This window comes from Mobula birostris, chromosome 14 (assembly GCF_030028105.1).
Source record: "Mobula birostris isolate sMobBir1 chromosome 14, sMobBir1.hap1, whole genome shotgun sequence".
Taxonomy (NCBI): Eukaryota; Metazoa; Chordata; class Chondrichthyes; order Myliobatiformes; family Myliobatidae; genus Mobula; species Mobula birostris.
In genome coordinates this window covers 73,164,315-73,275,586 of record NC_092383.1, presented here as the reverse complement: position 1 = coordinate 73,275,586, position 111,272 = coordinate 73,164,315, and the positions used below count along the sequence as shown (strand labels likewise).

The 111,272-nt window shown below is 40.5% G+C and overlaps 1 protein-coding gene across 3 annotated transcripts; it reads right to left on the bottom strand.

The window, feature by feature from the left end:
• Positions 1-36,554: 36,554 nt before the first annotated feature.
• On the bottom strand, positions 36,555-103,549 carry LOC140209970 (striatin-interacting protein 1 homolog). 3 transcript variants are annotated; one of them, XM_072278671.1, is made up of 23 exons: positions 103,166-103,546; positions 96,763-96,832; positions 93,293-93,367; positions 92,378-92,512; positions 89,983-90,103; positions 83,935-84,003; positions 82,977-83,083; positions 79,740-79,867; positions 79,093-79,275; positions 78,312-78,532; positions 76,436-76,501; positions 73,988-74,051; positions 70,874-70,945; positions 69,763-69,837; positions 67,955-68,052; positions 67,332-67,458; positions 66,627-66,727; positions 65,075-65,141; positions 60,851-60,955; positions 53,721-53,925; positions 45,827-46,070; positions 42,432-42,497; positions 39,168-39,242 (listed from the first exon to the last, which is right to left on the bottom strand). In XM_072278671.1, the coding sequence occupies exons 1-22, from the start codon at positions 103,322-103,324 to the stop codon at positions 42,455-42,457; spliced, it is 2,535 nt and encodes an 844-aa protein (XP_072134772.1). In that variant the 5' UTR covers positions 103,325-103,546; the 3' UTR covers positions 39,168-39,242; positions 42,432-42,454. The 3 variants fall into 3 exon arrangements, with proteins under 3 accessions (XP_072134771.1, XP_072134772.1, XP_072134773.1); XM_072278670.1 differs by lacking the exon at positions 42,432-42,497 and having other exon boundaries at positions 36,555-39,242; positions 103,166-103,549; XM_072278672.1 differs by lacking the exons at positions 39,168-39,242; positions 42,432-42,497 and having other exon boundaries at positions 43,387-46,070; positions 103,166-103,367.
• Between the last annotated feature and the right edge of the window lie 7,723 nt (positions 103,550-111,272).

Genomic DNA, 111,272 nt, shown 5'->3' with positions numbered 1-111,272 from the left:
TCATGAGCTGCAGTGTATAATGCACACATGGTACTGTATTATGTTTAGCATAAATTAGTCTAATTTATACTTTTTTTTATAAAATGGAACTTCATTAAACTTAAAGAAGTAATTCATCAGTGCAAAAAAGCTTTGGTTTGCACCTTGTTGAAAATTAGGAAGGCATAAGTGCATATTAGCTGCTGTTTTAACTCCACGGACTACTTAGCACAGAGTTCAGGAGGGCCTGCAGATGGGCAAGTAGCTGACTTGAAGCACTATAAAGCTGCTGAATTATGCACATTAATTTTCAATACTGCTTATGTGATCCAAAGACTACAGCTCTGCCTTTAATACCATCATTCCAAATAAACTGATTCCTAAGCTCCTGAACCTGGGCCTTAGCACTCAGATCTGCAGCTGGATCTTCAACTTCCTCACAGACAGGACCCAGGCTGTAAAAATAGGAGACAAGCTCTCCTCTACAATCACTCTGAGCACTGGTGCCCCACAAGGCTGTGTACTCAGCCCCCTGCTGTACTCACTGTACACCCATGATTGTGTAGCCAAGTTTCCATCAAACTCAATATGTAAGTTTGCTGATGACACAACAATTGTAGGCCGTATCTCGGGTAATGATGAGTTTGAGTCCAGAGAGGAAATTAAGAACCTGGTGGCATGGTGCGAAAACAATAACCTATCCCTCAACGTCAGCAAGACGAAGGAATTGGTTGTTGACTTCAGAAGGAGTAGCGGACCGCACGATCCAGTTTACATCGGTGGTGCGCAAGTGGAACAGGTCAAAAGCTTTAAGTTCCTCGGGGTCAATATCACAAATGACCTGACTTGGTCCAAACAAGCAGAGTTCACTGCCAAGAAGGCCCACCAGCACCTTTACTTCCTGAGAAAACTAAAGAAATTTGGCCTGTCCCCTAAAACCCTCACTAATTTTTATAGATGCTCCATAGAAAGCATTCTTCTAGGGTGCATCTCAACCTGGTATGGAAGTTGTCCTGTCCAAGACCGAAAGAAGCTGCAGAAGATCGTGAACATGGCGCAGCCCATCACACAAACCAATCTTCCGTCCGTGGACTCACTTTACACTGCAACCTGTCGGAGCAGTGCTGCCAGGATAATCAAGGACATGACCCACCCAGCCAACAGACTTTTCGTCTCTCTTCCCTCCAGGAGAAGGTTCAGGAGCTTGAAGACTCGTATGGCCAGATTTGGGAACAGCTTCTTTCCAACTGTGATAAGACTACTGAACGGATCCTGACCCGGATCTGGGCCGTACCCTCCAAATATCTGGACCTGCCTCTCGGTTTTTTTGCGCTACCTCACCTCCCATTTTTCTATTTTCTATTTATGACTTATAATTTAAAATTTTAATATTTTCTAATTTTAACTATTTTAAATATTTTTAATATTTAATATTTGTAGTCCAGGGAGTGTGAAGCGCAGAATCAAATATTGCTGTGATGATTGTACATTCTAGTACCATTTGTTTGGCGACAATAAAGTATAAAGTATAAAATTCATTAACAAATAAGCGGAGTTCTATTTCCAGGTTCTATTTCAGAGTTCTATTTTCATGTTGTCTTGGTTGTAGGCATCCAAGGCAATGCCTCTGGAAGAGGTTAGTGTTGGCCTTGCTAATCAGCTGGGATGCTCATGCTGGACGCAGGTACACCTCTGCCTTGCTGTGTTATTGGTTAAAGTGCCCATGGCATCATTAGCGCCATTCTGGAGAAGCATAGTTGAGACAGGTGATGGAAAAGTTTTTTTTTGTTGCTATTGCCAAAATCTTGAAAGATTTAAAAAGGAGAAGCTATTCTCAATGGCAGAGCAGTTAGAAACCTTAATGTACTGCTGCAAGTCCTGTTGTGAAAGATACTCAGTGAGAATGGAATTTGGTTACTTAGCCTTACCATCAGGGTCTGATTCCAAGTGCACATTCCCATTTGGCCAACGGAAGAAGTTAGGTTTAATATTTCTGTAATTCATGGATACACACATGTCAGAGGATAGAATGGCCACTGGGTGAGGCACTAAAGTCTGGCCAACAATGATGCGTCAAAGCTTGAGGTCTGAATTATGATGCAGAATGAGCAAATGTCTCTAAGGATAATAGAAGAAAAACTGAAATTTAAAGAGCCAAGAGTTTTTTTTCTTTATCGTGGGGTAAGAAAATATAAAGCCCTCACTGCAAAAATAAACATTGGAGACCAGTTGTGCATATTTATGTTAAAAGCTCACAAGGAACAACCTCTGAATCTAAATCCTCTTAAGGGTGTAGTCCTTTAAGTGAATAAATAAACCGGTGACCTTTCACTACCAGGGAAAACACTCCCTTTATTTTCTCTGAATGCTGTTTTCATCATAATGTTTGGTCCAAAGTCTTTTTACCCCATATTGAAGTGCCTTCACCAAAGATTAATGATTACAAATGTTTGTATTACAGTATTATTGTCAATTTAAGCTGTGATTAACATAAATCTTGTATCTAGAATTATTTTTAATTAGTATTTTAAACACAAGTGAAATATTATTTTGTCTTTCTCATTATGTATAATAAGCATAATTCAAAATGGAACAAAATGTAATCCTATATTTATTTGAACTAAATAAGTTTACAGACTTTCTACAAAATATGATTTTTTTTAAGCGGGGACCATGTGTTATAGATTATCTTTTCTCTGTTCAAACCTTACTTGAGCTTCTGGAAGGAATACAGTTCTGTTGGCTTTAAGGATTTTGTAATCATCAAACTGCCATTGGCTTGGCCTGAATTTGGAAGGGTGACAGAATAGTTAGTGGACTGGTTTCACTCTTACAACAGAAGTGGCAGCCCAATGCTAAATGACATTTCATTTAACATCTTCCTAGGCTGTGAATAGTTGCAACCTGAAACAGTGTGTTTGGCCTCTCCAAACCAGGATGCAAAATGACATTGATTTTTTTTTTGCAAAAAATAGTGTAATCTGCAGTCACAAGCAGAAATCAATTTGATTCCAAATTTGTGTTTTAAATGAGGGAATTAAAATGGAACCAGTGCATGAAGCAATTCTGTTTGCACAGGAAGGAATGGAGAATTTGGGCTAAAAATAAACCAGAAGATGCAGATAAAAATTAAGTCTATCGCCTACCCCTTGTGCCCCTCCTCCTTCCTTTTCTCCCATGATTCACTCTCCTCTCCAATCAGATTCCTCCATCTTCAGCCATTTACTTTTTTTCACCAATCATCTCCCAGCTTCACACTTCACCTTCCTTCCCCCCCCCCACCACACACACCTGGCTTCATCTATTTAAGGTACTCCTTCTCCTCTCGCTTATTCTGCTTCTTCCCCCTTCTTTTCCAGTCCTGATGAAGAGCATCACTCTGAACTGTTGATTGTTTACCTTTAACTTCCCCCTTTACTCTGGGGAAAATGAGAGAAGGAGAATTAACTGTGGTCTTGCTGATGATATTCTCCTCTCATAAAGGATGCTGAGAGAAGGAGCAGACAAAAACAGAACCACATAAGAAAGAGAAACAAAGTGGGCCACTCCAAATCATGGCTGATCTTTTCCCTCATCACTGCTATTTTTGATCCTAAACAAAGTGTTAGATATCATTATTACTGCTTTGGCAGTCAGCCATGGGTGACACTATTTTGAGCAACCTTCTTTGCATTCCCATTGCATGATTTCAAAAAGCACTTGCTGCTTGGGGCAGAATTAGTGATTGGGGAACCGAGATAGCGTGCAGAGACATGGATAAGAAAAGGGAGAGAGATGGGATTGTTATGTACCCCGTAACTGGGTTGCCAAATCAGCAGAAATGGATCACTCAGTTGGAGTCTGGATTACTAGAACTAAGAAAGTTTTATTAAAGAAACAAGCGACAACACAGTACTCTAATCAAAGGATAATGAATGCAACAGTTCAGCAATGATAAACATACATGTACGCAGAATTAAGATAACAGGATCAATCAAGCTCTATCGTTGCCTAGGGGTAAATGACCAGTTTCAAAGTGACGCAAAGTTCAGTTCAATTTAGTTCAGTTCAGTTCGCAGTAATCGCTGCCATGGCGATGGACAGTGGGGGGAAAGAGAGAGAGAGCAAAACGAATGAATATTCAAGGCTTCCACACAGACCTTCGCAGTCAGCTTCCGGGCGAGCCCTTTGTGATGTCATCTGAGGTCACCGACCGTGACCCCTCTGTTTCCAGATGCGATCGTTTCTCTGCGGTGAACCCGGCACCCAGGCAAGGGTGGACACACACCAGGTTCCCGCTGATCGTGCCTTTCCACCCTGTGCGTCTATGGCCTGGTCCCACAACCGGCCTTCCAAAAACTTCCCACCGACTTGTGAAGGATGCACCGCTTCCAGGGTCTCGTTACCTCAGGTGTCGTGTGTGTCCTGCCTTAGCGAACCTGTCCCTTTTTATCCCCCTGCTGGGGTATTGCCCGTCCATCACTTCAAACAGTTCAGGGTTCAAAGGGGGAGCCGCTCTTGACAGCTCTCCTTCTGTTACTCTCTGTCCCGTCCCTTCATTAACATCTCCAAATGCTGCTCCATTGTTTTCCTTATCTCTCTCTCCTGAAGACAGGTGGCAGACCAACTGCTGATCCCACTGGTGCCAGCACAGGACAGCTACGTCTTAATCTATGTGTATTCTTGTCACAGGATGTAGCTGAGAGTGAGTGGAGTGAGATAGAAACAGGGTTTCTCTTGCTCAGTCTATCACAAAATTAGATCAGTCTCTTCATCAGTACATAGGCCCTGACTCTGGAAGTAATGAACAAAGCTAAAGAGGAATTCTACTCAAACTATGAGTAACCCTTAACTCAGATCCCATTTGGAGACCAGTTGGACATCCTGAGAGATGTTGCTGCCAGAATTGGAAAAATGAAAGTCTTTGGAAAGTTGTGATTGTGAGGAAAGATCAGGGAAAGTTAATTCCAACTGTCCTCTGACTAACAAATTACATTAAACATGTTCTTGCCCTAACCAGCACCCTGTTTTGTAGAGACAAGTAGAGGGTCCATGGTACCATCCGTAGTACAGACATTGCCACCTATTAGATGCATCATCATCTGGGCAAGGGACCCATATCACCAACGCTACAAGAGGAGCTGACAACATGGAGGTTAAGTGCAAACAGTGAAAGAGCTGTATCATCATCCAGGCAGTCCATCAATCCATATTATGACATTCCATTCACATCTCACTGATTTTAAAGTCCGTGGTATCTTTTAATCGCCTTAGAACCCTCAGAATTATCATTCTCAACCCTAAGGGACTGTCCAGGAAGATTATCTTCTGCATTCCGCATCTTACCTGCATGCATCAACACAATGTGTTTCTAAGTTTAATACAGCCTTAATTGTTTACTGATGGTGTAAGTTTGGATTACTTTGATTATTTGCCTGAGGTCTCTCCAGTTGGCTACTTGTGATGTGTGATTCACCTCAACTACAACACTGTGAGTCAAACAAGTGCCATTAGGAGCATTCCAATCCTCTGAAATCTCCGCTATGTGGTTTGTCTAAATTAAAACAGATTGCTATGGAATAATGGTGGTGCCTGTTGGATAAGACTGAATAAGGACGAACTGTTGCCAAGAATTTAACAACACCTTTAGATACGGTTCGTGTGTTTCTCTGCTCCAAGAAAGATGTGGAGTTTTGGACAGAGCATGGAAGAAATTAATCAAAATGGTTTCTGGGATCAGTTATGTGGAAGGTCAGATTGTCCTCCTTAGAACAGAAGAGATTCAGAAATTTGGTGGAAGTGTGGAAAATCAGTAAATGTATGCCAGAGTACATCAAAAAGTTTGAATTGGTGGAGGTGCTCAGGACTATGGGAAGGCAACTGGCAAAAGCAGCATGAAGGAAAAAAAAATCATTTTTTACATGGCAAGTCCAGGATGCACAGCCAAATGTAATGGAGGGCACATATTCAAATAGAGCAGCAGAGGGGGTCTGTATAGGTATCTGAAAGGGAAGAACTTACAAAGATTTAAGGAGAGTTTGGGAAGAGGCACCAGCTAGGCTGTTTTTGCATGAAGTGAGTAAAACTGAATAAACCAAATGGTTTCTTTCTGAACTGTAACTGTTTTGTGATTCTGTGAAATATAAGTTAAAGAAGATGAAGCTGTGGTTTATGAAATATTTCTGTTGAGGATAAATACCATCCTCTATTTTATCAATGTTTGCAGATTTTGACATGTGAATGCTGGGAATCAACAGACCTGTGTGAGAATTTCACTCTGAATGGAGGGACTAATAAAACAAAATTGCCTGAGACAAAAGGCAGTTACATTATAGTTTGGAAGATGCGTATCACAAATGATGTAATCATTAGGAGAACAGATACCTATACATCTCTCAGCTCAGATCAAGACTAATTCTCTCAAATCAACATCATGAAGGATCCCACCCACCCTGCTCATGGACTGTTTATCCCACTGACATTAGGGAGGAAGCAATGTAGCATCCGTGCCAGGACCACCGGACTCAAAAGCAATTACTTTCCCCAAACAGTAAAGCTTATCAACACCTCCACCCACTAGTCCATGCCACCATCACTACTTCATCATTTCCAGTCTGAGTTACCTTATGTACAGACACTCCTGTGGCCTAGTCTCACATTATGGACATACAGTAATATATATTACTGTATATTAGTGTGTGTGTATATATATATATATACATACACACACACACACACACACACGTATATAAAACATAGAAATCTACAGCACATTTCAGGTCCTTCGGCCCACAATGTTGTGCCGACCATTTATGTGTATAACTGTCTTGAATCTTGAAATAACCAAACCGAGCTTGACGGCACCAACTGGGAGTCCTGGAAGTTTCATGTTGCTTTAAAGGATTGTGAGATTGTGATGTACTTTTGAAGCTTCTCATTTTACTGAAATGTCCAATCAATCAGCATGTATGCCCTTTTTAGGAAATACCAGTGCAGAATTGGACTGAGCAGACCCCAAATGTTGAGTGCAGGTGCTGAGGAATGGCTGCAGGTAAATATCCTTCTTTAATATCTTCACCATACTGCAAGCTTCCTTTATATCCCACACCACTATACCCAAGCTAACTTTGATCTTGACTCCACCTCCCTACCCACCACAGCTGACTTCCATGTTGCCCCATCTAACTATGACTCCAAACATTTCCAGCCTCCATTATACTCTCATCCAAACTGTATCTCAATCACCCTGAACTAATGACACCCCTCCCACACACCAGCCTCTCTTCATCAGAACACTCCTCTCAGAAGACAACTGGCCAGCCCTTGGTTTCCTCTGAAGAGGCCTTGTGTGCAAGGGAATTTTACAGCAGCGAATCCTCATGGAAAATATTCATGGCCTACTTCACATCACCTCTTTAATTCATCTTTCCCCAGCTGAAGAGCTTCTGGGCTGTATCCATCTGGGGAGAAAAAAGAATAAGTATTTCAAAATAACCATTACCAGTTGTGCATATGATGGTAACAGAACATCAAGAATTCTTAACGTGGTTTTCTGTAAACCATTTACCTCAGATACATGAATAATTCTTGAGCATGAAAGAGTTAATGCAGACTTAAGTAAACGAATCGCAGCTGGTCTGAGGAAACGTGGAACTCAAATCAACCTCTCCCTTTTGCATCTTGTTACCTCAGGGAACACAGCAATCCTGCTTGAATTCCACACATACCTACAGCAAATTAGGGTGATTCTTGTTTCAGTTGCAAATTCTAAAGGAAAACAGATCAATCCTATCATTTTTAAAAGATTAGCAACTATTAGCCACCACAAACACACACTAACCCTCCAATAGCTTGTACAAAAATACTTTGCGAATAAAATATCCCACAAGCTGAACATCTTTGGTTCATGCAGCTCATTTTCAGGGGATTCTCCAAATATCAAGTTACTCCCCCGCAAAATGTAACTTTACAGAATTTCATTTATTGGGAATACCTTTCAGTTCAGAAGCTTGGCCTGTAGCACTATTTAAAGGGAAACGGACACGAATCTGAAGAATTTCAAAGAGGATAAAGAAGAGAGAAATCAGAATTTATCATGAGAGAATCAGAGAAAAAGCGAGAGAGAAAAACAAATTGAAGGAAAGAGAGGCAACAAAAGAATAAAATTTGGAAGGGAAGATAAAGAGCATGATTTGAAGAGTCCAATTTGAGTCTCAGTTTTCTCAATGTGGTAATTTACTATCATTTGGTTATCGAGCCAAACCATCAGACCGAGCAACTACTCTCCTGTGTAGAGCTCGTGGTTTATCCTTAATCCCAGTACCTTCTCTGACTCAAATACTGGTCCCTGACAGGTTCTTGCTAAAAAACAACAACAGCATCACAAGCATTCTTATTGGCCTCATGGGCTTCATTACCAACTCCCATCTCCTCAGAATCTTCCATCCCACTTTCTGCACCAAGGTTGGACTTCCAGCTCTCCACTCTCTTGCCCCCTCTTTCTTTCAACCTTTCTACTTACACCACCACCTACCCATACCACCTTTGGCTCATCAGCCAATTATGTATCTTTTCCGTGTTCGTTGGACTCGTTGGAATTTCCAAACAAATGAAGAGAAGGCCTGGAAGATACTATTTGTTTTATTTGGAAGATCTTTAGGTAAGTTTACACAGGCTTTTCTTTGGAATCAGAGAGGCAGAAAGGAGACTTCAAGTTGATGAAGAACCTGGATCGAGTACCGATCTATTTTCTTAGTTAAGCCATTAAAACCAGCATAGATTTAAAGAAAGAAGAAAAATTTTCTTTTCTCCTGGAAGAAGGTTTGAAACTCGCAACTGAGAAGCATAGAAGAGGGAAAAACCCTCGTCATATTTTAAAAAATACTAGAACAAATGCTTGAAGATCCAGGATTTGTGGATCTATTCAGAACATGCCCTCTTATAATTTCTACAATCAGAGAGAAGGTACAGGAGCCTGAAGATACACACTCAATGTTTTAGGAACTCCTTTTTCTCTTCTGCCATCAGATTTTTGAATAGTCCATGAACACCACCTCACTATTATGCTCTTTTTGCAGCCTTTGTTTATTTATACATTTCTTAATGTAACTTATAGCTTTTTAAAATTTATTGCACTGAACTGCTGAGACAAAACATTAAATCTCACAACATATGACAGCGGTAATAAACCTGATTCAGATTTGGATTCTGATTCTGTCTCAGGTCAAGAGGTGGAACTAGGATAGATAGCTGTTTATTGACTAGCACAGATGCGATGGACCAGATGTCCCAACCTACCTCATACAAATAGTATATGTTTCTATGAATTTGTGACCTTCCTAGTTCATTGAGCTGAGCTTCACATGGGGTAGGGCATTTACAAACCGAGTTATCAGGAAGGAGGCAGAAACTCTCATCATTTTTTTTAAACTCATGAGCAGGGAACCAAGTCAACAAGGCCTCTCATACTTTAGCACTCTGCCACAATCCATTTGCCCCCGAGCTGTTCCAGATGGACAGACCCCAATGCTCACATTGATTTCATTTTCAACATTTTTTATAATGGGTTACAGAATTTTCAACCTTCTCTGTAATGAAACATGGCTTTGTTAAGCTTTATTAAAACCAGAACTTCTGCAGGTTTATTTTTTGGCAGGTTTGCTAAGCTCATTATCAAATGTGAATTAGGAAAATGATCCCATATTGCTGGGTAAGAGTGAGAGGGCACTGCTCCACTGTTATCAAAATGCTATAGTGACTTACTGGTTTTGACCTGTTGATTAGATTATGAGGACACGCAGTCCTCTTTTATTGTCATTTAGTAATGCATGCATTAAGAAATGATACAATATTCCTCCGGTGTGATATCACAGAAACACAGGACAGACCAAGACTGAAAAACTGACAAAAACCACATAATTATAACATATAGTTACAACAGTGCAAGCAATACCGTAACTTGATGAAGAACAGGCCATGGGCACAGTAAAAAAAGTTCAAAGTCTCTCAATAAAGATTACATAGCTGACTGACCTGCCCTGGCAATGCTTAGCACCATAGAGAGGACACTACCAAAATGGTATAAGTTTTAAAGACCTGCTAACAATGTGTGCTTCAGTTTTCTGCTGCAAGGTTTGAGAAATAGGATGTTGAGAGGGAAGAAGTTCAAGGGTGAAAGCTGAAATGTTTAAAGGGAACACGAAGGGGATCTTCTCCAATCAGAGGATGTTGAGAGCTGCCTGTGGATGGTGAATGCGGGTTCAATTTCAACATTTAAGAGAAGTTTGGAAAAGTACATGGATGGGAGGGGTATGGAGGCCTATGGTCCAGGTGTGCGTCAACAGGACTAGGCAGGACAATTATTCGGCACAGTCTAGATGGGCCAAAGGGCCTATTTCTGTGCTGTGGTGCTTTATGACCCAATGATTCTTTGTACAGAAGGAACATTTTCGTCATGCCCAGAATAGATGGGTAAGAGACCAACTGAAAAGGAAATAAGGGGGACTCCATCTTCTGGAAATGCACAAATAAAGTTTAAAGAATAGCTTTTTTGCCACATGTACATCAAAGCATCAAAACATACAGTGAAATGCATCATTTAAATCAGATCAAATCAGCGAGGATTGTTCTGGGCGGCCTGCAAGTGTCACCAAGCTTCTGGCACCAACATAGCATGCCTACAGCTTACTTTCCCGAACCCCTACATCTCTGAAATATGAGCGGAGACCAGGGCACTGGAGGAAATCCACACAGTCATGGAGAAAACGTACAAACGCCTTACAGACAGCGGCGAGCATCGAACCCCAATCTTACAGCTGGTGCCCTAAAGCAATGCTCTGGCTGTTACATCTCTGTGCCAGTACAGAAATACTCTTCACAAAAAGGTACTGTACTTGTACTTACAGGAGTTAAAAGAACAAGGACCAAAGTTCAGCAGTATAAGGAAAGGTTTTATTGCACACCTCATACTGAAAATGGTTCATCACAGGAGGAGAATTCAGACATCCTTCAGCAGATAGGATATCCTTGAAAAGAGTGCTATTGAAAATTGGAAGTGAAAGTCAACACATGTAATTCAGGGCACTCTTAATTTTCTGAACAATAAAATCAACCCGACACTCTCCCCACTGCTATATATCAATCCAACACTAAGTTCACTGTTGCACATGGTGGTGCAGAGGTTAGTGTAACACTAAAAAAGTGCCGTCGAACCCAGTTCAGTTCTGCGGCTGTCTGTAAGGAGTTTGCATGGTCGCCCTGTTAATGCGTGGATTTCCTCCAGGTGCTCCGGTTTCCTCCCACATCCCAGAGACGAACGGATTAGTAGGTTAATTGGGCAAATGGGTTTCAACTGGGTGCCGCGGGCTCGTTGGGCTGGAAGAGCCTGTTTATTTACTTATTGAGACACAGCGCGGAATATGCTCGTCTGGCCCAGCAGCACCCCCCCCCCTTAAAACTAGCCTAATCGTGAGAGAATTTACAATGACAAATTATCCTACTAACCGGTACATCTTTAGACTCTGGGAGACAACCAGAACACCAAAAGAAAACACATGCTTTCCATGGAAGTACAGGCTCCTCTAAGTAAACTAAATTATCCTTATCGTCCTGATAGTCAATTTCAAACTGTTTCCATTGTCCCAGTCCTCTTGGTTCTGCATCACCCCTGAAGTATTCTCACTGCCCATTCCTCTGCCCCCTTCCTTTCAGCTGTTTATTGCCCTCCTACCTGCTGCCTGACTTGTTGAGTTCCTCCAGCATTTTGAGTGTTGCTCAAGATTTCCAGCATCTGTAGAATCTCTTCTGTACTTCTTCATGAATCAGAATCAGAATCAAAATCAAATCAGGTTTATTATCACTGTCATACCTAATGTCATGAAATTTGTTGTTTTACGGCAGCAGTACAGTGTGGCACATAAAGCCTGATTTATACTGCAGCGTTAACTCGACGCTGTAACCTACGCAAGTGACTTACGAGCATTGTGAGCATTTATACTTGTGCGCTGGTGTGTCTGCATCGCTCTGCAATTCGCGCACGTCACGCATGCGCACACACCTGCCCTCGCAAGGCTTCATGGTCATGGTAGTCTTTCTCGGGGTAAGCAAGAAGCCAGCGTCTTTTTTTGTAAAAGCGAAATGTGTCCTCGATAATTCTGGAGGTCTGTGAAGCTTTATGGAAAGCATTGCAACCAGAGCTCCTTCCCTGCCCTTCAGTCGCCCAATGGGAAACTATTGCAGCGTAGGATGAAATGCGATGCTATCAAGCAGACCAATCACAGTTTTTACAGTCTGCGTTGCTGCGACGCGCGGTTACATTTTGGGAGAGGTACGCGTCGCAGCAACGCAGGCTCTGGCGTAGGGATCCGTGTCGGCTTTGCGTAGGGTTTGCGGCAACGCAATACTTACGGCATCAAGTTGACGCAGAAGTATAAATCAGGCTTAAAAATACTACAAATTACAATAAGAAATATTTTTAAAAAGTAGTGTAAGAAAGAGCAAAAATAGTGAGGTAGTGTATATAGGTTAATGGACCATTCAGAAATCTGATGAAAAAGGAAGAAGTGGTTTCTAAAATATTGAGTGTGCAGCTTCTGGCTTCTGCATCTCCTCTGTGATGGTCCTAATGAGAAGAGGACATGTCCTGGGTGGCGAGGTCCTTAGAGATGGACGTCACCTTTTTGAGGCATTGTCTTTTGAAGGTGTCCTCAATGGTGTGGAGGCTAGTGCCCAAGATGGAGATGGCTGAGGTTATAACCCTCTATAGCCTTCTTGAATCCTGTGCATGGGTGCCTCCATACCGGACAGTGATGGAACCAGACAACAGTTTCCTGGACGGCAAGCTTTCATCTAATGTGCTCAGATCTATGCCTCAATTACTTTCAAAAGGCAACACCTTCCCTGTCCTAGTCATCTTCTCCATAAACAGTCTGATCCTGATCTCTTCTCTCACTCTCTTGATAACTTTGCATTGTGCAACTTTGTGCCGTCACCTAATTTAAAACATCACTTCCAGTGGAAGTAATCAGCATTCTAAGCAATGGTGCAAATTTAGCCACTGTAACTAATATGCATGGCATACAGTGGAATTGTGATTGCAGCAAATTGATTTCTTATTGCTTGCACTCTGACCTTTCACCCTCTTTCTCTTGAAGGTGCAATGATGTAGCATTAATTAAAGGTGAAAGCAGAAAGCTTGTAGCCTTGGGGGAGGGGAAGCAGGCTTGTCAAAACTCATTTCCAAGTTGCAGTCTAGAGGTCAGGTCTCATTACTTAATGTGTTTATTACTGGAATAAAAAAGTTCAAAAAGCATGGGGTGTAGGTCACAAACATTTGGCTTGATATGCAGGCAGATATACAATGGGCATGTAGCGCAGATAAAGGCCATTCAGCCTACCTGCCCAATACAGATGCTAGTTAAGCTATTCTAGTATCTGGGAAAGAGACTATAACAAAGGGTTTAATTAAAGGCAGGAAAATCAAATACGTTGGCCTCCAAGATCAAAGATACCTACTGGAGGTTCACGGGCAAAGATCAGTGATTTATCACACTCCGGTGAAAAACTCAGAGATTGTGAACAATCTGAACATTCTCCAGACAGGAATAGAAAGAAAGGCTGCCTGCCTGCCTGCATTCCTTTGACATTCCCTTAATCAGAATTCGTTGACATATGACGTTCTTAAAATTGAAAGAGCGGATGGTAGAGTGGTTTTGGGGAAAGGTGTTATTTAGCCTACATACAAAATCAGGAACTGAAAAATTGACTATTATGGGACTCATATTCTGAATTGTGTATATTTCAATTCAAGGAGAATTTCAGGAAAGGCAGGTGAGTTTAAGGCATGGATCAGCATGTGGAATTATGACATTGTAGTCATTAGTGAGACTTGGTTGCAGGAGGAGCAGGATTGGCAGCTCATTGTTCCAGGGTTCTGTTGCTTTAGATGTGATAGAGCGAGAGGGAGGGAAAGGTGACACTACTTGTCAGTGAAAATGTTATGGCAGTGCTCAGACAGGACAGACTAAGAGCTCATGTACTGAGGTTATATGTGTGAAATTGAGGAATAAGAAAGGGATGGCCACATTAATGAGATTACCTTGTAGACCATCCAACAGTTCATGGGATTTAGAGGAGTAAATCTGTAGAGAGATTACTGACTGTTGAAAGAAACATAAGGTTGTGATTGTAGGTGATTTTAACTTTCCACACATTGACTGGAACTCCTATATTGTAAAAGGGCTGGATGGGACAGAGTTCATCAAATGTGTTCAGGAAAGTTTCCTTAATCAGTACATAGAGGACCCAATCAGAGAGAGTGTGATACTGGATGTCCTATTAGGGAATGAGGCAAGGTAGGTGACAGATGTTTGTGATGGGCAGGGGTTCCCAACCTTTTTTTATGTCATGGACCAATACCATTAAGCAAGGCGTCCGTGGAAACCCCTGGTATAGAACACTTTAACACTTTGCACCTAGTGATCATATGACATTAGGTTCAAGATAATTCTGGGAAGGATATGTCTGGTCCTCAGATTGAGATTCTAAATTAAAGAAAGGCCAATTTTGATGAAATCGGTAAGGATTTGGCAAGTGTGGGTTGGGACAGGCTGTTTACTGGCAAAGGTGTACTGGGTAAGTGGTAGGTCTTCAAAAGTGAAACTTTGAGAGTACAAAGTTTGTATATTCCTGTCAGAATAAGGGCAGGGATAACTGGTTTAGGGAACTTTGGTTTTTCAGAGGTATTGAGGCCCTGGGTAAAAAAAGAAGGAGGTGCATAACAGGTATAGGCAAGAGGCAGGAAATTATAAAAGGAGCACATGAAGTACTTGAGAAATATAAGAAATACTAGAGCACACTTAAGAAGAAAATCAGGATGGCTAAAAGAAGGCATGAGGTTGGTCTAGCAGGCAAGGCAAAGAAGAATCCCAAGGGCTTCTATAGATCTATTAAGAGCAAAAGGATAGCAAGGGACGAAATTGGTCCTCTGGAAGATCAGAGTGGTCATCTATGCATGGAACCAAAAGAGATGGGGAGATCTTAAATGCATTTTTTTTTGCATCTGTATTTACTCTGGAGATGGACAAAGAGTCTACAGAAGTGAGACAAAGCAACAGCGAGCAACATGGACCATATACAGATTACAGAGGAGGAGGTGTTTGCTGTCTTGAGGAAAATTAGGGTGGATATATCCCCAGGGCCTGACAAGGTGTTTCCTCTGGCCCTATGGGAGGCAAGCGCGGAGATATCTCTAGCAGAGATATTTAAGATGACCTTAGCCATGGGTGGAGGTGCAAATTGGAGAATAGCTAATGTTTTTCAGGGGTTTAAGAAAGGCTCTAAGGATAAGCCAGGAAATTTTAGGCTGATGAGCCTGACATCAGTAGTGGGTAGGTATTGGAAGGTACTGTAAGTGACTGGTTATATAAATATTTGGATTTACAGGGAGTGATTAAGGTTAGTCAACATAGTTTTGTATGTGTCAGGTCTTTTCTAACTGAACATAGAATTTTTGAGGAAGTTACCAGGAAAATGGATGAAGGCAAGGCAGTGGACGTTGTCTATACAGACTTTAGTAAGGCCTTTGACAAGGTCCTGCACGGGAAGTTGGTCAAGAAGGTTCAATCAGTTGGCACTCAAGATGAGGTAGTAAATTGGATTAGACATTGGTTTTGCAGGAGAAGCTCGAGAGCGGCAGTAGAAGATTGTCTCTCTGACTGGAGGCCTATGACTAGTGGTGTGCCACAGGCATTGGTGCTGGATCAATTGTTGTTTTCCATCTATATCAAAGATCTGGATGATAATGTGCTAAACTAGATCAGCAAGTTTGCAGATGACACCATGATCGGGGGTATAGTGAACCGCGAGGAAGACTATCAAAGCTTGCAGCTGGATCTGGATCAGCTGAAAAGCAGCAGATGGAATAAAATGCAGATAAGTGTGAGGAGTTGCAATTTTGGAGGACCAACCTGGGTAGTACTTACACAGTGAGCAGTAAGGTAGTGAGGAATGCGGTAGAACAGAGAGATCTCGGAATAGAGATCCATAATTTCTTTAAAGTGGCATCACAGGTAGATAGGGTTGCAATGAAAGCTCTTGGCACATTGGCTTTCATAAATCAACGATTAGGTCCAGGATCTCAGATGTCATGTTGAAATTATACGAGACATTGGTGGTGAGGCCTAATTTGGAGTATTGTGTGCAATTTTGGTCACCTACCTACAGGAAAGATGTCAATAATATTGAAAGAGTGCAGAAAAGATTTCCAAGGATGTTGCCTGGATTGAGGACCTGAGTGATAGGGCGAGGTTGAATAGGCTCGGACTTCATTCCCTGAACCACAGCAGAATGAGGAAAGATTTGATAGTCATACAAAATTATGGGTGATATAGATAGGGTAAATGCAACCAGGGTTTTTCCACTGAGGTCGAGTGAGACTGCAACTAGAGGTCTTGGATTAAGGATGAAAGGTGAAATGTTTAAGTGGAACATGAGCGAGAACTTCTTCACTCAGAGGGTGACAAGTTTGTGGAACGAGCTGTCAGTAAAAGTGGTGGATTTGGACTAGATTTCAACATTTACCAGAAATTTGGATAGATACATCGGTGGGAGGGGTGTGGAGGGCTATGGTGTGGGTGCAGGTTGAGAGGATGAGGCAGATCAATATCTTGGCACAGACTGGATGGGCTGAAGGGCCTGATTCTGTACTTTAGCGTTCCAAGACTTTATGACTCTTATAAACCAATAGTAACTTAGTCCTCCCAGATGATTAGAAGGCTCATGAAGAAAACTTGTGCTTCCTCCCAGAACAGGGAGTAATTTTTCAAAAACTGAAGGGCCCAAGATGTATGTTCGGCCATTGGTAGCTTCTTCCAAATACGTCCTCCTATAGGACAACTGTGAAAATGTGGGCAGGTTTGAGATACAATACAGTTTCAGCTGTGTTCTGGACCCCTCTAAAAGTGGCAGATTAGTAACCAATGAGATCTTCAGAAGACTGGTAATTATTTTGGAGCATAATTCAATTGTAAATATTTAGTAAGATGTTTCAAATGGTAATTTACTGTTCACATCGGCAGACATTAAAGCACAAGAAATAAAGCTCTCCCTCCTCAAATTCACAGCAAATTCCATCTTGCATGCTAATAGACGTAGCTAATGAGAAGTATTGAAATAACTCTCCAGACAGACTTTATCTCAGATTAAGGCCACTGAACACTACCAGACATGAGATTTATGAATGAAAAATACTAACAGTCTCATTAAAACTTTATCTTTGTTTTAACGGATCGTGTGAGACAATACGCATAACTCACTGGCTGCAAGATGAAAGCAACGTAACAGTGCTGAAACAGTGAATTGCTGCAATTTATCCATTTATGTTAGAAAGGCTTGTCCTGCTTTGAAGATTTGTATTTTCCCACTCCGACACTGCAAACTGAAAACCATAAAATGTTCCGACCTGTCAACAGACAGACTACAAACTAAATCTCAGATCAAGATGTAATAAATAACTTGAGTGTCCATGAAACAAATTTGTGGAAGATTATCAATTAATATATGATTAAACTTGACTCTGCTCTCCTCCTCTAGAAACCTGATGCCAGAAGAAACTTGGACCCCTCACCCTTCTGAAGTAAAATATTATTTGAATCCAATAATGACACTGCTGGCTTTCTAAGGAATGTTATTCTTGGATGAGTATTTCAATAAACTGTGGACTAAAACAGATAATTTTGCCAAATCTTTGTGCTACATTCTTTTTAATCATGAAGTCAATTCATGCAATTAAGGCAAAGAACAGAAAACAAGACTTCTAACTTTTTCTCAGTGCAGTCTGGTTACAGGCTGATTGCAATAAGTGGGCTGAATCCCCAGCCTGGGATTTCTGCGTGATTTCATTAGTTCATTTAGGGCAATTCCACAATACCAGCGTGTCCTTTTACTATTCATTTAGGAACTGGGCTTCCAAGTAGGAGAATGTGACCTCATTCTCCACCAAAAAAAAAACACTCTCCTATCCTCCCTTCCCACCCCATATCATCTTGCCTTGAAGAGGGTCAAGGTAACGTTGAAAGAGTGCATACACAAAGACATCTGCTTGGGAAAAAAAGACACAATTTCATTAGTCATTGGTGTGACCTTCTTAAGTAATTGTGGCTAGAACTGTAATGGAATTTGGATAAAGGACACTTTCCTTTCCACATCAATGAACATAGGAATTGTTGGGAGTTGAGTATAGTAGCACATTGGTTAAATTCCTGCCCTATGAACCAGAAGCATAGACAACAGATCTGTATATATGAACAAATGAACATGAAAAAAAATAGGTGCAAGAGTAGGTCTCTGGCTCCTCAAGCATGCTGGTATTCAAAATAATCATGGTCAAATCCCATTTCCCATGTTGTTGGGGAATTCAAATCCAAGTTATTTAACAAATCTGTAATAAAATGCCTATTTTAGCCGGAGTTACTATGAACCCTTCGGCTAAAAGTCCAGCTGATTCACTAATGCCCTCTAGGAAGGGAATGTGTCTTACTTGTATAGTCTGATCTATACATTGATTCCAGACCTACCAAAATAATTGATCTGTAATTGCCGTCCAAAACAGTTTACCAAGCCATTTTGTTCAGGGATGAACAAGAAGCTGGTGGCCTTGCCCTTAAGTTCCATTTCCCATGCTTAAACAATGATATCATCAACACATGAGACATCCATTAATTATTTGGACTGAAATTGGCTCAGAAAGTTCCGACCTTTGATTTTAATGCTTAATAAAACAAGTGCATCATTCTGACTGCATTGAATGATGTATAATTTAATGTTTGTATATCCCTTTTAAATAAAAATCTTAGAGCAGACATTTGTGTACCAATATAGCCCATGATGCCTCAGTCTTTGGTCCCAATGGTTATATGTTTATATTAGTTATAACAATCTGATTTTACCTTGAGGGAATAAACTGTACATTCACCCATTAGGAAAGGGCAGTTAGAAGTCACTGGGGGATGCTCTCTGGAGCTATGTTTCAGCAATAATAAAGCAAAACTAGAGATTTTTGTTTGAAGTAGGTAAGTATAAAGCCAAGTTGAAAAATGAGCACCTTCACTTTCAATGTGTAGTAACTATTAGAGATTCGGCAGTCCTATTCTGATCCATATCTTGATTAGACTGCTCTCTGCGGAGACTCTTGATCTGTGGCTTCAGAAGGTTTGGCTGGCCTGTTATCAGAGCACACTGGCTGATTCATTACGCTCTTTCATTTGCACTACATCATATTTAATGGGGAAGTTGGCAGGCAGCAGACAGTCTGCACTTCTAGTTGATTTACAATACAAGTCAGGATGATACCTCACTTCAGGATCCAGCCCACTTACATTTGCTTGTAATTATCTCCCCAACTTTTGCAAGACCAGATGATGTCATCCCTGCTGCCTCCATTGAGCTAATATTCATGTCTTCTACTGCCCTTTCTGATCTTCTTCCTGTCTAGTGTATCAATATTCAACATTATGTTTATCCGTCACTGCTTGGGTGAAATTCAGCCAGACTCTACACCAGATTAATGACGCTGCCTCTGACATTAACTCACCTCCTGCTACGTACCAGTTGAATTGACCATTCTATTTGGTCATTTGTTCCTTTATCTTCCAATTGCCAAACGGCTTTAAAAATTTAAGTTTTGGGGCATTTACTGAATCCTTAACATTTGTTGTTGCAATAAGTAAAAAGAAACACCCTTTTGTGAAGGATGTATTTTGTACTGATTGTAAAAGCAAAAGAAACTTGGGAGCCAAGTATTTTTATCTATTTTCTGTCTGTGTTATATTTTGAGGCACATTTATTATGATAATCTGTCACATGGGTTAGGGTGTGGTAGAAGCAAATGAGTATAGTTGTGCATTCACACCGGGTTAGTTAGTTGTTAGCCAAAGGGGGTGAGCCACGGGGAATCATATTTTTCTGTTGTCCGTTTAAATGCGCTAAATTAGTTAACTGAAATGTTAATTTAGTTTGACTGCTAATTATGCTTGGTATTGCTTAGTTAAATCTCTAATTAGAACACTTAGTTACGCTGATTTGAACACTAAGATCACAATATCGCTAATTTAGTTTCATCAGTTTTTATCGCTATAAGATTGTTCATCTTTGCTGATATCACAATAAAGGATCGCACATATATTTTTCAATTTGGAGATTCATTATTTGGAAGTATGTCATACAGTGTTGCTTACCCTGGTTTAGTCTTTCAGCAGCTTTTGTTTGCTTTCAAGTAACCACCACTCACATATACGACATATTTATGTGTCAGGATGTCTGTCATACTTTTGTAAAAAAAAAAGTGCACTCCAGATAAAGATTGGCAATAATCACACATATTAGCGCAAACATCCAAAGGTGTGATTAAGGAAGTCAGTTTTGAGGAATTGCTTAAAAAGGAAAGAGATTTTCAAACGAGGCTTTGTATGAGAATTGTGGAGCCGAAGAGAACGGGCAGCTGAGGTCTACAGTGTCATTGCTGGAGTCATTAAATTTGGGGTGTTCAAGATGCCACATTTTGTAGAAACACGGATAAGCTGGGAGTCCAAGGATTGGAGGAAGTCCAGAAATTGCGATGCTACTAAGGTGAAAGCATTCTCTGTTAGTGTTGCATCTCTTCTTTAGATTTGGCACCAATACTGCTTTTAGATCTCATTGAAATCAGCAGCTTCAGATCAGCGCCTCTATTTTGTGGACACTTAGTGCTGCTTTTTTTTCTCTTTGAAATTCCAACTCTCACATTTTGCTGCATTCTGAAGGGAGGATGAAACAACTCTGGCTTACATGAGGAGTTAAGGATGGCATGAAAGCAAAAGAGAGGGTATACAATTTGCAAAAATTAGTGGGAAGCTAGAGGATTGGGAAGCCTTTAAAAACCAACAGAAAGCAACTAAAAAGAAATAAGGAGAGGGAAGATTAAATATGAACCTAAACATGAGGAAATCTGCAGATGCTGGAAATCCAAGCAACATATACAGAATGCTTGAGGAACTCAGGAGGCCAGGCAGCATCTATGGAAAAGAGTAAACATTCAATGTTTCATCATGAAGGGTCTCAGCCCAAAACGACAACTGTTTACTCTTCTCCAAAGATGAACATAAGCTAGACAATAATACAAAAAAGGATACCAAAAGATTTTTTTCTAAGCCCATCACCCCTGCTGGTGTATAAGCCACTGACAGCAGCTCGCCAGAGTTCCCTATCCAGGGCCAGTCTTTCAAGTTTTTCCAGGAGTAGTCCATCTTCTTGGTGTATCCTTCCTCTCCCAGGAATGAGGTCTTTGAAGCTTCTGTGGAGTTCAATGGTATTTTGCATATATATAAAGAATATAAGAAAGGCAAGAGTGGATATTGGACCGTTGGAAAATGATGCTGTAGGGGTAGTAAGGGGGACAAGAAATGACAGATGAACTGAATATTTTGCATCAGTACTCTCTGTGGAGGACATTAGCAGTGTGCCAGAAATTCACGTGTCAGGGGACAGAAGTGATTCTAGTCACTATTACTAAAGACAAGGTGCTTCGGAAGCTGAAAGGTCTGAAGGTAGATCAGTCACTTGGACCAGATAGACTACACACCAGGGTTCTGAAGGAGTCACCAGAAAAGACCATGCAGGCATTAGTAGTGATCTTTCAGAACTCACTAGATTCTGGAATGGTTCCAGAAGACTGGAAAAGTGCAAATGTCATGCCACATTTTAAGAAAGGAGAGATGCAAAAGACAGGGAATTATAGGCAGATTAGTCTGTCTTCAGATGTTAGAGTCTATTATTATGGATGGAGTTTGGGGTACTTGGAGGCACGAGATAAAATAGACCTAAATCATCATGATTTCCTTAAGAGGAAATCTTGCTTGACAAATCTGTTAGAATTCTTTAAGTAAATAACAACCAGGATAGAGAAGGAATTGACAAATCCAAAAAGGAACAGCAACTATGACACATCCTTTGGCCTAGGGACATCCACCCTGCTTGAATTATCTCAGCACATTTGTGTAATGCTTGTGCATTAATGGTGTTAACACAGTAGTTGATACTTGGTTTAAAGAATTCACCCTTGTTGCGTCAGGAGTCCATAATCTTCTAATCTTTTTAGCACTGTCTTGAGATTTTGGAGATATTCTTTGCCATCCTCATCGGTAACAATGATGTCATCTACCATACTATGCAAAGGTCTTAGGCACCCTAGCTAAAAATATGTGCCTAAGAGTTTTACACAATACTTAGGTAACACTGAGTACTTGGGCGGTCTTGCAGCACCTGGTTCATAGCTATCTGCCAGAGTGCAGGTGCAGATGTTACTCCAAAAACAAGCCTATTGTAGCAATAGAGCCCTTTGTGAATGTTTATGGTAAGAACCACTTTGGATTCTTCTTCCATCTCCATCTGTATGTACAGTAGGCCTCAGCTAAGTCCATTTTGTTTAAGTGTTTTCCTCCAGAAATTTTGCAACGATATCCTCTATCTTGGGCAGAGCGAATTGATCTACTCTCTGTACTGGGTTGAAGGTGACTTTAAAATCACCACAGATCCTTACAGACCAATCCTTCTTGGTTACTGTGACCACTTGTGTTGCACTCAACCTTGGAAAGAAGTCCTTCAACCTCCATGAGATCTAGTTCAGTGGCTACTTTATTATGGATGGTATAAGGAGCCAGATCATCTTTGTAAAACTTGGTGTGGCATTTTCATTTAACACTTGATATGTATGAGTTATCCAATGCCATACTTGATCATTGCTGTGGCATCATCCAGTAACTTTCTTAATTAAAGGTGACACAATGCAGGGGATGTGTCATGCAAATGGCGGATGGATCGCTAATCAATTTGTGGTTGTCTCAGCCAATCATAGCCCAGCAATGTTGGCCCTCCTGTTTTTACCACATACCAGCCCAATGTGGCTTGCTGGTTGTTGTATTTCACTGTTAGGAATGTCATTCCTGCAGGAGTTGTCAAGCCAGTGTCCAATTCCGTTTTAACTAATTTGCCATTACTTGTGGGATAAACCATATTGTTTGTCTCTAGTTAGATGTCACACTATAAATCCAAGACTACCCAGTGCTGTGTTACCCTCATCATTATCACATTTTTCACCATCAGCATGCAGATTACTACTCTTTTTGATAATTGCAATTTGACTTGTTATCTTTTTCTCTTCCCTGTGCAATCCATTTATTTTTATCTGCCCAACATGCTCTTTGTACATGTCCTAATTTTTTACATTTTCTGCAAGTTTCACCTTTACCTGCATTGAACTAGTGTACATGAGCCCCTGTCGCAATGGTAACACAATATGCTCGCCCAGGCCAGTTTTTGTTTCAACACTGCAATTTTGTTTACACTCACTTTCTTTTCCTGGCTGCAACTCAATTGCATCTCGGGATGTTGTTTCCATTGATACAGTGATTTCAACTGCTCTTTAAAATGTGAGTTCTCCTTGAGTTAGGAAGCAGTTTTGAATGCTTTCTTGTAAGATTCCATGAAATAAATGTTAAACCCATCATTGCAATGACAATGTTTGGACAATTTCTTCAATTCAGTTACATAATACTAAATGGATTCTGCTTCCTTTGATTCCTCTAATTGGTGATTGCAGACCTAAAGTGTTCTGCAATCACCAATGGTTTCAGTTCTAAATGTTCCTGCATTATGTTCATATCAGAAAAATGCATTTCGGCTTGTTTTGATAGAGCAGTTAAAGATCTAAGCCATCTGTATGCTTTCCACTCACTGTAGTCAGCAACACTGGCAGTAGTTTTTCATTGGCTATTTCATTTGCCTCAAAATACTGTTCAGTTCATTTAGTATACAACATTCAGTTATCTGTTGTGCAATCAAACCTGTCAATCTTTCTAATGTAGCCAGCCATTTCTGCTTTATTTATTTATTATTACCCAGTACTCACTGTTTATGTACCATGTTGCTGTACTCTTTGCTTGTTAATTTAATCAGTTTTCTGCCTTTTTTTTAAACTCGAGCACCTCTCTTCCAAACCGAAAATAGACATGCCGTGATTCAACAAGAAGGTTGTCACCTCGGGTTCATTTTAAAACTTTATCATTACCACTGTTATGTTTTGTAACCCCAGAAACTAATTGAAAGAAAAACACAGAAGCCAGGATACACGTCTACTTAGATTTTCCCCCTTTTCGGTGAGGCACTCGCATATGACGTGATGGTGTAATGACATATGCTTTTCCTGCACCTCTTATTAATAGCCCATACTGAATTATACAAACAAAAAATGCTTAATCAAGCAATATATTTACAATATTACTCAAATATGACTATAATATTAAATGTACTACACCTGGCTAGAGTGGACACGTAGAGAATATTTCCAATAGTGGGAAAATCTAGGAACAGAGTGCACAACTTCAGAATAGTGGACGTCCATTTAGAACAGAAAAGAGCAGGAATTTCTTTAGCCAGAGGGTGGTGCATTTGTGGAATTCATTGTCAAAGACAACTGTGGAGGCCAAGTCATTGGGTATATTTAAAGTAGATGCTGATAAGTTCTTGATTTGTAAGGACTTATGGGGAGAAGGCAAGAGAATAGTGTTGAGAGGGAAAATAAATCAAATAGCAGAGCAGACTCAAAGGGGTGAATGGCCTAATTCTGCTCCTGTCATGATTTTTATTATCTTATTTGTCACTTAATATTTCCTTCCACCCTCACACGCAATGTCACACACCTAACATTTTGTTCCTTGCTCTCTTTGTCAATTATATGGACTCTGTACTTGATTAAAAACTTATACATTTGCTACAGCTTTTCCAGTTCTGATGTAAGATCACTAACCTGAAATATAAACTTTAGTTTTTCTCAGCCTGTTGTTTCAGCCTGACTAATTGAGTATTTCCTGTATTTTCTGTTCCGTTTCCTGCTTATGGATTCCCAGACGATATTTGATATCACAGTAGGCTTGTTAAAAAGTCCATTCACTTAGGAGAAAGTGTCAGCAAACACACGAAATTAGCTGTGATGGGAAGCAGAGGATACAAGTCTGGGAGCTGGCTTACCTCTATTGATCAGTTGCAGTCCCACTTCTCATTTTAAAATCCTACTTGCCATTCCTGAGTCAAAATTATTTATGTAATATTCCGGCAGTAGTTCCTCTTTTCTTATAAGTAAGCTTTTATAAGTAAGTTTTCTTATAAGTAACTGCATTACAGCGAGTAGCATTAAAATCTGTTCAGATGATAATAAATATATAAAGAGCAATAAGATGGTCACTTTAATTTCCCATCCACCTGCCTTCCTTTTCATTGGTTTCTGACACTGCTCCAATGCAGCCCAATATATACATGAGGAACCTACTTCTGACTACCCACATTTCAGCCCTAAGGACTTGACATTGAACGATTTCAGTGAGTTGGCCTTTCCACTTCGTCAAAGAATGAGTTGATTCTGATTAACGGTCATTAAAGTGTAATATTAACTATTTTTTCCATCTCCACAAATCATGCCCATTTTTCTGACTACTTCTATCCTATCACAAACATTCCTTTGCTCTTGTCATACAACTCCCTTCCATTCTCTGCAACTTAAATTTGTTAGTTTCTATCTTTCCATGGCTCTCATTAAAAGCCATTCAACTGAAAGCTAACTCTGTTTCTGTTTCCACAAGCACTTCCTGGCCTGTTGCATATTGCCAGAGTTTACTAATTCAATTCAGCTTTCAGACATCTGAAATGACTAACTCTGAAGGTATTTTTAAACTTCCTAATGATGGTGAATTGGGCAGAAGCATAACAGGTGGTCCTCCAAGAGAACCACAACCTTGTCGTAGGGTTTGGAGGCTTGTGTGCCTCAATGATCTGGAGAGCTCTGTTGCCTAGAGTCAGGGCCTTATGCTTTAGCACATGGTAGGGGTCACCCATGCCAAACAGGTCAAAGGGTAGAGGACAAGACCATGTAACAATTACAGCATGGAAACAGGCCATCTCAACCCTTCTAGTCCATGCCGAACTCTTACTCTCACCTAGTCCCACCGACCTGCACTCAGCCCATAACCCTCCATTCCTTTCCTGTCCATATAGCTGTCCAATTTAACTTTAAATGACAATATCAAACCTACCTCCACCACTTCTGCTGGAAGCTCGTTCCACACAGCTACCACTCTCTGAGTAAAGAAGTTCCCCCTCATGTTACCCCTAAACTTTTGCCCTTTAACTCTCTAAGAGTGGTCTACTAGCTCTCCAGGTTTGGGGGCTCAGATCGGGGCAAACCCTGACTGATAAAACAAAATAGTTATGGAAAGAGCAATGAAGAATCCTTCTAGTATTGTGTGCAGTTTTGGTCCGCTAATCTGAGGTAAGACATCCTTGCCATAGAGGGAGTACAAAAAAGGTTCACCAGATTGATTCCTGGGATGACAGGACTTTCATATGAAGAAAGACTGGATCGACTAGGCTTATACTCGCTGGAGTTCAGAAGATTGAGGGGGGATCTTATTGAAACGTATAAAATTCTAAAGGGATTGGACAGACTAGATGCAGGAAGATTGTTCCCAATGTTGGGGAAGTCCAGAATGAGGGGTCACAGTTTAAGGATAAAGGGGAAGCCTTTTAGGACCGAGATGAGGAAAAACTTCTTCACACAGAGAATGGTGAATCTGTGGAATTCTCTGCCACAGGAAATAGTTGAGGCCAGTTCATTGGCTATATTTAAGAGGGAGTTAGATATGGTCCTTGTGGCTAAAGGGCTCAGGTGGTATGGAAAGAAGGCAGGTACAGGGTTCTGAGTTAGATGAGTAGCCATGATCATACTGAATGGCGGTGCAGGCTCAAAGGGCCGAATAGCCTACTCCTGCACCTATTTTCTATGTTTCTATATCTGTGTGTGATGGTATGGACAGACAAATGGAGGACCTTCATTGTTGCCCTAAACACCATCGGTGTAACGGGCAGTAAGGTAACAGGTGGTGTTTGATGCCAAAAAACATTAAACAGCAACTGTTATGCTTCTACCCAATTTACCACTGGTGTAGGTCGCAATAGATACATTTGCAACAGGATGATAGACAAATGGATGGTTATTTAGGAGGGAAGGGTTAGATTGATTTTAGAGTAGGTTAAAAAGTTGGCACAACTTCGGGGGCCAAAGGACCTGTTCTGCGATCTAATGTGCTATGTTCTACGAATAAACAATACACTTTGCCAGCCCTATAATGGAAAGACATCCCATGGTAATTGGCATGATTTTGAAATTGTTAAATATGTATTGAAAACTCTGTCCAATTAGAACCAAGGTTTCCAACCTTTCTTATGCCAGGGACCAATACCATTAAGGAGTTTGTGGACCCCAGGTTGGAACCCCTGAATGACATAAATCATTAAATTTTTATAATATATATAAACATCAAATTGTACAGAAATTACAAGTTGCAATTCAAATTAAATATTGTGGACAGCGGAAAAGATGTAGAGAACATTGAAAACATGTAGAATTATACCATGAACTTACCGGGAGTAAGGGATATCACTCTTGAGTACATCTGCTTAGATTAGCAGTTCTGCTTGAGAAATTGGTGAATAACCTGGTAGAAGTTTTCAAAATGATGAAAGGCTATGATAACAAAAGGTTAATCACTCTGAAAAATGGTTAATAGCCAGATATCATTGATTTAAAATCGTTGCGACAGATCTAGCAAAGAGATTGAGAGATTTTGCCTTCATTTTATACAGAATTGGCAAACTGTTTGAAGATTATTGTACGTAATTTTCAAAGGGAGGAAACTTGCTGGGGTATGGATAAGTAGGAATGGCGAGGGACTAATTATAACCACTTTTTCAGTGAGCTAGCTTTGTCATGATGAGCCAAACATGCTCCCTTAAGTATCATGATTGGCCAGTCTGACAGAAATCTCTTACAAAGTAACTGAAAGAGCAATGTTAATGCAGTAGATGTAACACCTCAAGATTTTCTAAAGAACTTTAATGTTGTGCCTCATTGTAGTAGTCTCATGATTAATGTCAGAACTTGGAAACGAAGATTAGCAACAGGATGGATAGCAAACTAACAATTGCAAGAATATGGTAAATTTGCCATATGGTTGATTGCTCAGCCGTTGAATCGATTGGGTCTCCTATGTATGGAAGGCTTTCTCTTTTTGCGTGAGCTTTCAAGTTCGCATACTTTCCTCTTGGCTCAGTTTGTAGCTCCTGTGCAGTAAATTGCCCATCATGCACAGTGGCTAACGTGACCCAGTAAGAGTGTTTAAACCTACAGCTCCATTGTCGTTCTTGCTCCGCATGAACTTAGCAGAGACATAGGAGCAAATTAGGCCATTCCTCCCATCAACTCATAGCTTATTTAATTTTCCTCTTAACCCCATTCTCCTGCCTTCTCCCAGTAACCTTGGATAAGCAGAATTATGCACAAAAGAAGGTATCCATATTGGTAGAAGGCATTCCACAAAGATCTGTTCACATTTAACATGCAAAATTTTGGCTTAGCAGTAATAAGAATAGATTCAAAATTTGTAGCGATCACTGTATTGGTATATGGTTCATAGAGAAATGCAATAAATACCAGAAGATAATAAATTTGAAGAATGGATGCATAAATAACAAATTTTCTTCAACGTCAATAATTGTGAGATGCCTTTTAATACGTGATCCTTTATATATAAACGCTTGAACAGGCTAGATGTACAAAGTGATCTGGAGCACATAATAATAAATAACTGAAAGAAGCAATTTCTGTTACAAGGAATTAAAAATTCAATTAAAATACTTTTGTTTATTTCTAGGTGAGCACAATTTAAACATGGGCAAGTCTATTTTAAATGCATATAATCTCGTTTAAATCACAGAGTGCATATTGTGTATAGTTTTAGCCTGCTGATTGTCTCAGTGCAACTAGAGTTAGACATGCAAGAGCTCACATTTTCATATATTTTTTAAATTATTTTTTTGCTCAGCATAACAAAACTTTCAATTTGCAGATAGATTTACATTTACGTTTCTTCCCCTCACAGATATCAGCTATCAGAACACTTCCATCAAAATATATACATTACCCCACCATCCTATACAAAAGCCCTTATTAGTATAGCAGACAGGTTTACATCTACATACTGCAGAAAAGGTTGCCATGTTTTATGAAAACTATTGGTTTTTGAGTGTACCATACATGTCAAAAAGTCCAAAGGAATGTATTCCATGATTAATTTACGCCAACCAAAAAGTCCAGGGGCCTTAAATTAAAATGTTCTTCCTTGCACAAAAAGTCGGGATGTTAAAAGGTTTTTTCTAATGTGCATTAATAATACGACTGCTGGGTCAGCCTAAGAGAAAAGACACTGGGTCCAGTTCAAGCTCCATCTTCAGAATCTTTTCCATTTCACCCAAAATATCACTCCAGTATGCCTGAAGTTTGGGACAAGTCCAAAAACAGTGGGTGAAAGTTCCAGTATTTACTTTACATTTAGAACACATTGGAGAAACCCTCGTCTTAAATTCTGAGAGACGACCTGGACTCAGATGGACTCTATGCAGAATTTTGAGTTGCAGTGCTTTAGTTCTATTACAAACTGATATTTTCTTTGCATTATCACAGATATCTTCCCATGTTTCATGACAGAAATATTTCAAATGTCATTAGAAACGGGGATGGTGCCAGAGGATTGGCGTATTGCTCATGTGGTTCCATTGTTTAAAAAGAGTTCTAAGAGTAAACCTAGCAATTATCAGCCTGTGAGTTTGACGTCAGTGGTGGGTAAATTGATGGAAAGTATTCTTAGAGATGGTATATATAATTATCTGGATAGACAGGGTCTGATTAGGAACAGTCAACATGGATTTGACAAATCTTATTGAATTTTTTGACAGTTGGCGAGGGTAAAGCGGTGGATGTTGACTATATGGACTTCAGTAAGTCCTTTGACAAGGTTCCACACGGAAGGTTAGTTAGGAAGGTTCAATCGTTAGGTATTAATATTGAAGTAGTAAAATGGATTCAGCAGTGGCTGGATGGGAGACGCCAGAGAGTAGTGGTGGATAGCTGTTTGTCAGATTGGTGACTAGTGGTGTGCCTCAGGGATCAGTACTGGGTCCATTGTTGTTTGTCATACAAATTACTCGGCCTATTTCTGGGTGGGCACGTGGCCAAGGCATTAGACTAGCAACCTGAAGGTCGTGAGTTCGAGCCCCAGACGAGGCAACGTGTTGTGTCCTTGAGCAAGGCACTTAATCACACATTGCTGTGCGACGACACTGGTGCCAAGCTGTATGGGTCCTAATGCCCTTCCTTTGGACAATATTGGTGTCGTGGAGAGGGGAGACTTGCAGCATGGGCAACTGCTGCTCTTCTATACAACCTTGCCCAGGCCTGCGCCCTGGATAGTGAAGACTTTCCAGGTGCCGATCCATGGTCTCGCAAGACTAACGGATGTCTTTAATGATCTGGATGATGGGGTGGTAAATTGGATTAGTAAGTATGCAGATGATACTAAGATTGGTGGAGTTGTGGATAATGAAGTAGGTTTTCAAAGCTTGCAGAGAGGTTTAGGCCAGTTAGAAGCGTGAGCTGAAGGATTGCAGATGGCACTTAATGCTGATAAATGTGAGGTGCTATATTTTCGTAGGACTAATCAAAATAGGACATACATGGTAAATGGTAGGGCATTGAAGAATGCAGTAGAACAGAGGGATCTAGAAATAATGGTGCATAGTTCCCGAAAGGTGGAATCTCATGTGGATAGGGTGGTGAAGAAAGCTTTTGGTATGCTGGCCTTCATAAATCAGAGCATTGAGTATAGGAGTTGGGATGTAATGTTGAAATTGTACAAGGCATTGGTAAGGCCAAATTTGGAGTATTGTGTACAGTTCTGGTCACTGAATTATAGGAAAGATGTCAACAAAATTGAGGGAGTACAGAGAAGATTTACTAGAATGTTACCTGGGTTTCATCACCTAAGTTACAGAGAAAGGATGAACAAGTTGGGTCTTTATTCTTTGGAGCGTAGATGGTTGAGGGGGGACTTGATAGAAGTATTTAAAATTATGAGGGGGATAGATAGAGTTGACGTGGATAAGCTTTTTCCATTGAGAGTGGGGAAGATTCAAACAAGAGGACATGAGTTGAGAGTTAAAGGGCAAAAATTTAGGGGTAACATGAGGGGGAACTTCTTTACTCAGAGAGTGGTAGCTGTGTGGAACGAGCTTCCAGAAGAAGTAGTTGAGGCAGGTTCGATGTTGTCATTTAAGGATAAATTGGACAGCTATGTGGACAGGAAAGGAATGGAGGGTTATGGGCTGAGTGCAGGTTGGTGGGACTAGGTGAGAATAAGCGTTCGGCACGGACTAGAAGGGCTGAGATGGCCTGTTTCCGTGCTGTAAATGTTATATGGTTATATGGTTTCAGCTGTAATTTCTACTCCCAGCTCTTCCTCCCAGGCCCTTCCTAGCTGCTCAGCCTCTCCACAAGAACATTCCCTCAGGAGGCTGTAAAAAGTACTGATGGAGACTTCACCCTTAGAACAAAACACTCTCTTTTCTATGTCAGAGCTACAGAAATCAGTTAACAATGATGGTTTTTTTCCTGTATATAATCTCTTATCTGAAAGAAACGAAAAAGATCCTTGTTGGGTATGTTAAATTTCTGTACTATTTGACTAAAAGACATCATCGTTCCTTTATCAAACAAATCTCCTAGATGGAAAATACCCTTAGAAATCCAAAGTTTAAATCTAGAATCCATTATGCCAGGCTGAAAATCTGGACTGCTGGTTATTGGAGTGAAGGGTGATATTTTCGCTGTGCTGCCCTCAATTTGTTACACCACTCTGACCGTATTAATTGTACATTTTCATATTTTCATTTGGTTTTCATTTCATGTTTTACTTATAAGCCAGTAAGGATAATGGTAAATAAAACACAATATAGTACTTTGAAAGCAGTTCACAATCAATCTGGACAAACCTAACAATGGCTCTTGGTTAGTCAGGGCATGAAGGGGTACAGAGAGAAGGCAGAAGATAGGGGCTGAGAGGTAACTGGGTCAGTCATGATAAAACGGCAGAGCAGATTCGATGGGCCAAATGGCCTATTTCTGCTCCTGTATCTTATGGTCTTATGATCTATGGTTCCCCATGTATAAGAAAGATAACAGGTAAAAGAAGAAACACCAGTGCCTGAAAACAAGAGTGGTGGTTCACATTTATTCGTGACTTGTCACAGTGACATCATAATTACACGCAATTCCAACTTTTTCTGGTTTTGTTTCAGCGTGTTCCTGTGAGCATCCCAGTGAACCAAGACCTGGAGAATGTTGAACGGGGTTACATTAGGTAGCAAACTCTTTTACTGCCTTATAAGTGCCTTAAAATAAAAGGTAGAATTCCACAGCTATAAAGATAATGTCAGCATTTAGCAAGTTGGCTGAATTTATGATGACATAAACTGGCAGGTAGCTTTGATCCTCCACTTAATGAAAACTCAGCTTTTGAAAGCAACCTGATTTCAATAACGGCCTAGAAACAAAGCTGCAAAAGATTTTGAAACACATTCAGAAACAAAACCACTTCTTGTGTGCGTTCTACCCCATAAAATCAGGGGTAGTACAGGCAGTCAGCAAAGGTCAAACAATCTCCGTAACTTGGTTCCTTTAGGGTCAATATCAAACGTCCTGTTTTCTGCTTTTTATATTTTTAACTATGTTCTTTTAATCAATGCCACCTTGCTCTCAGTTTCACAACCACAACTTAAACTTAAATAATTTGAGCACATTTTCAGTCTTCAAAGACTCTGTTTGCATTAAAGGTGTTATTTTTAGACATCAGGAAGACAGATAAAGGCCATGATTTTGTAGACAAAGCAACACACGCAAAATGCTGGAGGAACTCAGCAGGCCAGGCAGCATCTATGGAAAAAAGTACAGTTGACATTTCGGGCCAAGACCCTTCGGCAGGACTGGAGAGAAAAAAGCTAAAGGGGTAGAGTTAAACAGTGAGGGGAAGGGAGGGGAAGGGAGGGCAGGGAGAAACACAAGCTGATAGGTGAAACTGGGAAGGGGAGATAAAGTAAAGAGCTGGGAAGTTGATTGGTGAAAGAGATACAGGGCTGGAGAAGAGGGAGTCTGATTAGAGAGGACAGAAGGCAATGGAAGGAAGAAAAGTCAGGGAAGAGCACCAGAGGGGGGTGATGGGCAGGCAAGGAGATAAGGTGAGAGAGGGAAAGGGGCTGGGGACTGGAGAAGGAAGGGGGGGGGTCATTACCAGAAGTTCAAGAAATCGATGCTCATGCCAGCAAGCTGGAGGCTACCCAGATGGAATATAAGCTGCTGTTCCTCCAACCTGAGTGTGGCCTCATCACAACAGTAGAGAAGGCCATGGACTAACATTTGGGAATAGGAATGGGAAGTGGAATTAAAAATGGGTGGTCACTGGGAGATCACGCTTGTTCTGGCGGATGGAGCGTAGATGGTCGATGAAGCAGTCTCCCAATCTACGTCGGGTCTCACTGATATACCAGAGGCCACCCCAGGAGCACCGGACACAGTATACGACCCCAACAGACTCCGAAGTGAAGGATCACCTAACTTGGAAGGACTGTTTGGGGCCCTGAATAGTAGTGAGGGAGGAGGTGTAGCACGTGTTCCACTTACAAGGATAAGTGCCAGGGGGAGATCAGTGGGGAGCAATCCCTGCAGAAAGCAGAAATTTGGGGGGTGGGAGGGAAAGATGTAAAAGATGTGCTTGGTGGGGGGATCCCATTGGGGATGGCGGACGTTTCAGAGAATTATGTGCTGGACGTGGAGGCTGGCGGGATCTCCCAGTGGCCACCCATTTTAATTCCACATCTCATTCCCATTCCGCTATGTCGATCCATGGCCTCCTCTACAGTCGTGATGAGACCACATTCAGGTCTCTCCTATTGGACTCCCCCTTCTCCAGCCCTGTATCTCTTTCACTAATCAACTTCCCAGCTCTTTACTTCATCCCTCCCCTTCCCAGTTTCATCTACCACCTTGTGACTCTACTCATCTTTTTTTTTCTCTCCGGTCCTGCCAAAGTGTCCCAGTCCGAAATGTCAACTGTTCTTTTTTTCCATAGATGCTGCCTGGCCTGTTGAATTCCTCCAGCATTTTGCTTGTGTTGTTTGATTTCCAGCATCTGCAGATTTTCTCTCGTTTGTAATTTTGTAGACTAATGACTTGCTTATTCATTACATTTATTTGAGATCGATTTGAATTAACTGGGAGCCTGGGATTCATAAGATGACAGATTCTGTTTACTGCTCCCTCTGGTGGTCAGTGGTATTTTCCTGTTAAAGCTCTTGCTTTCTGCTTCACGCTGGCCTGAAATTCAACTTTAGCAAAAGTTAGAAACCCCATGGCATGCAGAACTAGGTCCAATAGCCTTATGTTATCACAGGTCCTGTGGGTCTGCTTTAAACTACAATTGACTTTATCTAAACATGGATACCAAAGCAACACCTGATGTTTATATAATAATTATTCAGTGCCTCACGTGCACAGTAAGTTTTTCAATGTCAATAATTCTTCTGCTACCGCACACCATTTTAAATAATTCATACAAGAGTTCCTGCTGTAGATTCAGTAGACAAAGGTGTCAGTTCTCAATGCTGTAGGTCACTAAACTGAATTACAATACCTCCTTTTCACAAGTTGTCTGTCACTCTGTGCAATGCTAATTCATAACCTGCTGTTCAATACAATGCATAATAATCAGACATATTTGGTTGTTAAGACTAGGGCATCATTCTATGTACATAAAAAGCCCATAATATTTCAGCAGGATATTAATTCTGTGCCACACTATGTGTAATATGATTTATATACTGTCATGCAAAGCATGGTACAGTATAAATTTAATATCCCATTGTCACACAAGAATTAATTTAAAATTATAGGATGGAATATTTGTCCCCCTTCAGTGTTATTATTTTCTTCTTTTTACTTAGAGCAATATCTAGCAACCCTACTGACTCTGAGTCAAGATCTGGATGCTCAACTTCATGATCTTTTTCCACTGATGCAAAGTAATCACAATATGTCAAGCATTTCATATTTTCATTTATAGCATTACAATTATCAGTCTTTGGGGGCTTACGTTGCTTCTGTGTCCCTTCACTTTCCTAGTGACTCATTAAGATACTTTATCATGTTTTGCAGTTTTGTATCTCTCGCAGCTACCTTATAAACATACAAATGAGGAACAGGAGTAGGCTATTTGGACTGATAATTGATCTGACTGCACTCTCATCTCTACATTCACCTCATCTGTCTAACATGGGTAACCTCTTACTTCTAAACATTGACCCCTTGTTCTAGATTCTACCATGAGTTAATTATCCTGTCAAGACCTCTCGGGATCTTTCTTTTCAAATCACCTCTCCTTCATCTAAACTTCAGTGGGTACAAGTCTAGTCTGTCTGAACTTTTCTCATAAGAAACCAGCCCATTCTATGCAGTAACAGGATAAGATTTCTCTAAACTGTTTCCAACACATTGTTGTCCTTCATTTAAAAAAAATGCTCTAATGCCCTATACTAACTGAAACATAACTTCACTTCTTTTTGCAACAGTGATATTATCAGCAGACTTAAATATGGTGCTGGATCTGTAGTTAGCTACACAATCATAAGTATAGAATGCGTGGAGCAGGGGCTAAGCACACAGCTTTGTGGTGCACTGATGCTGATGGTGATTGTGGAGGAGATGCTTTTGCCAATGCATACAAACTGGGGGTTGTCTGCGAGGAAATCAAGAAGGATCCAGTTGCACAGGGAGAGACAGAGGCCAGGTCTTGGAGCTTAGTAATGAGCACCATGATGATGATAGCACTGAATTCTAGATTGTAATCAATTAAGGGCATCCTGACGTATGTATCTTTAATGTCCAGATGTTCCAGAGCTGAATGAAGAGCCAATTAAATATTGTCTGCTATTGATCTGTTGTGATGGTAGGCAAATTGGAGAAAATCCAGGCCACTCTTCAGGCAGGAATTCACATGCTTCAAGACCATCCTCTCAAAACACTTTATCACAGTAGAACTAAGTGCTACTGGATGATAGACATTGTGGAAGGTAACCACGTCCCTTCCTGAGCACTGATATGATTGAAGCCTACTTGAAGCAGATGGGTACCTCAGACCGCCAAAGTGAGAGGATGACGTCTGTAAACACTCCAGTCTGTTGATTAGTGCAAGTATTTATTACTTGGCCAGGTGCACCATCTGGGCCAGATGCTTTCTGTGGACGTATCCTCCTGAAGGATATTCTTAGAGACTGAGTCTAAGATCACAGAGCCATTAGGGGCTATTGGGATTCATGAAGTTGCCTCCATGCTCTATCAGTCAAAGGGAACTTAACTGACTTGCTTAACATCCATATCCTTTGATTCGTTTTGCATCCTCCACAATTTACTTTCCTTCCTATATTTATATCATCAGAAAATATGTAGTCAGAGCCTTTTTCTCAAGGCAAGGATTCTAGAACTAGAAGGCACAGGCTTCAGGCAAGATGGTTGAAATTTGTATGGAAATACAAGATAACACTGATGCAGACATGTTTTATACATTTAACAAGGTACTTTATTAATGCAACAGAGTTAGGCAGTTTTACAATGTTCGTCGTCAGCCGGGTCATACTGTCCGTGAACTCCCTGTCGGTTGCCTCCATACGCTCCAGTATTCGTTTTTTTTTTGTTTTAAGTCCTCATGCGCGAGAGCCAAGAGCAATTCCTTTTAAGTTTTTCTACTCCGTAACTGGACAAACGCGCACTAAGTATACCGTTTCCTCTTCGCTTGTTTTCTGTGTGTCCTGCGTGTGTCCAGTAGAGGCCATTTGCCCAAATATCCGTGTTAGTGTAGACAGAGATATTTTGAAAAACGTTTAGTGTGTACGCCTAATTTTTACTCGAAACCAGCGTTTTCAAGATTATCTGGCGTAGTGAGGACGTAGCCTTAGAGTAGTAGGTTTTTCACACAAAAGGTCTGAAACAAACTGTCAGAGGACATGGTACGGGCAGATACAATTATAACATTTCAAAGGCATTTGGACAGAAAAGGCATAAAGGGATACAGTCCTCATGAGGCAATTGAGATTAGAGGAAATAGGCTTTATAATTGGCATGGATAAGGTGGGCCAAAAGGACCAATTTCTGTACTGTACACTAATATGATTCTAAATTTAGCAACTATATAGAAACATAGAAAACAATACAGGCCCTTTGGTCCACAAAGCTGTGCTGAACATGTCCTTACCTTAGAAATTACCTAGGGTTACCCATAGCACTCTGTTTTTCTAAGCTCCATGTACCTATCCAGGAGTCTCTTAAAAGACCCTATCATATCCGCCTCCACCACTGTCGCTGGCAGCCCATTCCACGCACTCACCACTCTCTGCGTAAAAAAACTCAACTCTGACATCTCCTCTGTACCTGCTTCCAAGAACCTTAAAACTGTGCCCTCTCATGCTAGCCATTTCAGCCCTGGGAAAAAGCCTTTGACTATCCACACGGTCAATGCCTCTCATCTTATACACCTCTATCAGGTCCATCTGCCACTTCTCAGCCCAGTTTTTCATCCTATCAATGTAACATCTGACAACCCTCCACACTATCCACAACACCCCCAACCTTTGTGTCATCAGCAAATTTACTAATCCATCCCTCCTCTTCCTCCTCCAGGTCATTTATAAAATTCACGAGGAGTAGGGGTCCCAGAACAGATCCCTGAGGTACACCAGTGGTCACTGACTTCCATGCAGAATATGACCCATCTACAACCACTCTTTGCCTTCTGTGGGCAAGCCAGTTCTGGATCCACAAAGCAATGTCCCCTTGCATCCCATCCCTTACTTTCTCAATAAGCCTAGCATGGGTACCTTATCAAATGCCTTGCTGAAATCCATATCCACTTCATCTATGCACTACCTCCATCAATGTGTTTAGTCACATCCTCAAAAAATTCAATCAAGCTCGTAAAGCACAACCTGTGTTTGACAAAGCTATGCTGACTATTCCTAATCATATTATGCCTCTCCAAATGTTCATAAATCCTGCCTCTCAGGATCTTTACCATCAACTTACCAACCACTGAAGTAAGACTCACTGGTCTATAATTTCCTGGGCTACCTCTACTCCCTTTCTTGAATAAGGGAGCAACATCCACAACCCTCCAATCCTCCGGGACCTCTCCCGTCCCCATTGATGATGCAAAGATCATCACCAGAGGCACAGCAATTTCCTCTCTCACCTCCCACAATAACATTCGGTTCATCTCGTCCGGTCCCGGTGACTTATCCAACTTGATGCTTTCCAAAAGCTCCAGCACATCCTCTTTCTTAGTATCTATATGCTCAAGCTTTTCAGTCTGCTGTAGGTCACCCCTACAATTGCCAAGATCCTTTCACATCTTTGATGTCTTCATCAAAATCAGTCATATCATTTGGGGGGGAAAAAATCGAGATCCCAGTATTGATCCCTGCACAACCTGACCACCAGAAAAAAAAATCCATTTATGCCTGATTTTGTTTCCCATTTAGACAGCCAATCCTCTCTACCCCGCCACTACACAACTTCCAGCATGAGTTAATTTTTTTTCCCCCAGAACAACCCTTTATATAGGCATCTTCTCAAATGCTTGCTGGAATTTAAATACAGTACACATTTCTTTAATTTTATGTATTCCTTTTTGGCAGGTAATGCTCTAACCCCTTGCAGGCAGCAGTTTCACATCACATTAAATGATATTATGAACACCTTCAACTGACTTAATTTCACATTACTGTCAGATTTGTCTGGTTTAGTATGGACCAATATCCCACAGCACAGAAAATACTTGAATGAAATTTTGTTGTTTCTTCCTTCCAAACAGCTCTGTGAACTCAACCACACCGTGACTAGTATTAGCTAAATGTTCCTATGTCTTTAGAATAAATCTGGTCAATTATCCATTACAAATTATGGTCTGCCCTCTTGTGGTCCACGGATTTATTGTTACAGAAAATTATGCAGATATTCCAGAAATTCACTGCTTTTCAGTCCACTTATTCCAATCTATGGAAGTTAAATTTCCACATTTAAACGATCTATCCTTCATATGGATATGATTTGATATCAGAGGAAATTGTTAAACTGGATAAAGGCCAATTATAACATTATTACGCAGAGGCAACACACAAAATGCTGCTGGAACTTCGCAGGTCAGGCAGCATCTATGGAGGGAAACACAGTGGATGCTTCCAGCTGATACCCTTCATCCGGAGTCCAATACCTTCTGTTGAGGAAGAAAGACAAGGATATTAAAGTTTGGGAATGTTGGATTATGAAAATGTTACAAATTATAGTCAAAATAAAAGCAATTGTGAAGTTTAGGAAGCAACCTTGAGAATATAAAGAAATAAAAAAATGAACAAGGAATCAGGTGCAATAAAAGGGGCCGTTAAATATCCTTGGCAAGTAGAACTAAGGAAGGTCCCAACCATTTTATACATATATTAAAACTAAGAGGGTAACTAGAGCGAGAGTGTAAGACCATCCAAAAAGGGTATTTATATCACAGGAGGTAGGAAAGGTACCATAATGTATACTTTGCCTTGGTGTTTGCAAAGGAGAAGATAAAGAGATCATGGAGGGCTTTCCTCTATATTTTAAAGGCCTAAGATGGTTTTTAATTAACTACAAAGAAAGAAGAGGCATACATCACAAAGGGAGAAGCAAGCAGAGATTATATGCATAGGTAATCGAAGTCAAAGGTACTAGTGGTGAAACAATGAAAATTGGGAATGCACCAGTGATGGGGATTTTAATGTGCTAGCTACTATGCATCATATAATATACAGATGACAGCCAGAGAGGAATGCAATTTGTTCATTCATTTGGTACTGTGTCATTTTTGCAAGAGGCTTCTGCTTCAAATTGCAAGTTAAACGTTCTTCTCCCCTTCTACAATTGCATCACCTAGTGGACAAAATTATGCACAGTACCAATAAAAGCCCACCTTGAATGAAATATAATTATATACATTTTATTATATATGCACTCCATCTTTTACAAATAATCACACATCTTCCAACAATGATTTGAACCAACTGCATATACTGTAAATGCTTATCATTAAAGTTTTTGTGTACTTTAAATGAAGAGGCTTTAGAAGGGTTAAGACTGCTATTAAGGATTTTCACTGAAGCTAAAAACAATTTTTACAATACTGGCAAGTATCAGCCTTGATGAACTGAACTAAAGGGGCATTGTTACATGTGGCAGGTGTGTTTGCATATTGCTTTAAACGTCCACCCTGTCTCTAATACAAGAACACCTCAAAACCTGCAATAACTTTCAAGGATGTTCTTTTTGGATTTAGTGATTTTAGTTTCTAATGTCATTTTATCTTTATGTGTTGATGCATATTGAGGTAGAATGGCAAACCTCTAGCTGTCATCCAGTACTTCTTTTCTCCATAAACACTGCTTATTCTCAACACATTTCCTCTCAAATCCCATGTTTCAGTTACTATTTTAAAGATGTTTGGCTGCAGTTAAATCACTAATGTTTTTTGACACTACTATCCCTTCTTTCAATTGCTGTAATTCATCATTTTCTTTTCCTCTTGCACTGCTCTTTATAAAAGAAAATCGCAAGTGTCAGCAATGATTTCTGTATCAAAACCTTTGAGTTTCCATGTTAGAATCATTGCAGACATGGTATATGTATTTCATTTCACTATATTTTCTTTCTACTTACTCTTAACAAAATTCATCAAAACATCAAACACTTCTACCAAGTCTCAGTTTAATCCCTTTTGTAAGGACTACCACCCCAATTCATTCATAGATTTTATCCTAGTACCACTCTTCTGTACCCTCTCCAAGCAAATGATATATTTCCTATTGCGTAACGCCCAGAGTTAAATACAATACTCCAGCTGTGTTGTATGGACTGGAAGTTGATAGTTCTTCACTGGGCTCTGTTTCTGCTTCTGCATACTGTTAGTAACTCAGTTTGGAAATTGAAAATGCCGCTGTGAACTGAGCATCCACACAGCAGAAGATGCCCGCAGCCCTGCAGCAGCTGACAAATCCATCCTGCCAGCCTCCCACACACTTGAATGTATGTACAGGTTCTGCCAAATAAGCCATGGAGCAATTGTGTCAACAATGGAAATATGAGAATACAACAATGTAAAAATATCACTGAGCAAAGTCACCGCTAAACAGATGATGGGGGAAACAGCTATGTGCAAGCATGGATGCGGACAATCCATTTTAGATGTAAATGTTGTAGGAGGGTGGAAAATAAAAGAGCAGCACCTGGTTCAAAAGAGGAAGAGCCACAGAAAAGAAACAGCCCCATCAGCCCATCAAGTCTGTACTGACCATCAAACATCCTAATTTTTAAATTATAGTGAATAAAATATATTTAGATTTTATTTCTATAATCATTGTTTTATTTATATATTTTATATATAAATAGAAAACTACACTAATCATACACAAATCATATTTATTGTACCCACATTCCCATTAACTCCACTTTGAGTCTAGCACTAATTTACACATTGGGACAACTTGCAGGTGTTTTGAACTAACTGACCAGTGCAACTTTGAGGTGTGGAAAGAAATAGTAACATACAGATGAAGCCCATTTGGCACAGGGAGAAATTCAAACAATACGGACAGCGCCCTTGGTTCGGATTGAACCTGATCACTGAAGCCGAGTCTGCAGGTATCCTGACTTTAATGGTTTGCAGCCCTAAATGTCTGGATGTGATAAAACTACAGAGTTTCTGAAACAGATAAACTGAGCTAAGTATTCCCTGATCTATGCCAAACTATTTAAAATTTCTTGTCAAATCTTTTGTTTTCTCTGACCTACAGGGAAGCTTCTCTAGCTAATCAACTGCTTCCCTGTGACCATTAGCATGCCTTTTCTTGTACATTCTCTAAATTCTTCAGTGTTGTGCCCAGAAAAATAGAGCTAATGAAGCTAAACCAGTGTTTACTAAGCTGAATTTTAGCTAAAGTTAAAACCAGAGGTTCCAAGCAGGGGTTCCCAACCTTTTTTTATGGACCAATACCATTAAGCAAGGGGTCTGCAGACACCAGGTTGGTAATTCCGGCTGTGAAGGGATTAGCAAACACTTAAAATCTAATTGACCTGCCTTTCATCATGCATATTTCATGAACAGTTCTCTCTTTAAAAAAACTCTACAAAAGCAGGAATCTGCATTTAGAACTTTAAGTCCTGTCACAGGACAAGAACACCACATCGGTTTATTTAACAACAGCAAAGCAAACCCATCTTCATATCAGAACAAATTTCATCAATAGGGAATACAAGCTTGTGAGATTCAGTAGTGGACAGCTTAGTGCATATTATGCCTAAATGGAAATACACTTGAAGAATCAGAGTAGGAGAAATATCCCAAAGCTTCAGTAAGTATATGAAATGTGAGCAGATCTATTACCTGCATTTCCAAAGGAGGTTTTCTTAAAACTTTGTTCTTGGTGAGGAGTTTTTGTATGTTCTTTTACTGAAGGGGCAAAGAAAGGTTTTTCACTTATTGGCAGGATATTGAGAAACACTGCACTTTCCACCACGTGTAGAATTTAAACACAAATGGTCATAAGGCAATGAAAAGAAAAAGCAATTTGAACTTTTTGACATTTCTAATATGAACAAGTAAACTTATCACTTTCAAGAGTTGGACCTTGATGGATCAATGTTCCAAGCCACACACCACCCTGACTTGGAAATTTATTGCTAGTTCTTTATTGTTGCCGAGTTTAAATTCTGAAACTTCATTGTGAGAGTACCTTCATCAGAATGACTTCAGCGGATCAACATGTGGATAACCACCACCTTCTTAAGCATCATTAGGGTTGGGCCATAAATTGATGGTTTTACAAATAATTCCCTCATCTGAATAATGAACTTTAAGATAATCAACAGTACTGGAGTTATTAGAGATGTAAGGCATTATTTTGGTGCAGGACTGACAGATGGATTAAATGTGGCAAAGGAAATAATCTGGGTAGGTGGGCTGGATTGGCTGAAACTGTTGCTATTTTTATTACCTACCACTAAAAGCACTCATACCATTGTTATATTCAGCTCTAACTATCACAATACTGGATATCTGCAATTCTCCAGCATTATAAGCTTCTTTTACCACAATGATCCCCGGTGCAACCTTAAACTCAATCATTCCCTTTCTGACTATCTTAGCATCTCCGCATCTCATCCTTTGAATGTTTCTCCAAAACCCATCTTTATGTCACAACATTTCCTTTGGGTTGATGTCCATTTTATTCCCATATACCTCACAAAGACCATATTTTTCAAAACATCAACAGCCTATTAGAAAAGACAAAGTAAACATAAAAAGATACAACTCCATTAAAAAAGAATTCAAAAACAAATTTTACAGAAATGACCTACTTTACTGACATACATAAAACCTTGTGTTAAATATCCACATCTATATTAATACAGCACCATAACAAGGGATACAGTGTGATTGCATTTTGCAGCAATGCTTTGACAGAAATGTCCTAAATTTCAAGGAACCTTTAGTTACTCAGATTAATATGCCTTGCAGGTCTAAATTAACAGAAACTCCAAGGTCCAGCAGACCTTATTCAGCATTTTGAAGGAAAGAAAATAAAACAGATGTACTACAGTTATCCCAATTTATAGAATAGCAGACAGAAGTATTGAGGGATTGGTGCAAGTAACTAGGTGAAGAAGCATTTTTAGTTAAAATTTACATATGTAGGTATTCAACCACCAAAGCTAGAGGTGGGAATGTGCAAAGATTGATCAGGCCCTTATCGAATGCTGGAAATACAGAAAATGTGAAAACAGTAACATGAATATTTCAAAAGATAACTGATGTGCTGCTGATTTCTAGCATTTGCACTCTTAGTTTTGGCTCTTCTGATAAATAACCAGATGTTAAGAACATTTTATATTGCAAAATTAAAATATCCTTATTATTTGAGAGCTAATAAGAGGCATAGAGTGCATCAGTGCAGTAATGTTGATAAACCATTTTCACAGCTTAGTGTATCATCCACAATGCTCAAGTCACGAAAGAACAGATAGCTTGATATCAATAAAATTTCAATAATTCCTCATCCATTTCACTAAACATATGGTTGCTTGAGGGCACATTCTCCAATATGGGAAATAAAACAATTTCCTTTTTTACCCTGTAAACACTACTCATAGTCTGAAATGTTTTAACCTAATGGTTGAGGAATGTTTACACATTCAAAATACACGTCACAGTTTTCAATGATTTTTCAATATTATTGTAATAAGTTACTGTATCACACATTCCTAGTGTACAAGAATTAACTTGAGTCTCGGTCTCCAAAACTAGCTTCATGGTAAAAACAAGTGAAACTTTGCATCATGCATTAAATAATGTATTCAGCAAACTGACAAGGCTAACATTCAAACTAAGGTATATAAAACAGTAATGTTTTGTCACATCATCGTAGATAACAATTCTCAGTGTGCTTAACATTGGCAAAAGGCCATTAGGAATTATTACGTATTCTAAATTCGCATGAATTCTTTGCATTTGGATTGAAATTTGCATAATCAGTTGAATTTAGTTTACCAGAATCCTCAACAATGAGAGTGAATTGGGGGAGTTTTGATCTGTTGAAATTTCATAAAATGGAAGTTAATGGCAAATAATTCACACAATCAAAATCCTACACATGGGAATGAAAAAGATGGGCTAAACTCATTGCAGTTCTCCAAAACTATTTTAGTTCACCAGAATTCCATAAGCTCTGGTACAATGGAATTCAATACTGTGGGATTCCTGGACTTGTACTTTTTGAATGGACAATCATAATTTTGGTCATGACCAGGTGAGAAGAGCAAAAATACATTAAATTACACAACTAAACTTCAGTTCACAATGACTGAGATTTGTACAAGGGTCAGAAAATCCGCCATTACATAATGATTAAATAGGAACAATTCAAAAAATACACCAGATCACAATGCTACTAATCCCTCAGTTGACCACATCGCACGAAGCAGCTCTTCATGTTTACTAAGAAATACGGTAAGCCCATAAACTAAAACAGGTTAAAAAAGATAAAATTAATCAAGTTGATATCTTGAACAAATGAAGAATTCCACAGTTTTAAGGTCCTGGGAGAAAGTAAGATTTGTGATGATTATCTAAACTGGGAATTGCGAGGAGACGATTATCTAAACTGGGAATTGCGAGGAGACAAAATTAAAAGTAAGTCAAGGACAGTTACATCAAAAAGCATTGTATTTGCATTCTTTGTCACCAAAAAGTATATTTGGTCCATTCAGAAGTAAAAAATAATCAATTAACAGTAAATATCCAATTGAGAACTAGTCTAGTCACTTGACTGAATTTGCCATAGTAGTGGTGGGTAATAATTGGTTGCCCTTTTGCTGGCAACCTTTAGGGTGATATTCTTGCTTAATTTTAGCAATCAAAGTACAAAACTGTTTCTTATTGTTTTTTCACTCATTCTACTTTCTCATCAGAATTAGTGGGCATGATTGTCTTCCGGAACCTTAACTATATAATGTGAGAAGCAATTAAGGTGCTCAACCATCTGTCTCACCTCAAGCTAAATGATGCCTCACCCAATATCTACAAAAGCATTTTCCAGCAGGTCCTCATTGTATGGCATTTAGCCTCAAACCATAAATTAATAGATAGAAAGTAACTTTGCTAGAATTCTTGTCATAAATTAAACACTATGATCTCTCACAGCCTGCAAAACCTAGCAACTTACTGTATTTATACACTGTTACAAACAATAGACTAATGTACAAAATAGAACTGGAAATTACTGCAAAAGCTCTTCCCAGCTGATTGGCTTTGAGAAAACTTCTCTCTCAAGCCAAAGATCATAGTTCATTTGGAATTCTTCTGGTAATACGAGCTGTTGCCCCAGGACGCTCTGTAAACAGTTATCCACTGGGGCAAAATCAGGGTTGCTTGGGTTTTTGTCATATCTGCGACTGTTAAATCGTTCGATGTTGGCTCTCAATGCACATTCCTCTGCTTGAAAATCCCACGGACGGGCATCAAGATCTAAAAATAATAATTGTAAACATCAGAAAACTGTACTTAAAACATAATTTAAATGCATTTCCACCAGGTTTTCTGGTGTGTCACAGATTTAGCTTGTGGTCATGAAAAATCTATTCTAGAACACTAATACCATCACGTGCCTTAAAGGGTTCTCAGATCTCTTCTCAAAAACTTACATTTTTACTTGAATATACAGTACCTTGATAAAGTATTCAGCCCCCTGCCTTTTGCTCACATAAATGACTATTACAACTAGGGATCTGATCAATTTAACTGAGAACTTTTATTTGTGAATCACATGCTCCCTTTCCCCCCCACACAGTACAGCCTGAAAAACAGGGAAAATTATAAAGCACGAAAAACTAAACACTCAAAAACTAAAAAGTCAGCTGTTCAAAGTATTCATCCCCTTTGTTCGGTACTTAGTTGAAGCAGCTCTCACCGCTATTACAGCCATAATCTTTTTTGATACGTCTCCATTAGCTTTGCACAAAGTGATAGAGCAAAATTTGCCAGTTCCTCCATGCAAAATTGCTCAAACTGTGCCAGCTTAGTTAGAGAGCAGAAGTGTAAAGTAATCTTGAGGACTTGCCAGGGATGTTTGGTCGGGTTAAGATCAGGACTCTAACACTCAAGGACAACAAATATCCCTGTTTTTTGGCCTCTACTATGAAAAAAAAGCATGTGATTCACAAATAAAAATTCTCTTAAATTGATCAAATCCATGGTTGCAATACTCATTTATGTGAACAAAGGTTTGGGGGTTGAATACCTTTTCAAGGCACTGTATACCTAAATGCAATCTCTAATATTTCACCCAAATAATGCATCACATCTGCAAACACCAATGAAAATTAAGCCCAGATTCTGCATTTCAGTCATATTAGGCTGGAAACCCAATAAACCCTAATTTTGAACCATTGTATGGTCTTTAGCTAGCCAGTTTCAGTATTCAATTGATCCCTTTCAAATCAAAACTATCTGTCCAGAGTAAAGATCTTGCTTTAATCTTGCTCGAGTCAGATTTGGCTCAGTGGTTAACACGTTTGCAAATCAAAACAACATTGGTTCAAGCTCCACCCTAAGAATTTGAACTCGTATTCTACATTAATATTTACAATACCAGATTAGGGCCACCAAAGAAAATATGGAAGTATCCCCCAATACCAGATACATTCATCCTTCCAGATGAGAGAAGTTGAAAGCCAGTGAGTTAGGAGCAAAAAAGTTAGTGATTAATTATTGTAGTGCCACTGAAGGATTGCACACACAACAATCACAGCCCATTAGCATTGGATGGAGGTATACATGGTACATGGATCACCTATTAAGCAGACACTAATCTATGATGGAATATTCTCAATTTGCCACAAGGACTGCAGTTGAAACTACAGTAAAATAAAGAAAAATTAATATACTAAATAGGGCAAATGTAAATGGATGCTTGACAGTTGCATAGACAAAAGGTCTGTTTCTATGACAATATTCTGAAAGCTTACACCATAGAAGATTCACCAGTCTGACTCAGACTGCCATTTTCTCCATCATTTGTACATCTTGGCTATAGTGTATGACTTCTATTCCAACGCTGAATTAGGCACAAAAGAATGGTAATACATCACTTCCTATTTTTCCCTCAAGACATACACATACACACAACATTCTTTGTTTGTAGCTGGGCCAAAATCCCAGAGTCCTGGTCTGACAGCCAGATGCAAGGAATACTCTCAGCAGATCAAGGTAACGACACTTCAATGGCTTCTCATCAGAAAGTTCCAAAGATACAGGTTTACCTACACCTAATATGTTAAAATAAAGGCACCACTTAGTTATTCTGAGGTGGGCAGAATTGGTGTATTTCTTGCAGGTGTAATGCTGAACAGAACCAAGCTATGTTTGGATGACTTTCTTGTAAATCTACAAAAAGACAAGTAGTCTCCCAGTATTCCAGCCATTATTCATCATCTACCCACAACCATAAAAACAGAAGGGACTTCCAGTGAGGCAAGGTGGCAGCACAGCACTGAGCGCTGACATATAATCCTCCTTTTTCAAGTTCTTTAGGGCTCATAGACAGTTTTAATACAAGGTTGAGTTGGAGAAAGATCCAACTAAAGACATGACTTCAAAAAAAGATCCAAATTCAACCAGGAAACAAGATACCAGCAGACGACACCAAGCTAGCAATTCATCCGAGGAAATAGCTATGCTAATTAAGCAAACAATGGCAACAGAGATGGAATCGCTGCAAGAAACGGTAGCCCACATGCTAAAGGAGTTGCTGGAAAAGGCTCTTGACCCCATACAGAAGCATATGGCAGAGAATGACAACATTCACCGGTTGTAAAAGAAGCAAGTGGACATCCATGCTAAAAAATTTAGCATGGTCTTCAATAAAATAGACAACATTCAGGTTTGCTTATGCAAGAATGAGAAAGTTAGTAACTCCTGTCTCGCGGAGGTGTGTAAGATATGGAAGAAGTTAAAGGACTTGGAGGACAGATCCAGGAGAAACAATGTGCGGCTGGTCAACTTACCAACAGGAGTTGAGAGCGACGATCCAAGAGGTTACCTCCAGAAGATGCTGCCTAATTGGATTCCAGCGCTCAAGAATTCTCACAGCAATCCATTGGAGATCGATAGAGCACATGGGATCTTTTCCAACAACACCTCAAGACCGCAGACCATGATTTTTAGGCTTCTACGGTACACCAACTGGCAGGCTATCCTGGAGGGCGCGAGGAAAGTCAAACCTACTCTCCCTAATGGGACCCAACTGTAGTTCTTCGCCAACTACAGCCCCGGCACGATGCAGGAACGGCAGGGATACAAGGAGATCCGCACTAAGCTTCAATAGAAGGGGATCGACTCGTTCCTCATATACCCAGCGATTTTGAGAGTGAATATCAAGGGCATGAAGATGTCATTTAACTCAGCAGAGGAAGCGAAAGAAGCTCTGAAATCATCGGTGCTGGGAGATATGGAAGAAGACCGTGGGCAAAGTCCACATGCCCCTCAAGATGGAACTGCATTAAGAGTTCAGACCAGCCTGTATGCGCAATCTAACAGGCACGGGCAAGTTAGCATCCTAGGTGTGAAGTTTTCTGGTTATTCTTTTATTGGAAAGTCATTCGTTGCACTTTCGTATTTAGTTAATTAAGGGGCCAATTTGTTGCTGACTATTGCAGGTCAGAGTTTTAAGGTGATATTCAATATACCCAAATGTAATACTTCATCAAGAATGAAGCTGAAAAACAGCAGTTTGTTCTGAATAACTTTAGAACGTTATGTCTCCAGTAGACTTGTTTACGTTCCTGGGCACCAGATAAGACATCACTGGCACCGTCGTTAAGATAGCTGTTGGGGTCTTGATTGTGTGTTATATTATATCTGAGACAGAAATGGTTTTAATTATATAGGTTAACGGGTTTGTCCAGGTTTCTTTTTTCTTGTCTCTTTGATCTGATTGTCTAAGAGAACTGTTTGCCTTTCTAACTTGTTGGTGCTAGAGGGGGGCGGTTAATGTCAGTGTTCAGTGTCTGACATTGTTAAGTGACACTCACAGATGTTACAAAGTAAAGGGTTGAATGCGAGGGGTGATGGGAGGCGGGGCGGGAAGGGGGTAACTAAGGGCTCCACCACCAACTTACAACAACAGATCCAGGGGAAGAGGAGCAACACAGATAAATTAGAAAATCTTACTATTGTATCATTTAATGTCAGAGGATTAAACTCTCCCTACAAGCGTTCAAAGGTTTTAGGTTTCTTACGCAGAAAGAAAATAGATATCACGCTGTTACAGGAAACACATGTTAAACCTAATGACATTCCCAGGGTTCAAAACCACTTTTATACACCTGTTGTGGCATCAGCTGATGGTACTTGTACGAAAGGAGTTATGATATTAATGAGACGTAATATTAATGTATCAATTGAAAGGACTGGCGCCGACAATAAAGGACGTCTAGCTTTTCGCTGCACATCTATTCAGGGTAAAAAAAAGTTGCATTCATTAGCCTATATGCCCCAACTATATTTGAGGTTAAATTTTTTCCGTCAATTACCTCATAATTACTGAAGTTAAGTGACTACCAACTATATGTTGGTTCAGACATGAATGCTTTGGTAAACGTTACCCTCGATAAACTTCCTGAACTATATCAAGCTCTCAAGAATCTGCTTCCAAAGCACTTAACCTTTTTCTAATGGATTTAAATTTAACTGATGTGTGGAGGGTGCATAATCCACCTGCTAAAGACTATACCTTCTCCTCCACAAGACATAAAACTTTCTCTTGGATAGATTACATTCTTATATTCTCCGGTCTGCTGCCATTAGTACACTCAACAGAAATTTTGTCCAGACATCTATCTGATCACAACCCAGTCATATCTGCATTTAATTATGGCAAAATTAAAAATAAGGCTACTAGGTGGAGGTTTAACTCCACCCTTCTAAAAAACGACAAATTTCTATCACAACTGAGAACAAAACTGACAGAATTTATAAATTTAAATAAAAATAGTGTCTCAGATGTGACAGTGATTTGGGCCTCCATCAAGGGTTTCTTATGAAATAACGCCATATGGTTCAGTTCTCACCTACATAAAAGCCGGCATCAAAAGATTTCCACCCTAGAAGAAGAATGTAAGGTTTTGGAGAAAGATCTCAAAAGGAGACACACCATAACAAAAGAAAACAAGCTCAAAACAAAACAAGCAGAATAAAATGATTTATTAAGAAGCAGGGCAGAATATATGATCCATATAACCAAACATAAGTATTACGCAGAAAGCAGCAGACCGAGCCATCTTTTAGCTCTAACGCTCAAACAACCGGAAGATAAAAGATCTATACCAGCGATTAGATGTGCTAAACGTGGAGTAGTATCTTCAACAGAGGAAATAAACGAGACATTCAAGAATTACTTTAAAGAGCTGTATACAAGTGGTTCAGTTCCTTCTGAGAATGACTTCACAGATTTTTTTAGTGAATTAGACCTCCCTACGTTGTCATTAGAGGACACCAAAACTCTAGACTCTCCTTATTACACTGGATGAGCTACTTAAAGCAGTCAAAGCTACAAATAAGGGCTGTACACCAGGTATAGATGGCATACCTGTGGAACCTTACCTAGCACTTTGGGATATTCTTGGACCAGTATGGTTAGAAACATTAAATTATGCTTTTGGAAATGGCGCTTTCCATAGAGATCTAAATACAGCCCTGATTACAGTTATACCTAAGCCCGGTAAGGACCCCTTGGACTGTGCCAATTACCATCCAATCTGTGGCTAAAACAAATTACTCTTTAATTTTGAAAAAAATAGATATTAATAGACGGAGACACCTGTCAGCATCAGTTCCAACCCGTAAAATGAACATCTTACCCCGCATTAATTTTATCAACTCAATGATCCCACTTGCACCTCCAGCAGGATATTGGCAAAAACTGGACTCCTTACTACAATGTTATGTTTGGAATGGTAAACGACCCAATATAAAATGGTCAGCTCTACAATTCAAAAAGTCGGATGGGGGATTGACATGTCCAAATTTTAAATTGTATCATTGGGCATTTGTATTAAAAAGGCTTAGCTATTGGATAGAGGAGGATAAAGTTTCATCGTGGAAAAATATAGAACAAAAGCTACACACATCAAAGTTGTTGGTGAATGCAGCAGGCCAGGCAGCATCTCTAGGAAGAGGTACAGTCGACGTTTCGGGCCAAGACTCTTCATCAGGGCTAACTGAGGGAAGAGCTAGTAAGAGATTTGAAAGTGGGAGGGGGAGGGGGAGATCCAAAATGATAGGAGAAGACAGGAGGGGGAGGGATGGAGCCAAGAGCTGGACAGGTGATTGGCAAAAGGGATATGAGAGGAGCATGGGACAGGAGGCCCAGGGAGAAGGAAAAGGGGGAGAGGGGAAAAATCCAGAGGATGGGCAGGGGGTAAAATAGTCAGAGGGACAGAGGGAGAAAAAGGAGAGAGAGAGAGAAAGAATGTGTGTACATAAATAAATAACAGATGGGGTACAAGGGGGAGGTGCGGCATTAGCGAACAGGAGCTAATAGCACCAATAAGGTTGACGGACTTTCTCCTTATAGGTATGTCTACCAAAAAAAATCTGATTTGTATTACGGTCCAATTTTAACCCATATACTACAAGTGTTTAGAACAGCAGAAAAATTCTTAAAATTTAAAAGCGTATGGTGCAAATCATCTCCATTATGGAACAATAATAGTTTTCAGTCGAGGGGGGGACCATTCACTAACAGAACTTGGGAGGAGGATAAAGGTATTACTACTGTTCAAGATATTAATGGGGCAAGTACTATCCTTAGCTTTCAAGAACTGATATCTCGATATAATATTGATAATCACCCTCTTTTCTTCTACTTTCGAGTAAGATCAGCTTGTAAAGCCTACGGCATTCCCTGGGGGTCAGATTTAAAGGATCATCCCATTTTAAGTTGGATACAGAGTGCCCCAGGACAGATACTGTCATATATCTATGATAAATTAAACTCCCAGAAATATATGCCCACATCGGGAATGAAAGCCTGGGATAGGGACATATCTGAATTGGGACAAGACTTAGACAGGGATGTGATTTGGGATAATGCTGCCGGTGCTTCAAAAAACCCAAATCATCAATATATACACTTGAAATTTTGTCATAGAGCATATTTAACACCGAGAATTAGACATCAAATGGGACTGGTTCCTGGCCCATATTGCTCATTTTGCCCCTACGGAACCAGTGGCTCTTTTATACATGTTGTATGGGGATGTCCAGGGGTTTTTAGTTTGTGGGGGAAGGTCATCAGAACTACAGAACTAACAGGGGTACAATTACCAATGGACCCCGCTGTACATCTTCTAAATGATGACTCCCACCTTTCCTTTACGGAAAAAACACACAAAATCTGGCTGGCAGGCCTGACTGCAGTTAAGAAGATTGTAGCCAAGCATTGGAAACCTCCCCATGATATTTCAAATACTCACTGGCTTCAGAGCTTTTTGGACATATCTTACCTGGAACTTTCATCAGCAATAGTAAATGATGCACGACCAAATGCAATCTTAATGTGGACAAATTTGATATCTAACTTAAAAAGATCTTTTGTTAAAATAGGAATGCTTTGTCTGTGTATGTACTGCTATTCAGTTGGTTGGTGGAGGGGAGAGGGATGGGGGGAGAGAGGGGTGGAGGGGGGATGGTGATGAAGCTTGTGGGGTGGTTGGGTTAAACAGTCAAAATGTAATTGGCAATTGGTTGTATTGAATGTAATTTGTTGGTGTTGCAATAAAAAATTAATTAAAAAACTGAAGTGTTATTTGAGATATCTTGTGATATTAAGATAGACCAATATATTTACTTATAACATTAATGACTGCACTTAAAACAAATTAACTTCACATGAAGCACCAACATAATTGTGATATAACAATGCATCCTGAGGAATCGGATGTCCCTTTTTAGCTAATTTGTTTAAAATAATTAACACTTATAACAAGTTGATTTTACATTTGATCAGATGAAACAAAAGTTATAAGCACACATTTGATCACTGTAGAGAAAACACTAAAAGTGTTAAGATTTATATTTCTAATCTTATGTGACAGAGAAATATAAACGGACACATACCATTTCCATAAGCCCAGTCATCATTCAGTCGGTGGCGCACCTTTTGATAAATTGCAGACATCGTCTTCATGTTGCTCTTCCGCCACTGGCGCCCCAGGTATTTGGTTTGCACTTTCAGTAGCTTCAGGACATACAACTGCATCATGGCTTGTTTGACCTTGAGTGCTCGTTTCAGTATTGGGGCTGACTTAAAAACGACAAGCATCTTAAAAAAAAACAATAATCTTTATTGAAGACAAAAGCTCCCAAGATAGCCCTCTTCAGATAACTGATACTTTAGAAATAAAAAGCTTTAGTAATTATGTCAACCACAATTGGTAAGGCGATGAATTTCTAACAGGTTTTTGGAGGCCAGCAGCAATATTACTTTAAGTATTAAGTGCAAAGTACATTTACTATCAAAGTATTTATACTATATACAACCCTGAGATTCATAGGCAGAGAAACCCAATGGAACATCAAGCTGAGTACCAGCCCGTCCCACTCCTCCGCTTGACACCCTGACCTTTTCAATCATGCCTGGAGCTTAAATAGGCCAAACAGCAGGTGGCTCATTGCCCTGCCTCTTCAATACGTTCTCAGGCCTGGGACCTGCTGCCTTGATTTGGTTCGTATGTAATAAAATAGAATGTCCACATGTCCTGCAGTTCAGTAATGAAATGGCTTAAACATTTTGCATGCAAGCTAAAATTACCATAAGGATATGTAGTATATTCTGTCATTCTTTTTCTAAATCCTCCGCAGGAAGCCCTCTATAGCCTAAGGGAGTCTAATTTTAATTTTCCCCACTGCAAATGGATAAGATTGCTTTGCATATAGTTTTATAAAGGTACAATGCACAGCTATTCTCCTAAATTGGTAGATCTAAAATCAGGTTTGCTGTCTCAATTCAAAATTATACTATCGTCACGCTGAAAAGGGATGGGGGATTGCAAAGCAAATCAAGAACTAAGTGTGTATCTTGTGTATAGCTCAGCAATGAAGCAACCTAGAAGCCTGACATATTGTACGCCAAGTTGAATTCTGCATAAGGATGTGTACACTGTGCCTTCAGTTTTTTTTTAAAAAAAAGTGTCTTCAGTTTTTCTAAAACCCCTTCGGGAGGCCCTCCAATGTCAAACTAGTGTTAGCTTTCCTTATTGAAAATTAATGTTTTTTTTTAAAGACACTTTTGAGATACTACAAATCTGTACTTTGACCAGATCCACGTACTTTTGGTCTACCTGAACCACAAAGAGAGACTGAAAATTTGTGCAATGGTTTTCTGAGGGAGACGAGATACAACTTAAAACCAGTCAAACGAATACAGTGGATTCTGGCTAATTTGGCCATCAGTTAATCAGGGCAGCTTATTTGGGACAACTCTTAAGAGCAAAAATGAATTGAGAAAATAGCTGGGATTCCCTTCGTTTAATTGGGACACTATGTTTCCTAATTGGGGCAGAAGACTGTTGCCGAAGTGTGTCTAACTAGCATCAGATTTATGCTCCTGAGTGGCCGTTACACACTACACCATGCTTAGAGTGAATTGTTTTTATATAGCGTCAGTTAGTTGTGCTTGTGTTTAAAAAGTAGTGACTTTTGTCACTGATAGTTGGTGAGATACAAGCTGTAAGACAGTTCAGAACCGTTTTGCTCATAGGCTTGAAAGCAGTGAGTTAGATGGTGGGGTTAAGGTGGCGCCAAGTGTTTGCCTCTTTAAGCTCATCTGCAGAAACAGCTTAAATTCCTTTCTTTAATGTCTCTTTTTTTGCTTTTCAAGGTGTTTGGAGTTCTATGGAGGTCCTAACCTGCAATGGCACTCAAACTGAGTTTTTATTAAAACAGCAGATTAACTTGCATTCCTGGAGCTCACCAGTCAACCATTTTCCAGGCACAGCTTGGAAGGTGCCGCCTCTGGGATGTTGTTGTTGTTCGTCCTTCGTAGCCGAAGATGACCATGGCTTCAAAGTCAAATGGGAGATTGGTGGCTGTGGGTCCGGAGGTGACTAATGAGGCCAATCCGGGCCCTGAAGGCTCGCCCACATGTGGGACACAAGTGGGTGGGTGCTGTCGTGGCAGTGGATGCCGCTCGGGCCTTGCACACAGCACGCTTTCGTTGCACCTCGATGATGCACCTGACTTCAGCTGCACGGGCTCCTGTGGTGATCTTGCTGCGCCAAGCTGGACGGTCGAGGGCAAGCGTCTCCCACATGTTGATGTCGACACCCAGGCCTTTGAGGGATGCTTTCAGGCAGTCTTTGTAACGTTTCTTCTGCCCCCTGACTGAGCGCTTGCCCTGACACAGTTCTCCGTACAGCAGCTGCTTAGGCAATCGGCTGTCTGGCATTCTGACCACATGTCCAGCCCACTTGGCTTGGGCTTTCAGCAGGAGGGTGTAGACGCTGCAGAGCCCAGCTCGTTCCAGGATTTCCGTGCTGGGGACTTTGTCCTGCCACCTGATGTGGAGGAGTCTGCGGAGACAGCTCAGGTGAAAATGGTTGAGCTGTTTGGCGTGTCTGCTGTAGACAGTCCAGGTCTCGCTGGCGTAAAGGAGGATGGTAAGGACCACTGCACAGTAGACCTTCAGCTTGGTGGTAAGGCTGAGTCCTCTCCGCTCCCAGACGTTCTCATGGAATCTCCCAAAGGCGGCGCTGGCTTTGGCAATCCTGTTGTTGACCTCAGCGTCTATGTTCACTGCGCGAGAGAGTATGCTGCCCAGGTAGGTGAAGCTGTCGGCTGCCTGGAGGTTCTGGCCCTTCACCTTGATGCGCGGCTCCTGGTATGGCTTTCCTGGGGCAGGCTGGTACATAACTTCGGTCTTTTTGGTGCTGATAGTGAGACCGAAGTTGTCGCAGGCTTGTGAGAAGCAGTCCATTTCACGCTGCATCTCCTGCTCTGTGCTGGCATTGAGTGCGCAGTCATCAGCAAACAACAAGTCTCTGATGACAGTCTCTCGCACCTTTGTAACTGCCTGCAGGCGCCTAAGGTTGAACAACCTGCCATCAGTCCTGTATCTGACATGGATTCCTTCTTCGTAGTTATGGAAGGCATCTGTCAGCATGGCAGAGAATACCATACTGAACAGAGTCGGGGCAAGAACACAGCCTTGTTTGATGCCATTTGTCACTGGGAAGGCCTCCGACTCGTCGCCATCATCCAGAACTTTCACCATCATACCGTCGTGGAGCTGCTGGATGATTGTGATGAACTTGCTGGGGCAGCCAAACTTCTCCATGATCTTCCACAAGCCTTCTCTGCTGACCGTATCGAAAGCCTTGGTTAGATCAACAAAGGTCACGAAGAGGTCGCTGTGTTGCTCCTGGCATTTTTCCTGGAGTTGGCGCGCAGCAAAAATCATGTCCGCGGTCCCACATTCAGCACAGAAGCCGCACTGGCTTTCTGGGAGCAGACCTTGCTCAAGATGTTGGAGAAGGCCAACAGGACGCAGGCCAGAATCTTCCCCGCAATGGACAAGAGGGAGATGCCTCGGTGGTTGTCGCAAGACTGGCGGTTGCCTTTCCTCTTGTAGATGTGGACTATGCTGGCATCTTTCAGCTGTTACGGGACCTGTCCCTTTTTCCACATGGACTGGAAGAGTACAGTCAGCTTTTGCATCATGACAGGGCCTCCTGCTTTGTATACCTCAGCAGGGATTGCATCGGGTCCTGGCGCTTTGCCACAGGAGAGTTGCTTCACTGCCTTCCTGACTTCATCTACTGTGGGGAGGGTGTCGAGGTTCTTGTTGATCTCTACCTGGGGCAGGCGGGCAATGGCCTCGTCATTGATGTCGGCAGGGCAGTTAAGGACGTTGTTAAAGTGCTCAGCCCACCGATCCAGAATCTGCTTCTTCTCTGTCAGCAGCTGCGTCTCATCCGCGTTGAGGAGGGGTGAGGAGCCAGAGGACTGGGGTCCGTATACAGCCTTAAGCGCATCGTAGAAGCTCTTTATGTCGTGGCTGTCTGCATAGCCCTGGATTTCATCGGCCTTCTTGCTGAACCAGCTATCTTGCATCTCGAAGCTTTTTCTGCACCTTTCTTCTTGCGTTGGTAAAGGTATCTTTCTTGGCTAGCGACGTGGGGTCGTCCTGATGCACTCTGTAATGTTGATGTTTCTCCGTTAGTAGTGCCTGTATTTCTTCATCATTCTCATTGAACCAGTCTTGGTTTCTTCGGGTTGCTGGTCCGAGATGTTCGAGGGCGGTAGTGTAGACGGCGTCTCTGAAGGCCGACCACTGTTCCTCAACGCTGGTCCCGTCTTCCTGTGGTGTGTCTGGCAGTCTGCCTTCAAGGTCATCGACGAATTCTTCTGCAACCCTGCTACTTTTCAGCTTGGAGACATTCAACCTCTTTGCAGTCTTCTGCCCTTGGGGTTTTCTCATGGGCAGAATGCGAAGCCTGAACTTGGACACAATGAGTCGGTGGTCAGTCCAGCAGTCGGCACCACACATGGCTCTCGTCACTCTGACATCCATCCTGTCCCTCTTCCTGGTGATGATGTAGTCAATCAGATGCTAGTGCTTCGAGCGTGGGTGCATCCATGACGTCTTCTTACGGGTGGGTAAGCGAAACAGGGTGTTGGTGATGACAAGGTCGTTTGTGGCACACGTCTTGAGGAGCAGAAGGCCATTGCTGTTACACTTGCCAGTGCCGTGTCTTCCAATGATCCCTTCCCAGGTTTGGTAGTCTGCCCCTACTCTGGCATTGAAGTCCCCGAGAACGATGAGCTTCTCTGACTGTGGGATTGCTGAGATGAGGGCGTCGAGTTCTTCAAAGAACTTGTCTTTAATGTCATCTGGGTTGGTCATGGTGGGAGCGTAGGCACTAATCAGCGTAGCATTCATTCTTCTTGTTGGCAAGTGGGAGCTGAAGTGTCATCAGGCGGTCGTTGATGCTCTCTGGGTGCTTGGTGAGTTTACGGGCGAGGTTAGAATTGATAGCAAATCCCACGCCTGCTTCTTGTTGTTCAGCGCTGCTGCGACCGCTCCAGAAGAACGTGTATCCACCACTACGTTCTGTCGGCTGGCCCTTGTCTGCTAGGCGCGTTTCGCTGAGAGCTGCTATGTCCACGTTGTAGCGAGCTAGCTCTTTTGCAACCAGTGCAGTTCTTCTCTCTGGTCTGTCTGCCTTGATGTTATCTCGCAGAGTTCTCACGTTCCATGTGCCAAGGTTGAGCACCATCACTTTCTTCCGCGTTGGGTTTGAAGTCATGACTTGCGCTTGACTTGGATTAAAGTGAGGGAGAGTTGCGCAGGTCATCAGCCTCACTCTCTCGTCCCGGCCTATCTGGACCCAGTGGCAAGACATAGTCGAGACGGCTGGAGATAGGTCAGGATGCAGTGGATGGCCAGCAGAGTTCTGTGTGTCTCACTGTGCCCTCTTAGCGCTCCACGACACATTGCTGAGAATCATCTTTCTGTCCGTTGAACCAGTGATGGTTTCTTCCGCGCAGTCCGCCGAATCCAGGCTTCACACGCTAGGCAGACAAGCCCTGAGTGTTGTGGGTCTACGGCAGTTCTTGCGGCGTGCTCGCAAGCCTCCCTACCCATTGTTGGACATCCTCATCCGCCTTTGCAGCCGTTGGGAGATGTCTGCTCTTCCGCCTGCTCCGCTGTTGGGATGATCACCTAGTGGTGTGGTAATGACACCACCCCCTCACTTGCATCGCCTCCAGGATACAGCTCTGTGGACAACCAATTCCAGGGCGGTGGTGCTGACTGAGGTGTCGCTGGAGAATGAGCAGCAGGATTTTGCTGTGGCGGATGTATGCATGGAGGTCTCTGCAGTCAAGTGATCAGTTTCTCTCTCTTGATGGTGGGGAGAGTTTGCTGCCGATTCTCGAGTCGGAAATTTTGGAATAAAAATCGATGCGGCAGAATGTAATATCGTAACAGTGACTATCAGTCTCCCCTCTTACTGTGAAATGAGTGATATCTCTCTGTCTCTTGTTAGTGAAAGAGAGAGCCCGTGGCATGTCAAACTGTCAGGTAAGCAGTAGTGCTTGTTGACTGCAGATCATGGTCTCTCTTTGGGCGCTTTGCTATTGCTTGGTGGGTGCCGAAGCTTTTTGCTGAAACTGGAGGGGAGGAGGGAGAGGTTGATGTGTTGATGCTTGCTGCTGCTTGTGCGGGGGAAGCGGGGAGGGGGCTTTGGGATTCTAACATTTTTCTGTCGTTATTTTGGGGTTCTTCAGTTTTTCGTGGATGTCTGTGAAGACAAGTATCTCAGGTTGTATACTGTATACATTATCTGATAATAAACAGAACCATTTGAAATGCCAGAAATGGCCAGCAGTGAAAATTCACCCCTTCAAATTCTTCATAGTTTCTAACTTATTGAAGGTATCGATATTCATCTTGAATGTTACAATGAAAAATGAACATTTGGTGGAATTAATCATCAATAGCATTATGTAAAGGAAGTCCATTATCTACATGTTTACGCTGATTTTGTTTACTTACAGTCAATCAAAAGAATGTGGCAGTGTATATTGAATGAATTCATCTGTCAATAATTATGAACTAATACAGTTTTATAGTACAGTAGTAGTATTAATAGTGTTCTAATTTGTTCTGTATTTCATTTAAGGACACAATTTGTTAGTTGCAGTAAATGGTAATTTGTCTTTTATACCTTTTTAATTACTTCCGTGAAACTTTGGCTAACTGGGCAGCTGCTTAATTGGGCCAATATATAGTGGTCCTGATGTGCCCCAGTTAACCGGAAGCCACTGTACAGGTGAGAGAAGGAACTGTTCAGTGAGATGCCAAAGAAATGTTTGAGATACCATTCTGAAGGATGTTTTCAATAGCCAAGGAATTTTTATTATACTTCTGGTGTAATGGGAAAAGCTTTCCTTATTAACCTACTTTTGGATAATTGCCCTGGCCATGCATCGTCAAGCACTGCTTCAACACTTATGACGGGGCAGAGCTGCCATTGGGACTTTAAATTTGACCAATGCAGAGCCTCCAATAGGTAAAACTGGTTGAGAAACAACAGAAGCAAAAATTACAAAACACTGTAAACTTATTGTCTGAGTTGAAATTTCAATGGAGTACAAAACAGCCATGGAACTATTAAACCACTGCTTTTATGACGAGAGAAATATAAATTACTTCTAATTATACAATTGACTTCCACAATACCTACCATGGTCCTGGAATGTTTCCATTTGGTCAACTTATTGAGAATTCGAAGGAGGTTAATACAAGAAAAGAGGTTCCGCCAGCAGAACTGGTTGTTATCACCTGCTTCCTAAGTGGTACAAAAAGATATGAATTTTAAGGATCTTCTGTCATTAAAGAAATAATGTTACATTAACCAGCAGAGAACAGTAATCTGTTGATTTTTTTTTAAAGTTGTGGTAGTTCTGTAAAATATATTACTACACACAGGCACTGTAACTATATATAATAATAAAAAAACACCATTTCCTTGATTATAACATTTCTCTGGCAGAGCAGTCAGGAGCTACTTTTTTTAAGCAGTATGTGGACAGATACATGAATAGGCAAGGAATGCAGTAATGTAGATATGCTCAGACAGATGGGATTAGTTCAAACTGGCATCAGTTATCACAGATTTCAGGGCCTGATCTAGTGCTATTATGAAATATTGCTGCAGTATCTACATAGTCTGGAAAAACACAATAGTAATCTTATGGACACTCTAAAATTGTAGCAGACTCCAAAGGCTGGGTGGTGGGAGCAGACGTAGCCCTGGCCAAGGAATATGGAATTAGAGGTCAACATTTCAGAATAAGGGGTAGGACAATTTAAACATGACGAGAATGAAATTTGTTCATTCAGAGGGCGGCAACTCTGGAACTCTCTGCTTTCGAGTCTACAAACCTCCGCCATTGAATGTATTCAAAGCAGTGATTGGTACACTTCTGTACACTAAAGGAATCAACAAATGTGGGAATATAACAAAAAAGTGGAGCTGAACCATGAAGTCAGAGGGTAATAGAGTAGAACACAAAGAATGCCCATCCATGGTGACTGGGATACCAATATAATCTAGTCCCATTTGCCAGAGTTTGGCTCATATTGCTCTAAACCTTTCCTATCCACTATTCGTCCAAAGGTCCTTTAAATACAACGTTGCTGCCTCAACCACTCCCCGACAGCTTGTTCCATATACAAAACATCCACTGCATGAGAGTGTTCCTCTAGTCCCTTTTAAATTGTTCCCCTCTTACATTAAATCTATGCCTCCTAATATTTAACTCGATTTCCCTCGGAAGATAACTGCATACATTCAATCTATACCCTTTACGATTTTATACACTGCTCCAAGGGGCCCCTCAGTCTGCCCAAGTTTTATGGAATAAAGTTCTAACTTGCCCAGTCTCTCTCTATAACTCAAGCACTCAAGTCCTGGTAAAATTCTCGTAAATCTTAAGCACTCTTTACAGCTTAATTATACACAACACTCCAAGTGCGAACTCACCGACTACACTTGGAGCAGATCAGCTGTGATCGTGAAAAGTGCAACAGGCTCAAAAAACTATATGGACTACTGCCGCTTCTGAAGTCTGTATGTTAATTAAAAATTACAGTTTGTGCAAAACTGAGCAAAAAGCTGATGACTGCACGTTTGTCAATGATAGGAATAATTTTAGACTTACACTTAAAGGTATTGTCACATAGTCAAAGTGATTTGAGTGCCAACAAAGCTAGTGAGCATCGTCATAGACCTCTAATTTGCTACTCGACTATTCATAAGATTTCCCAAAATTGTTTGAAACATCAGCTATCTTAAGTAGCTTTTTCCACAAGTTTCCCCAGCTATTAACCTGTTCCAATAATATACCATTTACTAGATGCATAAATTTTACAAAAAAATTAACCAAACATATAAAATAGAATATATTAATTCCCAATATTTAAGTCAATAATTTTAATGGATTATGAAGAATTTGTGAAGTTTCTCTATAGACGGATTCAGCTGTACTATCAACTCACTTGCCTGTAGGATGCACTGGCCAGTGTCATGAAAATAGTTTTAAAAATGAAGTAAAACGGGGACAGAAATGGGTGACAAATAAAAGCTACATGCAACTGTAGTTTTTTAAAAAAAGAGGATTTTTGGGACTTCACTCTAGAGGCCATTTGGCTCAGAATAAATTTTGTTAATACTGTCCTGCAGCTATTGGCTGAATAAAATAAAAATGACACATTCTGACTAACAGATTCACATTTGATCAGAAATTTATTTCCCAGGAGACAGCAAAGTAAACTTGCTTTATATCCCATGTTTGAATGAATAAAATCCAATAAAGTACATACTGCCAGCATTTATCACTGTCTTAAAAAGTGACAGGTGTCCTTAAAAATATCCCAGTATTATATTCCTTCTATTCATCCTGTGTCTCCTCGTTCATAGGAAGCAGTTGGTTTTAACCAATTCTGCACTAATGACCTTGAAAAGCAAAGAAATGCAGATGCTGAAAATACGAAATCAAAACAAAAACCTCCATTTACTCAGCAGGTCATGACACTTCAATGGAGAAACAATCTGAATGTTCTCAATTAGAATTGCATTTGCTTCTCCTGGAAGCTTGCTTTATCTGTAAACATCCTAATCATTGCAATCACACTTTGAAGATCATGATAAACGACAACAGATCGTATTATTTAGAAACACAGAAAATAGGTGCAGGAGTAGGCCATTTGGCCCTTTGAGCCTCCACCACCATTCAGTATGATCATGGCTGATCAACCAACTCAGAACCCTGTACCAGCCTTCCCCCCCATACCCCCTGATCCCTTTAGCCACAAGGGCCATATCTAACTCCCTCTTAAATATAGCCAATGAACTGGCCTCAACTGTTTCCTGTGGCAGAGAATTCCACAGATTCACCACTCTCTGTGTGAAGAAGTTTTGCCTCATCTCGGTCCTAAAAGGCTTCCCCTTTATCCTCAAACTGCGACCCCTTGTTCTGAACTTCCCCAACATCGGGAACAATCTTCCTGCATCTAGCCTGTCCAATTCCTTTAGGATTTTATATGTTTCAATAAGATCCCCCCTCAATCTTCTAAATTCCAATGAGTATAAGCCTAGTCGATCCAGTCTTTCATCATATGAAAGTCCTGCCATCCCAGGTATCAATCTGGTGAACGTTCTTTGTACTCCCTCTATGGCAAGAATGTCTTTCCTCAGATTAGGGGACCAAAACTGCACACAATACTCCAGGTGTGGTCTCACCAAGGCCTTGTACAACTGCAGTAGTACCTCCCTGCTCCTGTACTTGAATCCTCTTGCTATGAATGCCAGCATACCATTCGCCTTTTTCACCGCCTGCTGTACCCGCATGCCCACTTTCAATGACTGGTGTATAATGACACCCAGGTCTCGTTGCACCTCCCCTTTTCCTAATCGGCCACCATTCAGATAATAACTTGTTTTCCTGTTTTTGTCACCAAAGTGGATAACCTCACATTTATCCACATTAAATTGCATCTGCCATGAATTTGCCCACTCACCTAACCTATCCAAGTCACCCTGCATCCTCTTAGCATCCTCCTCACAGCTAACACTGCTGCCCAGCTTCGTGTCATCCGCAAACTTGGAGATGCTGCATTCAATTCCTTCATCTAAGTCATTAATATATATTGTAAACAACTGGGGTCCCAGCACTGAGCCTTGCAGTACCCCACTAGTCACTGCCTGCCATTCTGAAAAGGTACCGTTTATTCCCACTCTTTGCTTCCTGTCTGCCAACCAATTCTCTATCCACATCAATACCTTACCCCCAATACCGTGTGCATTAAGTTTGCACACTAATCTCCTGTGTGGGACCTTGTCAAAAGCCTTTTGAAAATCCAAATATACCACATCCACTGGTTCTCCCCTATCCACTGTACTAGTTACATCGTCAAAAGATGTTACCAAAGACTCCAGCAAATTTCATAAGATACACAGTGGAGACCATTCTGACTGGCTGAATCAGACATGTATGGACACCCCAATGCACAGGATCACAAGTACACTCATCCAGCTCCATCACAGGCACAACGCAGCCCTTCAAAGGAGATCTTCAAGAAGCAGTGCCTCAAGAAGGCATTATCCATCATTAAGGACCTTCATCATCTGGAACCTGCCTTCTTCTCATCACTGTCATTGGGGAAGATTTACGGGTCTCAAGACTTACACGCAACTACTTAGGAATAGCTTCCTCCTCCCAGTCATCAGATTTCTAAACGGTCCATGAACCCACGGACACAACCTCAGTATTCCTTCTTGTGCACGAGTTATTTATGTTGTAACTTATCACAATTTGCTGTCTTTTACTTGTACTGCTGCTATAAAGCAAATTTCACACCATGTAAGGCAGTAATAATAAATCTTACACTGATTCTGATTACTTACCAAGCTCTCTGCAGTCAGTTCAGGTAGTTCATGTACAACACAGTAGGGAAAATCCAACACAGAAATACTACAAAAGTGTGGGTATAAATGCAGAAAATTAATAATAAACAAGTTTAAAATCAAATATCAATAAACATCCTTGTACTGATGACTATATGATGCATATGCACTGTTTGCCATGTTTCAGAATCCTTTTAAAACACTTGCTCATGAAAGTCAATGTGGATTCAAGTTCCACTCCATAGACTTGAGGAGATATTCTCAACATTTCAATGAAATCCAAGAGAACACAGAAATGGCAGGGATGTTTTCTTTGGGTAACTTTAAACCATAAACACTTACCACCTTAAATGGTCTGAAAAGAGTACGAGGTTCCACAAGTACTTAATCCACTAAGTATCTATCAACCAAGTAAATTTTCTTAAGTTTCTTTCATTCCTTTGTGGAATCTTTTGTATGAATGCTACCTATATTATAATAGAGTTATCTATATTATAATAGAGTCTTATACCAAAGACACTTCATTGCTCTTGAAGCACTTATGGACATTAAAATGTCATAAAAAGGCTACAGAATTTTTTTTTTCATGATTACCAGGCATAATAGGCCATAAATCAACTACAATGTTTAAGCGTTTTCATTCTTATTCAACCACAAAAATATATAGATGCTATCAGCCATTTATGCTAAGCCATCCAATCAGAAATACATCTCTGTCACGCACCCCTGTACCAGTAACAGTTATACCTTTTTGTTAAGATCCATGCTGCCAAAGTTGTTAGGAATACCAAATAATTGAACAATAATGTGGTGTTTATTTTTCTTTAGAACAGTGCTACTTTAAATGAGGTAAAACGATTAGGAACACGTCTGAACTTCCAGTCTGGAGAAGGAGGGGTAAATATCTGAAAGCAGTTTTTATCCTGAGGTCTGATCCAATCGTGCTAACATTCTAATAACCACTGTTCAATTTCATGGCAACAATCAGAAAGGATTATTCCCCCACAAGGTGCATCATGCCATAGTCAATGCATATTTTCAGCAGGACTGATGAACTGCAACTTGGTCCTAAGTCTGGCAACACTCTTCAATGATTAAAGAGTTCCCTAAATACCACCTTGGCACAACTAGCTTTATCTGCATAAGCCAGCAATTAAATTGCAAAAATTTTATCCCCTTTTATTCTATTATGCTGCTCAAAATACTGAACTAGGATAATCTACAAGTTATTGTTGTGCATAAAAACAGATTTACAAAGGAAATTTTTTATGAGACATATTTAGTTGGTATATTAATCCAGAGTGCCATTTAATCTTAGAATACTAGTCTGCCACATTCATCTCCAGATCAGTTACCTATTTTGACCAAGATTACAGGAGGATCTGCTTAAAAAACTGAAGAAGCCAACAACATTTTAGATGAGCACAAATAACTCAATTGCTGATGAAAATAGACAATTCACTATGCAATTTGTTGGATAATGATACAAGTTTTAGAATGATTATATTATAATCCATGATATAAATATCACAAGGGTGTTCAGAGACCTTACCTGTTCTTCGCTGTAATGTAGGACATAATATTCTGATTGAAGAACTTCAAAATAAGTGGGATGCAGTTCGCAAAAACCAGATGCTGTGCCATGTACTCAAACTGCCATAATACAACATTAAATTTAGGTTTATCAACATTGTCTCAATACAGGCAAAGAAAAAATGTGTTATATTCATTCTAATAGCTCCTTGTTTATTTATTTGGCAAGTCCACCATCTTACTTTGTAATAAATTCTACAGACTAAGCCAATACCTGATCAGCCCATTAGGAGAATTTTCAGCATCAAAGGTGTTTTATAAATGAGAATGGTTACTGAAACTGCTGACCTCAGCAGTGGCAATGTTTAGAAGGACAAATATGGTTGTAGATCCCGTTATGTTGATACTCGACATCAATGCCAAATTTATGTCTAATGGGTAGCCTCTCAGAGAAACTAGCTAAAAATCTCTCGTCAGCAATTTACCAAAGGCTTTGTCAACCATAGTTAGTTTTATCAAGATCAAAAACTACCTAGAGTGTAATCAGCCTTGTGCACTTAAAGTGGGAAGTGAGGAAACAGATCACTTGTATGGGCTGCTTCGAATGAATAGCTTCTTAGTGAACTTTACATAATAATATTTAATAAAAAGATTTAAAAAGAAAGAAAACACTGTTTGCCAAACTAAATATTAATGGGTTAACTGTTTCATTAGCATTACTTACCTGATAGATGTGGTTGAGTTTGAAGTGCTTAAGCAGAAGTAATAGGACAGCAGAAATTGCTTTCACAATGATCTCTTTGTGTCTGTTGACATCTACTCCCAGCTTCATACTCTGTAGCACTGTGGTACTGTTAGGATAAAGTGCGCATCACTGCATTACTGTACGATGGGGTGACACAGTCACTGAGGCAACAGAAGATGAAGAGGCAGAAATAAAGCTGCTGGGATAAGAGGAGTGGGGATGAGAAATAGTTATTGGCCTTTAAGAGCTAAAGGGAGAAAGCGCAGGCCTTAAAGAAAGCCAATGTGGATGAAGAGTTTAAACCTTATAAATGGTAAGAAAGTACTGACTTTTTAGAGAACTAATGGTGAGAAAGAAGGCCTACCTGATGGAAAATAGGATTTCACTAAATGTAGCTGATTACAGAAAAAAAGATCTCATTGCTTCTGAGACCAACAGCAACTTACCAAAATAACTTTAAAAAGTTGCAAAATATTAAGTGAATACAATCTTAAAATTATTTTCAGCGGGTGCTAGAATTTTTATGGGGAATTTAGGTTATCTTTGAATGAATTAATATGGGAAATCAACACTCCTATTCCTAAAAGGAGGAAGATACATACGGCATTTCTTCTGGTAGGACATCAGCAAGAATGTTGATTGAGTCAGTCTTTGCTTTTGAGGTTGGAGCTGCAGCCAAAAGAATCTTCAGTAAGGCAATCTATAAGAATAGTTGAAGGCAGAAGTTGAGGGAGATTATTTTTTCTAATAAGATTTGCATCAAAACTCTACTGATAAACTTTATAAAGGTTATCCTTGCAAATAAAAGGATTTTAAAAAAAAACAGCATGACAGCCTTCCAACAGTGCAGACAATAATGACTGAATCTTGTGAACAATACTACAGATCAACTGGCATGTGAAAATAGAGAATAACATCCCTTGAGAGCAAATAGTCAGGACTGAAAAGACGGTACAGAACCCACATCCTGGAGGTTTCATTTCACTCCTTTGTGAGATCAGAAATTCAAAGAAATTATTCTTAGATGTTTTCCCTGTGTTTACTCATCTGAGTAGCTAGCATCAGAGCCTGTCAAATTTTGTTTCATGAACTAGATGTGGTGATGGTGCAATAAGGGTAAAGCAATAGCTAAAACTGAGCAGTGCGACTGTTCAATCCTGACGAACGATTGCATGCAATTGCTTATTAACTTCAAATAGTGACAAACATTAACATTTTTGTCTTATTTCTAACATTTAATTAGTCTTCAGTTAAACCTGGTGCAACTTTCCCTAAATGTTTCCAAATTCTATTAGAAAGAAATAGTACAAAATATTCAAAGATAGAATAGTTAAATAGATAAATAATAAGATTTTTTTTTAAATCGAAGTAGCTTCCACAGTTAAGACTTTTTTTAAGCTCCGATCTTTTAGTGTTTCATCTGAGCATGACACTTCATTTCTACATCTGTAATGATGGACAATAATTGGGACTAAATCTTGCGTTATACATTTCCTCTCAGCGAGGAAATGGTAAACAGCAACCAAATGGAAGTAAAAAGGCATTGAAAACATCAGGAACAAATGGGAACATAAATAATTAATAAACTGAGTTTCGGAATAAAAGTACAAAAACTGACCCAGAAAATATCTGTGTTTCAATCAAGTTAGTTTCCAACCTAAAGCACGTAACTGATATTTCTGAAGCACCATTGATAGAGAAAAGTAACGGTAATATGGGCACAGAAAAACCAGGAATTATTCCAGGGTAGTACCTCTCTAGAAGAGGAAAGGGAGAGATGGGATGACTATACTTACTATAGATAGTGATAGTAGTAGAAAAATGTATAATTTTAGACAGTGCAGCAAGTAAAGTGAGTTCAACTACATATCCTTAATTATGATATAATTTGTTCAAAACTAAACATGACAAAAGCTAGTGTTATTGTTTATTATTGTTGATTAATTATAGGCAGATTACATTTATAAATTTTTAAATAACCCAAGGAACAGATACCTTCGAAGCCATTAAAACATAATCATAAAACTATAATGCCAGATAATTAGCATGTATCTATCTGTATAGCTATTATGAAACGACCTACAACGTGCCAAATGGAACTATACAACATACAGCTGAGCATCTGTATGATGTAAATTCTATGATCTTACATGAAAGGGGAGAATACAAAAATATCTAGAGAGCAGAAAACGTAATCATGGAGTAGTTACATCAAATTTTATTGAAGCAGTTGAAGAGAAGCAAGGTTAGCATTCAAGTTTGAATGAAATAGAGCTTTACAGTGAAAAACACAGTGAAGGAAAAAAAAGGGATGTGAGTATTGTATGAACACAGCAAAGACTAGCTGGCTCACTTCTGCGTCAAGTATCTGTACAATCCTAAGCCAAAAAATATACAAATTCATACTAACCATGTATTGAGGCAAACTGGGCAATATACCCTGATAAAGAACTTCAGCTGGTGTCAGGTCAAATTCCTCATCTCCCTAAAAATAAATAAATATGATCTTATAAATCATTCTAAATATTCCTGAAATTGAGCACTGCCTGGAAAACGCTGGAGGAGGCATACCATTATGATTATGGATGCCAGGTTTATTACAGGGAAGCTTTGTGGACTAACCACAGTAGTAAAGAATCAAAACATTTTACACAAGTGCTGACATACATTAGGTTATAAAGATTCACTTAACAGACTGAACAGTAATATAATCCACCAGGTTTTGTAAAAGTGCAAAATAAATTTATACTGTGAAGGATAATGAACTGAGCAAATATTACTTTGTTAAAAATTCAGAAGCTTAATGGTAAATTACAGAGCATAATCTATTGCTTTAATTAGGGATCATGCTTTACAGTGAGTTACCTTACTGTTGAATATATAAACAAAACCATTGAACCAGACTCGATTCATTCATTCACTTTTACTCCATAACCCTTGGCACTCTACTTGACTAATACATTTACATTTCACGCTCAAAGCTATCAGTTATCCATGGGTCATCTCAAATCTTCTGAAGAAAAGCTTAGGTTTCCACTATAGCAAAAAATTACTCCAGATTTTAAGATTATCCCCTTTCATTCCGGGTTCACAGACAGGTACTATTTTCCCTATCAAACAATTATTGTTTTGTAAGTTTTAATTCTCCTTGTTGAAAAAAAAATCTCTCATTTCTCAATCCAAGACAGAAAGTGTGTTCAAAACTAGATGCAATAATCTGATTTAGGGAACAGGGGAGGATGTATTTATTTCCTCCCACCAGGTGTTTCATGATTATTTTGCTAATAAACCATCACTTACAGGTGAATAATTATACCATTCCCTCAAAGAATATCTCCTGCTCATGAAAGGATGCAAGCACAATTTTTCTAAGATGGAGACAGGTAAAAACAGAAAATGCTTGAAATACTCAGCAGGTAACCCGATTTCCAGCATTTTTAGATTTTCTTTCAGACTTCCACCAAGCGCAGTTTACGCAGGTCTACTTGTACATGACCAGACTTTAAAAATACCACCCATACCGCAGAAAGTGGCTTTTTCAGATATTCCTCTTCTTTCTTGATCTGGACTTCAGCAATTGCAATGTACTTATGCTGTAGAGTAAATAAATGAGTGTATATATTGTTAGAGAAAATCTGCACATCTGTTTAAAAAATACATGCAATAAATACTTAACCACTAACAACAGGAATTCTGCAGATGCTGGAAATTCAAGCAACACACATAAAAGTTGCTGGTGAACGCAGCAGACCAGGCAGCATCTGTAGGAAGAGGTGCAGTCGACGTTTCAGGCCGAGACCCTTCGTCAGGACTAACTGAAGGAAGAGTGAGTAAGGGATTTGAAAGTTGGGGGGGGGGGAGGGGCAGATCCAAAATGATAGGAGAAGACAGGAGGGGGAGGGATGCAGCCAAGAGCTGGACAGGTGATAGGCAAAAGGGATACGAGAGGATCATGGGACAGGAGGTCCAGGAAGAAAGACAAGGAGAGGCGGGGGGGGGGGGGGACCCAGAGGATGGGCAAGGGGTATATTCAGAGGGACAGAGGGAGAAAAAGGAGAGTGAGAGAAAGAATGTGTGTATAAAAATAAGTAACAGATGGGGTACGAGGGGGAAGTGGGGCATTAGCAGAAGTTAGAGAAGTCGATGTTCATGCCATCAGGTTGGAGGCTACCCAGACGGAGTATAAGGTGTTGTTCCTCCAACCTGAGTGTGGCTTCATCTTTACAGTAGAGGAGGCCGTGGATAGACATGTCAGAATGGGAATGGGATGTGGAATTAAAATGTGTGGCCACTGGGAGATCCTGCTTTCTCTGGCAGACAGAGCGTAGGTGTTCAGCAAAGCGGTCTCCCAGTCTGCGTCAGGTCTCGCCAATATATAAAAGGCCACATCGGGAGCACCGGACGCAGTATATCACCCCAGCCGACTCTCAGGTGAAGTGTCGCCTCACCTGGAAGGACTGTTTGGGGCCTTGAATGGTGGTAAGGGAGGAAGTGTAAGGGCATGTGTAGCACTTGTTCCGCAGTCCTTCCAGGTGAGGCAACACTTCACCTGTGAGTCGGCTGGGGTGATATACTGTGTCCGGTGCTCCCGATGTGGCCTTTTATATATTGGCGAGACCCGACGCAGCCGACGCAGACTGGGAGACCGCTTTGCTGAACACCTACGCTCTGTCCGCCAGAGAAAGCAGGATCTCCCAGTGGCCACACATTTTAATTCCACATCCCATTCCCATTCTGACAATGTCTATCCACGGCCTCCTCTACTGTAAAGATGAAGCCACACTCAGGTTGGAGGAACAACACCTTATATTCCGTCTGGGTAGCCTCCAACCTGATGGCATGAACATCGACTTCTCTAACTTCTGCTAATGCCCCACTTCCCCCTTGTACTCCATCTGTTACTTATTTTTATACACACATTCTTTCTCTCACTCTCCTTTTTCTCCCTCTGTCCTTCTGAATATACCCCTTGCCATCCTCTGGGTCCCCCCCCCCCCGTCTTTCTTCCCGGACCTTCTGTCCCATGATTCTCTCGTATCCCTTTTGCCTATCACTTATCCAGCTCTTGGCTCCATCCCTCCCCCTCCTGTCTTCTCCTATCATTTTGGATCTCCCCCTCCCCCTCCAACTTTCAAATCCCTTACTCACTCTTCCTTCAGTTAGTCCTGACGAAGGGTCTCGGCCTGAAACGTCGACTGTACTTCTTCCTAGAGATGCTGCCTGGCCTGTTGCGTTCACCAATACTTAACCACTGATTTTTTTTTCTTATTAATATCAAAGGCTACAGTCTTTGACAAAGAAGACAAAGAAGCACTTTCCATGTGAAACATTCGGTGAGAATACTGTGCTTTTGAAGTACTAGAGTAGATTCCAGTTAACTGGGCCATCAGTTAATCGGGGTAGCTGCTTATTTGGAACAGCTCTTAAAAAATTAAAACTAATCGAGAAAAGAGCCAGGTTTCCCTTTGTATATTTGGGACATTATGCCACTTAGCTGGGACAGGAGACAGTTGCTGAACCGTTTCTAACCAGCGTCAGTTGCGTGAACTTGTGCAGCAGTTAGACACTACAGCATGCTTAGAGCAAAGTTTTTGCATAGTGTTCAGTTGTGTGTGCTAGTATTACATTATCCATTTGGGCCAAGGCAGTGATTTTTGATATTTAATTTTGACTTAAAAAATATTACCCTACTGGACCGAATTAAAAACCATCTGATTTTGAACTTGAGTTAGTGACTACACAGGATGCCAGGAAATTTACTGATTACTTTTTATTTACTTATTGAGATACAGTACAGAATAGGCCCTTTCAGCCCTCCAAGCCTTGCCACCCAGCAATCCTAGCCTAATCACAGGACAATTTATTATGACCATCTAACCTACCAACTAGTACATCTTTGAACCATGGGAAGGAATAAGAGCACCCAGAGAAAACTCACAGGGTCAAAGGGAGAACGTACAAATTCCTTACAGGTAGCGGTGGGAATTGAACACGGGTCACCTGTACTGTAAAGCACTGTGCTAACCACTATGCTACTGTATCACGCCACCTCCCCCCCACCACCTCCAAAAGGCAAGGCATAGAAGGACAATAAAGAAGCCACTGATACATACCTAATATACAGTATATGCAGTATGTGGAGGTTATGGTACCCTCTGCACTAGCTATTCTTAACCTACCACATATACCATAGGACAGGACCTGCTCCAGCAGTCAAAGTATTTTTGTGCCTTTTCTACCCGAATTCATGCTATTTATGGCAGTCAACTGTCACATTTGCTCATTCACATCCCAACAGAAGCCTGTCAAAGTGACTGCTCTGGTTTAGGCCACATCTGTTACAGTCACACTTTGGTCGGTTATGGCAATCACATCTTAAGCCCGACAAAGTAAGGAGCATTTATCTTTACTGAATGAGTTTAGCAAAAAAAAAAAATCAGAAAAGCAACTGCTATCCTTTGTGATGAATCCTTAAAGGGAAAAAAGAAAAATACCAAAACACCTGGATATAGCTTCCTCTGTAGGTTTATTTTAAATATCAAAAAGGCAAACGAGTTCTACAAAAACCTAAGATTGCATAGTGTAGATGATATGACCCTCACCATATAGGCTAAAGCTGTATCTTCTTCACCTACCTGTTTAAGGGTTTTGATACTTTCATGGATGGGTCGTGGTAATCCAACCACAGTATCAGTATCACTGCAAAGGAAATTATGGAAAAATTTTTTCAGGTTCATCTCTCAATGCAATTATCTTGCAACTCTTTTGGGTCTGCATAGATATTGTTCCCATTCACAGATTAATTTCTGATGAAATACACAACTCTGAGATGCTAATGGACCATTTCTACTATTTCTATTCTTAATATTTAGTTGACACTGAAATGTGGCAATTTTAAGATACATTTAGGTTGGCCATTCTTATACAGTGATAGCTACTCAACCATCTGAAGTTAAAATTCTATGTTGGTGAGAGTTTCCTGAACTAACTTTCAAATGTTCCTGACATGACCTAGAGCCATCTTTGGCGTTCTGGAATTGCACTGCAGATCTATTCCAAGATATCTGACTACTAGCTGTAAGAAGCAACCATACCATTGTACTGCAAGTCACATTAGGATCTGATTATCCAAGGATGGAAATTTGAATAGTTGCTTTGGCAACTAAGAATGTTAGTTATGTTAGAACCAAGAACGTTAGTTAATTGAGTGCAATCTGGGATCAAGGAAGATGGAAAGGATGTTAACTCAGATATTACCATTTATGAGCAAGACACATTTGTTTGGAATCAGGTATTCAAATAAAAATTACAATCAAGCTCAGGGGGGAGTTAAATGATTCAAAATTTCAGAAGCTATACCCTGCATGGTATGGAGGGAAGAATAATGAAAATAGCCACATTCATCCTTGTGATGAAGCCATGTAATAACTGAATACAATTTACCATACTCACTTAATAAATCTGTTAATGACTCAGATATCTACTGGAATACTCTAATCTCACTATTAACTTGAACTCTGGTTGCTTTTCTATTAACTACTGCCTACTTCGTGTTACATAAAACTGTAAATATAATATTTTATTAACCCTTCATCAGCAATGAATTTGAAATTGTTACTTGTAACCATTAGAGAGCAATTCATTTGACTTCTTAATGATTTCGAAGAAAATTAATTCATTTGTTTAACAGCTTGACAGTAACTTAATCAAAGGTTAAATTACGCCTATATCAGATTAAGGAGCCAAATGAGACACAATAATCCTGAGCCCCTCAATGACGTGAGGAGTTAGAGGTGTCATGTGTGACGCCAAGCAGAGCTACCGGACGAATGATGCTAATGAGAGAGATAACGGAAGACAATGGAGAAACATTCAAAATGCTAATAAGAGAGAAGAGAGAGATTAACGAGAAAGAAACACAATTCAGATATTGACAGATCGTTTGCTTTGAACCTGAACTGTTTGAAGTTTGATGGACAGGTGATACCCCAGCGGGGGGATAAAAAAAGCAGGTTTGCTAAGGCACGACATACCACGAGACCCTGGAAAGAGCAGTGTGTCCCCACAAGTTGGTGGGAGTTTGGAGGACCAGTTCGCAGGAATGGATCAGAGGCTCACAGGGTGTAAAGGTACGATCAGTGCGAACCTGGGGTGTGTGTCCGCCCTTGCCTGGGTGCCGGGTTCACCGCGGAAGAACGATCATATCCGGAACGGAGGGGTCACAGTCGGTGTCCACAGCGGGATCAGAAGACATCAAAAGGTCTGTCCGAAACCAACTGCATCTCTCACTCTCTCTCTCTAACGGTACAACAGCGATTACTTTGAACTGCACTAATCTGAACTGAACTCTGCTTCAATTAAGGCTGATCATTTTACCCCTAGACTGCAATAGGGCTTGGTTGATTCCTATTACCCTATTTCTGTGTATATGTGTGTATTATCATTGCTAACCTGTTACATTTATATCCTTGCGATTAGTGTACTGTATTACTTATTTCTTTAATAAAACTTTATAGTTCCTAGTAATCACAGACTCCAACGAGCATTCCATTTCTGCTGGTTTGGCAACCCAGTTATGGGGTACGTAACAGAGGGTATTAAGGATATATTTTAGTTCCTTAGCATATATTTGCTAAAATATTAAAAGTCAGTTTACCTACAAAACTCAAGAACTATAAATGAAGTACATTAGGTCAATAAAGAATTTTGTTGTAGACTGGGGTGAAGGTTAACATATTTCTGAAGTACTTAAATCTCGTTTATTATATAACTGACACAAAGTCCCCTATTCCAAAAAACCTTATTGGGAAAAAAGTTCATTTTAAATGGTAAAATTCTGAAGATGAAATAAATGAATACTTTTCAATTACAGACACGGACATGAGGTTTAGAGTTGCTTGCTAATTGACCAGAGACAATTTCCAGAAACAGTGTCAGAAATAACAGAGAGAAGTGACCCAAGTCCTAAGCACAGTAACAACAGTAGCAACAGTAACTCACAAATTTATAAATTTTAAAAACACTTACTAAACTTGAAAATTATAGCCATTAACACGAAAAAAAAATCAGAAAAGGATACGCACCTTCCTAATGTATAACCGATGAATTTACTTCTGCTGGATTCTAGAAAAGTTTCAATGTCTTTTTCTCTGTGAGAGCAAACAAAAATTGCTTATCATCATGGGAAAGGTCTAACAAAGTCTGCTGAAAAGTTGGAAATTCAGAATTCCACTAAAGGTCACAGTACAATACCGGAAATCTAAACCAAAATGGAAAATGTTGAAAATATTCAGCAGGTGAGTTAAGATGTAAGCTATGATGAACCCATCTGGTTGAGGAGCCCAAATTGTGAACACCTACTGCAGTACACTGGATTAAAAGAAATGCAAGCGAATTGTTGCTTTACCTGGAAGTACTGTTTGCGTCACTAAGTAATGGAACACAAAAAAAAATAGTAGGCCACCAAGACTCTCAAGCCTGCCCTGCCACACCAATATGTCCTCAACTCCTGAGCCAGCTCCCAATAATTATAAAAATGGGGGAAATTGAGGTTTATCCATCTCCACTTTAAATATATCTAATGATATGTGTCCACCAACTGAGAGCAGAGAATTCCAAAGATTCACTACCTCAGAGAGCAGAGGTTTCATTTTTACATGACCAGCACCTAAATTCAGAACTATGTCCCCTTGTTAACGATTGTCTATCTAGAGAAACTAGCTCAACCTGGTAACATGGCAAATGCTACATTTCCTCTCGATTGGAAAAGCCAAGGTGACTGCTTTGTGAAGTAACTGTGCTCACTTCAAAGTGACAAACCTGAGCCTGTCACTTCAGCTTGGTCGGCTGGTGGCTCAAGGGCATCAGCGCCAGGCTCCAGAGCGAAGGCTCCCAAGTTCGAATCAAAGTCTGGCCACCCCCTGAGCATGCTTTCCATCTGTGCCGGGTTGAGCGTCGAGCTAGCCACTCTGTCTCGTTTAAAAAAAAGGGTCGCGTCAGGAATGTTCATATCGTGAGCCGGTTAATCCGAAAGGAGACCAATCCTGACACCACGTGCCAGACAAGAATGGCTGACTGTCTGGTGCGACACGACAGTCTCCAACTTCAGCTCTCCAACCTACTCTGCCTTCAGTCTGTGGCCTCCTGCAGTTGTAATGTTAGCTTTTGTTTTCCATTCTTCAGTTGCTTTCTGACTTTGCTGAGTAATTCTAGCATTTAGTTATTAAAAATTAAAATAGGTGCAATTTTGTTTGGTATGTATTCAAAATTTTACCATCTGAAATTTTCATCTCCAAATCCCAATGTAAAAGTCAACTATTGATTAGCTTCTCCATGGATCAGAAAGATGGCCTTGAATTCTCAACACAGCGGTGTAAATGTCAAAGAGTATTCTTTTTACAGGTGGATAACCTGTTAATTATCAGCCTAAAATTTTAACATTCGTCACTGTATTCACTTTAATGGAGGGATATTAATGACAGTGAAGTGACAGCCTAGCCAAGTGAGACTTCTGCCTTTAACTTCCACATCAGATCGAGGAAGAACTGTTGTAACCAACACAGTGAAACATTGGAGGAACTCAGCAGGTCAGTCAGCATCTATGGAGGTTTCTATTGACATCTATCATATAAACATCTATCGACGTTTCGGATCAAGATTCTTCATCGGGGAAAAACCAGAATAAGAGGGTGGGGGGGAAGGAGAAGAGCACAAGCTGACAGGTGAGGGGGAGAGGCAGGAGTGTGGGGACAGGGTTGAAAGGAATAATGTGAGGATCTGGTAGCTGATAGGTAGGAGAGCAAAGGGCTGAAGAAAGAACCTACTGTAATCAATATCAGCAAATGGGAACAAGCTTTTGTTAAACAAATATATCGACCTTTGCATGGGAAGCTACTGATACAGCCCAAAAAAATCAAATAGGCAGAACCATTTAGCAAATGTCTACGATATGCTCCTTACCTCACTTTAGGTGCCCAAGGCAATCCTTTGGGAAGTGATAAACGCTCACAGGTTGGGTGAGGAATTGGTGGTGGTAGAACCTCTTCCCTTTCCAAAGGAAAGGTTTCTGTTTCAAGTGAGTTATCATTATCGTCATTCTCATCATCATCCTCACGGGGGTCTTCAGTTTTGTATGGGTCCTTCTCATTATAAGCATCCAAATTATCTTGCTTCATAAGTGCCTGAATTTGGAAGTATACTAAATGAACTTTCAGAAATAAATTCATTTTCATCAAGACAAAAATCAATTTCTTCTGTCCACATTTTTCAGTGCACTTTTGAATGATCCTCTTTACAATGACTCTTTGTCCCTCTAAATGCCATCATATCAGATTTGCAGAAGTCTGATTACTTTCCATATGACATATATCCCTCCCCCTTTTATCCCCAGTCCTTCAAACAAAAAATCTTCTAAGTCTATTAAAAACCAATGGGACACTACAATTCCATAGCAACGCTCTGACAAATTAAGTTCTACTGAAGGGAAAAATCACAGAAAATTGTTTTGGTTTTAAATAAGTAGCTAGAAAATGTGAATGACCAAAACAACCCAACATAAAGATACTTCTGATAATCAAATTTGAAAACATATAATAGCAAATAATTTTGATTATCCACATGCTTTAATTAAAGTAAACCAGATGCAATTAGCCTGTGAACCTAAGAGTTAAATTGAAGCTATGCTAATTTAGTGTTACATTCACCGTTTGACTGTACATTGGTGAAAATACATCCACCTGACCTTGTGCTCTCTACGGGCTCGTTTCTGCTGCTGTTCTATTAGGTCTGAGGCAGATGCTGGTGGTGAGGCAGCTCTCATATTACGGATAACTTTGATGCTGTCTTCAGGAAGTGGTGGGAGACCAAGTGTTTCACGTTTCTTCACTTTAAGGACCTGCAAGTCTTCAAAGCCTCCCAAAGACAACTGTTCCAAAAGTAAAATAAAAAGAGTTCAAAAGATGTTTGCCTAACTTGTCACAAATCCAACTAATTACCCAGCTGTCAAAGTCAGCTGAAAAAATGTAATTCTTGGAGCATTTGAATAATCTATAAGTCTTAATCAAATTCAATGGATGTTCTCAAACGGCATTCGAATGATATTCAGCTTTAGAACGAACCATAGCTGACCCTGGCTCTAAATCCACTTGTCAGGTATTTTCCAATACAGAGCAATTAATTACTAATGCATATATATTTAGCCCATCTATATTAAATCTTGACAGTTCATAAAGCTAACTCAACACAAACCAAGCAAAATATCAGTATGTTACCCTGATTTTACAAAACAGTCTTTGTATCTAAACCATTAAGACTGAATAAAAGTGGAAGATCAATAACGTATGCTTCAAAATTGTTTCTTCCATATTATAGAATGCCTGTTAAACTTACCAATACGGTTTTCCAAAGCAGCAACAGAACCTTCTTCATAGGGAAGTGGGGAGCATGGCCACTGCAGAACTTGGTTACCATTCCAAACAACATAACTGAAAACGGCTCGTTGTTATACAAGGATACACCTATAAAGGAAATATTTTGGGTTAGAATTGTCAAAAATAACTCAAAGAATTTCACATTTTTATCTCTGCTGAGCGGCACATGAACACAAAATATTAGCACTTTTAATACCAGGAAGTATCTCACTGAAACCATGGGTTTGATAAGGTACCCCATGCAAGGCTTATTGAGAAAGGAAGGAGGCTTGGGATCCAAGGAGACATTGCTTTGTGGATCCAGAATTAGTTTGCCCGCAGAAGGCAAAGAGTGGTTGTGGACGGATCATATTCTGCATGGAGGTCGGTGACCAGTGGTGTGCCTCAGGGATCTGTTCTGGGACCCCTACTCTTCGTGATTTTTATAAATGACCTGGATGAGGAAGTGGAGGGATGGGTTAGTAATTTGCTGATGACACAAAGGTTGGGGGTGTTGTGGATAGTGTGGAGGGCTGTCAGAGGTTACAGCAGGACAACGATAGGATGTAAAAATGGGCTGAGAAGTGGCAGATGCAATAAGTGTGAGGTGGTTCATTTAGGTAGGTCAGATATGATGGTAGAATATAGTATTAATGGTAAGACTCTTGGCAGTGTGGAGGATCAGAGGGATCTTGGGGTCGGAGTCCATAGGACACTCAAAGCTGCTGCACAGGTTGACACTGTGGTTAAAAAGGCATATGGTGCACTGGTCTTCATTAATTGTGGGACTGACTTTAAGAGCCGAGAGGTAATGTTGCAGCTCTATAGGACCCTGGTCAGACCCCACTTGGAGTACTGTGCTCAGTTTTGGTCGCCTCACTACAGGAAGGATGTGGAAACCTTAGAAAGAGTGCAGAGGAGATTTATAAAGATGTTGCCTGGATTGGGGAGCATGCCGTATGAGAACATGTTGAGTGAACTCAGCCTTTTCTCCTTGAAGTGACGGAGGATCAGAGTTGACCTGTTAGAGGCGTACAAGATGATGAGCGGCACTGATCGTGTGGGGCTAGCATGAGAGAGCACAGTTTTAAGGTGCTTAGAAGTAGGTACTAAGGAGATGTCAGGGGCAAGTTTTTTTTAAAACGCAGAGAGTGGTGAGTGCATGGAATGGGCTGCTGGCAATGGTAGTGGAGGCAGATATGATAGGGTCTTTTAAGAGACTCCTGGATAGGTACATGAAGCTTAGAAAAATAGTGGGCTATGGGTAACCCTAGGTAACTTCTGAGGTAAGGACATAGTTGGCACAGCTTTGTGGGCTGAAGGGCCTGTATTATGCTGTAGGTGTTCTATGTTTCAAACGATAACTTCATACTACTAGAACAACAGATACCAGTGAATATAACGAAAAGTACAGTGAAAGAGGCAAGGTCTTAGAAAGAAGGTAGGAGGGGGTTCGTAAAATATAAGAAGCAAACATATGGAATTCTAGAACTCCAAAAAAGGTGGAAAAAATAAAAGTAGGGATCCACTAAAGAGTCAGAATTGAAGAAGCGTGTAAATTTAAATGTTGGATTTCAGTGCTTGGGAGGAAAGGGAACTTGCCACAGTATTGTGCAATGCTCAAAACAAGAATGAATTGCTAAATCTGAAGTCACTGAAAGCCAGCATGGATAAAACAAGTTTGGAGCAATTTAATGTATGGGCAGGAAAAGTTTAGATGAGCACACATTTATAATGGTCATAGGATTTAAGGACAATGAGGAAGGTACTATAATACCCAAGAGCAGAAATAATAAAACTACAGATGAAGACTTCAGATAGCAGGAGTCATTGTGTGGAATTAAACTATCAAGTGACTGTAACAGGTATGTGACCAAACTTATTGCCTGTTAAAATTCCTTGGGATGGGAATAATCAGGAAACTGAGTGCTGTGTCAGGCCCAAAATTCAGCATGCTCAAATGGACATTAATTACTTGATCCATTAACTGCAAGGACTTTTGTTGCCATCCTAGCCAGTGTTCCTCGCTTAGCAAAGCAAAGAGCTTGGTTAACTAGTGATTCCACCAAACTTTAATATGAAAAATAGTCCATGGGTTTGCACAAGTTAAATTAAAAAGAGGGTAATAAATGGTTTGTGATATTAAACATAGAAAATGATAAGGAAAATAGAACCTTGAATCAGCTTTCATATTGAATGTTCCATACCTGCCATCTGCTATCTTGCTGGAAGTACATTTCTAAAGGAGCTGCAATTTTCTCCAGCTAAACTATAGAGTCACAACCTCAAATGTTCAACTACTTTTATCAATTTTCTCCCACTCAAGGCAAAACTACAACCCTATTGCAGGCTGGATATCAAATTCAAATATGCATGTATACAATTATGTCCAGAAGGTTCTCTTCTGCCATTTCTACATCTGTAGAGGAACAGTGGGATCAAGTCATCTTAAAAACAGAAATTTAAGAGTGAATGAAGCAGAGAGAGTTGAAAAGTATTGACCATTTGCTCCAAAGGATTAAAATACCAAAGTATGGAAGTTAAGCTTCAGATGACAAAATTTTTTCAATAAGTAAAACATGCTGGCTATGCAAGGACAAGCTGATGTTTACATCAAAGTAAAGAATTTTTTTAAAATTAATTTACAAAGAAAGCTTGAATGAACTTAACTTGTATAACCTTGAGGTTAGGTATAAAGAACGATCCAATTAAAATATCTGAAATGTTAAAAGGACTTGGGTTTGCATACAAGACAGGCACTAATACCTAGAATAGGAATTCAGGAAATACACTTTATTTAACTCACAGGGTGAGTAGAATACAGTAGAAAGCTTTCTAATGCAGAGTAGTTGCAAAACAAATAAACATACATGCATTTAGGGGAACTGGATAAAATATGAGGGAGAAAGGAATAAGATATGAAATATGAAACAGAAGTACAAATATTGACCAGCTAGGCTTTGTTTCTTTGATGTAAAGATGTGATATTGAGAACTGCTATAAATAACACACTATAAACTAAGCTCCAGCAGGAAGAAGTGAGTGAAAAAGAACAATTAACAGGAGGGGCACCCTGCTATTCCTCTCTACGATTAAGATAGAATTGAGAAACACATGGAAGCAATTCGCTAGGAAATATGATGCAACAGGATTTTTTAAATAAGCATTTCTTTTCACTAATAATTTTCTATTAATTAGACAGAATTTACTTCCAAACCTAAGTCTGTTCTGAAGGTCTCCCTCATTGCCTTCCATTCTGGACTATCCTCATCCACTTCCTGACGGATTGTTTCCACCATCAGATACATAATGTTCAGCAGCACTCTGGAAAATATAAGTACGGAGCAACTTAGGAAACAATCAAAATATAGGTTGTTTAACACTTACTTAATTAAGAAAAACACATAAACACAGTAGTTGACCATAAGCAGGAGCACACCAATTAATGTCTTTTTTGACTGTTCTTCACAGTCTCAACAAAGCTCTGCAGTATAGTCTTTGACCCTACACCTTTTGATGATGGCATTATAATAATCCCTTATCAGCAAGTTTTAATAATGGCTTTGCATTATGGCCTTGACAACAACACAAGCTCGACCTAATTGCAGATATACGAATAAGTAACTCGACCATCAAGTACATGGATACAAAGCTGGCTATCAGTCAGGAGAATTTGAAAATTCCAGTTAAATGTCATCACAAGTATTAGATGTGAAGCAAATATTTGTATGTACTCTACTCAGGCCACATCCTGGCCAGGCATTAGTTCAGGTCATCAAGAAATAAGGAAGACAGAGCCATGGAGGCAGTATAAAATAATCACCAGTCTGCTTCCTGGTATTAAAGGAAGGAACAAGATGGAATACTAAAAAAGTTCAAGTCTTTTTGTCAAACAAAAAGATCAAAGAGAATATTTCCCACAAGGATAAAATATGATGAATGAAAGAAAGGTAATATTCGGAATATTTATTCAAACTAATTCATGGCAACAGATGTACCAGACGGAATCATAAAGTTCAAATTTGGAACTAATGCCAAGAAATTCTGCACAAAAGTAGACTTAAGATAACTAGGATAAGGAGGCAAAACCCAAATGCATGGTACAATGAACTAAGTCTTTGCCTAATGAATGAAATACAAGAAATATTATCTGTATCTATTTCATTCTGTCCTACCTGAGATCTGTACTGTCAGCCAGAGAGATTGCTGGCTTCCTCACTGCATTACTACATGCAGCACTGTTGCTGGAAGATAAAACCATGAGGTTAATAATGTGAACACAGTCAAATGCATACAAATATTTTTATTAATTATACAAAATTCAAAACCTGTTAACAGCATTTGGGGTGGGGTGGTGAGGAAGGACAACAGGGTAAAAACCATAAAGCACTACCAAAGAGTCACTGTCCAGAGGCATAGGCATAAACAAAAACAAAAAACAGGTTTACTGGCAAAGGTGTACTTGATAAGTGGGAGGCCATCAAAATTGAAATATTGAAAGTACAAAACTTGTCAGAATAAAAGGTAACCGTAACAGGTATAGGGAACCTCAGTTTTCAAGAGATATTGAGGCCCCGGTTGAGAAAAATAAAGGAGGTGAATTGCACATATAGGCAGGTAGGAACAATGAAGGTGCTTATGGAATATAAAAAATCCAAGAGAACACTTAAGAAAGAAATGAGGAGGGCTAAAAGAAGGCATGAGGTTACCTTAGCTGACAAGATCATAGAGAACCCTATGGGATTTTACAGATATGTTAAGACAAAAGGATTGCAAGGGACAAAATTAGTCCTCTGGAAGATCAGAATGGTAATCCAGGTGTGGAGCCAAAAGCAATAGAGGTGATCTTAAATGCATTTTTTGTGTCTGTATTTACTCAGGAGATGGACACAGAGTCTATAGTAGTAAGGCAAAACTGCATCAACTTTATGAACTCAATACAGATTACGGTGGAAGTGGTATTTGTCGTCTTGAGGAAAATTAGGGTGGATAAATCCCCAGGGCCTGATGAGGTGTACACTCAAACCCTGTGGGAGGCAAGTGCATTAGTTACTGGGGCCCTAGCAGAGATATTTAAATCACCAATAGCAACAGGTGAGGTGCCAGAGGATTGGAGGATAGCCAGTTTTGTTCCACTGTGCAAGAAAGGTTCTAAAAATAAACCAGGAAATTATAGGCTGGTGAGGCTGACATTAGCGGGCAAGTTATTGGAAGGTATTCTAAGATATGAATTGATCAAGGAAAGTCAGCATGGTTTTGTGTGTGGTAGGTCATGTGTAACCAATCTGACAGTTTTCCAAGAAAATTACCAGGAGAGTTGATGAAGGCAACTTGTCTGCATGGACTTTAACAAGGAATTTGACAAGGTGCCACACGGGAGGCTGGTTGAGAAAGCTGTCGTTCAGTATTCAAGATGAGGTCGTAAATTGAATTAGACTTTGGCTTTGTGGGAGAAGACAAAGAGTGGTAGTAGATGACTGCTTCTCTGACTGGGGGCTGTGATAAGTGGATTGCCATAGGGATCAGTGCTCGGCCCACTGCTGTTGGTCATCTATATCACAATCTGAATGATAATGTGGTTAACTGGACCAGCAAGCTTGTGGATGACACCAAGATTGGTGATGTAGTGGACAGCGAGGCAGACTATCATGGCTTGAAGCGGGATCTTAACCAGCTCCAGAAATGGGCTGATAAATGGCTGATGAAATTTAATGCAGCTAAGTATGAAGTGCCGCACTTCAGCAGGGCCAGCCTGGGTAGGTTTGACCCAGTGAATGGCAGGGCACTGAGGAATGTGGCAGAACAAAGGGATCAGGGAACACAGGTCCATAATTCCTTGAAAGTGGCGTCACAGATAGATAGGGTCATAAAGAAAGCTTCTGGCACATTGGCCTCCATAAATCAAAGAACTGAGTACAGGAGATGGGATATTATGTTGAAGCTGCAGAAGGCATTGGTGAGGCCTAATTTGTATTGTGAGCAGTTTTGGCCACTTACCTACAAGAAAGATGTAAATAAGGTTGAAAGATTTATAAGGATATTGCTGGGTCTGGAGGACGAGATATATGGAAAGATTGAACAGTTTAGAACTTGAAACGTAGAAGACTGCATGGAGATTTCATACAGGTATATAAAATTATGAGGGGTTTAGATAGGGTATATGCAAGCAGCCTTTTTCCACAGGCTAAAGGTGTCATAGGTTAAGGTGAAAGGTGAAAAGTTTGACAGAAAGTTGAGTAGAAGAAGCTGCCAATGCAAGTGGTGCATGCAAGCTCCACTTCACCGTTTAAGAGAAGTTTGGATAGGTACATGGATGATAGGGGTATGGAGGGCTATGGTTCCAGTGCAGGTCGATGGGAGTAGGCAGGCTAAATGGTGCATCATGGACTAGATGGGCTAAAGGGCCTGTTTCTATGCTGTACTTTTCTCTATGACAATCTAACATCATTACAATAATATCAATATCCTGATTTTGATTACAACTATTTCCCCATTATTTATTATTTTTATTTATTTAGTTTTGTAGAGATACAGCATGAAATAACCCCTTCCGCCCCAACGAGCCACACAACTCAACAATGCACCAATTTAACAGCCTAATCACAGGACAATTTGCAATCACTTACTAACTGGTACGTCCTTGGAACGTGGGCGGAAACCAGAGCACCCAGCAAAAACCCTTGAGTTCGCAGGGGCGGATGTGCAGACCCCTTAGACACGTCGTCGGAATTGAACTTCAAACTCCGATGCTCTAAGCTATAGCAGTGCCACTTCTTTGCCCGTTCTCCCAATCTGTCCAAGTCCTGCAGACTCGCAGCTTCCTCAACTCTACCTGCCCCTCCACCTATCTTTATATCATCTGCAAATGGCCACAAAGCCATAAATTCCGACAACCAAACTGTAGACACGTAATGTGAAAAGGAGCAGTCCTGATTCCATCCCTGGCTAACACCACTTATTACCAGCAGTCAAGCAGTATAGACACCGCCCCCCCCCCTTTATTCCCATTCTTTGCCTCCTGCCAATGAGCCAATCTCCTATCTGTGCTCGTATCTTTCCTGTAATATTATGGGCTCTTATCTTGTTTTACAGCTTCATGATTGGCATCTTGTCAAGGACCTTCTGACCCCTCCTTGCCGATCTTGCCTGTTATTTTCAACAGAATTCCAACAGATTTGTCTGGCAAGATTTCCCCTTAAAGAAACCATGCTGAAGAAATACTTTATCATGCACCTTCAAGTAGCCAAAACCTCATCCTTAATAATGGATTCCAACATCTTCTCAACCACTTAAGTCAGGTTAAATGGCCTGCAATTTCTTTTCTTCTGCCTCACCCACTTTTTGAAGAGTGGAGTGACATTTGCAAATTTCCAGTCCTCCAGAACCCAGTGATTCTTGAAAGATCATTACTTATGCCTACACAATACCTTCAATGCTACCTCTTCCAAAACCCTGGGGTGTAGTCCATCTGATCCAGGTGACTTATCTACCTTCAGACCTCTCAGCTCCCCAAGCACATTTTGCTTGGTAATAGCAACTACACTCACTTCTGCCCCCTGGCACTCTCGAATTTCTGGAAACCTGCTAATCTCTCCCAAAGAGAAGAGCAAGGCAAAATATTTATTAAGTTTACCTGCCATTTTATTGTCCCTGCATTATTACCTCTCCAGTGTCATTTTCCAGCAGTCCAATCTCCACTCCTGCTTCTTTTACTCTTTATATATCTGAAAAAACTTCTGGCTGCTTCTTTGATATTTTTGGCTAGCTTACCTTCTTATTTCACCTTCTCTCTCCCCTTATATTTTCTGTAAGCTTTTAAAAAGCTTCCCATCCTCTAACTTTTGCTTTAATGCTGTCTTTGACTTCCATTGTCACCAAATAGTTTTCTCATCCTCTCTTTAGAGTACTTCATCTTTGGGATGTACCTGTCCTGCACCTTCTGAACTGCACCTAAAAACATCAGCCATTCCTATTCTACCATCATCCCTGCTGCTGTCCCCTTCCAATCAACTTTGGCTAGTTCCTCACTCATGTCTCTGTAATTCCCTTCACTCCACTGTAATACTGATACATCTGACTTTATCCCCTCCCTCCCAAACTGCAGGTGAATTCTATCACATTATGATCACTGCCTCCTAAGGATTCCTTTACCTTAAGCTCCCTGATCAAATCTGGTTCATCACACAACACCCAATCCAGAATTGCCTTTTCCCCTGGTGCACTCAACTACAAGCTGCTATAAAAAGACATCTTGTAGGCATTCTACAAATTCCCTCTCTCGGGATCCAGCACCAACCTGATTTTTCCATCTACTTGCATATTGACCTCCCATTACTATTGTAACATTGCCCTTATTACATTACTTTTCTATTTCCCTTTGAAACCTATATCCCACATCCTGGTTACTGTTTGAGGGCCTGTATATAACTGCCATCAGGGTGAGTAATCAAGAGTGATGTAACACAAGGGTGGGTCCATCTGCACTGGGCATAAGTGACCATCTGGAAGACTGACAGCACAGTGCATCACTGCCACAGTAACAAGGAACGCAGCATGATATATTATGAGTATTTCCTTGCTATGGCAGGAAAAAATCTGACTGGAGCAAATGAATTATGACCAGTGATTTACAGTGATACATTTAAGGTTTTGAAAAAAGCTGGCAGAGATACGACTGTTATTTCCAAGGATAGATTGCAGGATGAGCTTTTAGACAATGGTGACTTTAATGGGTGGGAACATTGTGACAGTATATCAGTAGAAGAAACCATTTATTCCAAGCAGAATGCTAGACAAGATGAATTACTGGATGCTCAGAAAGGAAGTGATGTAATAGCACTGGGGGGGGGTAATGAACAATATCAGCTTCAGTACGAACCAGTGGAAATTTTAAAAAATTTATAGAAAGTATTTGCAAATACTACGCATTTTTAAGATCTCAAAAACAGATGGATGGCTGCTAAAAAAAAGGGGAGAAAAGCTTTATGCCTTGTCTATTGCAATTTTCATTCAGTTCTGCATATAGATAGCAACCCTTTCATCTGAAATGTGCAAATGCTTAAAACTGGGACCTACTCTGTTTTTAGGAGGCACTGTCCTTTCTGCCTGTGCTGTGTGAACATTGTCTCACATAGCGAACATACTAGCACATAGATCTTACAACAGACACAATGAAGACCAATCATAACACTTTTCAGAAAATTTTTGATCTGATAAGGCCTTGAGAAACAGGGTATCCCTTCTTGGGCACCATTTCCCATGATTGTCTCAGCATGGGAACTAGCTGATCTTCTACCCCTAGAGTATTAGAAAGAACTTCATATTCACTTCAATGGCATTTAAAGTCAAAACACAGTTCTCTTTTCCAGTGCATGCTTTGAGTATACAGTGACATCATGTTGTCAATTTTATACTTATTGTGAACAACGTAAAAGGCGATGGATGAACTCAGAGGCCAAGCAGGCCAGTTAATGTTCTGGTAGACCCAATGAAAAATCTTGACCCTAAAGGTTGACTGTCCATTTCTTTCCATAAATGCTGCCTGATTTGCTGAGTTCATCCATCGCCTTTTGTGCTGTTCCAGATTCCAGCATCTGTAGTCTCATGCGTCACTAACTGTATGCAGGTCAATTTTTTTCCAAACTTTCTATGCTGAAAGAACTTACTTTGTGTAGCATGGCATTCATGCTCAGCTGGGGGCTGGCCTCTCCTACTGGTGCTGCCCTCTCGTGTTCAATCAGTGGAATGACGGGCTGGATTGCTGGGAGATGTACCTTCAATTTATGGGACACGTCGCTCAGTCTTGGACTACATACGTTTTTTTGCATGACTGTTTTTTTGCTTGCTATTTTGAATGAGCTGTGTTTGGACCTTGGCCCTAGAGGAACGCTGTTTCATTCGTCTGTATACATGTGTGGTTGAATAATAATTAAATTTTATTTGATTTAATTGAAGCTTTACTTTCATTCTGACAATGACACTATGGAAGGACACATTCCCCATTCAGTTTTACTGAACTGATCTATGTTGGTAACTGAAAAGAACTAAACAATTAACTAATTACCCACTTTTCCCCTCTCATAGCTCATTAATAACCAATCAAAAAGCTGCTTAAAATTCAAGCAATGATTTAGAAAGCAAATAGCCAATTCTTTCACTGTGTCATAAATGGTTGGTATAACACCACCAGACCCCATGTGTACATAAGTATTTTTGGCACTTACTCAATCTCCATACTGAGAAGCTCCACCAATGCAGTAAAGGTGCCAACTTCGAGCAACAGAAATACATTATATCTCATCCACTGCTGGACTTCTCCCTCAGAATTACATTCACCAAAGGTACCTGCAAGCCAACATAAAGGATGACAACATGACTGCATTAATTTTGTTCATCTAAAGTAAAAATCAAATTTATGTAAGAATTTTATCATTGATGATGTTCCAAGCACCTCAGATAGCAGTATCTTGGAGGGCAAGGACAAGATGAGGAGAGGTAGGATTCTGCCCTCTTTCTCCACTTAAACAATTACTATTATCCAATCAAAGTGGGCAGCCTCATATTTCCCCAATTTATGCACCATTTACCACATTTTGTCACCCAGTTAACCCAACATATTCCTTTGCAGATTCTACACCCCTTTCACAATTTACTTTCCAATGTCTTTATATCATCAACAAGCTCAGCTGCAATACATTTGTTTCATTCATCTAAATCGCTAGAATAATTATTGCATAGTTGAGGGCTGTTATTGACGTTGCAGACACAGAAATACAGCAGGTAATAAGGCCCTTTGCTAACTTGTCAAGCACCCATTTACACCCTATCCTCGTTATAAACGTCTTCAGACAATACGGATTCAGTTATGCGAGGAACCTATTTCTACCAACGTCTCCTTATAACTCACAGTTATGTGAGGAGCACTGCTTTCCTGCCAATATAAGTCATGTGCGCACACCTCACAGTCTTACTGTTGGGATGAGAAGCACCGCTTTCCCACCAATACAAGTCAGGTGCAAGTGCCTCACAATCTCACTCCCACCAGTTTCGCATTGGTTTTGGCAAGGTGTGGATGCGCAATCTTGCACTCTTAAAATTTCGTTAGTTTTACCTACGGTGCAGTGATTTTATGCTTGAAATAGTTAACTATGGCTCCTAAGCGTCCGATGTCATGTCCTGGGCCATCAGCCGAGCGGCAGAGAACTGCTTTAACACTTGAAAAAAAGTTGGAAATTATAAACAGCGCGGCATCAGCTGAAGGTAACACAGCTCTGGGACATTACTGCCGGGAACAGAATCTTGCCTTTAAAGTTCTTTTGTTGCTTGACAATGCGCCAGCCCATCCTAAACATTTGGACAGCATTCATCCTAACATAACAGTGCGTTTCCTGCCGCCTAACACAACATTGCTGATTCAACCAAGGTGTAATCCACATTCAAGGCATGTGTATTTTTTTTTTACGGCGAATTATCTCTCAGATGCTGTAAGCAACAGACCATTTTGAAAATCCCTGGAGTTTACCAATGGTGAGGGAATGGTGGAAGTCGGAACACTTGGCACAAATGGCGATGGACATGGACTTAATTTTAGAACAGAGTCAGCATTTCAGTCGTTCCCTGCCGTCAACCCTTCTTCCCTACAAGCAAATTTATGCTGAAAAACAAAATGCTGCCAAGCAAACAACCCTCACCACTTTCTTCAAATCGGTGTCATCTTCTGTTGCCGGCAGTTTTAAGAATTCTGTGAGTCTTCCTTCACCCCTTGCTGTGCTTGATATGATCCTGACGACCACAACCATCCACCTTATCCATGTAAAGCTGCCCGACACCACAACAACCACTCATCTCCCAGAGCGAACTCACCTGCCACTGTTGGTGAGTACTGTACACCCTAGGATGTTAACTTTCTATGATTTATTACATTGAGTATCAACTTAAGTTGATGAAATACAATACAAATGTTGTCTTGTGGTACTGCTTTTGTGTCATATTGATATGAAAATGTGAATAAATTACAGATAAAACATATTTAGGAAGCCCTCTGGAACGCATCCCTATTTTCTCCATTTAAATAATTATTCACATTATGCGATTTCACATTATGCGTCGACTTCGAGGAACGTACCCCCCGCATATAACTCGGATAGGGTGTATACGCCAGTCCTACTCTAATCAATTTTATCCACCCCACATTCTCTTATCAACCCAAATGTTATCCATTTTCCCTAATTCTCCAGTCTGCCGACCAATCCCTTATCCATTATATTCCAACACCATGAGCCTTTATTTTGCACAGTAATCTTTTAAGTGGCACTTATCAACTGCCTTTTAGAAATACAATAAAACTACTGGTTCTCCTTTATCCACCCTGTTAACTATATAACCAAAAGAACTGTTATAAATTTGCCAATTACAGAAAAATTTAATTGAAGGTTGAAGGACAATTTCAAACATTTCAAAGCATTAAGAGAAGCAGATGGAGCCAGGAGAGAGTATGTATGAAAATTAAAGCTAGGCCTTTGAGGAGTAACAAGTTGCTCTGGCCTGGAGTTCCAATTTTCACTCAAAACCCACAAACAAAAGTAGCTTTAACAAAGTCAGATCACTGGAAGATGTTACCTTGTGCCATATACAGAATGGCACGAGCCACTTTCAGTCTCTTCTCTCTGGCAGTTACCTCCAAGCCATCCAGTAATCGCATAGCATGAGCCTGATGCTCTGAGAAATCCACTTCTGTCCATTTCTTATCTTTCACTGCACAGCAAATCATTAACAGTGCATTTGTTATTCATCATCAGCAATGACAATAAGCAAGTCTGTCGGAGTAGTATATCATACGATCTCAAAAAAATTAAGCCCTATTTACAACTGTATTTATATATTCACAACTGCAGCAGGCACATGATGTAAGTAAGTTACTATCACTTAAAACCTGGTATTTTGTACGTTCGTGCCAAAAGTAGAAACAGTTCACACTGCTGACAAAATATCATAATGAATTGCACAATTTCAGAAAATGAATCTGAAATGGCACCAGAGAGACAAACTTTAACTCTTTAATTGAGTAAAAGTGAAGAGATTGTTTTTCCCAACTTCAACTTTGGCATTATAAGAATGCATTTTAGAATATATTTACAGGAAAGAAATAAAGTTATCTGATTTTGCTCTAAGAACAGTAAATATCCAGAGCAAGAATTTGGGAATAGTTGGACAGTGGAGTCCAGAGATGAGATAAAAGTAAACTGAAGTATAAGTGAAAAGGATCATGGACTGGAAAAAGGACTGGTATTAGGGAAGATTTTAACTCAAGATAAAAAAAAAGGTAGCAAATCCTCAACAGGAAACTTTAAATGTGAAATGGAATATAAACCAAATAAATTGCTGAATGGTAGTTCGGAAATAATGTCACTATTTGAGTAAAAGATTGCTACAACATAATACCAATGTATCAAGTCTGAGTAATTTAACAACAATTTTGACAACATAAACAGAGAGAGAAAAAGAATTATATATGAGCAAAAAGTTTGTCATTACCATGAGTCTTGAATTCATCCTCAAAGCATTTTCTATTCAGTTGAAGCTCAGGACCCTCTGTATAGCTGTACAATTCTAATAAAATAATATTAGAAATATTTTGGAGTGTTAACTAAGAATAGACTTTGTATCTCTACACCTTGTTAACTAAGAATTAAGTTGTACTTTGAAATCACGGAGACCCTTGTAGAGATATTTAGTTCATCATAAGTTACTAGTGTGGTTCTACAAGACTGGAATGGTTGATGTTTAATTGTTTAACGATAGAAAGGACCTTCTAAGAGATCTTGACTTCTGTTGTAGGGAACTGGAAGAAATCTACCATCTCTTGGTTAGTCAAGGTCTAATCAGGAATAGTCAGCACGGCTTTGTGCATGAGAGGTCATGGCTGACAAATCTGGTGAGAATTGTTTTGAAGAGGTAACTAAGAGGTTAGATGAAGGTAAGCCAGTAGATGTTGTCAATACGGACTTTAGTAAGGCCTTCAACAAGATACACATGAAAAGCTGATCTGGAAGGTTAGCACAATTGAGATTCAGGGAGAGCTAGCAAAGTGAATTCAGAAATGGGAAGCAGAGGATGACGGTAAAGGCCGATTCTCCGACTAGAGGCCTGTGACTACTGGGGAGCTCCAGGGCTCTGTGTTAAGACGTTAGTTATTCACAGTTATGTAAATAATTTGGAAATGAATGCACATGGAAAAATTAGCAAGTCTGCTGAGGATACTGAAATATCGTGACTAGTAAAGCAGGTTACAATGAATTACAAAGAGATCTTGATCAGCGTGGGAAATGGATGAGAAATGGCAAATGGATTTCAACTTGGATAAGTGCAAGTCATATCAGTATAGGTCTTATATGGTGATTAGCAAGTCAGTGATGAGTATTGGGGAACACAGGATCCTAGGAGTGCAGGTGCACAGTTCACTGAAAACAGCAGTGCAAATACACAGGATGGAGGTGGTGGTGTAAGGCCTGCTGGTCTTCATTAGTCAGGGAGTAAAGCTTAAAAGTAGGGTTATTAAGTTGCAGTTATAAGTCATTGGTGAAGTTACATTTGGATATTGTTTTGGTCACCCTGCTATAGAAGGACAATGTCAAGCTGGACAGGGGCAGAAGAGATCTACAAGGAAGTTGCATGGACTAGAGGGCCTGAATTAAAGGGAGAGATTAACCACCTGGATCTTTATTCCCTGGAGCGTAGCAGAATGAGGGGTGACCTCATTTAAGTTAATGAGATCATGAGGGTTATGGATAAGCCTCCATAATTTTTTTTAACCCCCAGGGATGGGTAGTCCAAAACTAGAGGGCACAGATATTAGATAAAAAGAGAAATTTAAAAGAGACCCAAGAGGTAACTTCTTTACAGGGGGTAGTGAACACGTGGAATGAGCTGCTACAGGAAGTGGTCAAGGTGAGTACAGTTGCAACATTTAAAAGACATTTTGATAGGTACATAGAGGGGACACTAGCAGGGAGGATAATATGGTGAGGACAGAACAGTTGGGCCAAAGGACCCGTCCCTGCTCAGTGATGTAATCAATTGTCAATCATATAAATTAAAATAGTTGCTGATGGAGCACAAGTGGCAGTGGGTGGAATGGCTTCTTTCCTGGACACTAATGCATTTCGTGAATCTAATCTAATCCACTTCACCTTTTCCGGCACATTATTCCCACCTTCACTCCCATTGTACTTCCCAAATCACTTCTGGGAAAAGGTATTGTTTGCTCCCATTTCTTTGTTTACACCTGATTTTGCCATTAATACGTGTCACTCAATCACCTTTCTTTGATTACCTATCCCGTCTTTTTGTACATAACCATTTCCTCATTGCAAGCTACACATTTCATACTTACTCTTTTATCCACACTCAGAACAAAATGGGAAGGGAGATGGATGAAGTGCACATGACAAGGAGAGGAAAGGAAGTTTGAGGATCATGTTCTCTAACTCCCGCAACCCAATGGAATCTGCTTGTGCGCAACTCCTTTCACTTCACACCATCTCTAGCCAAGATAAAGAAATAAACAATGCAAGCAGAATCTATTCTCTAACAACAGGAATTCTGCAGATGCTGGAAATTCAAGCGACACACATCAAAGTTGCTGGTGAACGCAGCAGGCCAGGCAGCATCTGTAGGAAGAGGCGCAGTCAACGTTTCAGGCCGAGACCCTTCGTCAGGACTAACTGAAGGAAGAGTGAGTAAGGGATTTGAAAGTTGGAGGGGGAGGGGGAGATCCAAAATGATAGAAGAAGACAGGAGGGGGTGAGATACAGCCAAGAGCTGGACAGGTGATAGGCAAAAGGGATACGAGAGGATCATGGGACAGGAGGTCCGGGAAGAAAGACAAGTGGGGGGGGGACCCAGAGGATGGGCAAGAGGTATATAGAGGGACAGAGGGAGAAAAAGGAGAGTGAGAGAAAGAATGTGTGCATAAAAATAAGTAACAGATGGGGTACAAGGGGGAGGTGGGGCCTTAGCGGAAGTTAGAGAAGTCGATGTTCATGCCATCAGGTTGGAGGCTACCCAGACGGAATATAAGGTGTTGTTCCTCCAACCTGAGTGTGGCTTCATCTTTACAGTAGAGGAGGCCGTGAATAGACATGTCAGAATGGGAATGGGATGTGGAATTAAAATGTGTGGCCACTGGGAGATCCTGCTTTCTTTGGCAGACAGAGCGTAGATGTTCAGCAAAGCGGTCTCCCAGTCTGCGTCGGGTCTCGCCAATATATAAAAGGCCACATCAGGAGCACCGGACGCAGTATATCACCCCAGTTGACTCACAGGTGAAGTGTTGCCTCACCTGGAAGGACTGTTTGGGGCCCTGAATGGTGGTAAGGGAGGAAGTGTAAGGGCATGTGTAGCACTTGTATTCTATTCTATTCTCTGTTCACGAGATTAGTCATAGAAAAGAACACCACAGAAACAGGTCCTTTGGCCCATCCGGTCTTTACTGACCTATTTAAACTGCCTACTTCCACTGACCTGCACTGGGACCATAGTCCTCCATATCCCTACCACCCATGTACCTAACTTCTCTTAAATGATGAAATTGAGCTTGCATGAACCACTTGCACTGGCAGCTCCTTCCACACCCTCATTACCCTCTGAGTGAAGAAGTTTCCCCTCATGAAGCCCTTAAGCTAGACTGACTAATAAAATATATATTTTTTAAAACTACACTTCCTGTCATTCCACTGTATGTCACCATGTCCAGCTGCAATGATGATGAGTCTGTAAATTTGTAATTTTCGAATGCCAAACAACTACTGCTACAAAATGATGGAAACGATTCTCCCAATTCTGAGATGTAAAGCTTGAAAGAGTCCACGAAGCTCAGAGCTGATGTCTCACTTATTGCTGCATTTATTTATCCATCAGGTCTCACATCTACCAATACCTCACTTTATTACATTTCATCTGAAAAAAAATTATTTTGTAGATTTTTCAAAATTTTCACTTTTTACCTGAAAGCTCAGCTGTCCATTTGTCACTGTCAGAATATTCAAACTCAAGGTCTGGTGACTCAGAAAAACCCTAGGATTTGAAAGAAAGAAATCAACAATCCAATTAACTATCAAAACAGACAGTCTACACAGGAAAATTCTACAATACAAATATAATATCAGAATTGAAACTATTGAAACAATTGTCCATAATTTATATAAATGCTTCAAGACTTCCAAATTTGCATATGATGTCAAATACCTAGTCAACATAAAGGACACTTTTTTTAAAAACTAATTTTTCATGATGTGCACATATCTGGCATAACCAGTGTTTAAACCTATCTCTGGACACCCTTGAGAAGTTAGAGGTAACCACCGCTTCTTAAACGGTTTGCCTTGTTTTTTTTTACACTGGTGTTAGTCTCAGTCAGTTTATGTGCAGCTTTTCATTAATTCTATAGTATTTATTGTTTTCCCTGCAAATGCGGCAAGAAAATGAATCTCAGGGTAGAATACGAAACATATACTTACTTCAATAATAAATTTACTGTGAACATTGAATTCAAATGCCAATTGAGCAGGATACTTTGTTCTGGATATTGTTGAGAGTTGCTGAAGTTGGTCTCATCTAGGCAATAGTCTATCTTGTGCCTTGTCTATAGTGAAAGTATCTTGTGGCATCAGAAAGTGAGTCATTTGCTGCTGGATACCCTGATCTTCTGGTCACAGTATTTATGTGGCTGATCAGGTTCAGCTTCTGATTGACTGCAGTACCCAAGATCTTAATGGCAGAGAAGTAATTGGATATGACTGAACACCAAGTGTACGTGTGTGGACCTACATATTGGAAATATTTATTCCCTTGCAGTTGTAGATATACCACTATCAAGCCATGCCTGATTGATACCCTATTTAGTTGTATCCAGTCATGGACATTTTTCATTTCCTGATGACTTCTGAGTGGAATTGTACACATCAGTGTACATCGTCCTTCCTACAGATTAAGATGATAAACAGCTCAAAGGACTTGGGATGAGAACACAAGCTTGAAGAACTCCTGCAGCAGAGCTCTGGGACTGGAAAGATTGATCCTCACCCCACCCCAGTAACTGTAACTATCTATGAAACAGATTAGTGTTTCCACCTCATGCCAAGGAAAAGATTTCTGACTGGCAGTCCGACCTTTGATACCACTTTACCAATTTCCAGCATTTTTTATCTCTTCACACCCCCCCCCCATGTTTGCAACATCCACACTTCTTTTAATTTTGAGAAGCTAGAGTCCATAGATGGGAAAACAGAGATCCCACATAAGTGACAGAAGCAGCACAGGATTAAACAAACAACTCCTGCACCACATCATCTTTGGAAGGGTCTGCATTCCCATGTTGATCTCATTGATCACCTCAGAAACCACAAAAACACAGGTGGGTCCTCAATTGTCAGAAGTGCATAACCAATGTACTGGTTATTATAGACCATAAGACATACGAACAGGATTAGGTTATTTGACTCATCGAATCTGCTCCACTACTTCAGCTCAGCTGATCCATTTTTCCTCTTAGCCCCAGTCATCTGCCTCCCCCACCCCACTGAATCCCTTCATGCCCTGACCAATCAAGAACATAGAAACATAGAAAATAGGTGCAGGAGTAGGCCATTTGGCCCTTCGATCCTGCGCCGCCATTCAGTATGATCATGGCTGATCATCCAATTCAGAACCCTGTACCAGCCTTCCCTCCATACTCAATGATCCCTTTAGCCACAAAGGCCATATCTAACTCCCTCTTAAATACAGCCAATGAACTGGCCTCAACTGTTTCCTGTGGCAGAGAATTCCACAGATTCACCACTCTCTGTGTGAAGAAGTTTTCCCTAATCTCGGTCTTAAAAGGCTTCTCCTTTATCCTCAAACTGTGACCCCCTCGTTCTGGACTTCTCCAACATCGGGAACAATCTTCCTGCACCTAGCCTGTCCAATCCCTTTAGGATTGTATACGTTTCAATAAGATCCCCCCTCAATCTTCTAAATTCCAACGAGTATAAGCCTAGTCGATCCAGTCTTTCATCATATGAAAGTCCTGCCATTCCAGGAATCAATCTGGTGAATCTTCTTTGCACTCCCTCTATGGCAAGGATGTCTTTCCTCAGATTAGGGGACCAAAACTGCACACAATACTCCAGGTGTGGTCTCACCAAGGCCTTGTACAACTGCAGTAGTACCTCCCTGCTCCTGTACTCGAATCCTCTTGCTATGCATGCCAGCATACCATTCGCCTTTTTCACCGCCTGCTGTACCTGCATGCCCACTTTCAATGACTGGTGTATAATGACACCCAGGTCTTGTTGCACCTCCCCTTTTCCTAATCGGCCACCATTCAAATAATAATGTTTTCCTGTTTTTGCCACCAAGGTGGATAACCTCACATTTATCCACATTAAATTGCATCTGCCATGAATTTGCCCACACACCTAACCTATCCAAATCACCCTGCATCACCTTAGCATCCTCCTCACAGCTAACACAGCCGCCCAGCTTCGTGTCATCCGCTAACTTAGAGATGCTGCATTTAATTCCCTCATCTAAGTCATTTATATTGTAAACAACTGGGGTCCCAGCACTGAGCCTTGCGGTACCCGACTAGTCACTGCCTGCCATTCTGAAAAGGTCCCGTTTATTCCCACTCTTTGCTTCCTGTCTGCCAACCAATTCTCTATCCACATCAATACCTTACCCCCAATACCGTGTGCGTTAAGTTTGCACACTAATCTCCTGAGCCTTTTGAAAATCCAAATATAGCACATCCACTGGTTCTCCCCTATCCACTCTACTAGTTACATCCTCAAAAAATTCTATGAGATTAGTCAGACATGATTCTCCTTTCACAAATCCATGCTGACTTTGTCCGATGATTTCACCGCTTTCCAAATGTGCTGTTGTCACATCTTTGATAACTGACTCCAGCAGTTTCCACACCACCGATGTTAGGCTAACCGGTCTATAATTCCCCGGTTTCTCTCTTCCTCCTTTTTTAAAAAGTGGGGTTACATTAGCCACCCTCCAATCCTCAGGAACTAGTCCAGAATCTAAAGAGTTTTGAAAAATTATCACTAATGCATCCACTATTTCTTGGGCTACTTCCTTTGGCACTCTGGGATGCAGAGCATCTGGCCCTGGGGATTTATCTGCCTTTAATCCCTTCAATTTACCTAACACTACTTCCCTACTAACATGTATTTCCCTCAGTTCCTCCATCTCACTGGACCCTCTGTCCCCTACTATTTCCAGAAGATTGTTTATGTCCTCCTTAGTGAAGATACAACCAAAGTAGTTATTCAGTTGGTCTGCCATGTCCTTGCTCTCCATAATCAATTCACCTGTTTCTGTCTGTAGGGGACCTACATTTGTCTTAACCAATCTTTTTCTTTTCACATATCTATAAAAGCTTTTACAGTCAGTTTTTATGTTTCCTGCCAGTTTTCTCTCATAATCTTTTTTCCCTTTCCTAATTAAGCCCTTTGTCCTCCTCTGCTGGACTCTGAATTTCTCCCAGTCCTCAGGTGAGCCACTTTTTCTGGCTAATTTGTATGCTTCTTCTTTGGAATTGATACTATCCCTAATTTCCCTTGTCAGCCACAGGTGCACTACTTTCCCTGATTTATTCTTTTGCCAAACTGGGATGAACAATTGTCGCAGTTCATCCATGCGATCTTTAAATGCTTGCCACTGCATATCCACCGTCAACCCTTTAAGTGTCATTTGCCAGTCTATCTTAGCTAATTCACATCTCATACCTTCAAAGTTACCCTTCTTTAAGTTCAGAACCTTTGTTTCTGAATTAACTATGTCACTCTCCATCTTAATGAAGAATTCCACCATATTATGGTCACTCTTACCCAAGGGGCCTCTCACGACAAGATTGCTAATTAACCCTTCCTCATTGCTCAATACCCAGTCTAGACTCGCCTGCTCTCTAGTTGGTTCCTCGACATGTTGGTTCAAAAAACCATCCCGCATACATTCCAAGAAATCCTCTTCCTCAGCACCCTTACCAATTTGGTTCACCCAATCTATATGTAGATTGAAGTCACCCATTATAACTGCTGTTCCTTTATTGCACACATTTCTAATTTCCTGTTTAATACCACCCCTAACCTCACTACTACTGTTAGGTGGCCTGCACACAACTCCCACCAGCATTTTCTGCCCCTTAGTGTTATGCAGCTCTACCCATTTCGATTCCACATCCTCCAGGCTAATGTCCTTCCTTTCTATTGCGTTAATCTCGTCTCTAACCAGCAATGCTACCCCACCTCCTTTCCGTCATGTCTATCCCTTCTGAATATTGAATATCCCTGAATGTTGAGCTCCCATCCTTGGTCACCCTGGAGCCATGTCTTTGTGATTCCAACTATATCATATTCATTAATAACAATCTGCACTTTTAATTCATCCACCTTGTTACGAATGCTCCATGCATTGACACACAAAGCCTTCAGGCTTGCTTTTACAACACTCTTAGCCCTGTTGAAAAGTGGCCCTTTTTGATTTTTGCCCTGGATTTGCCGGCCTGCCACTTTTACTTTTCACCTTACTACTTTTTGCTTCTACCCTCATTTTACACCCCTCTGTCTCTCTGCACTTGTTCCCATCCCCCTGTTTTGAACTAACCTCCTCTCTCCTAGTCTCTTTAATTTGATTCCCACCCCCCCAACCATTCTAGTTTAAAGTCACCTCAGTAGCCCTCGCAAATCTCCCCGCCAGGATATTGGTCCCCCTAGGATTCAAGTGTAACCCGTCCTTTTTGTACAGGTCACACCTGCACCAAAAGAGGTCCCAATGATCCAAAAACTTGAATCCCTGCCCCCTGCTCCAATCCCTGAGCCACACATTTATCCTCCACCTCATTGCATTCCCACTCTCACTGTCGCGTGGCACAGGCAGTAATCCCGAGATTACTACCTTTGCGGGCCTTTTTCTCAACTCCCTATATTCTCCTTTCAGGACCTCTTCCCTTTTCCTACCTATGTCATTGGTACCTATATGTACCACAACCTCTGGCTCCTCACCCTTCCACTTCAGGATATCTTGGATGCGATCAGAAATATCCCAGACCCTGGCACCAGGGAGGCAAGCTACCATCCGGGTCTCTGGACTGTGTCCACAGAACCTACCAACCTCTGCTTTAAATACTCACAAAGATTTGGCTTCCACAGCTGCCTGCGGCAATGAATTCCACAGATTCACCATTCTGGCTAAAGAAATTCCTCCTCATCTCCATTCTAAAAGGACACCTCTCTATTCTGAGGCTGTGACCTCTGGTCTTAGACTCTCCCAACATCGGAAACATCATCTTCACATCCACTGTATCAAGGCCTTTAACCATTCAACAAGTTTCAATTAGGTCACTCCTCATTTTTCTGACTTCAAGTGAATATAGGCCCAAAGCCATCAAACATTCTTCACATTCAATCCTGGAATCAATTTGTTGAACCTCCTTCGAACCCTCTCCAGTTTCAGCGCATCCTAAGATAAGGGGCTCAAAACTGCTCACAATATTTCAAGTGAGGCAACAGTGCTTTATAAAGTCTCAGCATTACACCCTTGCTTTTACATTCTAGTCCTCTTGAAATGAAGGCTAACACCGCATTTGGCTTTCTCACCACAGACTCAACTTGCAAATTAGCCTTTAAGGAATCCTGCAGAAAGACTCCCAAATCCCTTTGCACCAGCTTTTGTATTTCCTCTCCACTTAGAAAACAGTCGACACTTTCATTTCTTCTACCAAAGTGCATGACCATACACTTCCCAACACTATATTCCATCTGTCACTCATCTGCTTATTCTCCTAATCTGGCTAAATCCTTCTGTTGACTCTCTGTTTCTTCAAAACTCCCTGCACCTCCACTTATGAATAGTACACTCACTTACTGTACTGGTCTACATTATAGTAGACATAATGCAGAATTATTATTGTTGAGTGTTGCTGAAGTTGGTTTCATTTAGACAATAGCCTAATATTTGTAGAAAAATACGAGCCACGAACAAACTATAGCTAAAGAAAGCCAAAGAAAAAAGTTAGGGGGCTGAACGCTGAGTGACCGGGGAGAGGAGAGGTAAGGGGGTACAAGAATGTGGTGGTGAGACAGAATAGCATGGAAGTATAAAATATCAAACATTGCTAACAAATACCTGGAACAGCAAGACACCGAGGAAACCATTAACCGGGGCAGCTGTAGCAGGCAGGCTGATGTTGAGCCCACACCAACCCACACCCCGCCTCCCGCCTCCCACCTCCGATCTCTCCTCCCCATCATCAACACTTCCTCTATCCCCCACCACCCCCGCTCCTGATCTGCTCACCACCTCCCCTCCCTCTATAACTCTGCCCCGGGCCCATTGCCTGCTGACACTTCTCACCTCCGAATCTTTCCTCTGGTTCCTGAAAAACTCGCGACCTTTAGGCAAGGCCCTGGGTTTGCCAAAGCTGTTGTTAGCAGGGGGTGTGGTGGCAGTCACGGCTGTGGTACCTAATCCAGGTCCGGGCCCGACAGGCAACAGCCCGCCGCCCGTCTCCATCGCCGGCTACCCTCTTCTCGCGAGATCCGTAAAAACATACTGACGTCAATGTGACATCATCAAAACAATGGGGTAATTTCCCTTAGCGACATGGCCGTCCCGAACTCCAGCGTTACTTTCTCAATATGGACGGCCGGAAATTACTTCTTCGGCACCTAGCAAAGTAGCTTTGGAGCTTTTGGTTGAATGATTCGGTTTGGAGCAAAGGATTGAACCTGCTGTTGGGAGTTGCTCTCGAGCAGAAAGTGGGGGTGGTGAGATGGCAGGTTCTGACGGAGAAGACAGCGAACGGGAGGTGGTAAACAACAGGAATTCTGCAGATGCTGGAAATTCAAGCAACACATCAATGTTGCTGGTGAACGCAGCAACAGACCGTCTTCTCCTATCATTTTGGATCTCCTCCTCCCCCTCCCTCTCCAACTTTCAAATCCCTTACTCACTCTTCCTTCAGTTAGTCCTGACGAAGGGTCTCGGCCTGAAACGTCGACTGCACCTCTTCCTGGAGATGCTGCCTGGCCTGCTGCGTTCACCAGCAACATTGATGTGTGTTGAACGGGAGGTGGTATTGAGTGATCGGAGCTATATGGAGGACGACGAATGGCGGGTCTCTGGGAAACGGAAAAAACTAAAAGGCCGACTGAGAATTGCACATAGTGGCTTATCGTCCAGTAATGAAGGCAGTAGACAAGGTCTAAATTTTTTAAAAGTAAAGAGTTTAAGGTTTTGTTGAGTATTGAAGGTGGACCTGTTTCTTATGTCAATCTAATTAGACTAAGGATTAAAAAATTAGGAGGTACTGTATTGTGTAAAGATAGTAAGTAATATGAGAAAGTTTGGGGGTTAAAATATGGGAGGAAGGAAAGTAACACCAAGGAATTAAATTGAATGACAGTGGCTTTGGGAAGTAATCACTGGAGTGCCTCTAGATGTATCCATGGACTAAGTTAAAAATAATTTAGTCGGGGGAAAAGTCGTGGATGCTAAACGTTTAAAAGGACTTTGTGGTGGAGTAAGAACAGATAGCTTATTGGTATTGATTACGTTTGATGGGAAAAATAAGTTGCCAGCTAGAGTTAATTTAAGTTACTGTGGTGCTAAAAGTTTGTGAACCCTGTAGAATTTTCTCTATTTCTGCATAAATATGACCTAAAATGTGATTAGATCTTCATGAAGGTACTAAAACTAGATAAAGAGAACCCAATTAAATAAACAAGTAACACTAAAACATTATACTTGTTTATTTATTTATTGAGAAAAATTATCCAATATTACATATATTTGTTGGGGAAAAATATGTGAACCTCTGGTGTAATGTCTTCTACAAAAGCTATTTGGAGTCAGGTGTTCCAATCAATGAGATAAAATGGTGTGGGTTGTGGAGCTGCCCCTGCCCTATATATTAAAAAAAAGCAAATGCAGGTTATTGGCAGAGCCTACTCTTTTCAAGAAAGATCTGTTTTTGTGCACCAGGCCTCTGAAAACAACTTTCAGAGAATCTTAAAGATGCATGAAGCTGGAAAAGGCTACAAAAGCATTTCTAATGACTTAAGTGTTCATCAGTCCACAGTACGAGAAATTGTCTACAAATGGAGGAAACTTGGTACTGTTGCTACTCTCTCTAGGAGTGGGTATCCTGCAAAGATCGCAGCAAGAACGCAACGTGCAATGCTGAAGGAGGTGAAAAACAACCCAAGGGTAACAGCAAAAGACCTGCTGTCACGGAAAGGAATACTCGGACCCGGAGGGAAGTTACTTCAGAAAATCTTTATTGATGCATGATATCATGGAGAGTCCAAGCTCCTAAAAGCAGGGTCTTGGAACTCTGCTTAACAATAGAGTACACTCTTATTTATACCCCAAGCATATGTGACAAGAAGCACTTAAAGCTGCAAGGAGGAATTTAGACTGCAATTCTACAGAACAGCGAAGTAGCATGATATGTCCTTGAACGGTTATACATTTTACTTAAGTGTTGGTTCCCAGAAAGGTATATCAGACTTGCTCAACCACAAACATGTTATAATTCTCAGAACAAAGAACAAAGAAGCACAGATATAGTTATTTCTACATCCCGGTTACAGCTCACATTTCAGTCACACAATGTTCATTAGTCACAGATAAATCATTACAGTTTTTTGAATTCACACTCTTTTTTAAAAAAAAATCATTAACCCCTTAACGTCTGTCACAAGGTCTTTAGTATTTTTCTTCCACATGTGCAGAAATCTCCAGAACTTGCTAAAGTCTCTGTTCATGCGTCCACTATAAGAAAAACACTGAACAAGAATGGTGTTCATGGAAGGACACCACAGAGGAAACCACTGCTCTCCAAAAACAAACATTGCTGCACATCTCATTTGCAAAAGACCACCTGGATGTTCTACAACGCCTCTGGGACAAAAGTTGAACTTTTTGTCTGAAATGCGCATTGCTATGTTTGGAAGGAAACGGGCGCTGCACATCAACACTAAAACCTCATCTCACTGTGAAACATGGTGGAAGGAGCATCATGGTTTGGGCTGCTTTGCTGCCCAAGGACCGTGGACAGCTTGCAATTGTTGAGGGAACAATGAACAATAAGGTCCTAACTTTAATCCTATTGAAATGTGGAAGGACCTGAAGCAAGCAGTTCATGCAAGGAAGACCATCAACATTCTGGAGTTGAAGCAATTTTGTAAGGAGGAAATGGCGTAAACTTCCTCCAAGCCGATGTGCAGGACTGATCACAGTTAACAGAAATGTTTGGTTGAAGTTAATGCTGTACAAGGGAGTCAAACCAGGTACTGAAAGTAAAGGTTCACATATTTTTTCTGACAAATAAATGTAATATTGAATACTTTTTCTCAACAAATAAATGAACAAGTATAATGTTTTTGTGTTATTTATTTAATTAGGTCTCTTTAGTTTTAGGACTTGTGTGAATATCTGATCATATTTTAGCTCATATTTATGCAAGAAATAGAGAAAATTCTACAGGGTTTTCTAACTTTCTAGCACCACTGTAAGTAGTGCAGAAACATAAATTAAAAAAATAATGAGATAGTGTTTAATGTACCTTTAGAAATCAGATGGCAGAGGGTTCCTCTATCGTGTGTGGGTGCCTTCAGGCTTTTGTATCTTCTTCCTGATGGTAACAGTGAGAAGAGGGTTGAATCGGCTTTATTTCTTAGATCCTTCATATACGTGAGGAGTAAAAAATCTTTACGTTACATGTCCGTCTGAATGTGCAATGTGCAAATTATAGTAATTTGTAATAAGTAGCATGTACAGTAAGATATACAGCAGAACAGTTAATATAGCTTAGAAGTACAATTGTGTAAGCATGAATTATTCAGTCTAATGGCCTGGTGGAAGAAGCAGACCCAGAACCTGATGGTCCTGGCTTTAATGCTGTGGAACCGTTCCCCCAATGGTAGCAGCTGCAACAGTTTGTGGGTGGGGTAACTCAGGTTGTCAATGATCCTTTGGGGCCTCTTTACACACCTGTCGCTGTAAATGTCCTGAATCGTGGAAAGTTCACATCTACGGATGTGCTGGGCTGTCCGCACCACTCTCTGCAGAACCCTGCGATTTAGAGAGGTACAGTTCTCACACCAGGCAGTGATGCAGCCAGTCAGGATGCTCTCAGTTGTTCCTCAAGAAAGTTCTGAGGATTTGGGGACTCATGCCAAACTTCTTCATCCACCTGAGATAATGGGGGTCCTTGATGATGGAAGCCGATTTTCTGAGGCACTGCTTCTTGAAGATGTCTTGCATACTATGGTGGCTAGTTCCCATGATGGAGCTGACTAATTCTATAAATCTCTGCAGCTTACTTTGATCCTGTGCAATAGCCCCCGGCCCCCATACCAGCCGGTGATGCAACCAGTCAGAATGCTCTCCATGGTACATATAGAAATTTTTGACTCTTTTGTGTGACAAACTAAATACCCTCAAACTCATGATGAAATATAGCTGCAGTCTTGCCTTCTTTGTAGCTGCATCGATATGTTGGGAACAGGCTACATCCTCAGAGATCTTGACACCCGGGAACTTGAAATTGCTAACTCTTTCCACTTATGATTGTTTTTCTGTTCCCTCATCTTAGCCTTTCTTCAAGTCCACATTCAGCTCTTTGGTCTTACTGATGTTGAGTACAAGGTTGTTACTGCGACACCATTCAACTAGCTGGTGTATCTTGCTCCTGTACGCCCTCTCATCAGCATCTGAGATTCTGCCAACAGTGGTTGTATCATTAGCAAGTTTATAGAAGGCGTTTGAGCTATGCCTAGGCTGATGATATTTTATCAGATCTCCAGTTCTTCTGATAAATGTTGACCAATGCCATATTGATGAGCACACAGCACCAGGAGGATAACATGATAGATCTACTGCAATTTAAGTTTCACTTATGTTTCAAGCTCACTTTGGTGTTTTTGAGGGCTTTGATCTGAAATGTGAACAAATGACACTGATGCAGCTTGACCCACTGAGTCACTGCTACAGATTGTTAGCCTTTCCTGGGTTAATTAATAAACAATGCATGGCTGAGTTCACAAATCTAACCTGATTCCATTCTCAAAGTAAAGGGTGGGGTAATGAGTAAGGAGTGATTTGCATGTTGTTTATAGAATTTGAAAGGATTCAGCAAGTCAATGAAGGAATTTCAAATTAAGTTTCAAAGTAAGGAGAAGCCTTATTAATGGGTCTTTAAACAGCAGTGGTTGATATCTGGAATACACTGCCAGAGGAGGTGGTGAAATCCCATACTATGACTATATTTAAGAGGCATTTGGACAAACGTTTAAACAGGCAAATTATTGAAAGGTAATGTAGGCTAATAGAATTGATAGAGATGTGGAAAGGTTGGCATAGATGTGCTGAGCCAAAGGGGCTGTTTCTGTGCTGCATGACTTCATCAGAATGTAGGCCAAGGGAACATAATCAGAACCAGTATGTTTTCTAGGAGATAGAAAGTGGTTCTTGTGAGGAAAGATGTTGGAAATGTGGGAGTTACAAAAAAGAAAATCAGTAGAGTTAAGACTAATAACTCTAAATTTGAAAGCAGTTGATCTTTTGGGGGGAAATTAAGGAAAATGAAGTTAAGACAGGGAAATGGATTTGGCATACTAATCAGTCATCATATAATCAAAAAGAAGTACATGCTCAAGGCGCTGGCTAACTCTCATCTGTTCCTTCTTTCTTTGGAAGGACAAAGGGTTCTTTCTCTGAAGGGCACTTGTGATCCAATGTAAATGGCTCCTTTCGCCGAAAAGAACTTTTCAATTTCAAATTACTGAATTAAAATTCTAAAACTTCAACAGTTCCTAGCAAGAATATTAAATAAGGCTTCTGCATTGCAAGTCTGGTGACATAACTACAAGGCCACTGTAACAATCTGATTAATTTGCAAAGATGCAATGCATCACACTTTTCTCTGGATTGTCAGCTGAATTAATACTTTAACCAATGCATTTTCAAAAATCTCTAGTTGGTAGATTAAAAGAAGTCCCAAAATAATTTTAACACAAAGAATTTAGCAAAAGTTGTTTCTTGAAGGAATGGAATACCAATGGCATATTACCCATTTTTGTCATTGTATTTCATGCAAGTAATGACGTTATTGACAGCCTATTCGCGTAACAGTAACAAAGAAATTGGAAGTTGATGGTTTATGGCTTCCATACATAGCACACAGCCTGCCGAAAGTAATAACTTTGTATGACTTAAAGTAACGAAACCAAATTTCCCTCGGGATTAATAAAGTATATCTATCTATCTATCTAAATCCCTGGCATATCACTTGTACGGATTCAATAATACAGTGGCATGGAGGGATAATACAGAAACATATCAAGAAACTTCCAAAATAGGAATGGTATTAAGATGCTTCACATGATCCTGCTGGGAGGAAATTTATGTTACTTTTACCAATACATGTATCTCCCAATGTCTAAAATGGCCTACCTATCACTTTGCCTGGACAAGCAGATTAGATCTAATCAGGTAATTTTCCAATCTATCAGTTAATCATAACTCACATGGACATTGCGGGAGACCATGTGCACTGATGATTGAACATGACCAAAATTCACTCAGAAACTTCAAGTATGGATTTACTTTTGTGGGGCCATTCAGAACAATTGGCCTCCCACAACTTTCATGATCTTTCATTGTGTGATATCTAACTTCAGGAAGTGAAGAATTGCCATTGTTCAATTTCACCGGGCCTCCTTGATATGACGTTCAGTTAGATATTGCCCCATACAGTGGGTAATCTATTCCTCTTTTACCTTTACAATTAAGCTCCAATCTATGTTTGGACGAAGTTAGAAATGAGACCTAGAGTCAAGTGGTCCTAAGAAGTCTGAAAATCATCAAAACTGAATTGGGTACAGACACCCAACTATTATTTTGTACCTTCTGCATTCAGCTTGCTGATGGTTGATGTTAGTCTGATTGGATGGTAATTAACCTGACTACTCCAAAAAGAACATTGCAAAAGAAATGCTGTGGGCTGTGCGTCCCTTAAAAGTGCATCTGAATTGTAAGGGTATACCAAGACAGTAAGCACTTGACTGAATATTAAAAGTGGTGCAAAACATCCCAGAAATAAACATATGCAATTGAATTACTTGGAATTGAGCTCTGAGCAAGTGCACAGTTGTTGTGATAATATAATTTCAGCAGGGGGTGATCTTTACCAATCCATGTTAACCACCACAAATGGATACAGCAAAAAATTACTTAATTAAGATCTGAAAGTGGTTATTAACTGTATAAGACATCTCAAATTACTGCATTTCTCTAAACCACCTTTAAAAATTGCAGAAATAATGTCTGTGAATTCTGTACAAAGTATTGAGTAGAAGTTAGACCAATAAGCACTTCATTTTTTTTATATATCAGTCCTGAATGAATACAGCACACTTATTCTACTGGTTTAAAATAAATTATTGTGATTTGCCTCATACAATGTACAAAATACCATTTCCTTTCTTTGGTAATTTTATTGTGCTATTAAGCAAAACTAATCACTGAACTACGAGGGGTGATTGATAAGTTCATGGTCTAAGGTAGAAGAAGTCAATTTTAGAAAACCTAGCACATTTATTTTTCAACATAGTCCCCTCCTACATTTACACACTTAGTCCAGTGGTTGTGGAGCATACAGATCTTGGACCTCCAGAAAGTGTCAGCAGCAGGGGTGATTGATAAGTTTGTGGCCTAAGGTAGAAGGAGATGAGATATACAGCTCTCATTACATGCACATGCAGTTCAACTCTTTGAGTGATTATGCAGAAAGTTTGAAGTTAATAACGCATCTCCTTCTACCTTAGGCCACGAACTTATCAATCACCCATGATGAGTTATTAGCTTCAAACTTTCTGCACAAGAGTTGACCTGCATGTGCATGTAACGAGAGCTGTATAACTGATCTCCTTCTACCTTAGGCCACAAACTTATCAATCACCTCTGCTGTGGACACTTTCTGGAGGTCCAAGATCCATATGCTCCACGACTGCTGGACTAAGTATGTAAATGTAGGAGGGGACTATGTTGAACAGTAAGTGTGCTAGTTTTCTAAAATTGACTCCTTCTACCTTAGGCCACGAACTTATCAATCGCCCCTCGTATATAGATATTTATTTGGGCAGATGATTCAAACAGTACGTAAAATAGTGCAGTACGATAAACCCCCTGATTCTCACAGCTACCTGGACTATACCTCTTCCCATCCTGTCACTTGTAAAAATGTCATATCTTTCCCTCAGTTCCTCTATCTCCACCATCTGGTACTTATCCTTGCAAGCAGAACAAGTGCCACGCCTGCCCCTACACCTCCTCCCTCACTATCATTCAGGGCCACAAACAGTCCTTCCAGGTGAGGTGACACTTCACCTGTAAGTCTGTTGGGGGTCATCTACTACATCCAGTACACCCAGTGTGGCCTCCTGTATATTGGTGA

Bases quoted from the DNA above. Each gene is read 5' to 3' on its own strand.
- LOC140209970 (XM_072278670.1), bottom strand. From the start codon at position 103,324: ATGGAGACGGGCGGCGGGCTGTTGCCTGTCGGGCCCGGACCTGGATTA. The intron at 68,053-69,762 runs GTTAGTATGAAT...CTATTCTTATAG, and splicing joins CCAGTTTGCCTCAATACATG to ATTGCCTTACTGAAGATTCT. The intron at 60,956-65,074 runs GTAAGTAATCAG...TGTACCACTTAG, and splicing joins AACTGACTGCAGAGAGCTTG to GAAGCAGGTGATAACAACCA.